The sequence below is a fragment of the Mesoplodon densirostris genome, chromosome 16 (genome assembly GCF_025265405.1).
Source record: "Mesoplodon densirostris isolate mMesDen1 chromosome 16, mMesDen1 primary haplotype, whole genome shotgun sequence".
Classification (NCBI taxonomy): Eukaryota; Metazoa; Chordata; class Mammalia; order Artiodactyla; family Ziphiidae; genus Mesoplodon; species Mesoplodon densirostris.
Window position 1 is genome coordinate 34,537,523 of NC_082676.1, and position 137,548 is coordinate 34,675,070.

Genomic DNA, 137,548 nt, shown 5'->3' on the forward strand with positions numbered 1-137,548 from the left:
TCCACATTCCAGATACTAAATCAAAGGTCTCCTGAACACAAGGAAATCCTTAGATGTTTGCAAACACATAACCTTTCCAACCTATGATTGGTTATGTTCCTGATGTGTCTATACAAACCCCCTTCCCATTCACAACTGGGGGTAACCAGTCGAAACCCCAGACTGTTTCATTAGTTATAGTTTCATTCAACAAACATTAACTAGGAACTTCCAGGTTCGAAGCACCATGCATTTCCTTGTATTTAAAATATGTGTGAACTGGTTTCATCCTAGTCTCTAAGTTCCTTGAGGAGAGTGGAATTTTACCCAAGTCTTCTGTACACTGCACAAAATGCTTGACACAATACTTGGCACTTGGTGAATACTCATTATTTGATGACTTGAAGCTTGATCAAAGCTTCAATTCAATTCTATTCCAATTCCAACTGACAGGGGCTGGCACAAGATGGCAGAGCAGAAGGACCTTGAGCTCACCTCCTCTCACGAGCTCACCAGAATCACAACTAACTGCTGAACAACCATCCATAATAAAGATCAGAACCTACCAAAAAAGATCTTCTACACCCAAAGACATAAACAAGAAACCACAACGAGATGGTAGGAGGGGCGCACTCACAATATCATTAATTCCAAGTGAATCTATTAAGCAAATAAAATCATCCCATGGCAGTGTCCAACCACTCTCTTCCTCCTGTTTCCCATTTCTAAGTACCACCTTCCCTGGAATTAATTTTTTAAAAGGCAGAGTCCTCATATTGGATACTAGATCAAGGTCATTACACTAGTCTAAACAACAAACAATAAAAATAACTTGCCCTCCTTGTAACTCAAACTGGCTCTTACACCAGAACATGGTGGGATTAGGGGCTATGTTCTGGACTAGGCATCAGGTCAGCCCTGCCACTGACTTACATCAAAATCTTCCTCAACTCTCAAAGTCCTCTGGTCCCGTTTCTTCAGTACAGAACAAGGTGGTTTCACTTACAGCCCCTGTGGAACTAACAGTCTATCATCTGGAATGGATCATAAAACATGAAAGGAAATGCATCAAACGGTAAGCTTTGCTTAGGCTGAAATGCAAAATATTAACTCAAACGATAGAACCAGTGACTACCATTAAATGTCTCACTGTTACTTTTCTGAGGCTAAATTATTTCTTACCTTGTCATTTATTATAAAGAGCCTGGTTTTACTGATTTGCATGTGTCACTCTCATCTGCCCGGATTATAAACTCCTTCAAAGAAGGAACTGTCCTTTGTAAAGAGGTGGGATCTGAATAAAACACGGTAGGTGTTTTGACTCTGGGTACCAACTCTACATACTTCTGGATTAGTTCACCTAACTTGCAGACACGCGAGGAATCCTTGCTTCCACACGTGCTGCCCTTCCTTTGCCAGGATGTTGTCTTCAGGAGGGAGTGATTAACTGAAAATGATCTTTCAGCTCTCAATCTGTCCTCGATCGCCCCTAAGACCAAAGGCTTTGTAGCCATGGGACCAAATACAACAATTACTTCCAGGGCGTTACTGCTCCATGAACAGCCCCCGAGAACACAGTGTGACTCTGAAGTCGGGAATTTGACAAGTTCACTTTGGTGAACATCACCTGACAGCCAAGCATTGGGGGTCAAACTTGTAAACCACCCCAGGGCCAGGAGAGCTGGTTCAGAATTTCTGTAGGTTCAAGGGCAACCAGTCTAGCGGGAAGAGGGGTTCAGGGCATTGTCTTCCTGTGTTTGGGGGGCAGTTGAACTTTCCCAACTCCCCGGTGCTGTGGCGCCATCTCGGGAACAGGGAACAAGTGATTCTGACCGAGGAAGGGTCGAGAAGGTTCCTTGGAGAGACTTTCACAGAGGGAGACGGGCTCTGATGGGGCCTCTATGAAGGGAGAAAAACGTAGGGATTTGTCGGTCCGTGTGGCTCAAAAGGCCCCAATTCTCAGTACCTCATTTCATGACCAAAGCACTTATGAAAGCGCCAAGCTCCACACACTTCGGTCCGTGAGTCTGAGGACATTTTTCGAGGGAAGCAGTAAGACGTCCACGCTGCCCCGCCACCACCTTCCAGCGGTTTTCTGACGCCGACTTTGCAGATGCAGCACCTTCCCTTCAGGCGCCCAACCCTCCCCCGCCGGCCGCGCTCTGGACCCCGGCCGCGCGCCCGGCTGTGCGCGTGCGCCGACCGCCCCAGCCGCGCTGCGCAGGCGCCCTGGCCACTTCCGGGATCTGTCAGCCGCTCCCTCAGGGCCTCGGTCCTCCGCCCGCGCCCGCCGGAGCCTGTTCGCGTCGACTGACCAGAGTCCGCGAATTCAACGCTCCGAGCCCGTTCGGACGGCCCCGACCCCCAGGTAAGGCGCAGCAGGGGCGAGTTTCTGGCCTTGCCGGCCTCCCCTGGGCCGGCCTCGTCCCGGATCTGAACCCGCGGGGGCGGCGAGGCGGGGGCTTAGGCCGTGGGGCCCTGAGGCTGAGGGGCTGGCCGGGGGAGGGGGCGGGGAAGCCGCGTTCTCAGAGGGGCCCGCCGAGCCCTGGGGTCCCCACACGTCCAGATCCCATTCTCACGATTTTCGAGCTCCAAGCCTCCTCCGATGCCAGAATTAAAGGCTGCTTCTCCTGCGCTTCCATTGTGGGCATTTATCCCAGTCTCTAATATTGTGGTGAATGGGATCATCTCCCCCGAGTCGAGCGTCACGAGGCACCGTTCATTCCTTTCTTCAGCGTCTAGAATAGGGTCCCTGCGCGCCGTAGGCGCCCCTGGAATGTTTGGCTCCTGTCTAGGGCCGCCTTCCATCCTTCAGCTGTTGGGGGACCTTCCCGAGCTCGAGAAGAACCTTCCCCCGAGTTCTTTAAGAATCCCCCCGCTTGGGTGCCGCCTTCTCCTAAGTCACAGTTGTACCTCTTCGCTCCTGGTCGCTCCGTGGAACCCTTTTGTAGCGCCTTTCCCACCACACCCCTCCGGTCGGGCTGCCCAGATTGCCATCCCGGCGCCACCATTGCTTGGATGACCCTGGGAAGATTGCTTCTCTGAGTCCCCGTTTTCTCATCTGTAGTAATAAGATCCTCAGGGGGTTTTTGAGGCTCCAGTGAGTTTATTTGCATAAATTGCTTAGGATAGTTCCTGGCCCAGAGTAGGTGCTCAATAAATGTTAGCAGTTATTCCTGCTTCTCGGCATTCTCTGTCTGTGTATCTAGCTCCCCTTCCTCTTCTACCCTTCTCCCCGCAGATTTGAGGACCAGGAAAGTGTCAGATTTATTTATGTTTTTGGCCCCAACCTGGTACTTACTACACTGCTGGGCACATGGCAGGCACTTAATAAATTGTAGTTTAGAATCTTTAATTATAAAGCCATCAGTTCTCATACTGGGGCTTTGGAACCGGAAGGAAATGCTGACCTACTTTTATCTATTTCAACTCATTGCTGAAATTACCTAAATTATCCTAGTTCTGCCCTCTTTTATCAGTTTTTAAATCTAACCTTTTGGTTTCCCGGAGGCCCTGGGTTTTTCAGGTATCTTAAAAAAAAAAAGAAAGAAAGAAAGAAAAGGAGAAGCTATCATTCAGGAGGCTATTTTTGCCCTGTGAGGGAGTAGGTGTAAGTGGCTGCTTCCTACACAACCTATTCGGAGGCCTTCCGAGGTTAATTCATCTACTTACCACAATTAAAGGAGGGGATCATTCTTGGAAAATTAAATCTCCTGCTGGGGGAGAGTATCAGATCTAGGTAACTAATCCTGTGCTGAAACAGGTTCTGCCTAAGGAAGTTTGGTCTGCTGGTGAGGCTGGTGCCTGGAGTTGGAACCTGTCTCTGAACGCTGGGGAGGGTGTGGTGACCTTGTCGGAGCACCTGCTATTGCTGGGTTGGGTATTGAGAGCAATTAGAAACTGGATGAATCACGTCTCGAAAACTGACCCCAAGCAGGGAACTGAAATCCCCACTGTACAAATACTTTAAAGCTCCAGGACTGAGAATTTAAAGCCTAGGTAGGTGTTTCCAAGTTCAGAGGGTACTTACTGGTGTGTATTTCTAGGGATGGTTCAAAAGCCTTGGGTTAGAGGAAGAAAGGGAACTAACTTAACTTACCGAGCATCTGTTTTAGGCTAGGCTTTGAACTACATGCTTTCACGTATTATTTAATCCTGCTACCACTGGCCTTGGGATGTCAGTTCTATGTCCATTTTACAGATGAAGAAAAATGAGTTGGAGATATTGAGTGACCTTCCCAGGGTTTCCTAGCTACTGTGTGTCAAAGCCAGGATTCAAACCCAGGTCCTCTTGGCTCCACAGCCCATGGCTAACCAAATACCAGGATGACTCAAGTGATAGGTAAAGAAAGGAGTTGGGGGGTGGAGGGGGTCCCTGGAATCATAATGTCCTATAAATTGTTCTTTCTCTGTGCTGGACATTAAAAGTTCATCAGTAGAAGTTTGTTAAATTTAATGCAGCACCTTTTTGTCTCTCCCTTTTTCTTCTCTCTACCCTCGTTAAGACAAAGTTTTTCAGATTTCACTTAAATATGAATCACAGTTTAGAAATTATAATTATCACCCTACGACAGAGGTTTCTTTTTCTTTGTACAAAATTCAAGTTGTCATCATTCTCCTTTCACTGAGTTTAATGAACACAGGCTGTGTTTACTGGTGTCTTATGAATCTGACAAACATGAGTGTTGTCTTGGCCTACAGACTTAAAATAGATTATAGAAGGAAGTACAGGTCTAAGTGTATGTCCAAATATGGAACTTGAATGCTATAACGAAATTAGAAATGCAATTTTAGAAATAATTATGCCGTTGAGTAAATGTTTACCTCTTTTGAAGGCTTTGATGCGTTGCTTATAACCGTGAGGTTTAGAATGAGAAAGCCTTTGTCTGCACCTTTTTTTTTTATATAAATTGAGGACATTTTTTAAAATTAATTAATTTATTTTTGGCTGCGTTGGGTCTTTGTTGCTGTGCGCGGGCTTTCTCTAGTTGCGGTGAGCGGGGGGCTACTCTTCGTTGCAGTGCACGGGGTTCTTCTCATTGCGGTGGCTTCTCTTTGTTGTGGAGCACAGGCTCTAGGCATACAGGCTTCAGTAGTTGTGGTGTGCGGGCTCAGTAGTTGTGGCTCACGGGCTCTAGAGCACAGGCTCAATAGTTGTGGCGCACGGGCTTAGTTGCTCCGAGGCATGTGGGATCTTCCCAGACCAGACCTGGAACCTGTGTCCCCTGCATTGGCAGGGGGATTCTTAACCACTGCGCCACCAGGGTAGTCCACCTTTTCTTTTTTTTTTCTTTGCGGTACGCGGGCCTCTCACCGTTGTGGCCTCTTCTGTTGCGGAGCACAGGCTCCGGACGCGCAGGCTCAGCGGCCATGGCTCACAGGCCCAGCCACTCCGCGGCATGTGGGATCTTCCCGGACCGGGGCACAAACCCGTGTCCCCTGCATCGGCAGGCGGACTCTCAACCACTGCGCCACCAGGGAAGCCCCCACCTTTTCTTTTTTAACTGTATATGAAATGTGTGCTTTTATTGCATGTAGATATTTACATTAAATTATTAATTTGCAGACCAATTTTGTTTCAGTTAACAAATAAGCCTTTAAAATGTGGCATATAAACTAAATTGCTTTTAATTAAGCAGATGTTTATGGCATAACATGTTATTTTGAGTAACCGAGTAAAACCTTTTGTAATGGGTAAGCGTATGATATCAGAGAAAAAGAATCATGCACTGAGCTTCTGGAGGTTTATTTTTTTTTAAAAATAGACAAATTAAGCAGTCTTATTTAAATTCATTTAAAAGGTTTTTTTATTTCGAGTTAGAGATTTTATTTGTGAGTTGTAATTTGCTTTCTAGAACATGTACCCGTAAAAAAAAAATTAATGACCTAAATATCCTCACTTTTAGAATAGAATGTGAAACACTGATATTTCTCTGCCAGTTCAAGATATCAGATATTTTATTTAAGGGCACACTTATCTCTTTTTGACCTTTAGGTTCCCTTACAACAATTAGCAGAGACATTTCCTTTGCTTTCCACTAAGACTGATTTCTGCTTTGTCTGAACTTTCATTGTTCACTTTACAACCTTCTGATGGCCTTTCCATTCATTTCCTTCTTGCATCAGAATTCCTATCTCACATTTCAGTCTCCACCCTAGGTTGACTTGTACTTAAGTATTGAGTGCTGTGAGAGTGCCTATTAGAAACGATAAAAAAGGGATGGGGGTGGGGCCGCTGACTGCTTTTTTGAAAAAATTTCTCCTATTTCAGGTAAAAGTTGCTTCATCAGTGTATCTAGATTTGGGTGCCTATAGAAGGGAGAGTGTGATTTGATATTTAATTTAATGATGTTTCACAGATTCCTGCTTTTCATTTAGTTACAATAAAAAGTTTAAAGAGTAACTAACATAACAAAACACCTGCCTACTCTTTGCCTTGATTTGCCAGTTGTTGACGTATTGCCACATTTGCTCTTTATACATCTACTTGTTGTCCTGAATGATTGGAAATAAGTTACAGAAGACATCATGACATTTCATCCCTAAATACTTCATCATCTTTATCTCCTAAGAGTTAGGACATTCTCCTACCTAACAGCCAACCATTATCATAGTTAAGAAGTTGAAAATAATTCCGTATTGTTGTGTGATAGGTAGTCCAAATACAAATTTTTCCTATTTTACAAAATACATCTTTTACAGCTGTTTAAAAAATGTAGATTTACAGTCAAGTTTCATTTATCAAACTTGGTTTTCATAGCTCTTTTCATCTAGAACCGCCACCCTCCCCCACCCCGACCTCTTTTGAATTGTCCAGGCCAATTGTTTTATAGGATGGCACACATTCTGGTTTTAACTGTTTGTTTCCCCTTGGTGTTACTTAACTAATTCCACTCCCCTTTATTTCCTGTAAACTGGAAATTAGGTCCAGATGTTGATTGGATTTAGCATAAATACAATATGTTTGGCATAAATACTTCATAGGTAGGTTGGCCATATTACCAGGTTTCTCCAGCATAGTCCTGTGGCCTGTTTTTGCAGCATAATTATTAATAGTGCCCCTTTATGCTCTCTTGAAAGTATTCCGGTCTGGATAATAAATAAGTGGTCACTATTTATAAGTGATGGTGTGCCCTTCAGTTTGTCTCCTGTCAGGAGGCCCATCAGATTATATTGTTCCACTACTTATGATACTAAGATTGATTGCTTGGTTAAGGTGGCGACTGCCAGATTTTTTTATTGTAAACGCATGTTTTTCTGTTTGTAATTAATAAATAATCTGTGGGATGATCATTTGAGACTGTGTGAATATCTTGTACCCCAGCAGTCCTTAACTCATGGTTTTAGAGTCCCTTGATGTGGTTACAGTGCTAATTGTATTTAAATGATTAAGTTTTGACATTGAGATTGGTCTTTTTCAAAGGCAGAATTGTTTTATTTATCCCCAAACATTTCAGGATCCCCAGACAACTTAAATATGGGTTGCCTGCCATTTTAAATGCTTTTTCTGTTGCTTGTTGCAGCTTTCTGTCCTTTGAACACACTAAGAATAATGTCCCTGCATCAGTTTTTACTAGAGCCAATCACCTGTCATGCCTGGAACAGGGATCGTACCCGTAAGTATGCTATTAACTTTGCTCCTTTATTTTGGTACCTTTGATTCTTTTAGATGTAGGTACTTTTAGGGATCACATATTTCAATATCATATGTGAACAGGACATAGATATAGCTTCAGAGAGAACTAGGTCAGTCCTTTGGTTTACAGGTAGAGAAATTGAGGCTGAGAGGGTTGGAAGGACTTTCCAGTGGTTACACCCAAGTTAATGTCAGAGCCGTAATTAGCACTCAGGCCTTCTGGCTCCTTGTCCACTTCTTTTTCTACAGTACCACCTGGAGGACAGTTTATATCAGAGACATCTTTCATTGCCCTAATAACCCAATGTCTGGGATAGTTGTACAGTAACACTCATCACCCAGCATTTAGTCAGAATACTAGGACCTAGAAATAAGACACATATGGTTTACAAAGTGGCATAATGAGAGCAGTATTATCTAGTGTTTACTATGTTATTTATAATAAGCTTGAGTTTCCAGTTTTATAGCTCTAGCAAACTAGAAAGGGATGGAGAAGACTTTTAGAAGTAGGTGTAGTACAGCAAGCAAAGTGCAGGTAATATGACAAGGAGAAGGCAAAAAAAAAAAAAACTGGGGACTTCCCTGGTGGCGCAGTGGTTGAGAGTCCGTCTGCCGATGCAGGGGACACGGGTTTGTGCCCCGGTCTGGGAAGATCCCACGTGCCGCGGAGCGGCTGGGCCCGTGAGCCATGGCCGCTGAGCCTGCGCGTCTGGAGCCTGTGCTCCACAACGGGAGAGGCCACAACAGTGAGAGGCCCGCGTATCGCAATAAAAAAAAAAAAAAAAAGTCTAAAAACAGAAGAAGTGTAGTATTATGTCCATGAGTTATTTTTAAAAGTTAGGTATTTATTCACTGTCTAAAATAATAGCTTTATTGAAATATAATTCACATGTCATAAAATTCACGCTTTTGAAGTATACAATTCAGTGGTGTTTAGTATATTAAACAGAATTATGCAACAATCACCACTGTCTAGTTTCAGAATATTTTCATCACTCCAAAAAGAAACTCTATGCCCATTAGCATTCACTTCCAATTTTCCTCAAAACTTCCAGCCCTAGGCAACTACTAATCTACTTTCTGTCTCCATGGATTTGCCTGTTCTGGATATTATGTATAAATGGGGGATATGATAGATGGGGGAACTATTAAATGATTGACCTAAAGTTTGGGTCATAGACTTTAATTTTAAGAAATCGATATTTATTTTTTAAAAATGGATGAACTAGAAAGGAAAAAATACCAGTATAAGTTCCCAAAAAATCCATCATATATGTATATTCCTAACATTTTAGATTGGTCTAAGAGAGTTCTCTTGAGAATTTTATTTTGTGATTTATATTGGCTTTATTGTAAAGAAAAACTTCAATATATTTTATCAGTAGTATCAAGGGTTGTTGGGGGGTTTTTTTGTTTGTTTGTTTTTATAAACTAGTGGTTCCATCCTGGGTCTATGACAGCAGTAATGAAAGCCTATGAGCTATTTTTAGTATTTCAGAAAGTCTAACAAATTAAACATTTGTCGTTAATAGTGTTGTACAGGCAAACTAAAATGTCAAATATATTTCCTGTGGACTAAAATTATGTCAGTTAAGGGAATTCCCTGGCAGTTCAGTGGTTAGGACTCAGCACTTTCACTGCCGGGGCTCTGGGTTCGATCCCTGGTCGGGGAACTAAAATCCCTCAAGCCTAGCGGCTGGGCCAAAACAAAATTAAAAAAATTTTATCAGTTAAGTATAATAATATTATTTATTTGTTACTGGTTAGAACTTTAATTGACAGTTGTATATGTTTCTAATAAAATGAATTTTTTAATTCAGTTTTTCTAGAAAACATTTTAAAATATGGGGTCCAAGTAGAGGTAAAAATAATAAAGGAATTCTTCAGGACGAATATTGGGAACCATTTTCTGAAACCGCTTTCCTGTTCCTTCCTTCAGTCTGTTTTTAAAATGCCAACTGTAACATCCCTTTTTTTATGACAGTTTCGAGTTCAGGTGTTAACTATTGACTTTTTTCTCCAGAGATTGCCCTTAGCCCCAATAACCACGAAGTCCACATCTACAAGAAGAACGGGAGCCAGTGGGTGAAAGCTCATGAACTCAAGGAGCACAACGGACACATCACAGGTAAAAAAGGGAGATCACATGAGCTTAGTACGGCATTTCCAAGTCTAGCACGCTTCTGTGTAAACAGATAGCCTAGTAAAGGAAGTCTGCCACGGTACTTAGTGCAGCATTTACTGATTTTTCTTGAGAAAATTTGAGAAAATATATAATAGTGACCTCAGTTTTTAAGTGCGTCTCTGAGCCCAGCTGGTATGCAGTACTCTGCTAGTGTTACAGAAAACACAACCTACTCTGGGGACTAGAGAGCTTAGATTAGATGAGACATGAAAGCAAAACCAGACAGCACGTCAGCTGTGTGCAACCGCAAGCCAAGCTGTGTTCCCAAGTCCTAAGGGAACGCTGTGTCTTCCAGAAATTTCCTGTATGTTGTTTTTAGGGCAAGGAAGACATTCCAAAATATCGAAAAGGACATAGAGTAATATAACAAACACCCATATTCCTGCCACCCAGAATTAGCAGCTATTTATCTTTTTTCCTGTGCCAGAAAACTTGGGAAACAAAGATTTGATTATAAGAAGTATATTATTATAAGAAGTATTATTCCAGATAATGGTAAAGTCTCCTCTCACCACCAGTCCTATTCCTCTCCCCCAGAAGACACTGTAATTGGTATGACATTGTCCCAGTCCGTTTTTTATACTTTCACATACGTGTGTGTGTGTCAGTGTGTGTAAGCAGTCTTTAGTACTATTGGCTAGAATCTTTAAATACTGCATAAATGGCATCATAGCATGCATCTCCTGTGGCTTACTTTTGCATTCCACATTGTTTCTGAGTTCTCTGTATGTAGGTGTATCTAGATCAAATTGATTCCTTTTACCCGCTGGGTAGCATTTCATACCTCATCTATTTACTCTTTCCTCCATTGAAGGATATTTAAGTTGCTTCCACTTTTTCCCTGTGACATTTAAGTGCTAAATTGAGTGTCCCCGGGCAGATCTCCATTCAGGTGTGAATGTCTCTGGGAGACTTGCTGTACCACAGGGGTGCAAACATCTTCAGCCTTGCCAGGCATTGTCAGATCGCCTGCATTCCAGCAGCCCTGATAGCAGTGCTTATCTTCCCACACCCCACACATGCTTGATAGAAGCAGACTGGCTGATAAGTGATCTTTGGTCACTCTATAAGCTTCATTTCCCTGATTAATAGAAAGGTTGAGCAGATGTTTATTAGCCACCTGAGTTTTCATTTTCATGACTTTACTGTTCATAACTCCTAACCATTTTTCCATTGAGTTTTTAACTTGTTCTTGTCAATTTGTAGAAGACTGGATCTTAAAGCATTAGCTCTGAGGCAGATTCCTAAGTGTACAGTAACTTTCAACTTTGACAAAAACTATCAATGAATAGTTGGGTAAAGGTAGCAAGCAGAGCAGTGTCGAGTTTTATTAAGCAAGTGTGAAATAAAGGAGAAGGAAGAAAAAATGGAGAATTTTTACAATGTTTTCAGAATTTAGTAAACCATATCTTGATACCAGATTTCAAGACAGTGTATTGCTTTGTTGTTAAATCATGTGTGGCTACTTTTTTTTTTTTTTTTTTTTTGGTACACGGGCCTCTCACTGTTGTGGCCTCTCCCGTTGCGGAGCACAGGCTCCGGACGCACAGGCTCAGAGGCCATGGCTCACGGGCCTAGCTGCTCCACGGCATGTGGGATCTTCCTGGACCGGGGCACGAACTCGTGTCCCCTGCATCGGCAGGCAGACTCTCAACCACTACGCCACCAGGGAAGCCCTGTCTGGCTACTTTTTAAAAAAACATACTAACTTACTGCTGCGTTCAGGGAGAACTCTTGGTCTTTGACCCTTACTACCATAGTTTCTTTTTTATCCTATTTTCTAAGTGATTCAACTGCTTTAAACAATTGCCAAGCACATCAAAACTTATTCTTCATAACTTTTCAATTATAAATTTCTCACCACAGTCTTGTGTTTCCCTCCTTACATGATTTTTTGCACTTAAGTGGGCAGCACAGGGACTGATGGTAATTTTCTTTTTTTTTTTTTAATTGGGACCCTTGAGTTTTGGCTCTCATCCCCTAATATACTGATTAGCTTAAATATATCCTTCCCCCCAATCAGAGAAAAACGTAGTATGTTTTGACCCTCTGCACCCCTTACATTGTATCCCCAGCAAAAACTTATGACCGTCCCTTCTTGCTTTTACCAGTGCTTTGTATGTGATGCCAGTCAGGAACCGACTAACTATATTACCAAACCAGCAAGAAAGACATAATTTCTATTTTTGTTGCTGTTGCTTTCCCATGACCTTATTTTTATGAGGTTTGGCCTATTTTCTTTAAGTCCCTTTGCCAGTGGCCTTACAGCCTAAAAATAAGAACACTCATATTTTGAATTGGAATTTTAACATTAGGAAATACTTATAAATGAGCAAGGGCCAAGATGAAAGACCAAAGAAATAGCCAAAAAAGTGAAATAGTTAGTTATGTCCTTTTTCTCCCCCTGCTTCTCTTCTGGAATCCTTTGAACTTGGGCCTGTTTTCTGTCCAAATGCTCAAATGACATTTTTTTTTTTAGATCTGAAAAAACTGTTGTTGGCAAAGTCTAAATATAACTCTGTGGCAGGAGACCAAGGATCAAACTTAATTTCTCAGAGAGATAGTAACTACGGAAAAGGAAAATTACCCTCTGAAGCTTTTTAGAAGAAAAGTCTGCTCAGTACTACAGAGAAAAAGAGTATGGCATGCATCAAAGGGATATCAGAGTTCTGGTGTTTTTCTCTGACTTTGTTGTTTTGTGTTAAATGCTTGATCACCATCTCCTTTAAAAAAAAAAACATTTTACTGTGGACACTTTTAAATAGACAGCATATAAAAGCAGAGTAATGTAACAAGACCCTATATACCCATGACTCAGATTCAGCAGTTATCAATTCACAGCTAATCTTGTTCTCAGCTCACTCTCAATTCTTCTTCCTGTACTATTTTCAAGTACATCCCAGACATTGCATCACTTCATATTTCAGTTTGCGTCTCTAAAAGGTAAGGACTCTTCAGCAATAACCAATACAATAGTCTGTTTTAATTGGCATCCTAATAAGGTACACACATGGTTGTGATCAGTTGATCTATCTATTAAGTTTATAGGTTCCCTTCTTTCTTTTCCTTCGCAATTTATTTGTTAAGAAAATTGAGAAATCGGGTTGTTTGTCCTGTAGTGTTTTCCAGAGCCTGGGTTTTACGCATTGCAAGCCCATGGTGTTTCACATATTTCTCCGTCCTCTGTGTTTCCTGTGAATTGCTAGTTGAAGTTAGGTGGTAGCAGGTTCTTTCATGAAGGAGGCACATAATGTCCGGTTGTCTTTCTTTCTGTGATGTTAGCAGTTGTTCATGATCAGTGCCCATAGCCATTAATTTAATAGTGGCTGCAATATGATAATATTCTAAATCTATCATTTCTTCTCTGTTAGCTGGAATACATTCATAAAAGAGATGCTTACCTTCATCTACTATTTGGTTATCCTGAAATATAGTTAGTATAGGAAAGACAGGATAGATGTTAGATTCGTTTTCTTTTCCTTCGAAGTCTTCTGATGGCAGGAAAACAAAAAAAGATGCAACGCTAAATTAGCAAGAGATGAGAACTTGCCTTTACTGAATATTTGCCCTTCCCATTCTGTTTTTAACAAGTGTGTGTTTTAAAAGAGTTAAAAGCTAATGTTATCTAAAAACAGGTTGAAGGGGGCTTCCCTGGTGGCGCAGTGGTTGAGAGTCCACCTGCCGATGCAGGGGACACAGGTTCGTGCCCCGGTCTGGGAAGATCCCACATGCCACAGAGTGGCTGGGCCCGTGAGCCATGGCTGCTGAGCCTGCGCATTCGGAGCCTGTGCTCTGCAATGGGAGAGGCCACAACAGTGAGAGGCCCATGTACTGCAAAAAAACCAAAAAAAATAAAAACAGATTGAGGCTAAGACTCTGGTTTTACAACTTCTATATTCAAATGAAAGATGTAGCCACAGAAGTAGACTTAGAACTATAAAACGAAGCAGAAGGCAGTTCCTTGTATTTTTCTTAGAGAATAAGGATCTATTGATTTTTTTTTAAGCACCTCAGGAATTCTTATAAAATACATATGTGTGTAATTAAAGTGGTGGTGATATTGGAATGGGGTGAAATTTGAGATTGTCAAAATCATTACAGAATCACTGAGTTTTCTCATTACAAGGCAATATTCTGTATATTAGAGGATGTATTAGTCTTCTATCGCCATGTCACAAATACTCCACACTTAGCAACGTAAACCAAAACACATTTATTATCTCACAGTTTTTTGTGCATCAAGAGTCTGGGCTTGGCTTCTCTGGGACCTCTGCTTAGGGTCTCATAAGCTGTAATCAAGGTGTCAGCCACGGAAGGGCTGTTCTCATCAGAGGCTCCACCAGGGAGGGATCTACTTCCAAGCGCCTTCAGGTTGATGGTGGTAGAATTCATTTCCGTGCAGCTGAGAGATTGATGGCAGCTTGCTTCTTCAACAGAGAGTAACAGAGAAAGACCTTGAGAGTCTCTAGCAAGAGGGGCGCCATGCTCTTAGGTAATCTTGTGCACTGGTCACATCCATCTCAACTTTCCAGCATTCCACTGGTTAGAAGTGAGTCAGGGGTCCTGCCCACACCCACAGGGAGGGGGGTCCCACAGAGTCGTGAACACCAGGAGGTGGAATCTCGGAGACCACTCCAGGGTCTGCCCACCACAGTAGTTTCAGAGACTCGCTTCGTATTGTCAGGAAGCTGGTAATCAAGTTAGGAAAACAAGACAGTCATAAAAATAACTATTTTGCATGACACTTCTGGGAATTTATCATAAGGAGATCATTTTAACCAGAGCAAGAAGGTTATGTGCCTGAATGTTTATTCCAGTTTTATCTATTCTAATAAGTGATTGGGAATAAAATGTACAACAATGGGATGTTTTGGGAAATTATTATGATAAGATCAGTGTTCTAAAATAATGTATAACCACTGCTGATTTATAAAAAACAGGAGAAAATGTTTGCCATGATATTAGTATCCTTTGCAGGAAGAATGTGTGTGAAGAATGGAAGCAGGGCTTTTTTGACTTTGCATATGTCCCATTGTGATGTTTGTCTCGTGATAATATATGCGTTTGCTTTTGTAGTTAAAAATAAAAGTTAGGGCTTCCCTGGTGGCGCAGTGGTTGAGAGTCCGCCTGCCGATGCAGGGGACACGGGTTCGTGCCCCGGTCTGGGAAGATCCCGCGTGCCGTGGAGCGGCTGAGCCCGTGAGCCATGGCCGCTGAGCCTGCGTGTCCGGAGCCTGTGCTCCGCAACGGGAGAGGCCACAACAGTGAGAGGCCCACGTACCGCAAAAAATAAATAAATAAATAATTAATTAATTAAATTTAAAATCTAATAAAGAGAGCTGCAAAGCTGTCCTGTAATGAATAGATTTAAAATAAAAGTACGTATCACTGAGAATACACTTCCCCATCTTTTTCCCTTCACTGGTATGAATAATTGAGCTGACTATTCCTGTAGGTGAATGAACATAAACTGTTCACACTACTAAAGTCACTGTGATTTATGGCTAATGGAGACTTTGATTCTTACTTTTTTCATGTAAATGTTAAGAATGTTAATTATTTTTAGAGAGATATCTATAATAAAAAATTATTAGTAGTATTTCTATACGTTCAGTGTTAAGTTATACTTATAGAAAATACCTCATCAGTAACTATAAAATGACTGAATCATAGCAGATTTTACTCTTGGTATATAACAAACTGACCTTGACTTTGGGATCCTTCATAGAGGCACCAAGTAAGTAAAAGTCTGATCAAATAAGAAAAATAAATCTTACATTCAGATACATATTTAGGTCTTTTCCTCATTTAGATGCAAAGATACTCAAAGACTCTTTCATAGAACCTGTATCATGTAAAAAAGGTATTTCGGTTAGTTTAAAAAACAGTGAGCTTCAGAAGAATCATAATTTATATTTTCCCCTCTCTATACTGATGATTGTTTACCCTATATGTTGTTTTATTTGTAGGCCATATAGCACACTTTCAGTTAATATCATGGACCAAGGTCTGTTACTGAATGAATAAAGGTACTTTCAGAGCAAAAAAAAATCCAATAAAGAAGGAAGAAAAGGGTCTTCAGATCAGATATTCTAAAGATATGTGGCTGGGTGTTAAGAATGCCCCTGCTTGGTTTGTCACCTCCGCAATTATAACAGCTCTGTTCTGCCTGGCCTCCAGAGGATCCTGAGTTACGGAACTTTGCAGAGAAACATCCTTGCCTTTGTGTGTGAGGTGGTGACCAGGACCACAGGTGGGGAAGGATGGGCTGGGGAGGAAGGTCCCAAGCCCACATCCAGCCCTGCCATGCTGGTGCCCTCCTGCTGGTGCCGTGTCAGTTGTCGATGGCCAGGCAGAGCAGATGCCACCACATCTCAACTTGCAGGTATCGACTGGGCTCCCAAGAGTGACCGCATCGTCACTTGTGGGGCTGACCGCAATGCCTACGTGTGGAGTCAGAAAGATGGTGTCTGGAAGCCGACCCTGGTGATCCTGAGAATTAACCGTGCAGCCACTTTTGTCAAGTGGTCCCCGCTAGAGAACAAATTTGCTGTGGGCAGCGGAGCACGACTCATTTCTGTTTGTTACTTCGAGTCCGAAAATGACTGGTGAGCAACATGAGTATTTTTATTTCTCTGTAGAATCATACATTTGGACTGCTGTGTCCTTGGTGACTTCTTGAGGCACTGGGTGGAGGCTTAACTGTAACTTCATCTTTTCCTCATCTGGAGATTTTTTTTTTCCTTTGAAATTCTCCATTCTCTCTGAGCATTTTTCCTTCTTCTGTGTGCAATGAGTCCAATCTCACATCTTTCTCATATTAATATCGAACTGTGGTTTCCATGTTCTGATGTCCTGACTTGTTTGTTCTTTAAGATGCTACAACTCTTCTCACTCTGTACTGTCTAAATTGCTGTTTTCTTACTCTGATATATAAATTATTATAAACTTGAAAGATGCTCAGTGCCCTAAGGAAGTTTTTTTCCCTGTCTCTATTGACTTAAAATATCTAGGAGTCTTACAGATAACAATATTCTCCTTTCTTTCAAGTTTTATACCAAATCTGTGTCCTGGTATAATATTTTACTTGTTTAAACTGTTAAACTTTAAAATTTGACCAGAATCTCAGAAATATAATCAGCCTGTTGTACTTACTTTATACTGTAAACCACTTGGAGCTGAGCCAGTCAAAATACAGGGATTTATTTAATGGCTAAGTAAGTTATTTTAACTACTCCTTCTTGCTTACTTTGATAAGGAAACCACTCTGCTCTACCTGGCACATGTTCAGAAAGGGTGGTAGATACGCTTCAACATGGAATTGTCATTTAGTGCGAAACTGGCAGTGTTTGTACTAAAAATAGACGGGTACACATTACTCTTCATGTGTCACTGTCTGAGACAAGGAAAGGAAGGGATTATCACATTACAGTTTGTAATTTAGTAAAACCTCAGGAATTTTGATTCTTTGAAACAAGTCTGTGAATTTGCAACAAGATTGAATTTTGAATTGAAGACCTGCGGTTTTTCTTGCTTGCAAGCATGTGTAAAAATAAGGCTAACAAAATGTTGCCTGCAAGAAATTGTTTAGAAGGCTCACTGTAACAAATAGATTAGAAACAGCTTTTTTCCTGGGTAGCTTTCAACCTCAGTGACTTTGCATTTTTATTCATTGAAAAATAGTCTCAGATTCAGGCAAATTGGGCTTTACTGTAGTACAAGGTATTGTCCCTTGAACAAGCCATAATGTTCAGGGGAATGTCTCAGCTATGGCACTGTAATTCATTTGTAGGATGCAAGTACTTTAAAACAACCTCTAAACGCCTTTAAGGTAGAATAACTGTTATAAAACAAGTCAGAATGTTGTCTGTTTTTCAGAAAAGCTGCTACGAAAAAGATTCTATAGAAAAGTGATTTAACATTCAAGGAAGGGCGCTCTGCTCGAGAGTAAGTCTCTCAGCTCCTAAGCAGCAGAACAGCATTGGTTTTTAAGCAGCAGTTTAGGGACAGAAATTGAATTAGGCCAGAATAATGACTGATCTTAGACATAAATAAACATTTTAGTGGAGCTAGAGAGTTAGTCAGAGGCCCATCACCAGCAAGAGGTTCTGCTAATTTCTTGATTTCTCTGTGAAAAAATAAAGAATTTGCAGCTTCACGGAGACTTAGAAAGGAAATTAAACTATTTTACAACCCAAACTTAACCCAAAACAAAGGAACAAATCACTGAATATTTGTAATAAAAATTCAGCAGACTTCCCTTGTGGCGCAGTGGTTAAGAATCCACCTGCCAGTGCAGGAGACACAGGTTGAAGCCCTGGTCTGGGAAGATCCCACATGCCGCAGAGCAGCTAAGCCTGTGCACCACAACTACTGAGCCCACACCCTGCAACTACTGAAGCCCGCGCACCTAGAGCCCGTGCTCCGCAACAAGAGAAGCCACCATAATGAGAAGCCTGCGCACTGCAACAAAGAGTAGCCCCCGCTCGCCAGAACTAGAGAAAGCCCACGTGCAGCAACGAAGACCCAACGCAGCCAAAAATAAATAAATAAATAAATTTATTTTAAAAAAAATTCAAGTGATTTCAAACCTCAATTTTTATTTCAAAGGTTAGAGTTACACATAATGTGAAAGTCCATGGGGGACGCTATGAGAGTTAATCCATAAATATACTTAATGATGAGGATCCTCTAGTAGCTGGGAAAGTTCCGAACTGGCTGCTCTGATCAAAACGTCAAAGCCTGAAAGACAGGAGAGCAAAGGGGCCACATATGGTTCCCCTTCCTCTCTTCCTCTAGAAACGCACCTTCTCTCTGGTAGAACACTCGGCGGCCATGTGAGAACCACGTGTAGGTGTTTTCGCCTGACACACATTTGTAGGTCATTTGGGGATGGTTGCTTGATGTGTGGATAAACTAAAATGGGTTTTCTCCTTTTGTAGGTGGGTAAGCAAGCACATTAAAAAACCCATTCGCTCCACGGTCCTCAGCTTGGATTGGCATCCCAACAACGTCTTGCTGGCAGCAGGATCCTGTGATTTCAAATGCAGGTGGGAACGAGTGAGGATTGATAGACGGCCTTGAGCTCTTCGTTTTTCATCTTTCAGCAAGTATTTTTGAGGTTCCTTTTCTTTGTAAGGTACTATGCTAGGCCCCATGAGGGTCCCAGAGATGAAAGGAGCTTGTGATCTAGAAAAGGAGCTACAACAAGTGTGGAAATCAGGAGGTATCAATAGAAAGCAGTGGACCAGGAGGGGCAGGCGGAGGGATGCAGGGGCGGAGCCAGGAAGTTTCCTCAGGCAGAACATCCAGGTACAGGGTCCCCCGCTCCCACGGTGTTATTTCTCATTTCATACCCAGGCAGCAGACTGGGCAAATTCCAGAGTGAAACCAAGATCAACAAAACAGCTGAACATGGCACTGCTGAGCTGTTATTGTGTGGTTCCTTTTCAGTTAAATCTCTTTATTTGTCATTAGCATGAGACTAGAAGAAACACAGCCACTTTGCTGAGAGCTTTAAGGGTCATACAGTGTAATTGCTTTTTAAAGCTGTTCTTTATCAAGAAGGCTCCCCCCTCCCCACCCCGGCCTTAGCCAGAAGAAAAGCAAATGTTGCTTCATGTTGACTCTATGGTGGGCTGGGAAGTGGGGTGCAGCATTCTTTGGTAAGCTATGTGGAGAAATTCCAGAAAACCTGGCCAGGGATTTATATCCAAGAATCCTCATGGGGTTTTTGGTTTGGGGTTTTTTTTTTAAAGGATATGTATGGGAATTTGGCTGTGGGATGGGAGTACAATAGTGTCAAGGTACTTTTTGGAAAAATATTGGCTCTTCTACTTGAGAACCAGTGTTAACAGTAAAGATTTTTTCATATTCAGGAGTTTTGTTGTTGTGATGTGTTACCCAGAGTCATTCCAGCTCCCTTAGAAGATGGAATTTAACCATACCACCTGGGTTGTCAGGCTGTGTCCAAAAATCTGCTTGTACAAATAGCTTACAATTCTTTTGTTAATATTACTTTCCAGAAATAAACTTGGCTTTGACCTGTGGTCCTGTGGGTAAGGGTCTTTTCTGTTCGAACTCTCAATTTGGCAGCACAGTTCTTTCCTGGCTTCTGATGACTAAAGCAGTAGCCATCGTGATGCAGATTTAAAGCACAGAGGTTCTGAGGTCACATCATCTAACTTACAGATAATTCGAGGCTTCCTTTGCCTCTCCACTGTCCTGCCTCTTCCAGAGCTGCTGCCGCCATTATTGTTTTAGGGGGAAAATATCCCAGATCGCTTCAGGGGTCTTTAAGTTTCAGAAGTTTTTGAAGAGAAGCTGTATAAAGAAATAGCATTGGAGGGCAGATCCCCAGCTGTTCTCTAGCCCTTCTGCTTCCCAGCTCTGGGTCAGAACATCCTTACACACAGCTTCATGGAATTAGAGAAAGAGACTGATGACCCTAGGCTGTAAAGGACCCGCCGTCATCCCAGACGAGACCTGCCACAAAGGCTGGACACTGGATCTGAGGGTGACACTAGGGAGAGCCTGCCCACTCTCACTGGCCTCCCTTGACTTTCTCTTTGGATGTCTCTTTCTTCCTTTCTTTCCTTCCTTTCCTTCCTCCCTTCCTTCTTTCCTATCTTTCTTTCCTTCTTTTCTTCCTTTCGTTTTACCAGGTCTTAGTTGCAGCAGGCGGGCTCCTTAGTTGCAGCATGTGGGATCTAATTCCCTGGCCAGGGATCAAACCTGGGCCCCCTGCATTGGGAGCATGGAGTCTTAACCACTAGACAGACCACCAGGGAAGTCCCTCCCTTTCTTTCTTTAAATGAGTTAATGCTAGTGGTTTATTGCAGAGTAGCAAATAGTTTCCTCTCTCCTACCATTTGACTGTGTGGGCTCTGGACTGCTGTGTTAAGAATGATGGTGAAGCAGACACGAAAGTATGCTGTGCTCATTTAGCAGAGTCTGCCATGGGCCAGGGAGCGGGGAGGGGCAGGACAGCGAGGTCCTCTGCTGGATACACTCCAGGAGGGAAGGGCTTTGTGTCCATCACTTCTAGAGCTGTGCCCTGAGAGTGGTGCCTGACACGACCTAGGCCAAACTTGAATCAACTGTAGGCAGCCCTTAGAACCCTTCTGTGTCTTAAGAGGTTTGTGTATCTGAACTTGTCTGTCATCAGGTTTTGCTTTTTTTGTGTGTGTGTGGTTCGCGGGCCTCTCACTGTTGTGGCCTCTCCCGTTGCGGAGCACAGGCTCCGGATGCGCAGGCTCAGCGGCCATGGCTCACGGGCCCAGCCGCTCCGCGGCATGTGGGATCTTCCCGGACCGGGGCACGAACCCGTGTCCCCTGCCTCGGCAGGTGGACTCTCAACCACTGCGCCACCAGGGAAGCCCATCAGGTTTTGCTTTTGATGAGTCAGTATCTTTTCATTTTGGGACACCTTACAGCAGCTGCCTGTGGCCTGTTTCTATATACGGATATTTTCATTTACTCCTTCCTTCTCCCTGCCCTTAAACCACAGAGTGTTTTCTGCCTACATTAAAGAAGTGGATGAGAAGCCAGCCAGTACACCCTGGGGCAGCAAGATGCCTTTTGGTCAGCTGATGTCAGAGTTTGGTGGCAGTGGCACTGGCGGCTGGGTGCACGGGGTCAGCTTCTCTGCCAGCGGGAGCCGCCTGGCCTGGGTCAGCCACGACAGCACCGTGTCCGTTGCCGACGCCTCAAAAAGTGTGCAGTGAGTGTCTGCCTTCATCTGGACTTAGAGAGGAGTGGGGTGGGATCTTAGCAGCCGGCCTGAGGCTGCCTTTCCCTGGGTATAAGTGCAGGGCACCAGCATAAAAATCCGAACCAGGTTGCAAGGCAGCCTTTAAAGTTACCTTCACACATTTAGATTGTCCATTTGGGGAAATTTTGAAGACTTAGGTCTCACTTCCAGAAACACTTCTTAATGGAAGTGCTGATTGTGATTCCTCCAAAGGAGTCTCCTGGTTTGCTTCTGTTAAGAGTTCCTTCAGACGGCAGTTTAGTCTGTTCCTGTGAATTCCTCACAACACGTAAATGGCATCAGGCAGCCTTAGATGAAGTGGGAGATGTGTTCTTACTCTGTAGTCAGTGGACAGTGCTCCATTCATGTGGGCCTTCATGCAGTGACACTTGACACCCTGGGAGCCAGTCCCCCTGGTGTGTGCGCTGGGGGAGCCCGAATCGCAGAGACTCGCTGTGAGGAGGTGCCTGCTCGGCCCTGAGGAGAGCAGGGTGTGTCTCATCAGACTTCAGTTTGTGTCTCTGCTTATCGTGTCTAGAGGGAGAGGGTGACCGCAGTCCTTTCCGCTTGTGAATTTTGGTTCTGTCCCGGTGAATCCTTTCCGTTGGCAGCTAAAGGTAACCCACCTGTAAGGGTTTCCTGACTTGTCCCCCGTGCAGGGAACCAGTCACATTTGACTCCCCCTGCCCCACACTGACAACAAAGTGACATTTCAGAAAGAATATATATATTTTACTGATTGGGGTGAATTTTTTTTTTTAATTTTTTAAACACCCCCCCAATCTAAATTATGAAGCCTTCCAGAAGATTTCTGTACATATGTAGATACATATATCTTTTCATTTTTAACTCCAGTGGGATTATGGTATACATTTTGTATAGTAATTTGCTCTTTGTCATTCAATAGTGTTTTGTCATGGCTATTTGATTTCTGTACAGTTTATTGTAATGCATAATAAGCTCTTAGCACATGCTTATATTATAAGCTCTTGTCCACCTTCAAATTGATTTATTATTTGGCTTCTCCGGTCCTGCAAGTCAGATTACATCCGCTACCCTTCTCCATATCAGAGTATTTCATGTAGTAAGAGCCAGGTATGCCACAGAAGAGCCTAAGATGAGGTGTTAGGACTTTAATCCAATACCATTTGTACTGAAGGGGATAGGGCAGGGGTGTCTCCTGAGACACAGTTTCAAAATGCATCATCTTTTACATGGAGCCATATGATCCTACTTCATCAACCAGCATGTTTGCTGCCGTATCTGTGTAATCTCTCTGCCAGATGACAATGAAGCATACGTGTGTACACACACACACACACACACACACACACACACACAGCCCATTCGCATGTGAGCTCCTGGCTGGCCAACACTGTGTCGTGTTCATCGGTGGCCATAGCTCCTGCCCCAGTGCCTGGCCGGGCACAGAATAGACTCCCATAAGTGTCTGTGGTCCCAGCCCTCTAGGAGCCCACGTGAGCACAGGCGAGGAGAGGGGAGCAGAGAAAGGAGCAGCCACTGCAGGCTGAAGTGGTCCAGGAAGGCTGTTCATAGGGGTGATGAAACTCAAGCCTCGTTTCAGAGACTGGGGTGGACTTTGGAAAAGCAGGAGGAGCAGAAAGGGTGTGTGGGTAACGGGGCAGGGGGAGCCAAGGCCGAGGCGGCAGAGAACCAGTGCTCCTGGGACCGCAGTGTAGGGCAGTTTGTGGTGAGCAGGGGTGTAGGAGGGGTGGGTGCAGGAGGGGTGGGCACAGCCAGAGGGGGCAGAGGCCTGCTCATCTGCGGGTCACCTCAGGGCTGGCTCATGCTGGAGATTCCTGGAGGCCTGGGTTATGGGGCTCCTCTTAATGTAAGTGTTCTTTCATCCTGCCAAGCCCCCATGAGAACGGGTCCTTTGTCGTCTGTGTCTGAAGAGGCTGCGTGGTCTGCTCCATCTCGGGTTAACACTGTTCTTGTGTTCAGGGTCTCAACTCTGAAGACAGAGTTCCTGCCCCTCCTGAGTGTGCGCTTCGTCTCGGAGAACAGCGTCGTGGCCGCTGTAAGCATCTCTCTTGCACCGGGGCCTGTGCTTACTCTGCAGAACGGGAGCAGGGCATGCCCTGTGGCTGTGCGCACGAGCATGGAGCAGCAGCCTTGTAGGGGAAGCCGCTCGAGAGGCTCCCATGATGGGGCCGCTCTGCTGGGGCGCTCGCTGGGCGCACACCCTGCAGGGCCTGACCGATCCCTCGTTTCAGGGCCATGACTGCTGCCCCATGCTCTTTAGCTGCGACGACCGCGGCTGCTTGACCTTCGTCTCCAAACTAGACATCCCAAAACAGAGCATCCAGCGAAACATGTCGGCCATGGAGCGCTTCCGCAACATGGACAAGCGGGCCACGACCGAGGACCGCAACACGGCCCTGGAGACGCTGCACCAGAACAGCATCACGTAGGTGCCGCCCAGCCCCCGGCCCGACGGCTGTGCAGAAGTGTTAGGTGACCGGGCTGCCCTTCTCCCCTCTTTGTTTCCTGACGGGTCCCTGTGATGTTCTGTGTCCTGCAGGCCCAGACATCCGTTCAGGAACGGGGGCGGCGAGGGGTCTGTATCTTCCCGGCTGCAGGCTCTTACTTCCAACTCGTCACAGAGAGCGAGCCGCCCCCACGTAGTCATTATGTCCTTCAGGGCATAGATGGTCTGGGCGTCCCGCGTGCGGAACGCAGGCCCTGCTGCGGGCCTGTAAGCTGGCGCGGCCTGTCAGGCAGCCTCTTCTGGGTCTTGCTTTCTCAGAAACTTGACTGAGGACAAAAGGAGACCTTCCTGAATGTCGTGTTCCTCTAATAGTGAGCACCTGACAGTCTTATCCTGTTTGAAAGGTAGCTGTCACTTCAGCCATGGATTTCAAGTAAGGTGTACAAGTAAGAAGATCGTTTAACTAGAGAGACAGATTTTTCAGCATCATTATGACAAAACAAAAAACTCCTTTACTTATTTTTCATCAGGCATCTGTGATTAAATAAGACAGTAGAATTGTGTCGTGTCCAGAAAGCTTGGTGGGTTGTTTTTTTTTTTAATCTAGAGGAGAAATGCACTGTGTTCTTTTTTTTAATTTTTATTTTTGGCTGTGTTGGGTCTTCTTTGCTGTGTGCAGGTGCTCTCTAGATGTGGTGAGCAGGGGCTACTCTTCATTGGGGTGTGCTGGCTTCTCATTGCGGTGGCTTCTCTTGTGGAGCATGGGCTCTAGGCGCACAGGCTCAGTAGTTGTGGCTCACGGGCTCTAGAGTGCAGGCTCGTAGTTGTGGCACACAGGCTTAGTTGCTCCGCGACATGTGGGATCTTCCCGGACCAGGGCTCGAACCCGTGCCCCCTGCATTGGCAGGCAGATTCTTAACCACTGTACCACCAGGGAAGCCCTGCACGGTATTCTTTGACTAGACATTTTGTGTTGAGAGACTTTAATGTGGGTGATTATCATGGGAAGAATAATGGAAACCTCTAGACTTTCTCTTTGAGAGAATTTCTTCTTTTTTTATAAGATTTGTATTACTTTCTTTTTTTAATTATTTACTTGGCTGCGCTGGGTCTTAGTTGTAGCATGCGAACTCTTAGTTGCAGTATGTGGGATCTAGTTCCCTGACTAGGGGTCAAACCTGGGCCCCCTGCATTGGGAGCTCAGAGTCTTAGCCACTGGACCACCAGGGAAGTCCCTCTTCAAGAGAATTTCTAACTGCAGGTTGTTATGTTCAGCAGAAAGGGCCACTGGACTTAAAATAGGCTGGAAATAATCTGTGCTCTAGTGAAAAGTAGTCATTTGAAGGCATAGCAGAACTTTTCTCCACACTTTTCAAGTTTCTCTGTCTTGAATGATTTTCAAAATTATTTTCTGTGAGGTTCTCTTAAGCTTCTCTGCAGACTGTGTATCTGTAAAGAGACAGCTCTCATTGCCGTTTTGAGACTTTGAGGTTAGGAATAAAAAGACCCTTGCAGATTGGCGTGACTGCTTTTATTTGCAGATATTAGGGTAAAGTCCTCTTTACCCTAGAGCAGGGTCAGCACACTTTTTGTATAAGGAACCAGAGAGTAAATTTTAGGCTCTGAGGACTACACGGTCTCCATGACAATTACTACAGCCCTGCCATGTGGCCTGCAGGCTGGCATGGACAGTACAGAGATAAATATGCATGGATGTATTTCAGTAAAACTTTATAGGGACTTCCTTGATAGCACAGTGGTTAAGAATCCACCTGCCAATCAATGCAAGGGACACATGGGTTCAAGCCCTGATCCAGGAAGATCCCACATACTGCAGTGCAGTTAAGCCTGTGCGCCACAACTACTGAGCCTGCGCTCTAGAGCTCGCCAGCCACAACTACTGAAGCCTGCGTGCCTAGAGCCCGTGCTCCACAACAAGAGAAGCCACCGCAGTGAGAAACCCACGCACTGCAACGCAGAGTAGCCCCCACTCACCGCAACTAGAGAAAGACCACGCAAGCAGCAACAAAGAACCAACGCAGCCAAAAGTAAATTAATTAATTTAAAATTTTATTTAAAAATAACAAAACTTTATAGACACTGAAATGTGAATTTCACATAATTTTCATGCCCGGAAATAATAGCCTTTTAATTTTTTTCTAAGTACTTAAAATTGTAAAGGCTATTCTCTAGCCCATAGGCTGTGCAGAAACAGGTGGTGTGTGCCATCCCCTTCCCCACAGGGAATGTTCTAGGCATTTCGGGGAGAAAGACAAATATTGTCTGAGCTGTGGAATTGGTTTTCTTGAAAGTTTTTCAGATAATCAGGCTAAGCCAAGTTGTTTCATCAGTCTCCTCTGCTGAGCTTGGTTGGAATTTTGTGGTGTGTCTGAATGTTGCTAATATTAATAATGATTAATTTCAAATGTAAGGAGAGCTTTTGACTCATATGCCCTCATTGTCCTAGAGGGTAATTTGGGAGTTTTGGCTTGGAGCCAGTTGGATTTCAGTCATGCTTCATGATGCCTCTAGTATTTTATTTTATTTTATTTTTTTGCGGTACGCGGGCCTCTCACCGCTGTGGCCTCTCCCGTTGCGGAGCACAGGCTCCGGATGCGCAGACTCAGCGGCCATGGCTCACGGGCCCAGCCACTCCGCGGCATGTGGGATCTTCCCAGACCGGGGCACGAACCCATGTCCCCTGCATCGGCAGGTGGACTCTCAACCACTGCGCCACCAGGGAAGCCCTCTAGTATTTTTTTTTTAAGCAGTGTGTCCATTTCAGTCACAGCTGTGGTTGTGGCCTCTCCTGGCTCCGCAGGGTGCACGCTGTGTGGCCTGAATTGTCCTGCTTCTCCACGTCCCTCTAATTAATGCACATTCTTAACTTTTCTCTCTTTCCAGTCTTTTTCTTTTCTGGAATCTGGTAATAAAATACATTTTAATATTTTCTGAGTCAGATCGCTACAGACTAATATCTATGGACACTTTAAAGGAATTGATAGAAAATTCGTTTCCTGAAAATGCTGTTACCCTTCTAGGAGGGTTGGAGCTCACTTCCACCATGTGCCTTACAGTCTCTCTCCTGTCTTTGCCTTTTTTCAGTCAAGTGTCTATTTATGAGGCAGACAAGCAAGATTGTCGCAAATTTTGCACTACTGGCATCGATGGAGCCATGACCATTTGGGATTTCAAGGTATCGTCTGTCTTTCAGAACAGATCTCGTTTGTGTTAGAAGTCTTCCCATGAGAAGACTGGTCCTCATTTCTTGGACCCAGCCGTCAGCTGCAGTGCACGTCAGGAGCGTGGTGCACGTCAGGAGCGCGGTGCACTGGCTGTGGTTCTCTTGAAACCCTGGGAGAGAGCCGCACTTTCTCACCGAGGTGGAGTCCACACTTCTGGAGGTCCTCGGAGTAACTGAGGGGGGCTGGGGGCTGCTCTTGTGGCGGGCCCCAGGTTGGGCCCGGACTAGCTGAACTCTGTAGACGTGTTTTTATGGTTGACACCAACTAGTCGGGTCAGCACTCACTGCCTGCCTGCCGGGTGCCGGGCCAGGTGCTGGCACTGAGGACGTGGACGTGAAGGAGCCCTCGGGGAGCTCGTCGTGGGAGAGAGGGGAGGGTGGGGGTCGGGTGGGGCTCCGGGAGAGGAGCCAGTGCCTGTTTTCACCTTGAGGAATTGGGGGGCCGCACGGACTGCCTGAGCTGCCTCTCCGGGCGAGCGGTCTGAGCTGCAGGGGCAGCACGTGCAGAGCAGCCAAGCAGCTCAGGGGGCGTGTGCTGCACTCAGGCCCCGCTGTGGGGCCTGCGGAAGCAGAGCAGAGCGGGCCCTGCCTGCGGGCAGCTGGGGGCTGCTCCGGAACCGACGTGGAAAGGCACCTGCTGTGACATGCAGGTGGCCTGGACCCTGGACAGTGGCTGCCGGAGTGAACGGGTGGCGGGGATGTGCCTCCAGCCGTGCTGGGGGGCGGGGGGTGGCCAGGAGGTTCTGGACTAGAGGGATTTAGGAGGCCGCATGGAGGGGTGTTGTGACCACGAGGGACAAACGCCGGAGGCCTCTGCACCCTTCAGCTTCGGGGTTGGGATGAGGAGGCGGGGAGGAGGGGCAGGGCTAAGAGCAGCTCCGGTGTGCAGCTCTGCGGACTTAACCCCCAGAAGTTAAACGTTTACAGAATTCTGCCACTGCCTGTGCGGTTTCATGATTGATGTTGCTGCCTCTACAAGTCTTGCCCTTGTTACCTTCACCAGCTTTGGGGCATCGCGCACCTGTGCAATTAGCTCCACCTGGGCGGTTAGCTCCGCCCTTCATCCTTTGATCCCTGCGGCCAAGTCCTTTCTCCTGTGCAAGTTCCAGCGCATTTTCCTCTCTGGTCCGTCCGCCTTTGAGCACCGCTAGGCGTTGTGCACCAGTCTGGCTGCGTGGGGGCCACAGAAACATGGGAGTGCTTGCCATCAGGGCATCTGGAGTGAGCGCCAGTGACACAGATGATAAGCACATACGTGCCCTGGGAGCAGGCGTGTGCCCGGGGCCTGTGGGCTGGGGCCGTGGGGACAAGGCGGCGCAGGGCCTGGAAGGGCCAGCAGGGGGAGCCCTGTCTGGGAGAGTGTCTGCAGGCCATAGTCCCGGAGCCCATCTCAGAGGGAGCGGGTCTCAGCCAGGAAGGAGGGGGTGTGGGGTAGTGCCTTGGGGAAAACGCCAGGATGGCCAGTCCCCACTGACCATCGGTGTTCTTTCTGCCGCTCTCCAGACCTTAGAGTCTTCTATCCAGGGCCTTCGGATAATGTGAAGCTGAGTGAGCCGCCCAGATCCAGCATGAGGACGGACAGGCTGCGCCGGGCAGCTCCGCCATTTGCATGATGGGCAGGAGAGCCGGCCGCCAGGAAACACTGAAGACACATATGGCGCAAACCTTGTTGTGTGTTTTGTTTGAGGATAATTGGTGAAAGTGTTGGTTTTTTAAAAGCAGCAGTGATTTGGGTTTTGTTTTTTGGTTTTTTGTTTTGCTATTTCATTCCATTCTTGACCAAAGCTTCTCTTTAAGTAGTTTATTATGGACAATTGTCACACTAACTTAAAGGAAGGGGTGGGGGAGGTATGTAAATTGTCCGCTACAAAATTAAATAAAAATACTGAATGTGTTTTTGGTTTTGTCTCCTTATACTGTTTGCATTTTTAGTAGGAGAAGATGGGTAAATTCTTTGTTTTACTAGTTAGTTTTTAGGGTAGAGCCTTAGATTCTTAGTTTCTTATATTGAGCCATCTTGTACAACCTTTACCCAAAAAAAACGGTTCTCGAATGCTATGTTTTAGCCATGCAGGACTTCGGCAGAGGAGGCCTGCTTGCATACAGGCAGCAGAGAAACCCGCCTCCAATGAGCAGCCAGGGAGCCCCTGGCTGGTGCCCGTGGCAGGCGTGTGCAGGGGAGTGTGCAGTGGGAGAGAAAAAGCACAAGTTGTCATTTTGGTTTAGAGATTATTGTACCCAAACTAAGTCATCTTCATCATAATTAGACACAAAGTTTGACATTTCAAGGCTGAGACTCTTGAGAGGCGCAAACAAATGAATACAGCGTAGCCTAGAGCATGGCTGTGTGCCCAGAAGCAGAGCAGTGATTCCAACACAACTCTAGTAGTTAGGACAACGCTGGTAACAGCGCTTCTCAAAGGACATCGTGGTATTCTTAAAAGAATAAATTTGCCCTTTTGCTAACCCATGGGAAGCACTACTTCCCTCCAGGAGAGAATCCCAGCACCTGGGCACCTGCCTCTTCCCGTTTGCTGTGGCATCCTCCCTGCCCACCCCCAATAGCAGGAGCTCCTGTGTGTACACGTGTTCGTACCAGTACATCAGCAAGGCTGTCGTGACAGAACAAGGATAGACAAAAGCAGGCCAAGAAACAGGAATTAGCTACCAGTTTCTTTTTAGTTTCATTAAATCACATGGTTTGGGAGCAATTCGAGAGGTTTTTAGAGGAACAATGTACTCTGTGAAAGAAACAATAAATTTACTAACTTGGCCTCCAAGAACTTAAGCCTAGAGTCATCTTTTTTCTTTTTTTAACTTGGGCCATCTCATGTCCATGGAAGAAGGCCCATCCCTGTCGTGGCAGCCAGAAACCCGCAGTGCTGGGGTCTGAGATGGTGGAAGGTCCCTTCTCATCTCGCCCTGCTTGTGAGACTCTGACCAGTCCTCGGTCCACAATCGCTACCGATTTGGAGGGACAGTGGCCAGAGCCCTTTGATTGGAGGCTTTGGTGTCAGGTCATAGTTCTGCCAAGCTGTGTAGCCTTGAGCGACATAGTTAACATCTCTGAGTATCACTGTCTTCACCTGTAAAATGGGAGTAGTAAAGGGTTAGCAGTTCCTGTTATTCAGTAAAGCCGAGGTTTGCCTTCAGGCTTGGCATTGGCCCCATACTAGGCCCCGGAGACCCTTAATAGCAGAGTGGGGTAGGGTGGGAAGTGTTGTATGAAGGATTCTGCTAACCAAAAAAAAAAGTTTTTTCTAGAATATGCTGAGAAAACGGGTTGGCCTCAGAACCCAGATTAATTGCGTAGGCGTGGCCCCTTGAGTTTGACCCAACAATCAGGCGAGTGGTTTAGTTCTCATGTGTGCCCAGTGATGCAAAGGCCTCAGGTGCCTGTGATGTCGGTGAGGCCATTAAGCTACCCCACGTGGAATAGTACATTATAAAGTTATGTGAGTTATGTGTGTCTCTAATTCAAATATTAGGTGTGGGAGGTAGACTACTGGCCCCCCAAAGATGTCCCTGTCCTAATCCCCAGAAACTGTGAGCTTTGCAGATGGGATTAAGTTAAAGATCTTGAGCTGGGGAAGCTGAGCCTAGATTATCAGGTGAGCCCAGTGTAATCACAAGAATCCTTATAGGAGGGAGGCAGGCTGGGGAGAGTCTGAGCAAATGAGGGGGTAGAATCACAGGTTGGGGTGGGAGAAGGCCAAGGCCTCTAAAAGCTGCAAGAAGGAACCTGGTTCTCCCCTGGAGCCTCCAGAAGAAACAGCACCCCGCCAGCACCCTCCAGCCACTGATGTAGGCTGTGAAGCTCTGACCTCCAGTGGCTGCAAGAGAAGACACTTGTGTTGTCTCAAGCCACCCGCTCTGCGGTGAGTTGCTCCAGCAGTACAGGAAATGAATCCACTAGGTCCATTCAGAAAAGGGGAGGAGGGGCTTCCCTGGCAGTTCAGTTGTTAGGACTCTGTGCTTCCATTGCAGGGGGCACCGGTTCGATCCCTGATCAGGGAACTAGGCTCCCACAAGCCACTCGGCACGGCAGGAAAAAAAAAAAAGAGGAAATATGGTCTGGAGCTGAGTTCAAACTGAGGGTCAGAGCCCATTTGTAGGTTGTAAAATCATGGCTGGTACTTAGAGGAGAAAACAACATTCTGCATTGCGTGCAGTAAGTTCTGCTTCATGGTACTTCTGCTTCAGATACACAAGGGGCTGTGGACTAGGCCGCAACATATGTCCCTGGGGGTCATGGTCAAAGTTTGAAAGCTACTAAGGTAGAGGAGCCAGTCACCTGAGTGGGGTTGATGAGGAAGGATGCACGGATCCAACACAGCAAGATTGTGTGCCACGCACACAAGGTCACTGTGCCAGGCACCAAGGGAAGCAGCTGATAGGCAGGAACTCCTCACAGCAACCCTGCAGGGTTAGAACTGTGACTGCCACATCTTAGAGATGACAAAACTCAAGTTCAGAGAGGGAGGGCAGCCTATATCAAGGCAGCCTCTCCAGAGCCCCAGGGGTAACCGCCAAGCACGCTCCCTGCTGGGTGGTGACAGGCAGGGGAGGCGCCTAGCAACCCAGCCCAGTTCTGTCACCGCACTCAGAAGCAGGGTGATGTCATTGGAAGCAGGAGGGGACCCCCCCTGGCGATACCTGTGGGGTCTCCTGGTAGACCTTGGTTTCTCAGTTGAGCCATGTGGCTTGGGAGGGGTGTGAGCAGGCCCTGGCTGAGGAGTGCTGTGTGTGTTCCAGACCTCCATGTGGGCGTGGCCTTGGAAAGAGGCCCGGGGTCTCCCCTCTTCCCTCCTGGTACCCGGTGTCAATTCTTCCAGCTCAGGGGGAGACCTACGTTCCCCATTTGGGGGTGGGCAGGGGCTGAGACAGAAGGAGATCGTGCTGCGCGCTTCTGGAAGGTTTCCCTCCCTGGTCTCCCGCTGCCTTGGCCAGCCCACCAGCTCCTAAGTCCAGAAGCCTGAAGCTAGGCTGCCATCTTGTGACCAGGAGGCAGTAAGGCCAGTGCAGCAAGGAGGAAGGAGCAGAGAGCCAGGGAGGACCTGGATGGCCCTGAAACGCTGCACCAGACCCCAACTGACGGCCCTCCTCAAGTCAGCCAGCCCTGAGGAGTCAGCCTGGGTGTGTGGCTGCCTTCCTGGGAATCCTGGGAAGGCGGGGAAGAAGGTAGAGTGTAGGACCTTCATCCCAGAGCACCAGGGGAGGCAGATTCCGGGCAGAAACAGAAAGCTCTCTGAGCTGTTCTTTGAGCTCCAGATGAAATTCTTCCACCACCAGTTTCTCCTCACCCAAGGACTTGCTCCACTTAAGACTTAGAAGACTGTTCCCCCAAGGGATCCATTTCAAATAACACCCCTGTCGCTTCCCAGCTTGAGGTGTGTTTCCAATCTACTGGGTCTTCCCACAGTGACTGCAGGCCTGTGAGGTGGCCGGGCAGTGCTTGTTAGGAATTAGCCTCACTTTACAGATGCGGAAACCCAGGCACTGCAAGAAGACTGAAGTTACACTACAGGTTAAGTGGCAGAGCCAGAAGTGGGTTCAAGTTTCCAACCCCACTGGTTTGTTCATTCATTGATTCATTCAGCAGATACATACTGAGTGCTCCTGGCTGCCAGGCACCAATCTCGGCCCTGGGAAGAGCAGAGTGAATAATACAAGTATGGTTTCCGCTCTCACTAAGCTTGAGACTTATCAAATTAGCTCAGTTTTGTGAGGAAGAGGGAGTCCTCAGGTGTGCATATTTGTTAGGATGCTTTTAGGGATGAGTAACAGAAAAGCGACTAAAACCGGCTTAAAAAGTAGATGCCTTGGCTCACGTACCTGAAGGAACCCCCAGAGGCAGGTTGGGCTCAGGCTGCCAGTCAGAAGTTGACCAGGGCTCTGGTCATTTCCTGGGATTCTCTCCATCACGCCCCCCCACCCCCACCCCCACCCCCTGGGTTGTCGGGCTTCCCTGAGGCTCTTCCAGTTTTGTGTTCAAATTCCAGAAGGCGCTGCTTTCCCCTCTATCTTCATCCGAAATCCTGGGCTTTGCTTTGACCCACCGTCTCAGGTCACAAGTCCAGGAGGTGGGGCGGGGAGACCACACGCTGATTGGGTGAGAGCACTCAGGGGCCACCATCAGAGATGGGGCTCAGTCCCACCTGGGATGGTTCCCTGGGCATCTGCAAAGCTGCGGAGGGGTAAATGGAAGGCAGGGACACAAGTGTCACCTCAGCATTAAACTGCACTTGTCCTCACGGGATGGGGGTGGCCAGTACAGACCATGTGAAACTTTTTTCTGACTAAAGCCATCACTTGGATTTGCCAAGGCTGGATGGGGGGCCCTGCTGACAGCCCCTCAGTGTCTCCTCAGAGCCAGGAAGGCCAGGGTCCTACTAATCGAAGCTGAAGTTTCCCAAGCACCCTGCGTGCTCACCTCAAAGTGCTCGTCACCTTTGGACCCCTTTCATTCTCCCGGCTGCCCGCAGGTGTGGAATTGTGTAATGGGAGCCAGGACTGGTGAGCACAGGATCCTGTTGAGGAGGGGGTCAGGGACAGAGTGACCTAAGAGACACTCTCTCATGTCCTGCAGGATGAAGGGAAGGGGGCCAGGTGGGGACAGGGTGGGACAAGTGTTCCAGACAGAAAGAACAGCATGGGTCAAAGCGGGGAGACCTGAAAGGGTGGGTGCCTCGCCCCGGACCTCCTGAGACCCACGAAGACCCCACGCCCATCCGTGATGCTGCTTAGTGCCTGGCTGACCAGCTGAGCTGAATCCTAGCGGGAGGGACCACCTGGCCACATCTCCACTGATGAGGCAGAGGGCAGGGATGGAGAGACCGCCGGACCTACCTGGCCCAAGACCCACATACAGGCGGCTGCCAGGCTGCTGGGTAACTTAAGGGTCGGAAGCGGTCTGCGGTGGAAAGAGGGGCAGGAAGTCGGCATTGAGAAGGAACTGGACCAGCCGGGGGTTGGCGGCCTCGTTTTGAAGCGAGGACCCCGGCAGCGGGCGAGCTGCCTCGGCTCCCCTGACTGCCCACACCCCGCACATTCGGCGCCCAGCGGGCATCCGCTCGCGAATGGAGGGCTGGTCCCCGTGCGGCCGGGGCCCGAGGCCGAGACAGGCAGCTAAGCTGCTGGGTCACCGGAGCTCCCCACGGCCGCTCGCGGGGGTGGGGGCCGTGCGCGCTGCAGGGCTCGGGTTCCCGCCCGGGCGATGTCCCCCTCGCCGAGCTTCAGTCTCCCCGCCCGCCAAGGGACGAGGGGCGCACGCCTTCAGGGCGCCCCGGGTCAGCTCGGCCCCAGCCCCGGGGGGTGGGCGGGACCAGGGCTCTTCAACCGCTAGCCGCCCGCCCGGGTCCCGCCCGGTCCCCGCGGGGCTGAGCCGGGAGGCCCCGCCCCCCGCCCACGAGGAAGTGGCAGAGCTGCGCGGGGCCCAGAGCCGGTTCGGCGCGTCGACTGCCCAGAGTCCGCGGCCGCGGCGCCCCGAGGTGAGGGGGCGTGGGAGCGGCCCGGAGGGAGGGTGGGCGTGGGGAGCGCGGGGAGGGACCTCATGCAGGTGGGGAGGACGCAACGAGGGGCCGCCGGAAGATCGGGGATGAGAGGGGCCACGGGGGGCCTGCCTGGAGGTGAGGGGACACGCGGAGCACGGGCTGCGGGCGGGCGGCCTCCCCCGGGCGAGGGAACCGCAGCGCTCCCCAACCCCCCCACCCCACCCCCGCAGTCTGCGCCCTCGGGGCGCCCCGGCCCGCGCGTCCGCCTCCCCGCCCCGCCCCGCCTCCCCCTCCCCCCCCGACTCTGCCCCGCCGTCGGTGTGCCCCGTTATTTCGGGCCGGAGGGCCCCACGCCCAGTCACTTCCCCTCCGTCCTCCAGCCTTCCGGGTTGCTCCAGCCGGGAAATGAGCTGGCGCCCCCGCCCGCCTCGCCTCGCCCCTCCCCTCCCTCCCTCCCTCCCTCCCTGCCGGCCACCGCCCCCTCCCTCAGCCCGCCTCCCGCCAGCTGGGCCAGGTCCTAGGGGTCCGGTCCAGGGAGGGGCGGGCCGGGTCCGGAACGCTCCCTCCTGAGCTCCCGGGCGCTAGACCGGAGCGTTCCGAGCGGCGCCCCCCGTCGCCGGCGGCTTGGGGACGGCGGCCAGGGCCGGGACCTTGGGCGGTGACAGTGACACAGTAGTGACTGGCGTGAAGCCGCAGGAGCTAGCCTGGTGCGGACGCCGAGGCTCTCAGGTTATTCCGGGCTGTCCCCCGGCTCCTCCCGCCTGGCGGGCAGTGTTGCCCAGTGGTTAAAGAGCACCCCCGCCGGCGAGGTCTCCGGGACCAGAAACTGGTAAGAGCGCCAGCTTCTTCCATCACTGGCCACCGACCTTGCAAGCCACCTAACCTCTCTGGGCCTCAACTTTGCTTATCTGGAAAATGGGGAACTTTCAAGTTGTGAGGCTTAAATATGATCATGAGTGTAAGGCACACACAGGGGCAAAATGTGCACTGTTATTGTCCTTGCTGTTATTTATAAGGCCTGCCTACATTTATCAAAGTGTCCAGGTGAACCTAAACTCTGAGATTGGGGTCAGAATCCCAAACTGTGCCATTTAGGAGTGGGGTGACTTTGAGCAAAGTTTGGCTTTTGTCTGAGTCTGTTTCCTCCTGTACAAGATGAAGGTTAAAACAAACACTAGAAAACTTCTTGGGCTTGTTTTAGGGTGTAAAAGAGAGAATGTATGTCAAAGTCCTGGGTAAATTGTGGGCATTTAAAGATGCCAAGTCGGTCCAGTGGTTAGGACTCCGTGCTTCCACTGCAGGGGGCAAGGGTTGCATCCCCTGTGGGGGAACTAAGATCCCCCAAGCCAAGTGGCAAAAAAAAAAAAAAAAAGCCAAGTAAGTTAATTAATTACATAGTTAATTACATAAGTGTTTGTATATTATCCACATAGGTCTTATAACAACATGTTCATATCGCTATTTCTCTTTCCATATTTGTAGTCATCTGGATTTTTCTATCCTGTCAGCATTATAAAGAGGGTTATTATGAACATGTTTGCTTTAAAAAAAAAAAGTCGGCTATTTTTTTTAGCACCAAAATGAATTTATGCCACCAAAAATGTTAACAATTTTTAAGTTCCTGTTTGTGTTCTTCTCTTCTGTTTGTTCCCACCCAGTTGGTTGGATTGAGTGTTATCACATTGCCCTTCAGGAAGGCTGAACAAATTAGCAACAAATGAGAATTTCTCCACAGTCTTGCCAGCATTGAGTTTTATGTGTTTTGGGGTTTTGTTTGGTTTGGATTATTTTAGCTGATGCTTTATGGTGCCTTATGATTATTTTCATTTGTGTTTCTTGACTTGATTTTGCCTGGTTTGTAAGACCTCAAGAGCGGAGCTGGGGAGGAGGGACTGGCTGGTCTTTTGGGGTGAGGAGGGCTGTTCCACATTCAACAGGAAGTTGAGTAACAGCTCAGCACATGTGCAAAATGGCTTGCTGGAAGCTTCCTGGAGTGGCTGAGCTGGGTGGGGACTTCCCTGAGTGCCTGAAGAGCAGAGATCCTTGCTCCAGGCAGCTCCTGCCTGGTTTAGCCTCCAATGCAGTCAAACCTCTGGATTCAGAGAAGGTTGGGCTGGCGAAGCTTCTCTGAAAGCAAGAAAGAACCTACAGCTGGTGCCTTGTCCAACCCCAGACTTTCCTGGATAGAGATGTGGGGGAAACATTGGCGGAGGGCACCCAGTCAGTATGGAGAGAGTCAGAATTTGCACCCAGCATGTAAGAAAGAGATGGGAGGCCTGAGATCCTTGGCTGGGCAGCTGGGGGCTTCGCTTGGCTTGCCTTGCTTTGGAAGGGAGCTGTTTTCTCCCCGAATCCTCAGAGAGGACCCTTTAGATTGACGATTTCCAAGCTTTTTGGATCACTGATGCTATCAGGAAAAAATCTTGAGCACATACTCCCCAGTGAATATTTACAGATTGCATACATGTACCAGTGAAATAATAGGGCTGGTCTATAAGGAGTATACCATAAGACGGATGTGATTCATTCATGCAACCACATTCAAGAAATATTTATTGAGCACCTACTATGTGCCAGGCACTCTAATTGGTACTGGGAATTCATCTGTGAACAAAACAAATATACCTGTCCCTGTGCAGCTTAGATCCACACCCCGGTACATGGTCCTTGGCACCCCCTGCCTGGAGAACCACGCCCCACCCTGGAGACCCAAAGCTCCTCCCAGCCATTGTGCTGCTCTCCCAGCCCTGCGTGATCCTCCGTCCATTCATCCTGAGCACCTACTGTGTGCCAGACATGGGGGAAGAGCTACCTGGAGCACAGAGAGATCCCGGCTCCAGGCTGGTGGGGGGCAGTTAGAGCCAGCTGGGGGAGTCTGTCGGGGTTTGGCCCGTGCTCCCCCAGCCTCACTCTCTTTCCAGGGTGATGGGGGCACAGAGCACTAGACGTGGACTCCCAGTCCCAACGCCATCCTCAGGGCCCCCTCCTCTCTCTTTGTCCTTGACAATCAAATGGGTCCACAGTGCTGGCTCACAGGGTCACAGCGATGAGTGGGTGGGTTTCCCGGGGCCATGGCCTCAGCCTGCCTTTGTCTCCACCAGGAGACACCACTGAGCTGTTGCGTTGTCCACACTCGGGCAGTGCCCGCCCCTTGGTAGGGTAGAGGTTTCCCTGGGAATGATTAAGTCATAGTTCCTGTGGTGGGGTGGCCTGGTGTGAAGGCTGTTTTCCTGGATCTGACCACACGGAATGATCCCATGATCCCCAAGCCTGCAGTGGCTGGAGAAGCCACGCCCCTCCCTGGGCTGCCACTTCCGCATGTGTAACCTGTGGGGGTAGGGAGTCCTCGGGAGGCCCTGCTGCTTTCAACCGCTTCGCAGAAGTTATGAAAAAGTTATGAAAAGGGGAAAACACATCTTCCTCTCTCCCACCCCTTCCACCCGTACCCCCTCCCCGCTTTACAGTATGGGTCAGTAGACTAGGGAGTATTTCTGTCTGAATTTATGCTAAAGTGTGATCGGCTGATAGGTGTGCTCACTGTGCTGTGGCCGTCTTTATCAGCCCCTCCCTCTCCCCCTTGAGAACCTTTGGGTCCCAGGAAACAATGGGCAGGGTCCCCAAGCCCTCTCAGCTGCGATATTGGCAAGTGTGGGGGCCGCGGTCCTCTGTAGAGCCAGTGTCTCCATCTTCACAGCCTGGAACTCTGAAAAGTCCCTAGACAGGCTGTTAGAGCCCGGCCCACACGTCTGGACACTCTCCCCAGGAGCCTACAAGGGGCAGAGATGCCCGGCCAGACAGTGAGCCTGGGACAGTTGGAGCTGGGAAGTTGGGTTCTGCTCTGGATGAGTCTAGGGTCCAGGGACCCCCTGGGCTTCTGCTAGGCTGCCTGGGGTGAAGGGGAGGGGGTGGTTGGCCTCCTGTGGAGTCAGGGGCCAAGAAGAACCTAGCTGGCATTTGGAAGTGGGTTTCTGACTTTAACCACCACAACCCCTGCCCCGCCCCCTGCCCCATTTGTGACCTTGGGGAATGGGGGCAGGCAGATCACAGCTTAGTGGACAGGCCTAGGTGCTCCCTCCCACCCTGAGTCTTGGCATCTGCGGTGGAGACATGGATGACCCCTGCCCACCCAGCCTGGATGCAGGGGAAGTGCCTGGGGAAACTCTGTCAGGCCTGCTGACCTGGGCTCTGAGGCCACTTCCGGGGCCTTTGCTTTACACAAAGAGGCCTTATAAGGAGACAGAGGCTGGGGAGGCGGCCGCTGTGGGAGTGGTGTGCTCGTGTGTGCATGCAAGGCTGACATGCGTGTGTGTATGGGAGCAGTGTGTGTGTGCGTGCGCGCGCGTGCAAGGCTGACCGCGCGTGTGTGTGGCCTTAGCCTGGCTGTGTGTGTCCACCTTCTTTCTCAGCAAATGTTGCCCAGGGACCCACTCGGGGCCCTGCTCTAGGCCTGCGGGAACAGGCGTGGTGGTCCCTGCCCTCTCCATGCACGTGTGCACGGTGGTCTGTGCCGCTTTAGGAACTTTCCAGGACTTCCTGCTATAAATTAAAGCGGGATTTGTGGTCGCTGAGCCCCGGAGTCCCCAGCAGTATGATGGACGGCACTGCAGCCTGACCCTCGTGCCTGGGCCCCAACTCAGTGCTGTTCCTCCCAGAGGGGTCTTGGTCGAGACCCCCCTGGGGGCAGAGAGAGACCCCAGGGTTCCGGGGAGGTCAGGGCTCAGATCCAGGCTGAGGAGCAGCCTTCCTGGGGCCCAGCCTCGGGCCACAAACCTGCCAGTCAGGTGGGGGAGGCAACCGAGGGCCTGGGAACACCCACGTCAGGGCCACGTGACTCCGGCAGGTGGCTTCCCCTCCAACCACAGCCCTCACATCCGTCATCTGGGGCTCAAGTCGAGAATATAGGAGGGCTTAGAGCTGGTGAGTGCACCGTTCAGGGAATGTGGTGTGGCTTTTTTTTTTTTTTTTTACATTTAAAAAATAACTTACTCTGCTGGACAGTAATGGCAGTAAACAATTGTGTTCGTCAAGTATTTATCGAGTGCTCACTATGCGCCACGCATTTAGGCGCCGGGGATAGAAATGTAAACAAGATGGTCAGAAATGTGTGTGGGCATCAAGCTCGTTACTTTCCAGCAGGGGGAGAAAGACAAACGGGCAGGATGAATGAGCACAAGGTAACAAGGGTCCAGTAAGATTATCCCCTGGAGAAAACTAGGGACTAGGGAGTGTGGAGGTGGGGTGGATGGCAGCCTTGCTCAGAAGATGGCCTTGGACACAGACTTGAATGGCAGCAGCGAGGGTGGGAGCTGTGCAGGCATCTGGGGGAAGAGCTTCGAAGGCCGAGGGAACAGCCAGTGAGAAGACTTGAGGCTCGTGTGCCCCTGGATTTGCTCCTGGTCTGGCCGGGAGGCCCACCCCTAAACAGGTGAAGCACGCCGGGTGCTGGCACATCCATTCTAGACAAAGCGCTGCCATTTCATGATCACCTACTATGTGCCAGGCGTGGTGTATCGTCTTATTTCACCCTCTTAACACCTCGGCGGGCGGGGGACAGGATTCCTGTTCCCATTTGGCAGATGTGGAAATTGAGGTTCAGAGAGGGCGAGTGATATGCTGGGGTCACACAGCTGGTAGGCAGTGCTGCTGGGCTCTACCCATGACTGGGAAGCTGAGGTGGGGAGAGAATGGGTTTGAGGAAGTGATGCTCTCTTTGGGTCTCTCCAGTTGAGCAGGACTTTGCCGCATAGAACAGGGGTGGACATTTGGTGGTGTAGAGACTAGCACACTGGTGTGAAACGTGGACAGAACTGGCCTCCAAGGCACATCAGGCTTGGCCTTCCCTGCAGAGGGAAGGAACAGCATGTGCAAAGGCCAGGAGGCCTGGCTCACTCCTTCTGGGGAGCAAGAGTTTCCACCTATGGGGAAACTGAGGCACAGATGATGAGTGATGGCTTGTCTGGGGCAGGGTTCCAGCACACCCCACTCATGGTAGTGGCTTCACCCACACCCCCATTCGCCGCCTCCACTCCCCACTCCATCCTTTGTCTTTGTCCCCTGGAGCCTCGGACACATCCCACGAGAGCTGCTGTTTCATGAGGGAAACTGAGGCCCCAGGAGGGAAGCAAAGCACTAGGCCAGAGTCGGGAGGCCAGGGTGGCCCCTGCTGCCCTCCCGCGAGGCTGGCTGGGGCAGGGCTGGGCTGACCTGGCTTCCCTCTCTGTCTTGGGCACAGGAGCCGAGCAGCCATGGCCTACCACAGCTTCCTGGTGGAGCCCATCAGCTGCCATGCCTGGAATAAGGACCGCACCCGTGAGTGCCGCCCCCCCATCGGATGACGTGGGAAGCTGTCCCCCTGCTTCACCCCCGATCCTGAGATCCTGAGTGTCAGGAGGGAAGGGACCCAAGCAGGGCAGCCAGGCGAGCGGGCATTGAGGGTTGGAGGCAAGAGCACGGCCCTGCCTGCACCAGGCACTGCTCTGGATGCCAGGACTGGGTGGGCACGACAGCGGGTCTGCCCTCTGCTCACGGCTACGGGAGGGTTTGAGGATGGGAAATGTAACCTGCAGTGAAATGAGCTCTGAGGAAACATGAAGGGTGAGGGGAAAGCGATGGAGCCAAGGCACTAGTTTAGAAAAGGGGACCAGGGAAGGGCTTTCAGGGGAGGTGACGTTTGCATGGAGACCCAAAGGAGCTGACAGAGCCAGCATGCAAAGGCCAGGGTGGGTGTAAGGGCCCCGAGGTGGCAGAGCCTGGTGTCATCAGGAGCAGCAAGGAGACTGTGGCTCGAGCGGGGGCAGAGCAGGGGGCAGGGAGAGCTCCCGGAGGTTTGCAAGACTGCCTTGGGGACACTGGGGCTGGGGGGTGCAGATGAGGGGTGGCTAGCCCCTGGGGAGGAGTCCCAAGGGGGACCCAGCAGGACCTGAGGCAGAGGAGGAGAGTGCATTAGCAGAGGACAAAGTGTTGCTCAGGTGGCCTGAGAAGGTGGGGAGTCATGGGGGAATGCGGGAGCCTGGGCATGCATGCCTCCTCCCCACGCCCACCCGTCTCTCCTGCAGAGATCGCCATCTGCCCCAACAACCACGAGGTGCACATCTATGAGAAGAGCGGGAACAAGTGGGTCCAGGTGCACGAGCTCAAGGAGCACAACGGGCAGGTGACAGGTGGGTTGGGCTTGCTGGGGTGATCTTCCTGAAAGAAGGCGGGGGCAGGGCAGGGCCGGGCCATCCACCTACTCACCATGTTAGGTAGGATAGTTTGGGTTGCAAGTAACAGAACCTGATTCAAACTGGCTTAAGTTATAAAGGGATTACATTGATTGTTTTCTGTTACTGAAAAACTCAGAAGTTTAAGGGCTTCAGGAAAGGTGTGATCCAGCAGCTCAGCATTACCAAAGACCTATTTCTTTTCTGTCTCTTGGCTTGGCCTTCCAGCATGTTTGCTGATAGCTGGGGGAGCTGTAACACCCCCAGTGAACTCTAGTAGCACCCCCAGAGCAGCTTTCATCCGACTGTGGCCTCTAAGCCCCTCCTCTACGTACACTGTAGAGCCACCTCTGCTTGGATGGCTTCAGCCTAGTGCCTCCTCCCACCCCACAGGCATCGACTGGGCCCCCGAGAGTAACCGCATTGTGACCTGCGGCACAGACCGCAATGCCTACGTGTGGACGCTGAAAGGCCGCACGTGGAAGCCCACGCTCGTCATCCTGCGCATCAACCGCGCCGCTCGCTGTGTGCGCTGGGCTCCCCAGGAGAACAAGTTTGCTGTGGGCAGTGGCTCCCGTGTCATCTCCATCTGCTATTTTGAGCAGGAAAATGACTGGTGGGTGTCTGGGCGGGGCCTGAGTGGGCTGGGAGGGACCTGGGGCTGCAGACCAACAGGTGGTGGGACAAGAGGGTCCCAGAAAGCACGGGATGGGGAGTCAGGACCCCTGTTCACATGACCCTGGGGAAGTGTGTCCTCTCTGGCCCTTGGAGGTGAGGCGAAGGGCTCTCTGCACAGCCCCCCGCCCTCCCACAGCCCCATCTCAGTAATAAGGGCCCAGGCGGCATCCGGGCCGCCTCTGCAGGCATCACACTAAGCCCTGCACACGTATTGACACTGACCCACCCCCTCCCATCAGCCCCCTGGACTGGGTGTCTGCTGCAGTCCCCACGTTACAGATGAGCAAAGGCCCTGAGGCAGATCACTCGCCCAAGGCTCCCGGCCCATCACACTCCAGGGCCCACTCACAAGCTCCCAGGCACATCATGATCTTCTCCCCTGGGTCCCTGAGGGCAGAGGCCAGGCGGGAGGTCAGGCTGGAGTCCGAGAGAGTCGAGTTCAAATCCCACCCTGACCAGATAGCGGCCTTGTGACTTCTCCTCACTGAGCTGCCCCAGGGTTGTCGCAAGACCAGGGGTGGAGTCCCCACCCTGCGTGGGACCTGGCGCGTTGCTGGCCTGGGCCCAGGCCCCTTCCTCCTGGGACCTCTGTGGTCTGCAGGGCCCAATGGGAGCCTGGAGTCTCTGGGTTGGTGGGTGCCCACCTGTGTGTCCCTGTCTCCTCCCTACCTGTCTGCCTTCCCTGTCCAGGTGGGTTTGCAAGCACATCAAGAAGCCCATTCGCTCCACCATCCTCAGCCTGGACTGGCACCCCAACAATGTGCTCCTGGCTGCCGGCTCCTGCGACTTCAAGTGCCGGTGAGGGGGGGCCCTGCCATCAACACAGGGATAGGGATTGGAGGGTGGAGGGGAGCCCTGTGCTGGGAGCCCCACGACCCACCTTCCAGACCAGCTCTGATGCCAGCAGGTGACCTGGGGGCCTCAGTCGAGCTTCTGTGAGGTTTTGCTCTTTGAAGGGTCATCCCTGGGTCCTCTCTCCAGCCTCTGGAGAGTCTTAGAAGGATGTGCCCCTTGCCACCGCTTAATGTCAGCAAGATTTCTTTTCTAGGCCCTCCTGTACTCATTAGAACCTCCCACTCCTTCAGCTTCTTGGCTTCTATCTGAGGGAAAATGAGTGGGTGTACTTTTTCACAATAAGGTATAATGACTGATAGGCTGGGACAAACCCTGCCTTGTTATCTTAAGGCCTGGAACAAAGAGTCTCCACCTGCCGTTGGCTGGCTGTCACTTCTGAGCCCATTACTCCCCCCCCCCCACCCCCGAGTCTCCCAAGGCCTCCGGCTCCCAGCTCCAGGCAGATGGCCTGGGTTTCTGCATCTGCCCTGGGAAATGAGGCTACAGCAGGCACCAGAGGCCCCAGGCACAGAGAGGATGAGGTCCTGATGAGGCTCTTGTCGGCACCCTGACCTGTCAGATGACTCCGGGCTGGCCCTGGGATGGCGAGTGGAGCTGGTGGAGCTGGCAGAAAGGGGGACAGGATTGGTTCACGGTGCAGAGTGGGGGGGGGCACATCCTAGGGGCTAGCCCTGGAGTGTAGTGGTCAGCGTGAGGGGGACAGGAGATGCCCTGGGGGCCACGTCAGCCGTGGATGGTCAGTCCTCAGGTGAGGGCCCCGAGGGCCCTGGGAGTTCCCGGGACCCTGAGCTGGGAGACCTCCTGACCCCACACCATTGCCCAAAGTGGGCACCAAGGCCCAGACTTGTCTGAGCGTGAAGATGCAGGTCACGAAAAGCCAGCTCTGGTACCCTTGAACTCAGCCAGGTGCTCTGGCCTCAGCAGGCCAGTTTGGGAGAGGGAGTCCCTTGTCAGGCCCCTCCCAGACCCCCGGTCACTCCCCCTTTTGCCTCTCCCGGCAGGATCTTCTCAGCCTACATCAAGGAGGTGGAGGAGCGGCCAGCACCCACCCCGTGGGGCTCCAAGATGCCCTTCGGGGAGCTGATGTTTGAATCCAGCAGTAGCTGTGGCTGGGTGCACGGTGTCTGCTTTTCAGCCAGCGGCAGCCGTGTGGCCTGGGTCAGCCATGACAGCACCGTGTGCCTGGCTGATGCCGACAAGAAGATGGCGTGAGTACAGGTCACCCAAATGGGGGGGCAACCCAGGCACCGAGCACGAGGGGCCGGTGTGGCTGACGTCTCTCTCTCACTCAGCGTCGCGACTCTGGCCTCTGAAACGCTGCCGTTGCTGGCCCTGACCTTCATCACAGAAAACAGTCTGGTGGCAGCGGTAAGGGGGTGGGGGGGGATGGGGAGCAGGGGCCGGTGACAGCAGGTCTCCCAGCGAGCCCCGAGATGCCCAGGCAGCCCTCTACTTGTCCCCCCTCCCTCCTTTCCTTCCTCCCATCCACCCACCCACCCATCCATATCTCTATTGGTCAGAATAAGTTGGGTTATGCTGTGGTAACAACAACAACAAAATCCCCAACTGCAGTGGCCTAACACAGTAAAGGTTTGTTTCTTGATCACTTTGACTGTCCAGCGTGGGCACTGTGAGGGGGGCTCTGCTCAGTGCAGATGGGAGCTTTGTCTCCCGTGGAGGGATGAGGGGAAGTGGAGAACTGGGCCCTGGATCCTAACCTTTCTGCTTACATTTTATTGGCCAATGAAAATGACAGGACCACACCTCCTCACTCAGAGAATGCTTGTGGGGAGCACAGTCCTGTGTGTGTCCAGAAGAACACTACTCTCCCTCCCTCCTCCTGCCCACCTATCTGTCAAGGCTCTTTTCAGGCCTCAGGAAGCCTAATGGGGTCCCAGAGGGGGATCAGGCCTGCTTTACCTAGACAAACGTCCAGCTGTGAGGTCTCTCCCAGAGCAGGTGTAACCGTCTAGGCAGGACAAGGCCCCCTGAGCTCCCAGGGAAGTCCCAGACAGTTCAGTTTCTCAACTGAACGCTGGCCCTGCTGGCTGAGGGGGCTGCTCCTAGGTGCTCAGCCCCAACATCCAGTCCCTGTTACTACACCTGGGGTCGCCGGCTGTGTGCCCGAGCTGGCATCAGCTTCCCTGTGCTACACCCAAGCCCTGCATCCAGCCTCTAGGACCCCCCGATTCGCGGCTGGGCGCCCCTCGGCATTGCACCTCCCGTTCGGCCCGGGTTTCCCCGGGAGGAAAATGGGGGCGCTCCAATGGCACCCCGCCCCTCCCCGCTGCAGGGCCACGACTGCTTCCCGGTGCTGTTCACTTACGACGGCGCCGCGGGGATGCTGAGCTTCGGTGGGCGGCTGGACGTGCCCAAGCAAAGCTCGCAGCGCGGCTTGACGGCCCGTGAGCGCTTCCAGAACCTCGACAAGAAGGCGAGCTCGGAGGGCAGCGCTGCGGCGAGCGGGGGCCTGGACTCGCTGCACAAGAACAGCGTCAGGTGAGGGCGGGGCCGAAGGGCGAGCTCCACGCCCACCCAGGCAGCATCGAGGTGCGGGCCCACTTAGGAAGCTGGTCAGTCTCTTGAGGTTTTGCATCAGGTGGGGGCAGAGCAGTCAGCCTCGCTCTGCGTTTTCAGTTTTCAGGACACGCTGTGGGACCGTTCTGGGGGGTGGCCAGGCAGTGACTGGAGGGGGGAGGGGCAGAACAAAGGGTCTCGCAGCAGCCTCCCTGAGGGACTAGAGTGGAACCAGAGCCAGAGACTCCCGGATCCTGCCAGACACAGGCATCCACCCCAGGACAAATCAGAGAAAGTGTGGCGAGACTTTGACCTTGCCCCTTGGCTAGTTAAACCCTCCTGTGGCTGCCTGGCCCAATGTCTTCAGACTAAACTCCTCTGCCTGGCCTTCAGGGCTCTTCAGAACTAGCCCTGCGTCCACTCAGTGCCATCTTTTGCTTCTTCTCCCCACCCTGCCATGCTCCCTCACTCTGATTCCCCCAGCACGTGTGCCTTCACCCCCTGCCCAGGCCTTTGTGCGTCCTGTTCCACCTGCCCGGCTGCCCTGTGCTCCTTGCACAGGGACTACTACTCGTCCCTAAAGCAGACTCAGGAGCCCCGTCCTGTCGTCCTCTGATCCTTCACAGCCCGGCCTCTTGGGCTGTCCCTGCTGGGCACACAAACTCACACTCACTGGAGTGGGCTCCCCCAGAAGTTGGGGAGCTCCTGGAGGGCAGGGTGAACCGGAGCCCAGCACAGGCACAGGCTGGGATCTGTAAAGCCCTCATCCTCTTTGCAGCCAGATCTCGGTGCTCAGCGGGGGAAAGGCCAAGTGCTCGCAGTTCTGCACTACAGGCATGGACGGAGGCATGAGCATCTGGGACGTGAAGGTGAGGCCTGCCCTCCCCCCCACCACCTCGCTCCCCCCAGGCCGCCCAATTCTCCCTGGCAGCCACCTGGATGGCTGTCCTTCTTCTTCTTTCCTGCAGGAGAAGGGCACTTCAGTGGGGTGAGGGCTCCTTGGCATCTGGGCCTTGGTACCCTCTGCAGCACCTTCCTTTAGGGCTGGGATTCAAACCCAGGTCTGCCTGACCCCAAAGACCTGGTTCTCTGTCCCAGGCCAGATCCCTGTGGGTGGGGTGTCTGCAGGACAGCTGAGAACCAGCCTGTCTTTTACTTGTCTCCTTCCAGAGCTTGGAGTCAGCCTTGAAGGATCTCAAGATCAAATGACCTGTGAGGAGTCTGTTGCCCTCATCCCAGCTGCTGAGGGAAGGGGGTCGGGGAGGCAAAGGATCGCTTTGCTGATTGCTTCTAGGGTACCAGTCCGGGTCCCCACGGGCTGCTCCCTCAGGTGGGGAGGGGAGGGGAGGGGTGGGAGGCTTACCTACTGAAGGAACAATTGCCTTTTTCTTAAAGAAATGCTTCCATTTATTGTAAAAAATGTCCCCAAAGCACTCTGCTGGTCATGAACTGCTTCAAAATGTGGAGGTAATAAAAATGCAACTGCAGACACACCGGCCGCCTGTGTGTCTGGAAGGAGAGGTTGGTTTGGGCAGAGCACTGGTAGCTTATTTTGTCTGCCAGCACAGCCGATCCTTAAACCCAAGAGGCTGCCCCCAAATGGTTCCTTCCCTGCTGCAGTCCAGCCTGGGAGCTGCCAGGACCAGGTGTCTTTTCTGTCATTCATTCAGCAGTCAGATTCCTAGACAAGTGGTTGCACATTGTGGGCTGGTTCTGGGCTTTAGTGGCAACTTATTATTTCTCTATTTGATGTTTGCGGTTGGTTTCTAACTGCTCATCATTTTTTAGGACGGTTTTTTTCCCATTCCTATTTTACTCGGGTGTTTTTGTTTAATCACATGCTTTTTAGTTACCTGTTTACATAATCATGGTTTTTCTTTTAGTCTAACTAGGTAATGAATTACATCAGTAGCTCTAATTGTGAACTGTCCTCACATCTGCAGGACAAACGATCCTTAAGGAAGCCTCCTCCCCCACGGTTCTAGGGCCTGTCCCTCAGGATAGTCTCCTCTGTGAGAGGAGACCCACTGATTCTTTTTTAAATCAGGAGATAAAAATTCTCAGTCCCCAGAGACAGCTCAGGCTACACAGCTCCCCTTAGTCTTCACCGAGTCCCTCCCTGCCTGGCGCCCATTCGCCTCTCAGGACCGCGCGGAGGGCACTGCTGTTTAGGAGGCGGCGCCCCTCCTGGAGGGGTGCATAAGCAGAACAGGCGCCCACGTGACTGTGCTAAACCTCGGCTTCCCCACTGCCATCCCACCACGAACGAGGTAATGCCTAGCAGTCATGCTGGGTGTTGGGACGCTTGCTCCCAGCCCTGAAATCCTGAGGCTGTCACCACCAGGGGGCACCAGGAGGACAGGATGCTATGTGCTGTGCACAGGTCCCTGGCCCCTCTGGCCTGAGGTCCCTCCTTGGTTAAAGGAGTCGGGAGGGGGCTGGCTCCTGTATCCTTTAGTCTCTCCCAGCTCGGATGCCCGGGGTCCAGTCCCTGTACCCGGATTGGTGCCACCCGAACCCTGGGGTGGGCCTGCCTGAGAGTGACACCTTTTCCTGCTGGGTGAAAACAGCCCAGGCATGGGGGCCCAGAGACAGATCACAGAACCAGAATTACGATAACGTCAAGTTTAATTTGCCAAATATACAAGTTGGACTTCTGGAGCATGTTCTGCCTGGGTGCTACACAGTAAACAGGTTTCTTGAAATGATCCATGGGCAGGGTTAAGAATGGGCCCAGGGCCTGGCCAGAGTCGGGGGTAGGGAGTAGGGTGGGAAGGTCGGGGGCGAAGCCTCAGTCAGAGGGGACTGGTGGGGGATGAGCCATGACCCTCAGAGACCCAGGGCCCGGGCTCCCAGGCGACAGCCCCCCAGTCGGGCGCCCGGGCAACACAGGGGGCCGTCCATCACAAACTTGTCAGCAGCTACTGTGGCTCAACTGCCCCCTGCCCCGCAATCGACCAGACAAACGGAAGCTCTTCTTACCCCACCTCCCAGGCACCCCCCAACAAGGGTTCTGAATTCTAAAAACAGCCAAACATTCAAATGGTTACATATGAAATGCTGTCCTGCATCTTTCTGTCTCAAAGATAGCAGCTGCCCCCTCCCCCCACCCACCATCCCCCCAAACGATTTCTGTGCCAAGATGAAGAGGAGCCATGGGGGGCTCCTCGCCGCGAGGGGCTGCTGCAGTGGTGCCGGCGCACAGGGTGGGCGAGACACGGCAGAGGTCCTGGCAGCACGGCCCAGTTCCCTGCTATCTCCTTCCCACAGGCCGTGCTACTTATTCAGGGAGAGCGACTGCATTCGTTTTCCTGACAAAGCTGCATCATCTTTTGCTGAGGAGCAGGAAGGGAAGGAATTACAAGACAAAACCACCCCTCCATATACACAGCCCCACACACCCCCGAACCATAATACAACTGTAGGTCTGAAAGGCCTCAGACAACATTTTGTGCAACTGGTTCAGCTGGCAGATGAGGAAGAGACCCAAGGAGAAGGGCCCGGCCTGACGCCCTCCCCTGGAAACCACCAGACATTCTCGTGGAGTCTGGGTGGCTGCCCCCTCCACAAAAGCCCACCAACACACAATCTACTGAGCAAATGGAAACTCTTCTTAGCCCACCCCCCAGGCAGAGCCCTGTAATTCCAACCTCTCCCCGTGGATTCTGAACGTTCAAATAATAGTTACACATGAGGTCCTTTCCTGCTTGAGGTTTGTGAAAAGAGCTACTAGTGGGAAGTTGAGATTACTGGGTATCTCCAATGTGGTGACAATGCCCTGGGGCAACTGATTTCCCATCTCTAGGCCTAGAAGGCAGGACAGCAAGATCCCAACATACTCATGGCCCCCCACATACGGAGAGAGGAGTGCATGAGGCCAGAAGGTCGAGTCAAATGCTCCTTTAAAGCAGACCGGTTCCCCACAGCCAACCTGGCCTGGAAGAATTCCTACCACCTTTGGCCCCAGTGGAAGGAAGGAAGGGGGTAAGAGGGACACCTGGGCCAGATTTCATCTGTGACATCCAGCTGAAATATGAAGAGCTACCCAAAGCAGCTCTCCAGGCTACACAAGACACCAGAGACCTTAGGGGAACCTTCTAGCCTCTAAGGTAGGTGCATCCTGAGGCCTCCCTCAGACGCTGTGGACAGTGCTCTGCTGAGATTCAAACTCACATCTGACTCCGCTGCTGCTGGACCTTCCTAGCATCCTGGGAGGTGGCGGGCAGGAACACCCACCTCCATCTGACAGTGAGAAAGGCAGGCAGACAGGCACGCACGTGCACACACCCCCATACCGCCCTCCCCACACACACGGTAGGCCTCTACCGAACAGTCTGACCCCATACCACTTCACGACAAGGACACTGAAGTGCAGGGCTTGGTGGCCTGTCCAGAACCAGTCAGGCTGCCACACCAGTGGCTCAAGACTTACCTTTCCTCTCTTCTTCTTTCTTCCTGGCAGCCTCCTCCCGCTGTTTCCGGATGATCGCCAGCCGGGCAAGGTCGGCCTTGGCTTGCTCCGTCTTCCCCGCTAAATGCATTTTCATGTAACGCTCTTTTGCTTTCTGCTTCTCGATTTCTTCTCTGTTTGGGTAAAATGGTGTCACAGGGGCCATCTTCCCCACCATTATCAGCTGAGCTGGATGTGGGAGCCAGAATAAAGCCCAAGCACTCAGGCCTGGGCCCTAGCTCCGTGTGCCTCCTCCTTGATGGACACTCAGCCAACAAGCCAGCAGTGGCTGTCACTCTGCAACCTCAGAGGGGGTTTCACTGATGAGAAAGAAGCTGCTGGAGGGGGAGACTCTTCAGCAGCCTCCAATCACACCCCAAGCTTGTCGGCCTTCCCCACGGGGTTTTCAGAGATCCCCCTCAGCTGTCACGGAGTCAGCACAGCAAGGTGGATTTAAATCGAGCAACCCAGTCAGGAGAGAAATCAGGGTGGCTTTTCCTAGTAGCTTTCAACCTCCTATAAGGCCCTTGATGTCACCTGGTGGCCATGAAAAATCAGGGAACAACTTGTTAAAGACCAGCTGTGTGCAGGGCACTGTAGCACTCGGTGTGATCCTTGCACAGCCTGTCAGGGAGCTCTCTGCAGCTCCATTTTCACCTGGGACTCAGAGAGGACTGGGGCAACTGGTGGACCTCCCTGCACAGTGCTGGACGGCACAGGCCCCCAATTCCCTCCCAATCCCTATGGCCACAACATCAGGATGGATGCAGGCCAAGAAGGGTCAGATCAGGCTGGATAAGGGAGGTATCCCTGGAGTGGGGTGCCCTGGAGGAAGGGGCTATAGCATAATTTCTGTTTTTCCTGCTATGCTTCCACTGGGGGAAAAAATTCTGTTTTTTTTGCTTTGTTTTTTGGGGGAGAAGCTTCTATAGGGCCTTTGGGAGAATGAGATGACAGAGAAATAAATACCGGAGCCGGAGCGCCCACCCAGCCACTGGGGACCTCAAGAGCCCAGGAAGCAAGGGCAGAGGAGCTGGGGGCCTCAGCCCCTGGCCCAAGTCACAAGGCTCAGAAGCAGAGGTTACCTTTCTCTCCTTGAAAGTTCCTTGGGCCCGTCCAGGTCCAGCTGTGTGACCTTTTTGGTTGTCTGTGCCACCCGGTTGGGGTTCTCAATGTCAATGAGCCCTTCTACACCTTTGCGCTTTTGCTAAGATAGGACAAGAAGCCAGCTGTCGGAGAAGTTTGGCCTGCAGAGCCCCTGAAGGCCACTCCCCATCTCCACACCCTCCTGGACTAGGACAAGCTCCTGCTCCACCCCCAGGCCACATGACTACTGGCCCAGCCTCATGGTGGGAACAGTGCTCAGGGGTGTCTTCACCAGCTGGGGAGGTGCTGGGGAAGTGAGTGCGGGTGACCAGAGCCCATCCTGTGCCCAGTCCCGGCCACCAGGGATCCTTATCCTAGTTTCACAGGTGGCAGAGGCCAACTCACAAGCTCTCAGCACAGAGAGTTACTCCCTCACTTCGAGCTCAGCCTCGGAAAGCAGTTTTCCATGGAACGCCCCGCCTGACTGCAACAAGCCATGCTGGGTCCCCACAGCAGGGCGGGCCAATCCCTAGCCATCCGGGTGACGGAGGGGAAATGGGACTTGGGAACGAGTCACACAGTCTACAGGTTTGGGGAGGCGGCACAAGAACCTGGAGCTCGCGCCTCCCACCTGCCCTGGGGAAGTTCAGAAAGGAGTGAGAGCACAGGTGCTAGACATAACAGGTTCGATCAAAGTTTCAGGCCCTGTCAACCCAGCTTTTCTCTTTAAGAGACCAGGGAGACAGCTTCCAAACGCCAGTTAATCTGAGCACTGCACAGAGCTCCAGGCACCTCTACCCAATCAGCTACACGTATACACCTCCACCCGGATACCTGACATCACAAATTTAACTTGTCTGAAACAGAACTGGAGACTCAGCCCTCACCCACCCCGTTCCTCCCAATCCTAAGGACAACCTTGTTTTTCTTTCCCTCAGCAAACCCCAATGAGTCTACCTCTAAGACATGGCTTGAATCTGCCCACTCCTCTCCACTGCCATTGCCACCAGCCTAACGCAGCCACAATTTCTCATCTGGATACCTGCTGCCGTCTCCCGGCTTCCACCCTCAACACCCTACAACTCACTCTCGGCAGAGGAGCCAAAACAATCTTTTAAAAGCAAATCTGGGTGCTTCCCTGGTGGCGCAGTGGCTAAGCAACCACCTGCCAATGCAGGGGACAGGGGTTCGAGCACTGGTCCGGGAAGATCCCACATGCCGCGGAGCCACTAAGCTCGTGCGCCACAACTACTGAGCCTGTGCTCTAGAGCCTGCGAGCCACAACTACTGAGCCTGCGTGCTGCAACTACTGGAGCCCGTGCACCTAGAGCCTGTGTTCCGCAACAAGAGAAGCCACCACAATGAAAAGCCCGCGCACCACAACGAAGAGTAGCCCCCGCTCGCTGCAACTAGAGAAGCCCACATGTAGCAACAAAGACCCAACACGGCCAAAAATAAATAAATAAATAAAATCTATTAAAAAAAGAAAAAAGCAAATCTGGTCATCTCTGTCTCCTACTTCAAGGCCTCTGCCAGCTGCCCACTACCTACCACAATGAAACCAAAACCCTTCAACAGCCGCACAGGAGCTGCCCTTGCCAACCTTTCCTCCTTCATTTCTCACCACTCCACTTTGTACCCACCAAGTCACAGCCCCACTAGCCTCTCTGTCCCTTAAACTTGCCCAGGTTGTTCCCACCCCAGGGCCTTTGCCCTTGCTAACCCGGCTGCCCCGACTACTCTGAACAACAGTTTTCACACAGCTGGCTCCACCTTGTTTTTCAGGTCTCAGTTTAAGTCACCTCCTCAGCACACACTACTCCAAGTACCCTCGATCATGGTCTGTCTTATTCATAATACTTCTGGCTGCTTGAAATCATACTGTTCATTCATTCCTTATCATCTGTACCTCCCTATTATAATGTAAACCCTTAAGAGCAAGGACTCTGCATGTACTACTGGGACGGGTAATGTTTGCTGAACGGATGAGTCTAGGTCCCAGGCCCCCCTCAGACTCAGTACCTGGTAATCATCTTCTTCATCCTCGCTCTCATCTGAGTCTAGGGATTTTTTCTCCTTTTTGGGGTCACCTGCAGCCCCATCTCCACCTTCTTCTCCTTGTTCCTCTTCTTCCTGTTTCAGAAATGGACAACGTGAGGTATCAAAAATGCAAAACAAACCCCCAAGACTGTGATCCAGCCGCCACCACCCCCAGACTGTGGACCTTGAGAAATTAGGCCCCCAGAAGGCTGGGACCAAGTATGATTAGAGTCCTACTCTGCCATGCTAGCCCCCAGTGGGGGACCTGCGTCAGAGGCAGCCTCTCCACTAGGCTCCACAGCCTGGAAGCCAATTCCAGTCCAACCACCACCTCGTACAGCCGTAAAAGGCCCTGCTCCTCTTCTCAGCCCAGGTACCTCAGACAACCAGGGTGAGCAGCTCGTCTCCTAGGGTCCAAAGGATGTGGCTGTGGGGCTGGAAAGCACAGGCCTGCTCAGCTTCCCTCCCGCTCTCCCTGCTGCCACGTGGAGCTGCCAAACTGTCCTCGGCAAGCCCCCCTGCTTTCCACTCTCAGTCAGTGGCAGGCCAGCCACTCCAACCTGCCCACACAGAGGCCCGGCTGTGCCAGCTTCCCATGACAACACCCCGGCAGGCCGCTTCCCTCTACCTTTCTTGCCTCCCAGCCAAAAACATCCCTTACAAAAACCATATGACCTTTGCCCCTTAGCACCTGCCCGCACACTCTCCAAGGTCCTGGTCAGCCTCCGGTTCCTCCACCAGGCCCTCCCCACCACCCCACGCCACCCCATGACCCTCTGATGGGCATGAAGTGTCAGTCTCCCTGACACTTCACAGCCGTGCCCCTCATCCAGCCTGACTGTGCTCTCTTTGGCCCTTAGCCAGGTGAGGATCCAATGGTGTGGTAGGGACATGGACACCAACGATGGAAACACATTCTGTTTCCTGACAGTGGGCTGGAAAAAGGACTGGGGGAACAGAATAGAGGGACCGCCTAAGCTTAGACCGGAGGGGGAAGGGTGGGGAGCATCAGTGAGAGTCACGGAGGAGGGGATGCTGAGCAAGGTCTGAAGGAACGAATGGCACTCTGCCTGCTGGGGGGTGTGGGAAGGCAGGGCATCATGTCACAGCAGGGCTGGCAGCAGTCCTGCATGGCTGGAGCACACAAGTAGGGGTGCTGAGAGCCCGAGCTGCAGACAGGCAGAGCTGGGCAAGGGAGAGAGGAACAGGAGCAGGAACACAGGACCACGAACAGAGACCCACCAAGGCACCTGCTACTGAGTGGACAAAGTTCTAACTGATCCAATCAGAGGATGGCTCTCCTCTTGACTCTCCAAGGCTGCTCTGGGACTCCCATCTCCTACCTGCTGCCTGTCCCCTCCAATCGAACCTCAGGTGCTAGCTTCTTCTTGAGAATGGGTGGTCCTTGCCTCGCCTCTCCAGGTGCCAAAAGCGCAGGGTGCCACCCTGGGCTACTGGAGTGGCCCGGACAGGCACGTACTCACCCTGGCCTTCTGCTTTTCAGCCTGGAGCTGTGCGTCGATCTCCTCGGGGCTCGTGTACTGCCTTGCCCGGCCTTTGTGGCCTCCCTTTCTCCCTGCACAAGGATTGGCAGTTTAGGAAGGCGGGAGGGAAGCAGCTTCCTTGATTGCCCTGGGCCCCAGGCTGTGTCCTGCTTGAGGTGCTCTCAGCAGAGGCTGCAGACCTCAGGTACCCCTCACCAAGCACCACCCAAACCCATACCCTCATGTGTTCAAAGGGACAAAAAAGGAAACACACAATCACCTGATGCAGTACCAAACCATGTACTGGATGCAGAATCCCACCACTAAGACCTGAGGGGAGGATCTGGGGGAGGGTGCACCACATGGAGTGACTGGCTAAATCCCCTGGTCCCTTTATCCAAACACAGCGGACTCAGATGCAGTCATGAAGAACATGTTAACACTCGCCCCTGCTGTTACAACAGTGCTCTTTACTTGCAATGTTCTGTCATAGCTATGGGCTCATTTCATCCCCAGATTAAACCTATGGCACACGATCACGGCTGGTCCCACTTTATAGACAAAGGAGACTTGAGACTAAAGCAGAGTGGGGAAGAGCACAAATGTTGGGGTCCAATCCTTGAGTTCAAATCTCAGCTCTACCACTTAATAGCTCTGTGACTTTGGGCAGGTACTTAACCTCTCAGAGTCTCAGCTTCTTCGTCTGTGCCCCTACCACCTAGAGTTGTTGTGAAGATGGATTTGTTAACATATGTAAAGATGTTGGCACAGTGCCCAGCACTGGACAAGCACTACAAAAATGGTTGCTATGACTGGTACTCTTCTAATATAGTACCTGGTGCGGAAAAAAACACAAAGCCACTGGTCACATCGGCGATTTACTACAGGTGTCAGGGAATATAATAAGACACTTCACGTTCACCTAAGTGGTATGTATGGTAGAAAGAGAAAACTTAAAACCTAGAAGGGAAAACTTTCTTGTGCTTGGACTAAGAAACACAACTAGCAAACAAAGTTATTTAAAGTTGAAAATAAAACTGACTACCTTCTAAGAGCAAAAAATGTGACTAGCAATTAAAGTTCATCACAGAGAATCAGCTTTACAGTCTGACCCTCTTGAGCCAAGACACTAGACTGACCCCTGCTAAAGCCATCAGCCAGTTTTACAGAAGGGCAGCACCCCCTCCGCTGGTCCTGGAGAACGCTGGGGTGGCTGTGGTCTGGATCCATTTCCACCTCTCCTGGAAGCTGCAGCCCACCAGGTTTCTCGTGACTCTCTCACTGAGAGCAGAGAATCTGTAATTAGGCAGCCAGAGCTGCTCTGGACTCCAGAGACAGTAGCAGAGACACTGGCCTCCCCTGATTTCCTGAACAGAAGCTGCAGAGCCATAACGGGCTGCTGCAGACCACACCACCCATTTTTAATGACTACCCAGGGTTCCCAGGGGTGTCTCAGTCTATGTTCATCAAAGTTCTACTGTGAGAGATCAAGTTTGCCATCCAAAAAGCCAACATCTTTTCTTGCCCTCTTAATACTCTAAGTAACAGAAACAACTCAAAATTGACTACTATCGGTTCTCATCCCCCACGCTTGGCTATGCGATAATGATCTCAGCTTGGTGTACAGTAACTCTTATCAGAAGCTTTCCATGCCTTTAAAAATACTTCACAGGGGGCTTCCCTGGTGGCGCAGTGGTTAAGAATCCACCTGCCAATGCAGGGCACACGGGTTCGAGCCCTGGTCCGGGAAGATCCCACATTCTGCAGAGCAACTAAGCCCGTGCACCACAACTACTGGGCCTGCGCGCTACAACTACTGAAGCCCACGTGCCTAGAGCCCGTGCTCCGCAACGAAGAGAAGCCGCTGCAATGAGAAGCCCGCGCACCGCAACGAAGAGTAGCCCCCGCTCGCTGCGACTAGAGAAAGCCCGCGCGCAGCAACGAAGACCCAACAGAGCCAAAAAAAAAAAAAAAAAAAAAGCTTCACAGGTTTCATAACAGAAACAAGAGTTGGTCCTTGGCTCTTGGAGAATTTTATACTATTACTTACATCTTCATGTTCTCTCTCTCTCTCTCTCTCTCTCTCTCTCTCTCTCTCTCCCTCTCTCCCTCTTTTTAAAATATTTATTTATTTATTTGACCGCGCCGGGTCTTTAGTTTCGGCATGTGGGATCTAGTTCCCTGACCAGGGATCGAACCGACCCCCTACACTGGGAGCGCAGAGTCTCAGCCACTGGACCACCAGGGAAGTCCCTTCATGTTCTCTTTTACTTTTCAAGCAAATTAACACAAGCAAGAAATGTAAACCTTATCTGCCCATAAAGCTTTCACAAGCCAAAAAGCCAAGTCGTTTAAACAAGAATCCATATTTAGGATTTTCTAATTGTAAACTCCAACCTTGGCTCAAAGCAACTATTAAGTAGGACTCTTAGAACCAGAATTCTGGAGCCAGGAAGTACCCTTAGCACCCCTTCTTTTGCAGAACAGGAGACTGGGGAACACAGAAAAGACAAGGCTTTTCCTACCACAGAATAAACCAGTAGAGAGCTAAGTTTAAAGAGATTCAGCTCTGTAAACTCCAATATCTCTGATAGTAGAGAGTCAGGAAATCATTTAGGTTTGTAAAAGCTCCAAGCAGATCTTCCTGTGGGCTGACGCATCTTAACCAACATAACACACGAGCAACCAATATCAACTGAACATCTGTTCTGCGCCAGGAGCCAGCCAGGCACGGCGAGTGTTCTAGTTTTACGACCCCGACCCAACTCTCCAAGCTAAGGGTTATTTCCAGATGGGGAAAACAGGCTGGAAGAAGTTAAAGAACTTGTTCAAGGCCATAAGGTTAGACAGTGACACAGCTGGGCTTCGGGTCGAGCACTATTGACCTTAAGGGGGAAGCGGATGGAAGATGGTCTACAACGTACTGGGAAGCCATGGATCCTTTACGCTCCTGGCCAAGGAACTGGCAAAGTCTAACGACTAACAGTAGTTAATTATTACGGGGCACTTAGCGACTATCCAGCACCGCGATGCGCTCTCCACGTGGGTTACCTAGTTAAAACCTCGCGTCAGTATTGTGAGGCAGGTACAATCACAACCCCACCTGCAAGTGAGAAAACTAAGACTCGGGGAGGTTAAGCGACTGGCTCAAAGGCACACATCGAGCCGCTCGAATAGGGCAGTCAAAGCTAGGCCGGCCAGGCTTAAGAGCATCAAGTTAGGTCGCAAGAGGCAGGCCTGGCTCGCCCAGAACCCAGGAAGACCCACGTTTTACGCGCGAGGCAGGCGGGTCCGGCACCGGCGCGCGATGCGGTCGGTGACTCAGTCCCCGGCGAGCCTGAAACTGTGAGGAAACTTCAGACCCCCCAGGCCGGGAGAAGGGCGCCCTAGATCGGCCTTCCGGGTCGCCGAGGACCCAGAGCCTCCGAGTCTCCTCAGACCCCCGAGGGAGTGGCTCGAGGCCACTACGCTCTTCAGTTTCCCCAGCGGGACAATTGGGCTTCGAGGCCCAGGCCTGGCCCTCAGCCCGAGCGGACGTCCTCCCTCTGTGCCGCTCTCCGAAGCGCTCGCGGGCTGAGTGGACAACGGGAGCCGGACTCGGGCTGCTCCTCGAGGCCCGCGTGCCACGCGTGCCACGCGCGCCCGCCCCTCACCTCCTTTAGGCATCGCGGCTCCGGCGGCTCCGGCGGCTGCGGCGGCGGCGCCTCGAGCTGACACCGGAACCGGAAATACCTCGGGCTCGACTTCTTCCGCCCGGCCAGTTCCCCCCCGGCCCCGGCCCCACTCAGCCCGCCGCCGCCGCCGCCGCCGCCGCCGCCGCTAGGACCGGGAACCTCAGGGAGGCCGGACTGTCCCACGCACCGCCTGAGCCCAGGCTCGCACGCGCGCTGCTGGGCAACAGAGCCCCCAGCCCCCGCTCCGGGGGAAGCGCGTAAGCCTGCCAGTCACCCCCAGGGACGTGAGGACAAAAGACGACAGCGGCTCTGGAATTCTGTACAGGCAGAGCTGCGGACACCTAAGATAAAGCAATTTCCGCGCTAGGTGGGGCGGGGCTCCGCGAGGACCTCATCCTGAAGGGATAACTTGGGAAGCGGAGGCAGGCAATAGAGAAGGGGCGTCCGACGGCGACGGAGGACGTGGTGAGTGTTTCTCCTGTTTTCGAGTACCTTGGTGACTGCTGGGGCCAGGGATCGGAGGTCTGCATTGGCCCAGAAGGGCGATCTGAACAGCTGAACTGGGACGAGTTCGGGCCTCTGGACCGGGAGGTCGAAGTGAGTTCCACAGAGGAGGCGGCGTTTTGCTCGTTCGGCCGAAGGGATGAGAGATTTGGGGGGTTCCCTTGCTTCTAGGCTTTTCCCCCCTTTACTTTCCATGCTTTTTTTCTCCGCCTGGAACTTTTTTTGTCTAAATATTGCTTGTTCTCGTAAGCCCCGTTCAGATGCAGTCGTCTCTCTGAGCCTTTCCTACAACCCAGGCTGTAACGTCTTCCCTCCCTCCCTCCCTCCGAACGCCTTTCCGCTCGCCGCCTCTTCCGAGCGCTACCACCTCTCTTATACGGCCCCGCACCTCTTTCTCCTTGATCTGGTTACTTCTTAGCTGTTACCTCTCCTGGGAGGCCTCCTGTGACTCCCCGGCTGGGCCAGGCCCTCGAATCTCCCTGGGTCTTAGTAGAGTGGTCATTCCCGTGTCTTTGTCCTCCCAGCCCTTGCGCGTTGGGACAGGGACCAGATTCCATCCGTCTCTAGCTTCATAGCAGGGTAGACAAGTGCAAAGACCACTGATTTGGGAGTCAGGAGCCCCCGATTAGAGTCGGACTCTTCCAGTTCCCAGCTGTGTGCGACCCTGAGTTTACCTCTTGTAGTTTGATCTTCATCTGTAAGGTTGTTACGGAGAATTCATGAAAGGGAGGGGCGGGGCTTCATGAACTTGTCAGGCCCGCTACAGGGGGGAGGAACTCAATGAACTTGGAAGAGAGGACTCTGCTATACTTAAAGATGAGATCATTAACCTGAGTTCTCTTTGCCACCTAGGAAATGCTATGCGGTTTGAAAAATGACTTGCTATGTAGATTTGCACTGGTCTGTGGTTGGGCTTTACATGACTTTCCTTTATGTAGTATGTTTGTTGGGTTTAAGAGACTTTGGCCATCCGGCTAATACGCTGTCCTCGTCTTATAGACAAGATTGAGGACCAGAGAGGGAAGGTGACCTCTCCAAAGTCACAGCTGGCCAAGAACCTAAGCCTGTAACTGAAGAGACCAGAGATCTTTCTTTCTGCTACACACACTCTTGGGAAACAGACCCTAAGGTACTTTGGTTTCACACTGTCTTTATCCTTTTTAAACACTCATCTTCTTCGCTTTCCCAACCATAGTCTTCCTCACACTGTGTTGTAATTCCCTTTTCACTTTGTATTTCCTTGCTAGAATATCGCCTTCTCAGGAACAGTGTGTGTCTTATTCTTTGTTCTATGTTCTCAGTACAGGGACAGGCTCATAGTTGATGTCAGTTAATGATAACAGCAAAAATCTAGTAAGCACACATTAAATGCCAGGCATGTTACATATAATTATAATTAATCTTCATAATGGCCCCATAAGTAGATTCTCTTATCCCCCCTTTACAGATGAGGAAACAGACTTAGGGACATGAGTGTGCACCAGAGTTGTGGCTTGTGAAGTCTTTTGGGGATCTGAGGCTCAGAAACCAATTCGTTTAATTTTTTTCCCCACAGATCTTTGCAGATTATCTTCTGGGGAAAAAATGCCTAAAGTCAAAAGAAGCCGGAAAGCTCCCCCAGATGGCTGGGAGTTGATCGAGCCAACATTGGATGAATTAGATCAAAAGATGAGAGAAGGTGAGTCGGAGAGTTCCTATCTGAGTGGACCGTGTCCAAGGGTCACAGGCTTACATGCTTCAAGGGGCCAGGCATAAATGCAAGCATAAATGGGAAGAGACAGGCTGTACCACTGTGGCCTCCTGACACTGACATGTTTTGCTTATTAACTGATAGGAATACTATAAATGCCAGAAAGTAAGATAATACAAATGAAAAGGTCCTCAAAAATGTTTTTGAATATAAGAGCTTTAGGGAGTATAGATCAAGTAGTCTACCTATAATTATTTGCTGTGTTGGTTAGAGGTATATTTAAAATCATACAAAATATATTTACTTGGGAAATCCTGTTCTTTTTCACTTCCAAATTTTCTGAAACATTTTTATTCGGATTTTTCTTGTGAGTCTCTGTTTTCATCATCACTTTGTTTTCGCATCATCTACCAGTTTTCCAGAATGCACCATCTTCACTTCCCTCTAAATGTTGTGTGATCCTGCACTTTGTGAGTCAGTGTAGTGTGCAGTTTTGGGAAATTTTATCACAGTATAACCACTTACTGAATTGCTTTTTAAAGTGATCTTTTTTTTTTTTTTAAGGTTTTTGGTAATTAATCTAACCTTTGTTATTATGAAGTCATACCTCTAGCAATAAGTAGTAAGTGGGTGTTAAGTTACTTTGCTTCCTTTGAAGCTGACTGTATCAGGTAACTTATATTAAATACCCAGAACTTGCAGTAATCAGGTCATTTTGGGCTGAGAGATTTCTTCCCCAAACAGATCTTTATTCAACATAAAGGAACTTAGAGATTGCTGTAATAGAAGACATTTTTGTGAGTCCTTGCAAATAAACCTACTTCCTCTTTTTAAGGGGTGACTTTTTGGAGGGAGAGCATTTAGATGTATGTGATATTCTTTACCATCAAAAGAAGTATTCTTTCTCTTGTTTTTATTTAAACATATAGTTCTTCTCTGCTTTCCCCCCCCTTTTTTTTTTTTTTTTTTTGCGGTATGCAGGCCTCTCACTGTTGTGGCCTCTCCCGTTGCAGAGCACAGGCTCCGGACGCGCAGGCTCAGTGGCTATGGCTCATGGGCCCAGCCGCTCCGCGGCACGTGGGATCTTCCCAGACCGGGGCACGAACCCGTGTCCCCTGCTTTGGCAGGCGGACTCTCAACCACTGCGCCACCAGGGAAGCCCTGCTTTCCCATTTTTGATACACAGGTTTTAAGACCTAGTTTCATGTTGCTCTCGCTTCCACTATAAAGAAAACAGAGTGGATGGCAGGTGGCACCAGAGCTGGCTTTAGTGCTGGGAACAATAGGGGGCGCTGGGATGGGGAGAAGCTGCTACTCACCCAGGGCCACTTACCATGTGGGATGCAGCCTCAGCTTTGCCAGATCTGCTGAGTGTTTTTCTTTTTCCAAGATAAGCAGAAATTCAGCTTTTCTGTGTGAACTCTTCTAATTTAAAATTCAAACTTAAAAAAAAAGTGTCTGTGGGAGGAGGCAAACAAAGCCAGCCTTCAGGCTGATAAAGGCTGCCAGCCTCCAGTTTGTAGCCTTCCGCACAAGTTTTGCCTGTGGGATCTGCGGCCGCACTCCTAGGCCATGGAGGAGCCTTGGGCCCACAAAGGCCCAAAGCGAGTGGCATTGCCAGGCCTGTCCTTCTGATCTGAGGGCCATTTACAGGACAACTCACACTTATTGAAGCAGTTGGTCCTCTTATCTTAGGAAGGAAAATTCCTGTTTTCTCCTAGTTTGTCCCTGTTATTTCCTAGCTCAGCACAACTGCCCAGCTCTTTGTATGTTTCTTAGCTTTTGCTACTCAAGTTTTTGTATAGCCACTGGTGCCCTATAAGTCCCCAAACAAAAAGAGCCTGATTATAGGGACTACGGGGCAGAGATGGGGGAAGTTATGTGTGGCAGGGGTTCTTATGGGTGACTGAGAAATAAAGGCACTATCTCCGTGGACTGTAACCAGGACTTGTAAATAACTTTGCTTTCACAAGTACTTTAAACTAATTGAAATTTGAAGTTAATAGGCGGTTTGGGGCATTAGCAAAGAGGCAGAAACCTAAGTCTCGTCTGTGCCACAGTGTCCCCTACCTCTGGCCTCTTTTCATACCCTCCTAGTGGCAGGACTCCACATCGCCCACTGAAAGCTGCCTTCTACTGTGTGTGCGAACCTGTACAAAATGATATCCAAGAATGTTCACGTGACCTTGTGGAAATGGGTCCAAAAAGAAATTTTTTAAATGTGGGTGATGCTACCATTAAAATGTTGAGAGATGACTCAAAAGCACAGGAAGGTTCCACGTCCAGGATGGCAGCCTGAGGAGCTCCATGGCCCCCACCCCCCTTCCCTCAGTCATCCCATCTAGTCACGTGGCTTTCCGAAACACTCTCGACTCCGGTGAACAAATGTCTTCTCCAGCCTTGACTCAACACTAGAAGTTTCATTTTAAAATACTCCAGTTCCCCCAAATCCTAAAAGTAGGGAGAACCAGATAAAATACAAATAGCTGAATGTTAATTGTTGAAGCTAGGTGGAAGGTACTTGGGAGTTCAATATACTGTTTTCTTTTGTGTATGTTTGAAGTTATCCTTATTGAAACCTTAGAGAATTCACGAATCTAAAATCCGACTCCTTTTAGCCCCTCCACCCCACCACCTGGTCCAGGCTACCCTCACCTGTCACCTGGGTGCCTGCAGCAGCCTCCTGCTTCTGCTCGCCCTGCAGTCTTCTCCACGGGGCCGCCAGGGTGAGGGCTTTAGGTTGTACGTCAGATCACATCACCATCTGCTCAGGACCCTGCAGTGGTTCGTCCCCCCATCAGAGCAAAACCAAGTCCTTCTGTGGCCTTCCAGGTCAAGCACACTCTCCCCACACCCCTTGAACTCCGTCCCCTACCCCCCACCTCCCCCAACCCACCAAGCCCCCAGCCACACTGCTGTCCCTTGACCCCCAGTTACAGTCCCACCTCAGGGCCTTTACATTGCTGTTGGCTCTGCCTTGTACACGTTTGCCCCTCTTCTCTTTTCTTCTTTTTAAATTGAGATATAATTGACATACAATGTATTGTTTTAGGTGTACAACGTGATTTTATATATGACTATGTTGTGAAATTATTACCACAAGTTTCGTGAACACCCATCACCTCACATAGTTGTTTTCTTATAAGAACTTTTAAGCAACTTTCAAATATACAATACAGTATCATTAACGTTATAGTCACCATGCTATAGATTCCCCAGGACTTATTTATAACTGGAAGTTTGTACCCTTTGACCACCTTCACCCATTTTGCCCACCCCGCCCCAGCCCACCTTGCACGTCTTGTTTCTTAAGGTCTCTGAGCGGATGTCTCCTTTGATGACTAGTATGAAGTGGCAGTCCCCCTCTTTCCCTGCTCGCCATCCCCTTCCTTGTTTCCTTCTTTTCTGTGGCCGTTACCACTTAACCACCAGGGGCTGATCTGCTTCCCTCTCAGATCATGCCTCTGTGTCTTGCCCACTGCCATATCTTGGGCACCTGGAGCATGGCCTCGCCCATAGCACACGCAGTGTTGCTGAGTCCTCAACACCTGCCTTTGACTTGGATCACAGAATCCTGTTTATTGAGCTGAATTACAAATTCTAGGTAATAGAACAGCCTCGGTGTTGGAGAAATGGAGGTATAGGTTTCTTAACCCTTCTCACCTTTCTCCTCTGCCCTAAAAACCGAGAAGAGGTGACAAAGACCAGCTTATAATGCTAAGAGAAAGACTTGCCTTTTGGCAGGTGCAAGGTGCTACCTGATCCTACATGTCTTGATGGAGCCATTATTTCCTGCAGGCTCGCCATGCTAAGAACTTTCAGACTTGTCTTTTTTTTTCTTCTCTTTTTTCCCTAAACGATTTTGATTGGGAAATGAAATTAGAGGTGCCTTAAAAGATTATTAGAATGCCCATCTGTAGGTCCAGAATTATCTTGAGAAATTATTATGCTGGAGAAATAGGTCTGGAAGGATAGAGACCCGGGTATTAACAGAGGTTGTCTTTGATTTTTTAAAACCTTTGCTTTCTAATTTATCTAATTTAAAAGGCATTTTTAATTTAAAGCAATTAATGTTTAAGTCATGTGGCTTACCTTTTGCTTCATCTTTTAAAAAACAAACAGCCCTAATGAGCCATAAATCATATGCTGTAAAATTCAGCCTTTTAAAGTATTCAGTTAAGCGGCGTTTAGTGTGTTCACAGAGTTAGGCAACCATCACCACAGTCAGTTTTACAGTATTTATCACCCCGCAGAGAAACCCCATCCCCTTTAGCAGGGGTCTCCCTGATCTAGGCAACCACTAATCTACTTTCTATCTGTATAGACAAAGTCATACAATAGGTCTGTGAGGACTGGTTTCTTTCACTGAGCATAACGTGTTCAAGAGTCATCCATGTTGTGGCATGTGTACTTCATTACTTTTTATAACTGAAAAATATTCCATCATGTGGATAGATTACATTTTAACCATTCATCAGTTGATGGACCCTGGGGTGATACCTACTTTTTGGCTACCACGAACATTCATGTACAGGTTTTTGTGTGCAAGCGCATTTTCAGTTCTCTTGGGTATATACCTAGGAGTGGAATTGCTGGGTCATATGGTTACTCTGTTTAACTTCCTGAGGAATTGCCAGACTGTTTTCCATAGCAGCTGCATCATGTTACATTCCCACCAGCAGTGTATGAGGATTCTGATTTCTCCACATCCTCGCCAACATTTATTACTGTCTTGTCATTTTGATTATAGCCATCCTAGTGGGTACAAAGGATTTATTCTTTATCCCTACTTATTAAAAAAATAATACTATATCCTATGCAGACTACCCTATCCCCCAAAAAACAAACACATGTGTTTTCTCTCCAGCTGAAACAGAACCTCACGAGGGAAAGAGGAAAGTGGAATCTCTGTGGCCCATCTTTAGGATCCATCACCAGAAGACCCGCTATATTTTTGACCTCTTCTACAAGCGGAAAGCCATAAGCAGAGGTAATTGGCCAAATTCTCTCTTGACCTTCCCAACTTGAGTAGCTTTCAGATTTATTTAATTCTTGAAACCTCAGCAAGTGTCATGATGTTTCTTACCACCAAAAAAAGAGGGGCCAGGCCAATATTAGCTAAATACTTTTAATTTTTGGCTGCGTTGGGTGTTTGTTGCTGTGCGCAGGCTTTCTCTAGTGGTGGCGAGCGGGGGCTACTCTTTGTTGCTGTGCGCAGGCTTCTCATTGCGGTGGCTTCTCGTTACGGAGAATGGGCTCTAGGTGCGCGGGCTTCAGCAGTTGTGGCCTGCGGGCTCTAGAGCGCAGGCTCAGTAGTTGTGGCGCATGGGCTTAGTTGCTCCACGGCATGTGGGATCTTCCCGGACCAGGGCTCGAACCCGTGTCCCACGCATTGGCAGGCGGATTCTTAACTACTGCGCCACCAGGAAAGCCCCTGGCTAAATACCCTTTTTAAGGGTGGGTAGTGATGGGCCAGGGGTGGGGGGAGCTTTGTTTTTTTTAAAAGCTGAGGCGGCTTTTTTTTTTTTTTTTTAAAGATGATGTTGGGGTAGGAGTTTATTAACTATTTATTTTTGCTGTGTTGGGTCTTCGTTTCTGTGCGAGGGCTTTCCCTAGTTGTGGCAAGCCGGGACCACTCTTCATCGCGGTGCGTGGGCCTCTCACTATCGCGGCCTCCCTTGTTGCGGAGCACAGGCTCCAGACGCGCAGGCTCAGTAGCTATGGCTCACGGGCTCTAGAGCGCAGGCTCAGTAGTTGTGGCTCACAGGCCTAGTTGCTCCGCAGCATGTGGGATCCTTCCAGACCAGGGCTCAAACCCGTGTCCCCTGCATTAGCAGGCAGATTCTCAACCACTGCGCCACCAGGGAAGCCTGGGAGCTTTGTTATACTATGTTCTGATGCCCTTTCCCCATCTTTTTGACAGAACTGTATGAATACTGTATTAAAGAAGGCTATGCAGATAAAAACCTGATCGCAAAATGGAAAAAGCAGGGATATGAGAACCTATGCTGCCTGCGGTGCATTCAGACACGGGACACCAATTTTGGGACGAACTGCATTTGCCGGGTCCCCAAAAGCAAGCTGGAAGTGGTAATGTCTCCACCCCTGTCATGTCTGACGACTGGGTGGGATGTTACTGATTCTGCCCTAGTTGACCACAAGGGGTTTTATGTTGTTCTGTTTTGTGGTTGGCCATCCCCCCAGCAGTGAGACCCTCTGGTCAGGAATCCATGCCAGGGAGTTCGGCAGTAATTATCTTACATCTGGGGGCCAGTCTCACCTCCTGCTTTGGGCAAGTTATTGGGTTCCTTTCCTCACTTAACCAAATGGGGGTGATGATATCCACCCCCAGGGTGGCCGGAGGGGTGGGCCAGTCGGCAGGAGCTTGTCCCTTTCCCTCCAGTGCTTGCCCTTCAGCCGCCCTTTTTTCCAAGCCTCCTTTTCCTCCCAGGGACACTTCAATGTTAGCATCACCGCGTCTCCTGCCAGAACTTCCTGGGCGGCTGGGGAACACGGCTGGGTGTGCAGTAGCTCGGCTCCACGCACATACGCCTCTGAAGTGGAGCCGCAGGAGGCAGAGAAGGGTTGCTGGGCTGTTGGCCGATAGCGGCCTTTGAGCGCGGCCCCTCGGCTGACTGCCGTGGGCCCCGCTGGGAGGTCAGGCCAGATGTCTTATTTCACACGGTCCCTCGTCACATGGTCCTTTCACGCTGCAGCACTAGTTACAGCTTGTAGGGCTTCGGCTCTGGGCCAAGGGCTTTAGCTCAGCAGGCAGCTCTGTCCCCTGAACCATCTGGAAGCTCAAGGACGGGCATGTGGAGCAGTGGAGAGCAAGCACGGGCTGCCTCCTGAGGGGCGGCTCTGGTGCTGGTCTCTGGCGGGGGCAGGAGGGGTGGCGGAGCAGCAGAAGCCCTGGTCCTCCGAGGGCCCCGGGGTTCCACGTTGATGTCTAGCTGGGGCTCCTGCCCCAGACCTGTGGCTGCAACAGAGCCTGCTTCAGATTTAGTTGGGTTTCACCATCAGATTTTGTTTCCTTAGACCAGAGTCTTGCTCCTCCAAAAAAGAAGAAAAAGGAAAATAAACACCATTGCCCTGGGGCCTTTTGTCTGCTGGGTGGGCTCCCCCGCCCCGGCCAGACACTAGGCCACACCTGGCCTGGGGTACAAGACTGTTCCGCTGCCACACAGATTCAAGTACACACTGTTCTTCTTCCCGAGCCCACAGTGGAAAGTTCCCAGCCCAGAGGAGGCACTGAGGCCTCTGGCGCTGAGCCCCCTGAGCGGTAGCAGACCCACCCCCAGCTCACTATAGGGTGTGTCCTGCGGCTTTGCAGAATAACAAGAATCATTTACACAGATTTTTTTTTTTCCTTTTTTGGGAGCAAGTGTGTACACTGAATTTGCATAAATTAAATCCACATAGAGAAGTAACTGCAGTGTCAACAGCAGCTGTTTCCATCTTCATGAGGGAACCGAATTTTCCCCATCCAGCACTGTCACGGAGGGTTTCTGAGGAGTGTCCTACGGGGAGTGGATGTCCCGTGGCCACCCTTCCTGCAGGAGGATTCCTGCGTGTGGGCATATGGCCTGTGGCAGGGGCACGGGGTCTCAGCTGTCCTCTGTTTGCAGGGCCGGATCATCGAGTGCACGCACTGCGGCTGCCGGGGCTGCTCTGGCTGAGGCCGTCGGGGCCCCAACCCCTCTCCGCCCTGGACTCTGGACTGCGCAGGTTTCTGCCTGTCACGCCACCCTTTCCTGGGAGCAGCTCTTCCTCAGAGCAGTTCCCCAGGCCCGAGTAGGAGCATGGTCTCTACGTGTGAAGGCTTTGGTGTTCATCAGCTGTGATTTGTAGAAATAAAACTCTTAAACCTTTTGGGTGCTGCCTGCCTTCTTTCAGAGCCAGCAGTCTGTGGAACCCAGTGGGACAGCGCCAAGCCCTGGAGACCAGTTGCCCTTAAGGCGTGATCCTAACTCCACCTCACAGGTGCTGTGTGACCTTGAGCACTTACTTTCCTCATCAGTGATGGGGGTGGCAACCTCTCAGGCGAGGAGGGCCTAAGGTGACATACCAAGGTGGCCCAAGCTGCTCTTGGACTTGCCATGAACTTCCTGGGCACCTCAGACCAATGCCTGCAAAAAGCTGCAGCTCTTACTGTGTGGCCCAGGCCTTTCCCTCAAGCTTGCAGCTACACCGTTCACGTGTCTTGAATATGAAAGGGACTCTTGGGGCTCCCGCAGAGCCATGTGAAGGCCATTCACTTTGTTCCAGCTCTGCTGGAAGTCCCCCAGGGTCTCCCCATCACCTGCCCCCAGGGCCTCTGTCCACATCGGCCACAGTGACGGTGTCCTGGTCTCCCTTTGGTTTGGTCCGGAACTTCTGCCACGGGTGGGGGGTTTCCTCTGCTGGCATCACTTTCAGCCACTGCTTATAATAAGCTCGGAAGCCATCAATCTTCTCCAAGTAGGTGTTTCTCCCTTTGTACTGTAATTGGAAAAGCGTGGGGTTCCAAGGCTCAGAGGGGCCACGATTAGACTCACTGCATGCTACCTACCGCTGACCCCAAACCATGGCAGCTGGCTCAGGGCTCAGGGAAGCTGTTCTTGCTTCCAGTTGGTCAAAGGGAGAGGGCAGAAAAGCTGCTCAACACTGAGTGGTGTACAGTAGAGAAACTAAGTTGTACCATGGGTCAGACCCAGATTCTCTCTCATCTGCTAACAATCCTTCCCGAGTCTGTGCTGCTGTGTTCCTATATACCCAGGCGTGGCACCCCAGCCCCGCACAGCTAGAATCGCTGGGCGCCACCAGCTGTGCCTCCACAGCCTGCTGAGCGCCTCCCGCTCGGCACAGGCATCGCCTCCCTCTGACTGTCACCTCAGCACTGCTGCAGAGGTCTCAGGACAGGAGGGAAGAAGGAAAGGAGACAAGACGTGCCAGGCAGACACCAAGAGAAAGCTGGTAGAGGAACACAGAGAAGACCAGAGGAAAAACAGACAAAACGTATGAGATAAAGACCGTTAACACATGATGATAAAAGGGTTGATTCAAAAGGTTTAACAATTCTAAACTTGTACCTAATAGAGCCTGAAAGTACGTGAAGCAAAAACCTGATGATCACAAACAGAAGTAAGTCGACAAATAAGGAAGTATGAATGTATGACTGAATACAATAAGCTTTAGGCTTCTGGTAGTTTGGTGACTGTTGATTGAACCTGAGAAGACCCCTAGTGGGCCCTACATAGTGAAGAGACAACCCCCCAACCGGAAGATGCTTACAACATGAAACCAACAAAAGACTAGTGTCCAGAATATTTAAAGAACTCCAAGGCATCAGTAAGGTAAGACTAACAATCAGCTGTTCAAAGATGCCCAGCTATGCCCTCCGGCATACTCTCCACCGCTGTCTCACTGGCTCTTACTAAGCCTTCAAGCATCCCCCATGCACAGCCGTCCCTGACCCCACGTCCCCTGGCTTGGTGTGTCCTGGCCGACTTGTCTCCCTCCCAGTCAGGCCACAGCTGCTCTGGAGGTGCTCAGCACAGGGTCTGACTCAGCGGACCTAAAAACCAAAGCCCTGGAGCCTGATATCCTCAGAACAGCAAGGAGAGAAGTGGCAGTTACAAATCAGATTCTATCGCTGCCCTCCTGCCGTCCCCATTCACCCGACAAACAACAATCTATGCTGGGCGCTGGACGACAGGCAGGCACCAGGGACCCAGGTGAGCAAGGCAGACAGTCTCCACCTCTAGGAGCTTTTACAATCTCTTCAAGGGAAGAGTCACACACGTGTGTGTGTAATTACCGACTGTGAAACATGGTGAAAAGGAATAGTGCTCGTATGGGGGCCGCCAGCAGGGCACCTCTGAGAAAGAGCCATCTGAGCCGACACCTACCAGATGAGAAGGAACCACAGCCATGTGAAAAGCAGGGCAGCCTACTCAAGGTAGAGGGAATACAAAAACCCCGAGGCAGGGAAGACGCCGTGGGACTGACAGTGAATCAAGGGAGGAGTGGCCTAAGATGAAATGAGCCATGTGAACAGGCCGCAGTCTGAGTGAGGAGTTTGGGGTTTTCCCCAAGGGAAGCCACCGACAGTTTAAAGCAAAAGGATGCCAATCCCAGCAGGTCAGAAGCGGGCGGGGTGGGGGATGGCGCTGGTTAGGGAGATGACGGGCACGTTAGAGCTTGGCGCACTTACCCGGTCGAAGGTGGGTGGGTAATGGGCTGCGAACTCCAGCTGGCGGATGACCACTCCATTCACCGGAACCCTGTTCCGCCTCATGTCCTTCAGGACGTCGATGAGATAGGCGTAGTCCAGCTTCTTGACGGCCGCGTTGATGAGGGTGCTGTAGATGTGGGCGTTGGGGGTCACCTGGGATTTCTGGAACATCACAGAAATGCCATCAGCGAGATGATGGTGGTGGCTGGGACAGAGCGGCCACCGGTGACACGTCGGGCTTGGGGAGTTACCCTGCCAGTCAGGCCTGCTCTGCAGACCAGCCCCCAGGGACAAGAAGGGCAGGACCTTGTAGCAACAACAGGCTGTACGCCCCGCTCCATGTCCCCCGCTCTGTGGGTCCATCCCAGGTGGCTGAGGACCCCGCCCTCTCAGCCCCGAAGAACCTGGACAGCAAGTAGAGGGTTGTTCTCAGAGATAAACAGACTCAGGCAGTAAACCACATCAGGGCAGGAGACTGCCTCCTGTGGTTCACTGCACCCCCGTCCCCTGAGAATTCTGGTACCCTCCCTGCTCCCATCATGGCCTCCATCCCTCTAGAGGGTTGGGGCCAAGACCTGCCCCCACCCCTCAATCTCACCCCGCGGCCACCACCTTGGCGATCGTAACACCCCTGGCCCTCAACGCCCATTCCTGCAGCGCCTCACCAGGGTTTCCTTTCTCCCAAATTGGGCCACTGACCATTCCACACTCGCAGCTAGAGCGACCCCACTCTCCCTGCCCCGCCCCCAACAGCTTACCCTGAGGGCAGAGGCCTGGGCGGTTCAGGAGGGCCCCCTCGCACCACCCCCGCCCCAGCTTTCTTCTTCAGTGCCACGGGGCCTGCCTGGGCCCAGGCCTGCTCACCCTCATGTCTGCAAGCAGCTGCAGGCCATCCCCTGGCCTGCGGCACCCGATGGCCAGGCTGCAGAATGTCTGCAGGTTGGGGACGATTCCCCTCTTTGCCAGGACTGGCAGCAGTGCCTGTGGGGACAGACGTGGCATCACCGTAAGCTGTAGCCCAGCAGCCCTGGCAAGAGCCTTCTCCGCTGGAGGCGCCAGGGCATTGCTCTGCTCCGAGGCCTCGTGGCTCCCTCTGCTGACCACACTGGGCACTGGCCTTGGCCCAGCTCCCCAGGATTCAGCTGCTCTGCGAGTCCTCCCTGCCTTCCAGCCCGCCTGTCTGTAGCAGGTCATCCCTTCTTCGAATGCCCTTCATGTTCCTGCCCCCTCTGCTCCTCTCCCGACCACCACCCACCCCTGCGCTCGGGCCGTCCATGTCCACTGAGCACCAGGGCCTCAGGGGATGGCGGTCCTGTGGTCCAGGGCAGGAGACAAAGCTGACAACAGCATGGGAAGTGCTGGCCGAGGGAGCCCCCGGGCAGGAGCTGAGGAAGAGGATGCCTGCTCAACCTGGCTGGGTCAGGGAGGGGCCCAGGGTGGGGCTCTAGAGAAAGCTGTGCTCTGCTCTGAGGGCCTGAAGGCAGAGGCTGCCTCTGTCAGCTCTCAGGAGAGCCCAGGTCAAAGCTTCTGGCAAAACAGGCATCACACAGAAATACATTGTACGAATGCACAAAAGTCCTGTGAGGGCCCCAACGTCGCCATCTGTGAGACGAGGAAAGCCACAGGCCAGCGGAGCTTCCTGCTATGGTCAGTAAAGAAACGAGTGGATGTGAAGCTCTCAGAACAGAATCAAGCACAGTGAGTGCGAGGAAGTCCATAAGGCGGGGGCGGGGCTGAAGGGTGGCCCCTCTGGGAGGGCGGGGAGTATGGCTGGTTCACCACCTGATTCCCAGGTTTTCACCAGGGGCTCCAGACAGTCTGCGCCCCTCTCACAGGAACGGCTGACACACCTGCCAGGGGAGGGTCTGAGGGGGAAGGAGAGGAAGGGCCCAGCCGGGAGCCCTGTGCCTCCCCCCGCGCCCCTCACCTTCGCCCCCTCCAGGTCGCCCAGCTTGCTCTTCCTCCTCATCAGCGTGTTGAAGAAGGTCAGGTCGGCCTCCACTTGGTGCACGTCCAAGACAGTCAGCAGCGAGGACTCTGCGGAAGTGCCGGGCTCCACCACCTCCGCCAGCAGCGTGAGGGTTTTGATGTCCGGCCGAAGCCCATGCTCCGCCATCTTTCCCAGGAAGCCCTCCAGGCCCCCCATCAAGGCCAGCCTGTCGGCTGGAGTCGTCACGGTCCCAAAGGAGACTACAGCCGAGGGGACCGCCCCCGGGGTCAGGAGGTTGGCCTCCAGCCCCCAGGGAGGCGCTGGGGCTACAGAGGGGAGGGCCACGGCGAGGTCAGGCTCCGCCTTGGTTTCCACCCCAGGCTGGGCCTTGCCGCGGGCTCCGGCCTCCTGAGGATCCAGAGGCCCCTCAAGTGCCTGAGAAGGTTCTAGAAACAGCTGCCTCTCCAGGGCCTCCACGTGCAGCCTGGCAGACAGGCTATTGTCTGCCCCGACCCAGTCTCTCCTCCTTGCCTGCCGCCCACCTGCCGGGGGCTGGAGCAGGACCATCTCCTCCCTGGGCCTCAGGAGCACCGCCGAGGCCACCTCCGGGTCCCCCAGGCCGCAGTCCCGAGCTGCCCCCAACAGCAGGTTGTAGCCGTGCCGGCTCGGCCGGAGCCCCAGGCTCAGCATCTGCCTCCACACCTGCCGAGGAGAGACAGGCCTCACCCCCAGCTCCCGCTCCGAAGAGCCCTCAGCAGAGCAGGCAGCACGAGGCAGCAACCAGTCAGCAAACATGGGGGCGGGGGGGACACGGGAAAGACGCCAGGCTCTGGGCCACTAAGAAACCCAGAACCTGGGAGCCTCCACAGAGCGCCGCTCCTCCCCTCCTCTGGCTCACCCCAAAACCGTGTCGCTCTTGCATCTCTCTGGCTCTCCCAGGCCCTTCTCCCTACTCCCCTGGGGAGGGACAGCCAGAGAGGCTAGGTGCTGGAGGAGTCCAGCTGACTTAAGGATTGGACTCAGCTGCCCTTCCTGAGCGCCTGCTGTGTGCCCTGCCCCACTCAGCTTCCTCGAGAGCACGGAGTGGGCGCGGGCAGAGGGGGGCCTCAGCCAGGAAGAGCGCCTCACAAGCTGTGGGCCCGAGCAGGCCTGTCTCCCCTCAAGCTGAGGTCGTTTTCACCCCTCAGCGAGGAGTCTAGCACACTTGTGTGTTCTCAAGGGGGCAGTCTGACCACGTGCAGTCACTCTGACACCAACCAAGATGCCACGAGATGCCCCACGAGGCTCACTGGTCTCACTGGCTCCTGTCCGCGGGCTCACTGGGAGGCCACGTGCAGCGGCCAGGAGCTCACGTCAAGTGTGCCTACGAGTCAGGGCCAGCCAGGCCCAGGTGGGTGCCACATGCAAGAGGGCCGCTGCCCACCAGACAGGGTCCTGAGGATGGCAAGGGTCTGGGAAGCCACCTCCATGGGGAATACTGACAGAACTGAGGTTTATCAGGGACACAGACGCTATCCCGTGGCAGGAGGGATTCTTGGTTCAAATCCCAGCTCTGCTTCTTAGTGGCTGTGAGACCTTGGGCAAGTTACTCAACCTCCGGGAGCCTCAGCCTCCTCGTCTCTAAAACGGGGCTATGGTGCCCAGCTTGAGCAGTTTAACAAGTGCATGACACAAACTGGCTGCTAGCGTGATAGACTACTTCTCACTAGAACACATCGAGGCCAAAGAGAGGGAGGAACCAGATCCTGTCTATAAAGCAGCCAGGGGATGGCCGGCAGCCACTGTTTCCAGGGGGTCTGCAGAGGAGAGGCACGTGGTCCAGGGCTGTCCCAGATCACTGGGCTCAAACTCTGTGCAGACCAACCCTCTGGGGATCTTGCTGAAATGCCGATCTGGCTGCACGAGGCCTGTGTGGGGCTGAGACCCTGCATTTCTGAGAAGCCCCAGGCGAGCCTGAGGCTGCTGATCTGTGGGCCGCACCTGAAGTTAGAGCTTTTGGTGAGCTCCAGGTCCTTCCCACCCGAGGCGCTGGGGAGGCAGCTGTGGTACCAGTGCTATTCCCGCCTCCGCACTTGATAAGGGGGGAGCTGAGGTGGGGTTAGAGCAGCGCGTCTCAACTTTAATGTCCGTGAGGCTCTCTCAGGACTGAACGCTGACCCCTGGGTCCCACACGCAGAGACGCTGAGTGGGGGATGGGTCGGACATCCTTCAGGGACCGTAAGCTCAGCGGGTCTGGGCCGGCTGCACAGAGAGCCACGGAGCGGAGTGGGAGAGTGTGGGCTGGCTGTGCCCCGACTGGAGCAGCAGCCACGCCTCCTCCGTGTGCCCTCCCTCCCTGCCATCTGTACAACGCAGGGAGCAGCGTGCTCTGGGAAGGCCAAAAGATCACAAATATAAAAACACCCAGCACAGGGCAGGAGCAAGTGCTCAAGTAACGCACACAGGATCATCACTTGCACCCAACACAGGCACACGGAGGGGGAGCAAGCAGGGCAACAGGAGAGACAGGACGCAGGGCCAGGCGGGACAGACCTGCAGGGCGTATCGGAAACCCGTCTTCTTGTCCTGGATGCAGCCCATGAGCAGGTAACTGAAGGTCTCCTCTGTGACCGCATGTCCTTTCTGGATGATTTCCTGGGGGAGGGAACAAAGAGGGCCGGATAAGAATCTGCAGAAGAGCCCAGGACCAGGCCCAGGCCCGATGGGGCTGGCTAAGGGCAGACACCCCCGGTCAGGCTCAGGGCTGTGCCTCTGGAAGAGGTGGGGCTTGACTCCGGCTCCGGGCCAGCTCAGTACCAGCTGCTGAGCAGAGCTAACTGCTGCCTGCACCCCCTCCTCCTCTCCTTCCCAGGCCTCTCTTCCTGGCTCTGCTCTGGTCACTTCTCTGCAGCCTCTCCGCAAAGGCCACCCCAGCAGCCACTTTTAACCCCTGTACATGAGGCTTTGGAATTGCACAGAGCTGGCTTCAAGTCCCAGCTTCACCACTGGCTCGCTGTGGGAGTGTGGGCAAGGCATTATGCTCCCTGGTCTCAGTTTCCTCATCTATGAAATGGGGGCACAGGACTTGCCTTATAGGACCTTTGGAACGACCCCTCAGTGAGCAATGGCTCATCTTCAGCGCCATGAAGCCCACCCTCTGGTACGGCACCACGGAGTCCCATCCAGCGGGACTGCACACAACAGAGCACACGACCCACCGCCTTCACAGGGCTGGGGGCCTCTCTGCCTGCCAGACCCAGGCCTCTGACAACAGGGTCTCATGGGATTCACCTGTGAACCCCAGAGCCCAGTACGGGGCTTGTCTCATCGGCCCCTGAACCTTCCTGCATGAGGAACACAGACAACACAGCCTCACACCCTGCCACGTGGGACTGGCCCTGAATGGGGAGCAGGAAGGAAGCGATGTCCCACCTTAAACACATCCAGGCACATCCTGAGGTCTGCGCACATGGCGGCCATCTTCAGCAGGGAGTGGTACGTTTTCAAGTTGAGCTGGAAGTTTCTGGCCTGAAGCTGCTGCCGTAACTTCAGGGCACTCTGCAGAGCAGAGTCCTTCCAGGGGGACTCAGCACAGACGTTGAACAAGGCTGTGTAGGTGGCATCTGAGGGCTCCAGGTCTCGCTTCTTCATCTGTGGAGATGGGGAGAAACTTGGAGGTGGCTCTGGGATCAGCCCAATGCACAGACGATGGCCACCCTGAGAGGAAGCTAGAGAAGACTGTGCTACCACACTGAACAGGCCTGGGAGCCGGGCCTGTGACAACACAGAGCCGAGTGACACGCAGAGCTGGGCTCTCTGAACCCCTGACTCAGCCCGAGGGGCTCTGGGAACTGACCCTGCACTGCAGATGCTCCAAACAAGAAACCGTCCTCCCCATCGTGCTCAGCAGTCCACCCTGGGACTGGGGTGCTTTTGCAGCAGGGTCTCCCCAAAGCTCCCGCTCTGTGGCCGACCAGGCCACCCTGACTGTTAAGATCCATGGGGTGGATCTGGTCTGGGAAAGGGTGGAGGGGGGTGGTAATCAAACCCCAGCTCCAATGTTTACTACCTGAGGGGTCGTAAGTTAGCTTGTCATTGGAAAAATGGGGGTGATACGGTCACCTCGAAAGGCTGTTACAAGGGAGAGCATCATGGGAGAGAGGCCCCGGGAGCAGCAGCAGCAGCAGCCAGGAGCTCGTCCCTGCAGCACATCTCAGTAGTCCCCCACCCCAGCCCCGCTGAGTCACAAACCCTGGGCTCACACTGGGCTTATTAAGCCCTCCAGGTGACGGAGTTTGAGAAACTCCTGGTAAAGCCAAGCACTCGCTATTTCCCAGAGGAGAGCAACCTGACCGAGGGTAGGTGACCAGCTTTTGCAGAGTGTACAGAACCCTGTTCTCAGGCCATTTTGGGCTCAACTCCCAAGTCCAGCACTCTCGAGAGAGGTAACCTTAGACATGGCACTTCATCCCTCCAGGCCTCAGTTTCCTCATCTGAAAAAGGAAGACGGTGATCCCAACTTCAAGGATGGGCAGATGCTCTGTATGTGTTCACATATTCCACAGAGTGTACTAAGGACTTACTATAGGCCAGGCCCAAATGACGAGACTAGGGCTCCCAAGAATTCTTGCTGGAATAAAGGATGTTCCCAGCTCCTGGCTACAGGAGAAGATGGGAATACTTCTGCTAGAGTCTATGGTCCTCTCAGGCACAGCTCTTTCCTGACTCATGAAGGAAGCAGCTTCCTGGCTCTGAGAATGACAAATACAACACACCCCAGAGGTGGGCGAATGTAAAGTAAAACCACCTTCCAAGAGAAATAAAAGCCCTTTTTCAAAGGATCAGCTTTGGAAGAAAGGTGCACGTGTGCACCCATGTGTAGCGTGAGGATGGGAGCGAGACAAAAGGAACACAAAGTAAATTAACTGGGAGTTAGCAGTGGAAAAGGCAGGGGACCGGTGGGCCCTGCCGTGGCCCGGACAGGCACTGGAGGACGTCCCATGTCATCACGTAGTTATCTGAGATCACCTCCATTTTACGAACGATGAAACTGAGGCTGGAGGGGGTAATGCACTAGCAGGTGACTCATCCAGGATCTGCACCCAGCTCTTTTAGGGCCCCTGGCCCCTGCTGCCCCCAGGCCCATGCTCACGTCATTGTAGAGCTGGAAGGCCTTCCTCAGGTAGCCGGCCCGCCCGCAGCCCCCGATCAGCACGGTGTAGTTGCACTCAAGGGGCTGGAGTCGCTCCTCCTTCAGCATCTGTCTCTCAAACAGGTCCAGGGCCTCTGCCAGCTGGGGAAGAGGGGTGGGGGGAGGGCACAACGGGTGGGACTCAGGGTGGCCTCAGAGACCCTCAGCAGAGGGAGGGAGACTGAGGCTGGGGGACCCTAGCTGAGCCCAAGCTCAGGCCTGCCCAGGAGACAAACACCCACCCTGGGCCTCTGCCACCAGCCTCTTGGTGCCCGTGGTCTGCAGCCATGGGCCTTCGCAGTGGCCAGGAAGGAAGCCCACCAGTCTCCCACCACCTGTGAGAGCTCCTGGCCCCACTGCCATGGGGGAACTCCCTGAGAGGCAGGGGCGATGCCCAGGTGAAAAAAGATCTGAGGGAGGTGAGGGAAGGAGCCACATGGCTCTCTGAGGGAACAGCCAGTGCAAAGGCCCTGAGGCTGGAGTGTGCTTGGGCGCAGAGAGGAGGCTGCAGCAGAGTAAGTGAAGGAGGGGAGATGCGGGCGGAGAGGTAAGGGGAGTGGAGGGCAGGTGGCAGTTCTTGCAGGCTTCATAAGCTATTGTGAGGACTCCGACTTCTCTTTATTTCTCCACTTTTCATTATGGGAAATCTCAAATATACACAAAAGTGAAGAGAATAGTGTAACTACAATGCTTATTAACGTCTGGCCAATCTTGTTTCATCTATACCCTGCACTCCTCCTGCAAACTGAATTTTTGAAAGCAAATTTCAGACATCCTGTCACTTCATTCACCAAAGCTTCAACATATACCTCCAAGAGATTTTTAAATATAAATGGAATGTCGTTATCAATTCCTAAGGAAATGAACATCCCCAGTGTCACTGAATACACTGGGAGAGCTGGAGAGAGAAGTCAGGCCATCTGCTCTCTGCTTTAACGGGATGGCTCCATGCTGCGAGCCCACATCCTGGAAAGAGGTGGAGAGAGCCTCGGGGAGCCCAGAGACAAGTGTCATAATAGCTGAGGGGGGCGAGGAGAAGGCTTGGGCTGGGCATTCAGGGGTTGGCTTGTGAGACGTTAGGACGGGAGAAATTTTGAAGCTAGAGCTGGTGAGAGAAAGAGAAGACTCAGAGATGATGTGAAGGCATGTGGCCTGGGTGGATGGAATAATGGGGTTACCACTGAGTGAGATGAAGAAAGCATAGGGAAATCAAAGTTGGGAACAAAAATTGCAGGCCACCGAGGGTAAGTATAAGGGAGATGGTGAGGAGGCAGCTGAATACACAGATGGGGAGTCCATGGGATGGCCGAGCTGGTAACAGGAAGATGGGACCAGCATGAAGGAGGGGGCACTGAAAGCCAGGAGGCTGGCGGGTCTCCTGGTGCAGCACCGAGGGGGGAGTGAAGACAAAGAGGAGGGAGGAGCCCTCAGCATCCCACCCTTTAGAGATGACCGGAAGGTTGGGCGGCCCATCACAAAATACCACCACGGCATGGTGGAAGCAGGAGCCAGGAGCAACAGAATCCAAAGGTTCCCTACCTTTCCTTCCTTGATCAGGCGTTTGCACTGAAAGAAGTACCAGTAAGGGGTGTTTCTCGGGCCCTGCCATGATTTTGGCTGCAGCTCCCCTTCCTCATCTTCTTCAACACTCTGTTCCTTGAGCCGCAGGTTATACAACTGGGCCGTCGATTTGTGGAACATTCTCCGGGAGGAGTATTTGTCGGAAAGAGTCCCAAAGCTCTCCTCCTCCCCTTCCTCCTGGGTGGCCGTGGGGCTGGGCGGGCCTGGGTCAGAGCTCAGGCTGCCTGTGTTCTTCTGGCTCCGCGGGCCGAGGGGCAGCCGAGAGAGGGAGCTGTTGAAGGATGCTGGCACTAGCTGAATCAGCCCTGCGGCCCTTGGCCACATGGGCCCCTCCCTGCCTCCGGCCCACCTGGCTCTGAGGGGGTCAAGGTGGTGCAGGATGGCCAATCCCATGGGGCGGGGGCCGGAGAAGAGCCGCGAGAGTCTCACGAGGTCCATCTCTGGCGTTCCCCTCCAGGGCCTGGCATAGGTCAGCAAAACAGTGAAAGTCAAAGTGAGTTCACAGTCACAAAAGGCAGAAAGAAGACCGAGAAGGTGGGTACAAGCACGAGCCCTGAGGTTAGAAAGTAGGCCTAGGGTTAGGGTTAGGTTCACATTTCAGCTCCACCAAACAACTATCCTTGAGTCCCTGGGCACTCACTGCTCTGGCCTCAGTCTCCTCGGCTATAAACTGGGGTTAACTATAACATCACCCACACAGCACCGTAGCAATGATTCAATCTCAGATATCAGCGTTCAGGTGCAGCATGGTGAGCACTCGATAGACCTAAACTATTTTTTTTTTTTTTTGCGGTATGCGGGCCTCTCACTGTTGTGGCCTCTCCTGTTGTGGAGCACAGGCTCCGGACGCACAGGCTCAGTGGCCATGGCTCACGGGCCCAGCCGCTCCGCGGCATGTGGGATATTCCCGGACCAGGGCATGAACCCGTGTCCCCTGCATCGGCAGGCGGACTCTCAACCACTGCGTCACCAGGGAAGCCCAGACCTAAACTATTGATCTGTATCACTGAGCCACGACCTAAGTGACTGAGCACTCAAGTCAGAGCTGACTTTGAGCCCTGGCCAGAGCTGAGTGACTGGCCCCATTACTTGACCTTCTTGGACCTCAATTCCTTCAGCTGCAAGACCCACTCACCTTACCACAAGGCCATAAGGATTAAATGAGATGTTTTTAGCATAATGCCTGGGGTTTAATAAGTGTTCAAAAAATTATAGCATTATCATTTATTAGGAAAAAAACACTGGCATTCTGGGCCTCTGCACAGGGAAGTTAACTTAAACATTTCTCTTCTGCAAAATTCATGGACAAATGGGCTTCAGCTGTGCTGTCCAATGTGACTATTGACACTTGAAATGTGGCTAGACTAAATGCAGATGTGCTTTAAAGGTAAATTATACACCAGATTTCAAAGACTTTGTACAAAAAAAAGGTAAACTACACATTTTTTTACATGTTGAAGTGATAATATTTTCGATATACTGGGCTAAAGAAAATTTGAGACTGATTTCACAATCTTTAAACTTTAATGCGGCTACTTAAAAATTTTAAATTACATACGTGCTCACATTATACTTCTATTGCACAGTTAGGCTAGAGAACCTGGTCTACATATTTGAAACACTTTAATAAAAAAATACCAGAATACCCCCTATGAACAGAGCCATGCACTTATTTTGATGGGAGGATATGAATAGTTTTAGTTACTTAAGAAACAATTTGGGGAAGTTTTTATCTACTCTGAGAGCTTTTGGCCCAATTTAAGGACTCTGTCAGTTGACAAAAAGTTTTCCCCCCAAACAGATGAATACTTAAACTCATTCAAAGAAGAGAGAAGAAAGCTCCCTGAATTAAAAAAAAAAAAAATCAGAATAACGAGCATGAACACATTTTAAGATCCGGTTATATTGGAAGGTGGAAAGACCTCAGAGGGGACAGCAGGTTGGACAAATTAATATCTGTGGCCCAGGGAGGGGACTGACTTGCTGGGGGCCCTGCAGCAGTGTGGTGGGCGAGATCCACTAGCTCTGGAACTGGCTGGCTTTGAACCCAAGTCCATGAATAGTATCAAACTTCTCTTGACGAGCACCCTAGTGACACCAGTGCAGAGGGCCTTTACCATTCTGCACCTGGTGAAGCTCCAAGAGAAACGTAATGTGAGCCCGTATGTAATTTTAAATGTTCAAGTGACCACATTAAATAAAGGGTTTACACACGTTAATCAAAATACAGAGAATTTTAATTACTGATATTGATATAGGTACCAAAATGTCTTTAAAACAAACTTATGCTCTATTAGTACAGATGCTTCTTTTTCCAGCGTTAAATAACAAGTCCTATCGTCATGTCCAAGCAGCGACAACTGGAGAAGAGTTTGTCGGAGTTGCAGATACTCTGTCTCCAACCATCATTTACACTCATCCCCATTGGCAATCGCGACTTCGTTTTGGGCAGAGCGAACGCCACTCGGTCAGTCACCGAAAGACTTGCTAAGTTTTACACTGTCAATAAAGGTGTAATTCCTTCCTCCCCAAGTTCTTCAACCCGTCTGGGTTACTAACCCCTGAATTAGAGACACGGGGCCGCCGTCCTCCCTTGGGGGACCAGCCCCTCCCCGGACGCTCCCCGGGACCCTCAGGCCGACCCGCCCCCTCTCCACACCGGCCTTTAGAGCCTCGGTCTCCTCAGCGGACGCCCCCGGCTTCGACTCTGGCTGCGACCCTCGCTGCCCCTCTGGCCAGTCTTCGTCCGGAGCCCGGGCTCCTGTGAGGGTCAAACAGGAACTCACTCCAAGGGTCCGACCCAGTGAACGCGGCCCCACCTCGGCCGCCGAGCCCACGGCACCCCCGCCCCGCCTCGCGTCACCCCCAGTCCTGACCCCGCGTCACCCTCAGTCTCGTAGCCGGCGTACCGCACACCCGGCTGCCCACTCCGGACGACCTCTCCCAGGTGTGCTTTGGCCGACCTTGCGCAGGCGCAGTCCGCGTCGCCAACTCCCGGCGCGCATGCTTTCAGGTGGGCGTTCGGCGAGCTGCTAGCCGGGCCTAGCGGAGCGGCCCGTACTCTGCGCTTGATTGCCGAGTCTGGGCAGGCGAAAGGGCCGGCGCGGGCTCCGGGAGCTCCCAGCATCCCTCGGGCGGCGGCGGCGGCGGCTGCGAGGCGGGGTGGTGGAGGACCGTGTGCTGCGGGGCCGACAGCGGGTAGAGGTGTGAGGGCGGCAGGGGATCTGAGCGGGAGCCGGGCCGGTGTGGCCGCCGCCGCCACCGCCACCATGCAGGAAATCATCGCCAGCGTGGACCACATCAAGTTCGACTTGGAGATCGCGGTGGAGCAGCAGCTTGGGGCGCAGCCGCTGCCCTTCCCCGGCATGGACAGTGAGCGCGGGGTCGGGGCAGGCGGGCTAGCGGCGCGACCGACTCGACCCCGGGACCCCCATTCTCTGGTTCCGGGACGCCCTCCCCCTCAGTTCGGGAGCTCCTCCCCCTCGGTCCCGGGACTCCTTTCCCCCATCCTGGGAACCCACCTTTTCCCCTCATTTGGTCTAGGAGCGCCTCCCTGCCCCGGGGGCTATTTTAAGGCAGTCTTCAGAAGGGCAGGACCACGTCCGGCAGTTGAAATAACTCTTGAATGAAGGCAGGTGTCCTGGTTTGGAAATCCTGCCCTCACTCGCACACACTCCCCAACTACAGGAAAGTACTAAGATATCCCCTTTCCCTACCTCCAGGCCCTCCCACTTTGAGCGCCCTCTTCCTGCTTTCATCAAAACTGGGCCGTTGGAGGAGTCTTGCTGAGGGAAGGACCCACCTACCCCTCTCTGTAGGAGACCCCAGTGAGACTCTCAAGCTCCATTGTTTTCCTAGGACTCGCACTCCTAGGAGCCCCTCCCTCACTGTTTCTCTGGACCCCACCTCTGGGTCATTCATCACACCCAGGCAGCTGCCTGAGTTCCCTTCACTGTCCCGCTTCGCGTGGTGGCTCCTGGCTTCCCCCCCCCCCAAATCAGGTGGGACGGGTGACACTTATTTTTATTTCTTTTGACCGCGACCAGGGATTGAGCCCGGGGTACGGCAGTGAAAGCGCCCGAGTCCTAATCACTGGACCGCCAGGGAATTACCTGGAACGTCTAGCACTTTAAAAGAAACCAAGTTTCATTAATTTCTCTCTTTTCCAGACATACTTGAAATCTAACGCTATAACATTAAACCTCAGAGGGCTCTTAGAGGTCATTGGGTTCAAGCCACAGGTGGGGCAGCTCAGGCCTGGATGGGGGAGGGGACTTGCTAAAGATGGCTCAGCTCCTGGTGGAGCCAGATGAGCTCGCCAGGGTTCTTGACCCTTCCATCTGCAGTTCCTCATGCCATCTTCTGTAACTGCCAGAGGACATGGGCCACAGCCCCACGTTCTCCCCCGTGTCCCAGGGCTGGTCAAGTCTCCCTGCAGCCTCATTCCCCTCAAGTGGCCACACTTCTGATGCACACGTGACCTCTGAGGTGTCCCTCTCACGCTGACACTTCTGTGTGAGACAATGCTTACGCCCAAGAGACATAATTCAAACAGCCTTACCTTATACACACTCAGCACTGTCTCCACTGTACACGGCTCATAAGCCGCTGCTTACGTTCAGATACGCACTCTTAAACCTACTCGTTGATCACTTTGTGCTTTTACGTGTATGTCCACTCACGCATGGGCTTTTCCTGTGTTGATGGCACCAGCCTGATGGCATGGAACCCTCCGCACAGGGCGGCTCTTTCTCTGCCTCCCCGCTCCAGCCTGGAAGCACAGATACTTGAGCCTGTGAGGGCAGGCATAGAGGTGGGGAGCCCACAAACCTGTTCTTAGGGAGGGTCCAGGACATACCTGGCCACAGGTACTGCCTCAGACTTGGTAAGCGTCGTCAACATTCACTGCCTGCCTGAGATCATGGTCAGTGTGTTAGAGGCCAGGGAGGCCACAGCTCTTCTTCCCCCTTCCCTGCACTTCAGTCCCATCTTAATATGGGGAAGTATCAGTTCTAACTGATACTTAGTTATGCCCTGAAGGCATACTCCTTTATCCTGTCTGCCTAAAACCAGATCCCCAGGACTCTGGACTTCTTTTGGCTTTAGGGAATGAAACGACCTTAACCTCTGAAAAGAATGAAGGCCCAGAAATACTCTTAAATGATACGTTTTTTTTAATGTAAGACTTCTCAGACTTTTTGAAATGCAAATGAGTGACACCCCTGTGACTCCCACCACTGGAACCTTAAATCTGTCCTAGCAAAAGCTGCCTGCTTCCAAGAAGCCAACGAATCTCTTGCAAGTTAGCAAGGAGAGGCACGTAAGTGGGCTTCAGAGATGGTGTCGGTGGGTTTCCCATGATGCTAAAATGCCTGTTGATAGAGAAAACTGTGTGGGAAGGCACGGGCTGTTTATTCTGGTGGCCATGGCAGGTGAGTCCCTGGGCTCCTTGGGACAGCCGTGGACCCCACTGACTTCCACTGCGCTCAGCTTTTATTCTCCTGCTCCCCTCACCAGGACCAGCTCCATCTGTGGAAGCAGAAGATTGTGCTCCTTTAAATACTGTGTGTTGGTATTGCATGTTAAGAGCAGTCCTGCTCCTGTGTCTTCAGTTTATGCTCTTCCCTCCGGAATAGCTTCTCCGAGGCACCTGCCTCTTCTCTGGAGCCGGTTCCTCCTCAGAGCCCCCATCCGCTTGTTTGTGCTTCCTGTGAGATCATTCCCTCCCTCTGCCTCAGGCTAAAGTGCCCCTGAAGTAGCCCTCTGGGACGTCTGAGCGGGGAGTAATGAATTTCTGTGATTTTGCATTCCATCCTTCCTTCCCCCATCCACTCCGAACTCCTTGAAAGCATCTTGCTTATAGGAGATTCTCAGAAAGCCCTGAATAATGACTGGTCTCAGCGTGGATATCTCATTTTGTAGGGAATAACTGAAGTAAGGAGCTTTTTCCTTGCTAGATCAGGCTTAGCATTTTTTTGCCACTGTTTCCTGTGCCTTGACCCCTCCGTGGGTTAAAGGCCAGAAGGGTTCCCTCCCCATCTTCAGATGTCACCAATAGCAGTTACACATCGCTTTGTTTGACACCTCTTCTTCTCTCTGCAGAGTCAGGGGCTGCTGTCTGCGAATTCTTTTTGAAAGCTGCCTGTGGCAAAGGTAAGAGACCCCTGGCTCCCGACATTCCCCCTGAGGCGCCTTCCACCGCCCTGTCCCCGGCAGACTCGCAGGCTCTCAGGTCCCTGGCTCACCCTGCTTTCTGCACACTCACGGTGTCCCTAGATGAAACTGTGGTCCAGATAAGCTAGGAACGTGGTGGGGTGTTCTGTCTGAGACCTGGAACACAGGCCTGAATCTGGCTCTGAGTCTGCCTTCTCACCTCACTTTCTCTGTAGCCACGAGCTGACCTGTGACATGGACAGAGGCCCCTAGCCCTGAGGTGTTCAGGAACTTCCTCAAGGTCGTAGAGTCAGTGAGTGGCTGAGCCCAGGCCTTTTCTGATTCTACGGTGTACACAAGCTCATGTCCTCTGTGTACTGTCATCAAAAAACTCCGTGATAGTGTGTCTCGTGGGGTTCTTGTTCATACTAACTAGGTCCCAACACAGGCAGCATGAGCCAGACTCTCTGTTGATTCATAAGACGTACCGCTGGGTGGGACCCTACGTGCCATGTATAGGTCTGGGCATTTTTCTTCCTGTAGCCAAATTTATTTGGAAACTAAATTTTAATTAGAAGCTTGAATAGGGCACACAGAATTACAGCAAGGGGATGGTTTTAATGGATCATTTGGGCAAGTTGTGGTTCTATAACTCAAGTCATTTACCCTGCCAGGTAGATCAGCCAAGTTGACCTCATGCTCTCTGGTCGGAACATCATTCCTCTGCTGGGCTCCTGGTCTCATTCCCTTGTCTTCTGCCTTTCTGACCCACCACCTTCTGTTAGCACAGCCATCCTTAACACAGGGCACTACGACTGTTTCTGTGTTAACTAATACAGTAGCCACTAGCTCCGTGTGGCTGTTCAAATTTAATTAAATAAAAAATGCAGTTCCTCAATCACACTAGTTGTATTTTAGTTACTTAGTAGCCACGTATGGCTGGTGGCCGCCATGTTGGACAGCATAGATAGAGAACATTCCTATCATTGCAGAAAGTTCTGTTCAGTGGGGCTGGTCTGGATCTTTCCCAGACACAACCTCATTCTGGTCAGGCCTTCCCAGTAGTCCCTCCAGGTCACCAGTGAGAAATGTGACTTTCCCAGGGTATGGCTCTGTCCTATTTGGGTGATTGATTGCTCAGGTTCTACAGAAGGCAGACCTCCCCCAGTTTGTATACGATGCATTTCTTCAGTTCTGAAGTTGATTTCTTTCTTACTTGTTGGAGGCTGAGTGGGCACTTCTTGGGGTTTGGGGGTTTTTTGGGGGTATAGTTGCTCTACAATGCTGTGTTAGTTTCTGCTGTATGGCAAAGGGAATCAGCTATACGTATACATATATCTCCTCTTTTTTGGATTTCCTTCCCACTTAGGTCACCACAGAGCACCGAGTAGGGTTCCCTGTGCTATACAGTAGGTTCTCATTAGTTATCTGTCTGATACATAGTAGTATATATATATCAATCCCAATCTCCCAATTCATCCCACATCCCCTTTTCCCCCCTTGGTGACTGTACATTTATTCTCTACATCTGTGTCTCTATTTCTGCCTTGCAAACAGGTTCATCTGTACCATTTTTCTAAATTCCACATATATGCGTTAATATATGGTATTTGTTTTTCTCTTTCTAACTTGCTTCACTCTGTATGACAGTCTCTAGGTCCATCCATGTCTCTACAAGTGACCCAATTTCGGTCCTTTTTAGGGCTGAGTAAGTGGGCACTTTTGACTAGAGATAGAGCCCACCCGGAGTCCAGGCTTCTGCTGGTGGTCCTCTTTGCCTTCTATCTTCTTTTTTTCCCCCGGTACGCGGCCTCTCACTGCTGTGGCCTCTCCCGTTGCGGAGCACAGGCTCCGGACATGCAGGCTCGGCGGCCATGGCTCACGGGCCCAGCCGCTCCGCGGCATGTGGGATCTTCCCGGACCGGGGCACAAACCCGTGTCTCCTGCACTGGCAGGCGGACTCTCAACCACTGTGCCACCAGGGAAGCCCTGCCTTCTATCTTTTAGGGCTGTGTTTCTCAAACCCCAGTCTTTTACGACCCTACAAATTTTGCCACATCTGTGTATCACCGGGAACTCTAACTAAATTAAGAAAAACACTCCCCCCTTCCTCCCCACCTCCCTTAGGCTTCTTAAGTTTCCATCTTATGGAATATCTGTGGGATCATGATTTGATGTTTTATATTTTCCCAAGACACATTAAAATAAATCCATAACTACTGAAACTTAAAACGTGTGCTCACATGCTGCCGAAAACACACTGCCTTCTGCCAGGGCAGTGGCCACCTTCCAGGACACGCTGCTTTCAGGGGCCGCCTGGGTCCTCACACCACACCCACCCACCCCCGACCCATCTTCCTCGGCAGGGGGCATGTGCCCGTTCCGCCACATCAGCGGCGAGAAGACGGTTGTGTGCAAACACTGGCTGCGGGGGCTGTGCAAGAAGGGGGACCAGTGCGAGTTCCTGCACGAGTACGACATGACCAAGATGCCCGAGTGCTACTTCTACTCGAAGTTCGGTGAGGCGTGTGGCAGGCTCCCGGCACCCAGACCCCCTGGGTAGGGAGCCCCGGGAGGCTCCACCGAGCACCAAGACCTGGGGGTTAAGCAGCTACTCAGGCGCCTGTGATGCCTGCCGACCTCAGCTGGCCCTTCAGTTATGGGCAGTTGGGGTTATTCCCTCGTAACCCCTGTGTCTTCCTAGTGCTTCTGTGTTTTGAGCGCTGGCAGGTACTTTGGGAAGTCAAGGCTAACCCCGGTCTCACAGTGGGCGCAGGAACAGGGCAGCTGGCTGGAGGCCTTGTTTCTGCTCCAGTGGACCTTCTCTCTGAAATCAGCTGCTTCCGGAGTGGCAGCTGGTTGCCCACCAGGCTTGAGTCGGTTCCTTCTCTCTGGAAGTGTGATCCTGGGTAGTAGCTTGTCTGCCCTAAATACCCTCTTAAGAATAGCTGCCCCAGGGCTGTCTTCTGGTGGCAAAGAACCGCCCTCTTAACCTTGAAAGTGAGATTGCCTTTGTTTCTGCTTAGAGGACGCGTGGCCTTAGCTGAGCTGAGTGAACTGTGTGGAGAAGCCAGGGCGGTGGGGCTGGCACAGGGCCCGGTGGAGCTGATATGCTCCGTGATGGAACTAGACTCCCCTGCCTCTGCCCTGGGTGAGGCTGCCCAGGAAGAAGCCCTGTTGGTCAGGATGAGGGTGGGCGCTGGCCCCAGGACTGCCGGCCTCAGGGCCCGGGCAGGAGCCGGCAGGAGGCTGGAAGTCTGCTGCACTCTTTGTGATGGGCCGAGGAACGCTGGGCGTGTGGCACGTTTTCAGAGCACTGTTGTCAGAGGAGATGTTAATTATTTCAGCAGCCCAACAGGCTTGGCCTGCTGGCTTTTTTTTTTTTTTTTTTTTTTCCTTTTTGCGGTATGCGGGCCTCTCACTGTTGTGGCCCCTCCCGTTGCGGAGCACAGGCTCCGGACGCGCAGACCCAGCGGCCACGGCTCACGGGCCCAGCCGCTCCGCGGCATATGGGATCCTCCCAGATCGGGGCACGAACCCGTATCCCCTGCATCGGCAGGCGGACTCCCAACCACTGCGCCACCAGGGAGGCCCTGCTGGCTTATTAATGATAGTTGTGGCTTTTTTTGTAGAGGCAACATAAGCTGAGAAGTCACAGCACAGACAGATAGGAAACAGGACTCAGCTTCCCAGCTCCCCACCCTCTCCGTCCTACCCATAGCAGCATGGGAACCAGTAGCGGAAGGGGCAACAGCTTCTCCATGGGAGCCGTCTCCCATCTGGCCCCAAAGGCAGGAGCCAGCCCTCCTGGGTGGACTCCCGCGGGCGCCTCTGCAAGTTGGCTTGGGTTCCCACCTTCCCTGCTGATGGCCCTGGGCCCCACTGCCCTCCAGGCCTCTGTGACGATCGGCTGCCTGCACTTCCCCTGCAGAGCCTGTCCTGGTGCAGACGCACTGTCTGCAGCTCCTGACACTATTCCACTGGTGAGGGTCCCCCTTCTAGGCACTGGAGGGACAGTGGTAAAGAGGACAGACGCCATCCTTGCCCCGTGGTGCTTTTACTCCAGTGGCCCAGGGGAAGAAGCAGCTGATTCACCAGTAAGACAAAGAAGAGAATTCACCATAAGTGCTCTGAAAGAGACAAACAGCAATGGGGTCACCTGAAGAGATCTTGAGGCAGTGTGGTCAGGGACAGCCTCTCTGAGCAGGGGAGACCTGGGCTGGGGGCCAGAGGCTAAGAAGAACCCCTGGGAGGCCAGTGTGGCTGGTAAAGGACTGGTCTAGACCCCATAGGGACTCGTGGGTCTGGGAAGGAGTGTGCTCTGAACAGCAGTGATCAGACTGGCCTTTTGTGTATAAATGGACTGAAGGTAGTGCAGCCGCCCAGGTCGGCAGTACCTGTACTTGGCTGAAAGATGCTGGTGGCCAGCTGGGCCCGTTGCTCCTGAGAGGAGCTGTCATAAAGGCTTTATCACATTCTACTGTAGGGACCCAGCTGTGAGTTCCCAAATCTTCCCCACTTTTGTTGTAAAAGGTAGAGTCCTCAGGCCTTTCCCCTGTCCCATCAGAGCTCATCAGAGTGGAACGGTAATTTGCTACTGGTCTCAGCTGATGCATTTGCACATCTGGGCCCCCCACATTGCCAACACCTCCTTTGGGTGAGGGGTGGAGCCGTGAGTTGTTTGATGAGTGTGTACCCTATGCCCGCCTCTGTCAGTGTCATTGACCCTCAAGGCAGCACGGACATCTCTGAGGGAAGGACTGTCACAGCCCACGTACGAGTCAGGTTACTGAGGCTCTGAGACACCCTGCCCTGGGTCTCAGGGCTCGCCAGGCCGGGACTGGACAGCAGGCCCACCTGGCCCTCTTTGCTGTACCGTGGCCCGGCCACAGGTGAAGCACGGGTGGGTCTGGGTCCAGCTCTCCCAGGTGGACGCATGTCTGGGCTTCCCTGCAGGGGAGTGCAGCAACAAGGAGTGCCCCTTCCTGCACATCGACCCCGAGTCCAAGATCAAGGACTGTCCTTGGTACGACCGTGGCTTCTGCAAGCATGGTAGGTGTCCGGGTGGCTGGGCTGCCTGGCCAGAAGCCAGTCCTCCCTCCCTCTGCCCACATGACCCTCTGCTTGTCCTGCCTTTTCCTGCAAAACGTGGCGTTAGGCATTGGGGGGCTAGTGAGTCTTTTTCACACCAAGTCCCTTGAGCCTCCCCAGGTTCCCTCTGGACCGCATTCTCACCCATATTTCTGATGAGGAGACTAGTGTTTGAGAGGGTGTGTACCCTGCCCGCTGGCCTGCTGAATAAGAGGCAGAGCCAGCACTTGAAGCCCTGTTTTTGCTTTCTGCCCCCAGGCAGCAGTGTGGGCAGGGCTCTGACTGGCAGAAGGGCATGAGGGCATCCCCTGAAGAGGGGACAATCTGAGTGACCCTGGTGCTTGGCTCCACAGGCCCCCTGTGCAGGCACCGGCATACGCGGAGAGTCATCTGTGTGAATTACCTCGTGGGATTCTGCCCGGAGGGGCCCTCGTGTAAATTCATGCAGTGAGTAGCCAGCCCCTGCCCAGGCCCTGCTGCCCCCTGTATCTCCCCATCAGGGCTTTGATCACTGGGTAGTGTCAGCACAGGGTCTGGGACAGGGGTGGGAGTTGGGGAGGGACCACCACTGCTTCCTGAGCGGAGGTGGCTCTGCCTAAAGCAGGGTAACCTTTACTGTGTCCCAGACCATCTAGGACTCAGATGAAAGCTATGGGCCCTGTGCTCCAGAAAAACTCAACGTACATGTGACCTCAGATTAAGAACCTGTGCCCTGAAGGAAGGGAGCTTCAGTTTCGGGGCCTCCTATATGGAGGTTCATAGAACCCTCACATGTGAAAGGATGTCCCCATTTCACACATGGGGACACGGGCTCGGAGCTCAGCCGCTGGTTGGGGGCAGGTGGTAGCTCCTGGTCAAAGGCAGATCTGTGACCTCTGGAGCCCAGTCCTTGCGCGGGAGGGCTCGGCACTCCTCTCCTGGGTCTCGGTGCACCTCTGTCACTTTAGGTGGTTGTGGGGTGGCACTGGGACCGTAGAGTAGTGTCCCCCCTGATCCCCTGTGCTGTCTCCATCCATGCTGCTGACACCTGCATGGAAGCAGAGTGTCCTGGTCACTGCCACGTGGTGGGCAGGTGGCTTGTGCTCCTGACTTGGTCCCACTCCCTAGATGAGAGCCTAGGAGCCTACAGGTGGCCCAGGATTCCTCCGTGTGGGGTGGTGGTGGAGGGCAAGTCCCCCAGACCTCTGCCGTCAGAGGTCTTAACACTTGAGGTGCCCCTGCAGGGAAGGGTGTTTGTTGGGAAGGCCTTCTGTGTACAAAGCGCCTCTGGAGAGGCTCTGCCAGTACCAGCTGTGTTTCCCTCCTTTCTCTGAGCAGCACTTGCCCAGGCTCACAGCTAGGTGTAGACAAAGCTGGGTCTGAGTCCAGGCACATTAGATCTGTCTTCGCACCACCCTGAGCACCAGCACCCGCCCTACGTCCAGGTGGCTCGTGTGGCTCTGTGCTTGGCTAGAGGCTGCTTGTGATTTTCCTGGGGCCAGAACTCGAGAACCCCGCCAGCCTAGCTCCTCTCTCACCTCCTCTTCTCCTCTTTTTCCTGTCCCCTTCTGCCGCTGGGTGACCAGCCCTAGGTTTGAACTGCCGATGGGAACCACCGAGCAGCCCCCACTGCCGCAGCAGACGCAGCCTCCCGCAAAGGTACCGTGCCCCGGGCCCGTGGTGCTGCCGGGCCTGGCCGCACCCTGGCCGCAGAACGCTCAGTGCCCCCGCCTCAGTGCGGGGCCTGCCAGAGACCTGGCTGGAGATCATGGGAGGAGGCGGGAGAGGAGGGGAGTCACCCTGGTTCCTGCTGAAACTCCAGGGAGTGGAGCAGTCTGCACCTTCTCTGGGCTGGAGGGCTGTCTGCTGGAGCCAGACGCCCACTGGGCTTCTCTTCCCTTCTTGCCTGGCGAGTGCAGGGCGGCGTGGGCGCCACACGTCTGCCGTTCTTGCTTGAGGTTCAGACCCTTCCCTCTATAAACGGGACTCCCAGCGGGGTGGGAGCGGAAGTGTGGCTGACTGGTTCTGTGGCCGGTGCCCGACTGCAGGGGGGATGCTGGGAACAGAGGGTCGAGGCATCAGCTGGCTCCAGTCTCCTAAGCGAGGGGATCCCACACCCCAGCAGTGGGCTGCTCCCCTCCAGCATGAGGAGAAGGAAATGCCATAACGAATGGGAATCTGCAGCAGTGACTCCCAACCAAAGGTGCCTTGGGTTTGGTTACAAGATGCGGGCAGGGGCCCAGAGGGAGGCTGGCCAGGTGTCCTAGGCAGGGTCTCAGCAGGCTGAGCAAACTGCCCACCAATCATGAAGCCTCACCTCTTACCCGGTTGGACTCTGAGCCCTTTGCCGGAGCCTGCCTGGTCCTCCATGCCAGAGGCCGAGCTGCCAGGAGGGGATGTGGCCACCCTCGCAGCATTGCCTGCCACCTTGAGGAGGATGTGGGATGAACCAAAGAGAACTCCTGTCAGAGCCGGGCATTCCCGCGTATGGGCGCGGCCGTGACAACCTGGAGTTTCCAGCTTAGGGCTCCTGCAATGACGGGGCCACAGCCAGGGACCCACTCAGTCAGTCGGCGGTGGCCTTGCTGTCCAGGCCCAAGGCGCCCCCGTCCGCCTTGCTCACGCGGCTCCCTAGCAGAGGGCCCTCTCAGCCCCTAGACCGCAGGTCAGCGTGTCAGCCTCCGACTGTTTTCTGTGACTGTTGCCCGCCGTGTAGGCTCTAAACACCTGGCTGAACCAAGCGTTCATCCTGACCTGAAGCTAGAACCTCACAAACAAACGTAAGGCCTGCTCATGCCCTTGCCCTGCCGCCCCAGAGACCGCCTCGTCTCTTTGGTGTTTTGTTTTCTTTTCTTTTTCGTTTTTGTGTGTCTGCATGGTGTTTTTCGGGCAGCGGCTCCTGCCACCGTCACCAGACGTTTCTTTTCCACCTACTCTCCTGAGCCGGGCCACCGTGGAAGCCCTTCCTGCCGGTCACGGTCATGCGGGAGAAGTCCCGCCCTCTTTTCTCCTGTCCCCATTGGTAGTCTGCGTGCACGTGTTTTCCGCAGTAAAACCGTGTTGTATAACTCTTTCCAGCAAAGTAACAATCCGCCATTACAAAGGTCGTCCTCCTTGATCCAGTTAACGAGTCAGAACTCTTCTCCCAACCAGCAGAGAGCCCCGCAGGTCATCGGGGTCATGCAGAGTCAAAACAGCAGCGCAGGCAACCGGGGACCCCGGCCGCTGGAGCAGGTCACCTGTTACAAGGTGAGTCCCGGGGCTGGGGGTGTGGCAGGGGGTCTTCACAGTCAGTGGCCATTCCCTCATTCCCCAGAGAGTTAGCTGATTTTGAAGGATGAAGACATCTTTGTTTTTGCTTATTGGAAGAGTAAAACTGGGCCACTCCGGTGAGCTAGAGACCATGCTACTTCCGTCCACAACACACTAAGGCCAGGTGAACAATAAAACACACACTGTTGAATGAAAGGATTTTGCTTGCAAGAAAGGGATGGGAACCTTCCAGAGGCCGGGAACGAAGTGGGAGCACGAATCAAAGGAACAGAGTGAGCCCTGAAGCCTCTGGGTGTCCTCATATCCCAGGTGGGCACACCCAAAGGAAAGGGACAGAAGCTTTAGGCCCTCATGGGGAGGAAATGGAGTAGAACCTCCACCCCCACCCACTCGCAAAACGGGACGTTCAGGGAAAGGGTAAACTTTTTAAAAACTTACTGGAAAACTTGTCCATCTCACTCTCGGCTCAGGATGGAAAGTGCGGGGAGAAGAGCCCTTCTGAGTTTGTCGTCACTGGCAGGCCCTTCCTTGAGTCTGGGCCTGTGTTCACAGCCTTGGTGAGGGCCAAAAAGCCACAGACTTGAGTTTTCTAATCTAAAACAGCCCCGGATGGGTGAGCCCCTGGCACCCGACTTTGAGAAATATATTCTCAACCCAGGCCACACAGAATTCCCACAACTAAGGTTCCCCAGAATGAGCTCATAATAAAAATCGTAGAAGGAAATAAGCACCACCATCAGCAGAAACCAACAGAACTAGACTCACAAAGATTTCAGATATGGAGATTATTAGATGAAATACAGAATTAGTACATGCTTTCTGTGAAAACTTTTATGATACAGAAGTGTTTAGCATACAGAGTGTTGCCCTTTATTCCCACCATTTTCCTAAAAGAGCCACTTTACTCAGCTGATCTGTTCTCATGTTTTGTTTTCAATACCCCTTTGCACTCCACAACTCCTACAGGGGACTCCACTCAGAGAAGTGCTCTTCTAAACTTTTATTCACATAAGCACAAGGACAATATATATTTTAATATAAATAGGGCCCTGGTATGTACAGTGTTCTGTAATCTCTTTTTCCTTATAACATTCTGGATCTGTGTTGGCATAAGTAACTCTAATGTATTTCATAATTTTACCAGTTCTCTGTTGGTAAACAGTTCTCCGTCGGTAAACTATTAAGTTATAGTTTTTGCTGCTAAAAATAGTGCTGAATCTGACAAACATTTGTGAGCTCTTGTCTGGTGTCTGGAGCATCCATGCCTACAAGTAGAAGGGCCAAGTCAAAAAGCATATGCCTATATTGTTCCTAGAACTTGCCTTTGGGGAGGGCTGAGCCACTGGTCACTTCCCACAGCCATCAGACACTCACTGAGCACCTGCTCTGTCGGCTCTGCGGAGAAACCCACTGCTGTCGCTCCTTCCCGGAGGGGTCTGGGTTCTGAGGGAGGGGAAGGCAGGTGCCCAGACACCAAAGTTAAAAGTGCCCACGCATGTAGGGAAGGCCTCCCAGAGATTGCTGAGCCTGAGTGCTAACAGGTGAGGAGAGTATGGAAGGGGGCTGTGGAAGAAGGTGAGGGGAAACCAGGCAGTTCTCGGGTACAGTGGGGAGACTCGGGTGTCCTGAGTCACCTGAGCTGTCCTGCCTCCTCCAGGACTTGTCGGCAGGGCCTCTGAAGCAAGCTCTCCTGAGTCCTGGAACCTTAGAAAGATGGAGCTGGGGGTAGGGGACGAACCTAACAACCTCTTCCTACCACGGGCACAGTTGACATTAAAGCCATCTCGGGGGAATCCTGATTCCCCAGGACCAGCTGCAGAGGCCAGTGGACAGGCCAAGGGCAGCAAGCGGGGCCACGGAGTCCCTCCCTCTGGTTGTCACATCTGCCAAAGGTCCAGCTGGCAGCTACACAGGCCACTCGTCCACACGAGTTACACCTACAGATCAGAAAGACTTGAAAACATGGGGACTGTGCAGTCAGGGGAATAGAACAGGCCAAAGCCCCAAGTTCCAGAGCAAGGAAGCAAGGACTGGGAGGGCTCTGGGTGGGTTAGTGCGGGGTGGGTGCCCCGACCTGTCTCCTGACCCCTTGTTCAGTGCTCGAGGCTGCCATTTCCTTCCTTATAATTCCCTTCTGCTTTCTGAGGAGTAACAAGAACTAATGAGGAGAAGCTAAGGAAGAGTGGATAATCAGCCGGGACAAGTCAGGGTCCTGCTAGGTTTTTTGAAGTGATTCTACCGGGTCTCTTCCCCAAGTCTAATCATTGTCCTGTCTCTGATCCTGTGACCCAAACCTGGCCCAGGGGTAGCTTAGGCAAGTATGCACGAGCCAGGAGGGGAAGATCTTTGGGTGCAGCCCACCCTCTGTCCACGCAGTGAATCCCTGAGTTGGGGGAGGAGCCTGGTGGCTTCTGTTTCGTTGCCGCCTCCCGTCTCAGGGGAGTCCCAGAACTGTGCCTTAGAGGTAAGTGACTGGCCAGCCGTGCAGAGGGGCTTGGTCCCTGGAGAGGCGGGAGAGCTGTGGTGCCACGGGCTTCTCTTCACCCCGCCCCCCACCACAAGAGTCTGCCGTGGCCTGTGTGCTCCCTTCCACCTGCCGAGGTGCTGGCCGCGGTTTCTGTGCCACTCTACCTTCTGGAGCTCCCTTTCCCTCGTGTTTGAATGAAAATCTGTGCCGCTGAGAATTTCAGAGTCCCTGCTCCCAACCTGGAATTTAGCGGGTGCTGCCTTAGTTGAAAATTGCATTTGAAACAATGTGGTTTTTTTTGTTTCCTCCTTCCCTTCCTGCTGTTCCCAGTGTGGTGAAAAAGGACACTACGCCAACAGATGCACCAAAGGGCACTTGGCCTTTCTCAGTGGACAGTGACAGCAGCTGGAGCCAGCTCAGAGCAGCCCGAGGGGCCCCGTTATCGGGGACCACTCTGGGCCATCCTTGGGAGTGTGCATTTAACTGTTTGATGCTGGTACAACTCTGGCTGGAGCTGGCAGGCAGGCATACTGGGTTTTATTCGGAGGGGCTACGTCTGTCAGTTTCCCTATCGTTTTGCTGTAATCTTTTTTTTCTAAGGGGGACATGTGCTCCAGTTCGGTCCCTCAAGTTGGGATCATGTTTGTCTAGGCATCAAGGCCTCCCATCTGGGACTCTGCACACCACCCTCTGGGGAGGGAGGATGTTGTGGGGAAGGGCTTGTGCGCAGCAGTTCTATGAGGAAGGTGGCCCTTCCCCTCAGGGCCTCCTTAAACACCAGGAGCTGCTGGATCATTTAAAGCTGTGGCCAAGTCACGCCTGCTTCTGCCCTGTCCTGCTGAACCAGGCTGTGCCTATCCATGTGATTTGAACGAGACAGCCCTTCAGAGCAAACTCAAGCGTGGACTCGCCTCTGCCGGTCCTGTTCCAGGGTGGCAGCAGTTGAGAGGACCGTGTAGGGCTCTTGAGTGGGATGGCCTTTTTCCTCTGGGTTTATTTTCTTGGGGCATCTGCTCAACAGTGTTTAAGGTATACCTTAAGCTGGGGCTGCAGACACCTTTGAAATGGACGATGCAGTCCATCTGTGCACCTACCTCCTGCCCCATCAAGCATCTGTACCGTCAGACACCTTTGGCCTAGAGGAGAGGACCCTGCCTCTGAGCCTGGAAATATGAAACTGGCACCTACAACCTGCTGGACAAGTGGGCCTATTCAAGTTCAATTACAAGAACAATTTTTATGAAGTTTATTAAACCTTGTTTTTTAAGCTCCGTCTCATTACTTCGGGGACTCCATGCCGAGAGGATTCTTGCTACTGGCTGCATTAGCTGCCTGGCACGAAGCTTTGACATTGGTGCTCGCTTTTCCTCTTTTGGTGAATGTGAGCCTCACGACCGGAAGTGATGCTGCCAGAGGAAGAAAGGGCCTTTGTACTGGCAGCCGGTACAGTCTGGAAGCCTGGACTTTGGGCCAGCCACCTGGCAGGTGTCCTTTATTTCTGATGTTGAATACTTGTTCCTTCAAATTCAGATCTTGCAGGAGATAATTAGCCACGGCATCTCACCCTATACTCCATGAAGTATATATGCTTATCACACCCCCCCAAATAAGAAACTGATTCTGACCTTAATTATCACGTTACTGAAGGCCTTGGTGAAGGATAAAGAGGGTGCTGGGGGCTTCCCTGGTGGCGCAGTGGTTGAGAGTCCGCCTGCTGATGCAGGGGACATGGGTTTGTGCCCCGGTCCGGGAAGATCCCACATGCTGCAGAGTGGCTGGACCCGTGAGCCATGGCCACTGAGCCTACGTGTCCGGAGCCTGTGCTCCACAACGGGAGAGGCCACAACAGTGAGAAGCCCGTGTACCGCAAAAAAAAGAGAGGGTGCTGGATACAGAGCAGTTGAGAGCTCCTATCAGGGCCTGTGGTTTCCCTTCCCACCTCCATCATCCCATTGAGCTTCCTGCAAGTGAAGCTTACTTACCAGGACCAGGGGGTCCCACATGTCCCAATTCCCTGATACCCCAATACCCCAGGATGGTGCAGAAAGATGGGGAAGGGGAGGGCATTCTTAGGAACGAGGATTTCTGCTTTATATTGTGAAAGTGTCAGCTGACAAAAGGCCAAAAATGAGGCACAGAGCAGGAAAACACCTCGGCACTGTTGGCGGAGGCTCTAGGTGACCCCCCAGTGCCCTGGGACGAGATCTTGAAGCTCCACGGTTCAAAGCCCTGGGCTGTCTAGGAGCTGCAGAATGACCCCACCCCACCTTGTGCAACAGGAGCTCCTATAGGGCAGGGAAATGGCTGAACCAGTGAGGCAGTCGTGTGTACCAGTCATCTTTTATTGGGTGTTAATTCTCCACTAGGATATAAAAGGATTCAGGGGTGCCAGGCAAAGGTCATGGTCAGGAATGCAGAGTGCGCCCTCTTCAGTGGTACTTGCGTAGCCGCTCGTGTTCTGAAGTTAGAAAGGCAAAATGGTAAGTTTCTTCACAGGTGGGGGTGAAGCCATCCCGAGAATTCCTTTCAGGAGATGACCCAGAACCTACTTGTGGAATTCAGAGCTAATCTGCCACCTGGCCAGCCTCCTCCTTCCCTGAGGGAACACCCACTCAGAAAAACAGCACCCAAGCGCCCACCCTTCAGGGCCAGCACTGCTCTGGATGCCACAGACTGGCAGGTGGCTCGACATTGGCAGAAACAGCCCATGAAGCCCACTCAGCAGCCACCAGACATCTCCCACCAGACCAACTCCTCTCATGTCTCAGCACCAGGAACAGCCACGCTTTTCCAGAGCACCACACAGACACTGGACTGTAGCACTCAACCTATTTCCCTCTTCACACTGGCTGCTAGGAAGATAAAGCCAAGTTTTCCACCAAGCTTTGGCAGAGCCTGCAGTGGCTGATAGAATGCTAAGTATTACCTTTACCCCAGCTTCATCTTATTTTTCCTGTCTTTCTCTTTGCCACAATTTTTGCACTTAAAATACGCTATATTCTGATAAGTCCCTCCAAGTCTTCAGCTTGTCTGCAGGGTGATGGACTTCTAAGGTTGAAAGTGAACCAATACCACCCTGTCATGGGAAACCCCATTGAAGGCAAACCAAGCCAGAAGAGACTCACTGAGTTCCTTGTAAGAACGGCAGTAGTTGAAAAGCACGTAAGCTGCAAGCACCATAGAAAGCCCAGCGATGCTCCCTTTCTTCACGTTGACGTACTTGTTGTAATACCTGTAGTAACCTGCAAAGCGGAGAGGAGGCCACTCCTCTGAGGGCACATTCTACACGTTCTAATAGGAGAGGGCAAAGCTGAGGAAAGGCCTGGGGGCAGGAAGAAACAGTACACAAAAGACAGCCACAGGGTAGCCAGAATTATACAGAGAAAACAGAAAGACGGGGGCCCCTGAGGAGGCTGGCAACCACGCAGGCTCCCAAAGGATGATGACACGATGACACAGGACTGCTCTGCACTTTAAAATGCACAGCCCTGAAGGACAGACCATTTCAAATACTCATCTTGAAAGTTCTGCCTGGCAGGGAGATGAGCATTATAGACTCATGTCCCCTGTGCTTCCAACTCATTTTCCTCTTAAGTCTTATGACATTTCTTTATGACAGAGGTACTGGTACCGATTCCAAGCAATAGAAAACATTTCGTTGTCTGAAATATCTCAGAGCCAGCCTTTGATAGGACCGATCAAACATGGACATTCGAGGGCTAACAATCTCGCTCTGTCCTCTACGTAAGTTACTGGTCTGAGACAAGGCTTGTACTGGCCAAATTAATTCAGGGCAAAGAAAGACCTGTTTGCCCTGAAGACCCAGAGATGTGCTTTTATTTACACATGCCCATAAGGCTCTGACCTCTTTGAAACGCTCCAGCAATGCCTTTAGGGGTGAAATCCCGCATCAGTATCCAGCTTGGCAGCTCCCCTAGTTTGACTTCCAGGAGCTTCTTCTCCTTCAGTGGTACTGAAAAGGAAGTGCAAAAAAACACACACTGGAAGGTCTCCCAATAACACAAACAGCAACCTTCTGTGTCACTTATTTCAACCATTCAATAAAGGTGCATTCAGTAACATTACTAAATAGAGGCTGCATATAAGTAATATTATAAACAAACATGTCACACCAGATATACTATTTTAAGCCAGAGTCTATATAATGACAGAACAGGATTTTGAATAAAAGCTTGCTGGGAATAACTATGTAAAAAGAGAACTAAGGGCCATGAGGAAGAGGTAAAGCGGAGGACAGATGCCTTTTTAAGTAGGAGTGGGGGAGACAGAGAAGTTGGGTACATCTTGGCCAAAGGCACACAGCATGCAGGCCATGGAGGCAGGGTTCCACCTCAGGCCTGGCTCTCATGCTCCTGAAGCCAATCTGATTTCTACCTCAAGCATCCTACCTCAGACCACAGATGCCAAATGACTTAGTAAAAACCACTCTAGGGCTTCCCCGGTGGCACAGTGGTTGAGGGTCCGCCTGCCGATGCAGGGGACGCGGGTTCGTGCCACAGTCCGGGAAGATCCCACATGCTGCGGAGCGTCTGGGCCCGTGGGCCATGGCCGCTGGGCCTGCGCATCCAGAGCGTGTGCTCCGCAGCAGGAGAGGCCACAGCAGTGAGAGGCCCGTGTACCGCAAAAAAAAAAAAAAAAAAAAAAAAACACAACAACACTCTAAAGACCCAACAGGCCACAGATCATTTTCCAATGAGAATCTGGGGACAGGAACGGCTCCTGGTTGAGTCATCTCTGGGCTTAAGAGTAACATAGGAAGGGGGCCAGGGAGGGGTTGGCCCTGTGAATATCCAGATGCTCTTAAGGAGGGAATCTCTCTTCCCCTGTCCTCTTCCAAAAGATCAACTTTAAAAAGCTGTTTGGGGACTTCCCTGGTGGTCCAGTGGCTAAGACTCTGTGCTCCAAATGCAGGGGGCCCAGGTTCAATCCCTGGTCAGGCAACTAGATCCCGTATGCTGCAACTAAAATCCCACATGCCGCAACTAAAGACCCCACGTGCTGCAACTAAAGAACCCACGTGCCGCAACTAAGACCCGGTGCAGCCAAATAAATAAACAAATATTAAAAAAAAAAAAAGCTGGGGACTTCCCTGGTGGCGCAGTGGTTAAGAATCTGCCTGCCAATGCAGGAGACACGGGTTCGAGCCCTGGTCCGGGAAGATCTCACATGCCGCGGAGCAACAAAGCCCGTGTGCCACAACTACTGTGGCCTGTGCTCTAGAGCCCGCAAGCCACAACTACTGAGCCCGTGAGCCACCACTACTGAAGCCCATGCACCTAGAGCCCATGCTCCACAACAAAAAGCCACTGCAATGAGAAGCCTGTGCACTGCAATGAAGAGTAGCCCCCACTTGCTGCAACTAGAGAAGGCCCGCGTGCAGCAATGAAGACCTAACACAGCCAAAAATTAATTAATTAAAAAAAAAAAAAGCTGTTTGGCAGGTGTCCTCTTCAGAGCAAGGAGTCAAGGGCTATTACCTCTTCTTAAAGATGACCAACCACAGGAGGAGCCACACTAAATCACTCCAAGGTTTCTTCTCCATTTTTGGGACCTAAGGAAGGACTCAGGCTCCTTAAGGACCAGCCTCAAGAGTCCACTGAGGGGAATCCCACAGGTCTCTTGACGTCTCCCAACCCTTATCAAGGACAAGGGCCTTCAGGCTTAATGGCAGCTTCTACTCTGCTACAGGCTGTCTGGAAAATGAGACATTTGGCCTTGATGAACCAGAATGACTGCTTGTCAAGAGGTCACAAGTAACAGGTGGAGGCACACATGGTTTTAGGGTCATGGTTGAGGTAGTCTGTCCCCAACAAACTGGCCCCAACCTTCCATCTAGACTTATCCAAACACATGGAGCACCTACTGTGTGCTAGGCAGCCTGCTAAGCACTGTGGGTACAGCACTGACTGCAGATGACAGCCTTGTGCTCAGAAGCCAGCATTCCATCAAGAAAGACAGCCATCTCAAACCCACTCATCCTCCTGGGCTCACCACACTTCAGCCAAACCCTTTTCTGTTTCCCAGATGCAACAGGATTATTTTCACCTGAGGGCCTTCGTATCTGCAGTGCCCCTGGATCACCACAGGGCTATCTCAACTTAACGGTCATCTCCTAGAAGACCTCCTGCCCTGCCCGCCTTATCTCAAGCACAAGCACTTCCTTCCTATGTAACCTCTGAGCTCCAGTTTCCTCCTCTGTGAAATGGCTTGTTCCAAGGATTGAAGGAGAATCTACGTAAAAGCATTTGGAACATGCTCAGAACTATAAACTGTTATTATTACTGTTGAAATCTCTTTAAGGTCCATGTGAAATATCCAAGAAAAAAAAAGGGAGGTGGCAGAGAAAGAAATGGCATATAACCGAACTTTAGGACATTTATAGGGCTTCAGGGATTAACTGCACCCTTTAGTTCTTTTATGAACAGAAACTGTGATTAGTTTGGTAATACTTTTGAAATGTGAGATAGAATGAATGAATTTCAGGAATGTTCCAAATCAGGAATATTAAGTGTCAATGATACTGAGGTCAACACCAGACAGTAATGTCATCTGGGAATGACCTATACCCTACTCTGTCACCTTGCCTGTGGTATTTCAAGAAAAGTTTAACAAGTACACATCTTACATCCCAGTTTTGTCGTCACTTGAACTAGTAGGCTTTTAGTCCAAGAATTACTATACCACGTCTCTTCTTGAGTAAGAACATGGTGGCTACCTTTGCTACACTCTCAAAGTCTTCTTGAATGCAGGGAGGAGTACAAACATGTCATTCTAATACCAAGTGGCTTTAAATATGGCAATGTGGTAGGGAGGGGACGATGAAGGGACAGATGGAACTAGAATGGCAGAATGCTGCTAACTGTTGATGCTCTATAACGAATACAAAGCATTCATTACATTATTCTTTGTAATTTCTTTGTATTTGAAGTCTTCCATAATAAAAAGGTTGAAAATGCTTTTAAAAATAGAACTATGTTGGGACTTCCCTGGTGGCCCAGTGGTTGAGAATCCGCCTGCCAATGCAGGGGACACGGGTTCAAGCCCTGGTCAGGGAAGATCCCACATGCCGTGGAGCAACAAAGCCCGTGTGCCACAACTACTGAGCCTGCGTGCTGCAACTGCTGGAGCCCGCGAGCCACAACTGCTAAAGCGCACACACCACAACCGCTGAAGCCCGCGTGCCTAGAGCCCGTGCTCCACAATGGGAGAGGCCACCGTAATGAGAAGCCCGCGCACCACAGGGAAGAGTAGCCCCAGCTCGCCACAACTAGAGAAAGCCCGCACGCAGCAACGAAGACCCAATGCAGCCATAATTAATAAAGAAAGAAAGAAAGAAAGAAAGAAAGAAAGGTTTTACAAAATAGAACTATGTTGGGGAAATGTGCAAGAGAAACACAGAATTTTAAAAATATTTTCAACTGGTATAAGGCTGGTGACTCAAAAAAAAAAAGTATTTAGGTCACTGCTAGGCCCAGTGAAGCTATTTTTTCACATCCACACAAACTATGAAAACATATTCTCATTCTCACATTCAGGGACTGACACAGTGCCTTGGCACATCACAGGAGAAAAAAGCCAACAATTTATTTTTCTTCATATTTATACCTCTGTACTATGAAGAAAACAGCATTTCCATAACCAAAACTAAGAAATTTATAAGCACAGAAAAAAAATCACATTAGCCTTAAGGAGAGCCAAGTAGAGCACCATCACAAAATTCCAAGAGACCATCAGACTCATCAGAGATGCATCTAACACTTATTCCGAAGTTTCTCTTTTAGTGGAAGGCAAAGGCCTTAGTCCTTGGCAGCCATACTGAAACCCCTCCCCCAACACTCCTCTGCAGCGGCTGGTTCACACTAGTAGAGTGTGCTGATGAACAGAGCAGACTCTACCATCGAGTATTCTGGATTTACTGCCACTTTGAAGCTGTGTGCCCTTGGGCAAGATACTGCTGTCTCTGTTTCCTCCTTTGTAAAATAAGAGTAAGAATAGTACCCGCCTTGGTACTTAGCTCTAGGTACTATGTAAATAGGAATTATTATTATCTTTCTGCCTATGAGCTATCTAAAGGTGGGAGGGAGTTCCCCACACACAGTTCCTGTTTATGACAGATTTTCAGTGAAGGTTGAGAAAGGACCACAGGTTCTTGGGAAGGCAGGTGACTACTTGGCTTGATTTTATGACTTCAAGAAGCATGCTGTTGGGCTTCCCTGGTGGTGCAGTGGTTGGGAGTCCGCCTGCCGATGCAGGGGACATGGTTTCGTGCCCCGGTCCGGGAAGATCCCACATGCCACGGAGCGGCTGGGCCCGTGAGTCATGGCCGCTGAGCCTGCGGGTCTGGAGCCTGTGCTCCGCAACGGGAGAGGCCACAGCAGTGAGAGGCCCGCATAAAGCGAAAAAAAAAAAAGAAGAAGAAGCATACTGTCCACCTATATGGAGAGACATGGAAATGCCAAGTGTCTTCTGGGTGCTAAATCCAACTCTGGGGTTGGCCAGAGCGAAGAGTTTTAGGTTTTGCAGGCCACACAAGGTCTCTGTAACATAGTCTTTTTTTCTTTTTTTAACAAATTTTTATTTATTTATTTTTAATTTTTATGTTTTTGGGCTGCGCCGTGCAGCATACGGGATCTTAGTTCCCCGACCAGGGATCAAACCCGTGCCCCCTGCGGTGGAGTCTTAACCACTGGACCGCCAAGGAAGTCCCTTAACAAATTTTTTAAAAAACAAAAACTATTCTTAGCTCACAGCATACAAAAACAGGCCACATGAAATCCAGCCCATTGGTCATACTTTGTCAACCCTGATCTCATCTATCACTGTTAATTGGTATTTCCATCACTTTATTTGCTAATGGACTAGTGGCGTTATGCTCTGGCAACAGACACCATCTAAAAGATCATCAGTACTTGGACTCCAGTTCCTTCACCTGGGTGATGCTGAATGGGCCAGGTGTGACATGACTTTACCCAAAGGTCACGCAGGGAAAGCTGGATGACTAGCATTCAGCTGTGGGTCAGGCAGTGTTACAAGCACCTTACATATACTAAGTTGTTTAACCCTTAGTTCATAGCACTCTCCACTACAACCCTCTGTTTAAATAAGATACCAAGTCTCAATGCTTCCTTTTCACATGTTGTCTGTTTAAACAACATAACCACCCTGGATAAATATTCTCATGCCTGTTTTTACAAATGGGAAAAAAGCATCACTCTCATATTTTTTGATCCCCTTTTCATTTCTCCGGGCTGAAAATAAGAATATAGAAACTGGGGTAAGACACACATAGATTAGTCAAAATTCTGCCACTATCATGCTGTGTGACAGCAGGCAAGCCACACCACATCTCTGACCGTTATTTTCCTCATCTTTAAAATGGGATCAACGTTCCCGGCACTGATCCTGACAAGGCTACGGTGAGGATGCAGGGCTAAAACATGGTGGCTTCCGTATTTAAAAAAAAAAAAAAATCAGTGTGGACGGTCCAACTTATACATGCATGTCATCGTAAAGCCTGCTGGTCATAAGGTCACTCTTGTGATTAAAGCTCAGTTTACCACGAGGCCCCAGAAACCTAGGTTTGAATCCCAGCTCAGCCCACTCACTAGTAGTGACCTTGAATAGGTCACTTCACCTCTCTAACGCTATTCAACATATATATACATGCGTCAAACCCGACGTGGTGTCAGGCACTGTCCTAGGCATTAGCTCCTCTTAGAACTTAATTTGAGCTTCGAATTTGCGCGGAGGGCTCAGGTGCAAAACAAGTGCCTGGGTTGCGGCAGGGCTGAGCAGCTATTCCTCAGCGGGGAGAGGAGGGGTGGCCCGAGACAGCGCATTCTCAAGACCGGAGGCGCCTCGCCGAGCTGCCGTCGCCCTCCCCGCCACAGCCGAGTGGCGCGAACCCGGGCAAGCGGGAGGCGCGACGGGGCGAGCTAAGAAGGGTTGGACGGCGTGGGACCCTGGGCAAAGGGCCCGGCGCGGCGAAGGTCCTGAGAGAAGGGCAGGCGGCTCCGGCACTCGATCCCTCCCCTCCAAGTGAGGCTCTGAGCACTGGACCCCGAACACCGACTCCTGTCTTTAACCTGGTAGCCCTAAACCGGTCCGGAAACTCACCGATTGACGCCATCTTGAAGTCCTGGCTGTCCGCTCCTCCGGGCCGCACGAGGACTGCTGGGTAGGGAGCATGCGCCCTGGGTGCCGGGAGCAGAGGCTCACGGGAAGCAGGTCGCGACTGGTACGAGGCTGGGGCTTCAGATGCGCCGTGGGGTGAAGGGCTAAGAAACTGGAGGGCAAAGCACCGCGACCCCGCAGCTGGGAACCCGGGGGGTGGTGAAGCGGTGGGAGTGGGAGTGGTAGGGCTCAACTTGGGCTCCCAGTTCTGGGAGGAAAGAGACTGGAAGGGACACCCCCCAAAAAAATAAAAAATAAAAGGGAGGTGAGGAAAGAGCATCCTAGCTTTCTTATTCTGTCGTGTTAAATTTGTTGTGAAAGATGACAGGAGCATCTTAAGACCCTTCCTCCCAACTGTTCCTGATGGGAGATTCAAGGAATCCCCAATCACCAGGAAAAGCCGGTGTCCAGGCTTAGGCTCCAAATAGGTTTGATTCGGGAGTATCTAATGTGTCCAGGCTCTGGCGCTACGCTCTAAGGACAGAAATAAGCAAGACCCTAGGGTGCACAGCTCCAGCTCTTCTTTCTGCCACTTCTTTCCCGGGCACAATGATGCCTCACCACCATTTTGCGTTTTTTCTGGAAAGGCCACAATAAACATTCTTGGTTTAGCAATTCTGAGTTGGGCAAGATGCTTTGATACCCTGAATCTCAGTTTTCTCCTCTGTAAAATAGGGATGTAATGCTTACCTTGTTGTAGGAGTTAAATGAAACAATGTATGTCAAAATAAAGGAATAACTGAGTGGAGGGACTTCCCTGGTGGCACAGTAGTTAGAATCCACCTGCCCATGCAGGGGACACGGGTTAAATCCCTGGGAAGATCCCACATGGGAAGCCCACAGGTTATTTTTTATGAACTGACCCTAACTGCCCATCACAAGTAGTCAAGGGACTCTACTCGTTGTACTCACTCAGGAATTCAGTCTGGCAAGCAGCCCCCATCTCAATCACCTGGCTCAGGGTAGAAACTCAGCCGACCGGTCAACACCCAGGCCTGGGGGCTCACCGGTACTTCCGCGCACACTCATAGGCCGGAATTGTCACGTGGCTTCACCCGCCCAAGGAGCCCGGAAGTAAAAATCTACCCAAGGGGCTTCCCTGGTGGCGCAGTGGTTGAGAGTCCGCCTGCCGATGCAGGGGATGCGGGTTCGTGCCCCGGTCCGGGAAGATCCCACATGCCGTGGAGCGGCTGGGCCCGTGAGCCATGGCCACTGAGCCTGCGCGTCCAGAGCCTGTGCTCCGCAACGGGAGAGGCCACAACAGTGAGAGGCCCAAGTACCTCAAAAAAAAAAAAAAAAAAAAAATCCACCTAGGGCTCCAAAGAAGAGAAAGTGAGAGCTATTTGGGAAATGGCCGTGACCTCTCCGTTAGGTCTGATGGTGATGAATGGAGAAAAAGAAAGCTGGGAAGGATAGTGAGAGCCAACGGAAGAAAGGCAGTGGTTGTAAATAGGGTGGCAAAGGCTGGTGGGGGTGTGGAGTGAGCCCCGTGGGTGTGGGTGAGGTGGCAGGCAGAGGGAGCAGGTAGGCTTGTTTACAGAAGGGAAGTGGTGGAGAGCAGTGGACAGACGCATTCAGGAGGCGGATCCTTGGGGCTTGGGCACGGACTGGTTTTGATAGGTGGTCGTGGGAAGGGGTCAAGGACACTCAGTTTTGTGGCCTGGGAGAAGATGGGTGGGTAGGGTAGGACCATCTCTGAGATGGGAGCAACTAGACCAGCGTTGTCCATACAGCGTTCTGTGGTGGTGGAAATGGTCTCTGTGTGCACTGTACAATTGAATAGCCACCAGCAACATCTGGCTTTTGAGTCCAAGTTATTTAATTTCAATTATTAATGTGGCCAGTGACTACCTATTAAGCTAGACCATGTTTTTAAATGTAGGTTTTATTATTATTCAGGTATGATCAGGAGATGATTGCCATTGAAAAGACAGCTCATGGAAAAGATACATGCAGGGACTTCCCTGGTGGTTCAGTGGTTGAGAATCTGCCTTCCAGTGCGGGGGACACAGGTTCCATCCCTGGTTGGAGAGCTAAGATCCCACATGCAACGGGGCAACTAAGCCTGCATGCCGCAATGGAGGATCCCGCATGCCGCAAGGAGGATCCCATGTGCCGCAGCTAAGACCCGACGAAGCCAAATAAATAAATATTTTTTAAAAAAGAAAAAGATACATACACCCCAATGTTCACTGCAACACAGTTTACAATATCCAAGACATGGAAGCAATGTAAATGTCCACTGACAAGTGAATGGATAAAGAAGATGTGGTATACGTATACACAATGCAATACTACTCAAGCATAAAAAAGAATGAAATGCCTTTTGCAGCAACATGGATGGACCTAGAGATTATCATACTAAGTGAAGTAAGTCAGAAAGAGAAAGACAAATACCATATGATATCACTTATATGTGGAATCTAAAATATGACACAAATGAACTTTTTTGGGGGGGCCATGCCAAGGGGCTTCTGGAATCTTGGTTCCCTGACCAAGGATGGAACACAGGCCCTCAGCAGTGAAAGCGCAGAGTCCTAACCACTGGACCACGATGGAATTCCCATAAACGAACTTATTTACAAAGCAGAAACAGACACACAGACATAGAAAATAAACTTATGGTTACCAAAGGGCAAAAGGGGTAGGGGAGGGATAAATTAGGAGTTTGGGATTAGTAGATACAAACGACTATATATAAAATAGATAAACAACAAGGTCCTACTGTATAGCACAGGGAACTATATTCAATATCCTGTAATTAACCATAATGGAAAAGAATGTGAAAAAGAATATGTGTATATATGTATAACTGCATCATTTTGCTGTATACCAGAAACTAACACAACATTGTAAATCAACTATACTTCAACTTTTAAAAAAGAAGAAATGACCTATCAAACTATGAAGAGACATGGAGGACTTATACTCTAATAAAGATGTTAAAAAATTTTTAAAAAAGAGACATGGAGGAAAGTTAAATGCATATTAAATGTATATGACTTATGAGAAGACATGGCAGACACTTAAATGCGTGGCTGAAACTTAAATGCATATTTTGAAGACTGGAAAGAAGCCAATCTGAAAAGGCTACATACTGTGACTCCAACCCTATGGCATTCTGGAAAAGGCAAAACTATGGAGACAAAAAGATCAGTGGTTGCCATGGGTGGGAGAGGGGAGAGATGAATAGGCAGAACACAGATGATTTTAAGGGCAGTGAGAGTACTCTGTATAATATTATAATGATGGATATATGTCATTATACATTTGTCCCAACCCATAGAATATACACCGAGTGAACTCAAAGATAAACTATGTACTTTAGGTGCTTATGATGTGTCAGTGTAGGTTCATTCTTTGTAAAAACTGTACCATTCTGGTGAGTGATGTTGATAACGGGGGAGGCTATGAGTGTGAGGGGAGGAGGTATACTGCAAATCTCTGTACTTCCCTCTCAATTTTGTTGTAAACCTAAAACTGCTCTAAAAATGGCTTTAAAAAGATGCATCAAGTACCAGCCACAGGCTGTAGCCGGTATCATCTCTCTAGAAGTTGAGCTGCAACATAGAAGCCATGGTTTTCTTACTGAGTTACCTGCCTGGGTTTTGTAGGAAGGCTCTGTTCTCTGTATTTTTTTTCCTGGTTCTTGAATTATTTCTTTATATAACTTCACCTCCTTGTCTTTACTCATTTTTGTCCCATTCTTCATTATATGGAATGACTTCTTTTGGAGAGCCTTTTGCGTGTTTTTTTTCCCCAAAAGATTTTTTCTTCTTTGACTTCCATTAATATTCTGACAACGTTGTAAAAACTTCTTGCCTTTATGGAGGTATTTTGAAAAAACTGTGGTTCCAACGTTCAGCCAGTTGATATCTTCTTTTTAAGGAGAGGAAAGTCCCTAAGAATAAAATAGACTCCTGGAAAACTTGAAGAAATTCTGGCACAGGATAGAGTCATCCCTCACCCTAGCATAGCCATTAGCTTGAGTCCATCTTACCAGGTTTCCTTAACAGAAAAATTTGCACTTTCCACACCTCTGATGCCTGGGACTCTCTTCTAAGCCATGCCCTGACGTTCTGATGATTCTTAGCCAACACTGGATCCAAGAGGCTTCCTCTCCGCACCTGTCAAAACTATTCTAAGACCTAGTTTCTCATTCTCTATTCTACTCTCTCTCTGTGACCCTCATTTCCTTCACTCACAATTATCTACAATCCTGGATTTTTTTTAACGTGGCACAATATCACTTAATATAAAATGATTGCATGAAACAGTACACATTTGCAAAGTCTATAAAAGCAAAGAGAATGACTGTCACAGACTGGATGACTTTTGAGCTGGTTTTTGTTCATTTAATCTCAAACATTAAGTATTCTCCAGCGGCTCAGAAGTCACCATTGGTACACCTTCCTCTCCTGAAAAGGGGATTGTCCCTTACTTGCGGGGCTTCACATCAAGGGACCGACACACCTAGTGTCTCAACCCTACAATGGATCATCTCCCTGAACGCCCCATTCCCAGCCTGGTTTCCAGGACGCAGCAGCTCCCCCTGATGGCCCCAGACGGATATGCACAGGAGGCCGGGAGCTGCAGGTGTTACCCCGACAGAAAGCCTGTTGTTACTGAGTCAGGCTGGACCCCGGAGATGCGAGTGCGGGATGCAGCAGCCCCAGCCCTGGACAGAGATGGGGCACAGGCGAAGGAGGGGACAGTGGGCGCAGGAAAGGCAAGACCTGAGTCTGGGCCTGTAAAACGGGATACGGGATTGAGGTAAGAACAGATTCCTTAGCAGCGTCAGCTTTACAGAGCTTCTGGAAGGAAGGGATCAGCAGAAGGCCCAGAGCCAGAGGCCAGTCTCTCTGCGCCCAGACCCTCTCTGTCCAGTATCTGGCCTGCACCTGTGCTTTTATCGTTGCCCTCCCCAAACCTGACCAATTGGAGGTCAAGCCTTCCACCATATCACCATGGGACCCTCTGTTCCCCGTCTCCCATCTTGACTCCATCAGTTGAAAGCCCTCTAGAACTGCCCCGTACTTGTCCCTGCCCCTGCCCCTCAGCGCCCTATCCCACCACATCCTGCCCCTTGCAGCTTCTGCCTCAGTCTCCTGGTCCTGCCTGCTCTCTCCCCTGTGCAGAACTGAGAGATGTCCCACATTTCCCAGAGAAATTGCAGCAGCTCAGTGACAGCAACTAGCAGTGATCACGATGTCCAGAGGAAGAGAGAAGATCCGGTGTTCCCCAGAGCCACGCTTCCTCCTGGGGCTGGAAGATTTCCAGAGAGACCAGGGCACATGGTAGAGCCTGAGTAGGGAAGCCAGCAGAAGCACTACCTGGCATTACCCTTCGAGTCTGGGAGACCTGGTCTTCCTAGGACCCTGACCCCACCCCTTCCCAACTCCACAGGCAGTTTCCATGGTGACAGTAAACAAGCCTCAGCGCAGCCCTGACCTCCTACCTTCACCTGCGCAAATGAGCTGACCCAGAATGACAACGTAGATGCTCAAATGGACAGAGAAACTGGAGCCTCGAGAAAGGAAGCCCACGTGGGGGCGAGGCCCTTGGATGGGTGGCCTGGGGTTGTGGGCACAGAGACCTGAGGCTCTGCTGGGAGGGACTGCAGACACCAGGAATGGGCAGCAGCTCCTGGGAGAAGCAGGAATCAGTGACCAGGGAGAAGTGCAGACGGAGCCTAGACGTACCTGTGGCCCCATACGGCAGAGCTGAGGAAGGTGCCAGGGGCATCATTCACAGCCATAGCATCTCAGCCTTAGAGGAGCAGTTCAGAGACTAATCCACTCAGGAGGGCAGCTTTTGTTTTTAAGGACTGAGAGGCTGAGAAATGGCTCTGGGCAGAAACATGTCATCATCAATTCGTTAACAAAAATGTTTACCTTTTTATTTCTGCAAGCCCCTCCTCAAAACCAATCCATCTAAGACACACCCAGCTTCTTCCCCTCCCAGATGTAAAGGCAGTGCCACATTTCTTAATTCAGAGGTGCCACTTGCAGTGTTCCTTCATGTTTGTTCCCTTCTTAGTGGTGATGAGGCAAATGAAATCATTTGATCATAAGATGTCATAAGGTGTGTGATATTATGTTGAGCATCCCAATGGGAAACAGCTGGGAGAGTGAGTGCCTCATTTAACATGAAGACTTATAAAAATCTGCATGTATGGTAGAGCAGTGTACTAGTGGTCTTCAGGGCCCTTAATTCAGAATCTGATGGGGTCAAAACCATTCCCTACTAGGTCTTGGTCCTTACCTTTCTACCCCAGTGTTTGAACTATGAACTCTAAGATACCAGAATAATCTGTTTAGCACACCCCGCCCCCCCAAGTAAAATGCCTGCCTCCATATCAATGATTCCCAAATTGTTTCCACTTAGAAATGTTTTCTGTGCTAGGAAAAGTCAGGGACTGGATTGGCCCCAGACTGGCAGACTTTTCTCAGAAACTCTGCAGTGTTAAACCTACAGCTGAGGGATGGGGTAGTTGAAGAAAGTCCTTGATGGAGAGAAGACTGAGGTTATATCAGAGCTTACAGCTTTCAGAATTTCTGCATTTGAATTAAGTGATTAAAGTCAACTAGTGGATTTGGGAACACATGCTAAATGAGGTCAAGGGACACTAAGCCAGAGACAGCCCCTAGGCCACGGTAAAACATCCACAGGAAAAAAATATCCACAGAAAACTATCAGAACAGGGATATTCTAGGAACCCACACTAAACTGCCTTGACAACCTTCCATCCTGGCTCAAAGCTTCCTACAGAATATCACATACAACTTGATAATCTCGTGACATCCATTGAATGGCTACAGCTGCACCTACCTCCACATGTGGGTTCCTTTTACTGGGTGGGCGTGGGTAGATGTGGACACCAGCCTCCAGCTACATCTCATCGCTGGGAGGGGGATGAGAGGGGCTCATTCACTCCTACCAAGTGGTAAAGCACAGGGGCCTCCACCCTGAATGTGCTTATAAAGACCCATTAAAAATCATTTTTTAAAAAGACCTGTCAAAAGCTGAAAACTTTTCTGGACTGAAACTCAGTTGGCACTTCAGGCACATTGGTCATAGTTGTTATTGGGGAATGAGATTTATGCCTTCCCATCCACCGCTACTAGTAGGTCTTTGCACTTGAGCTGATTGTCTCTGAGGAAAGTTCAAGGATTCACTGGAAGCTGATCACCACAGTCCTAAATTTTCCAAGTTGCTAACACCAGGCGGAGCCTTTGATTCCACAGTTGTTTGCTGACTGCGAAGTTCACTTCATTTTGAAAAACTGGGAATGCTGTCCTGGGATTATTATTATTTTTTTTTTTTTTTGCGGTACACGGGCCTCTCACTGTTGTGGCCTCTCCCGTTGCGGAGCACAGGCTCCGGACGCGCAGGCTCAGCGGCCATGGCTCACGGGCCCGGCTGCTCCGCGGCATGTGGGATCTTCCCGGACCGGGGCACGAACCTGTGTCCCCTGCATTGGCAGGCAGACTCCCAACCACTGCGCCACCAGGGAAGCCCCTGTCCTGGGATTATTGATAGATGGGGTTGTACTGTGGGCCAGGAGAGCTGGACTCCAGTTGTCCATTCTGCCATCACCCATGAACTTGGACTTTACGTCTCTGGATTGAAGTTTTCTATTCCTACTGGGTGAATGATGCAAGGGTTGGTGAATTGTGCCTCATGATGACAGGGGGAGTTATGGTCCAGGATCACAAAAGTGGTGACCAGCCGGTCATCCGCCTGGTAACTTTTCCAAGCCCTGCTTAAAACCCTAAAGTCAGAAGGATCATGAGGCTGGGAGTTCACCGTCGTTATTCAGGCTGAAAATCAAGGTCAAGCAAACTGATCCCTTTCTGCTTCAGGGGAAGTTTCCATCCTCCCTGAGAGGTCTTGGGAACCTGCAGTGCCCCTTGACAGGTGTCTCTCTACATCCGAACTCCGCACCTGGCACTCTGTCCCCAGCGGATAGAGCCGGACCACCGCAGCCAGGATGATGGGCAAGAAGGGAAAGTCCCCGGGCCTCCCTGGTGGCGCAAGTGGTTGAGAGTCCGCCTGCCGATGCGGGGGATGCGGGTTCGTGCCCCGGTCTGGGAGGATCCCATGTGCCGCGGAGCGGCTGGGCCCGTGAGCCATGGCCGCTGAGCCTGCGCGTCCGGAGCCTGCGCGTCCGGAGCCTGTGCTCCGCAACGGGGGAGGCCACAACAGTGAGAGGCCCGCATACCGCAAAAAAAAAAAAAAAAAAAAAAAAAAAGAAGGGAAAGTCCCTCCAGCCTCGCCTGCTCTTAAATGAGTCAGTAAACAAAGGACAGCCATAGGGGACACCTCACGTCTCTTCACCTGGCCAGACCAGAGTCAAGCTCAATTCAGTCATCCTTCTCGCTGATTCTGCCCTATGCGTTGGCTGTGGTTTGGCCGCACACCGTGGTTTCCCTGGCGCTGCAGCTGGGCAACCACCTGGGCGGCGCTGGTGTCTAGATGCCCCGCCTGGTGACTCCTCCCCTGCCCACTCCGGTCCCTCTCTGGCAACCACGGGCAGCATATTAGACCGAGGGTCTCGCACCATCCATTTGCAGAACTCCTTACTCACCCACCCCCTTGGCGATTTGACTTCTAGGGTCACTGTGATGGGTGTAAACAAACACGGTTTCTGGAGACTGAAGTCGTCGACATCTCGCGCCTTCACCCTGCCTGGAGTTCACTCACCAGCACAGTCTGGCTTGGTCAAAGTGGCCCCCTCCTCACTCGCATCCTCCGGGCTTTTTACCCATTTGAAGTTTGAGACTTAGTTGAGATCCTTTGGGCCCCGAGACCTCTAATCATTTGCTTTATCGGAGTCACCCGCGTATTTCCTGCTAGAGAGACAGCTGCTAGACTGTTCTATCACTCCCTAGGCCCTGCATCAAGGCATGATCGCCGATTTGCACTTCAGGGGCGCTCGTGACCTCCACGGAGTTGATTGATCACCTTTCTGGTCCTAACATCCGGCGCTTCTCCACCTCCCGGGCGTGGTGAGCGATGCTGCAGCGTCGTGCCCTGGACCTCCTGGATTGGGGCGGGGAGGCCGGGATCCCACCTCCGCCCGCCAGCGCGCTGCCCTTCACCCTGGCGGCCCCTCCGCGGCTTTTGTGCACCTGTCAACGTTTCAAGACCAGCCAGGTGCGGAGGACACATCGCCACCAAACCTACTCTCTACTCTCAACACCGGCCACTCGGGCCCACAGGTGACAGTCTCCTCGCCGCCCTGCCAGGTGCCACGGGATGGGGGTAGGAAAGAGGGCAGCGGGAGGGACAACCCCCCCAGACTTCCGGCGCCGGTGGCTGGGATGAGAGCCGGAGTGGATATGTGGGTACTGAAAATCAATAAATGAATGTTTCTCTAATAAAATTATTTTCCCTAAAAGCCCGACATCTATAACCAACCTCCTCTATGTTCTTCTAGCTTCTATTCCTACTTTCACCTGATACTCTTACCTAATAATTCATTGAGAAATAGATCTCATTAGGCGAGAGAGGAATCGTCCTCCCGTCACCCGATAAAATAATACGCATAGGTTTCCTTCTTTGCTGCATTATAGGAGGACATCTGTCCCCCTCTGTCACTAGAAAAACCAAAACCAAAATAAGAGATTTAGATTGCATCCAGTCTCACTGTGAAAGGGATTTGCTCTGTTAGTTACATCTTTCTTTCCGGCCTCTTCAAATTCTACCTTTTCAATTAAGCCTCTCTTCAGCATGCTAACATAGGCTTTTCTTTCATCTTAAACATTCTATTTTGCCAGATTGCCCTCTTCAAGACTCCTATTTCTCTGGGTTACTTTGGAGTTAAACTTCTAAGTTTTTAAATCGAAGTATAGTTGATTTACAATGTTTCAGGTGTGCAGCAAGTGATTCAGTTATACAAACATACATCTATTCTTTTTCAGATTCTTTTCTGTTATAGGGTATTACAAGGTATTGAATATGGTTCCCTGTGTTATACAGTTCCTTGTTGTTTATCTGTTTTATGTATAGTAGTCTGTATCTGTTAACCCCAAACTCCAAATGGAGCTAAATTTCAAAAAGTGCTAGTCAACACACACTCAGAATTCTCACCTAACAGTCACTTTTTATTCCACTACACTTTTACTTCTCCCACGAAATCACTCCAAAACATTGGTCTTGCCATGGTCACCATTGATGTCCAGAGTGAAAATCCACTGGACAGCCTAGTTACCATCTTACTGGACGTTCTAGCAGCTGTCCAAGTAAATGCTCCTCTTGGCTCCTTAGAATATGCCTGGCTGAGCTCCTTTTATTCCTACTTCTCTCTCTTTTTTTTAAAGTAATTTTATTTTAAAAATATATTTATTTATTTATTTATTTTGGCTGCCTCGGGTCTGTTGCTGTGCACAGGCTTTCTCTAGTTGCGGCAAGTGGGGGCTACTCATTGTTGTGGTGCACGGTCTTCTCATTGTGGTGGCTTCTCGTTGCGGAGCACGGGCTGTAGGCGCGCTGGCTTCAGTAGTTGTGGCACACGGGCTCTAGAGAGCAGGCTCAGTAGTTGTGGCTCGCGGGCTCTAGAGCACAGGCTCAGTAGTTGTGGCACACGAGCTTAGTTGCTCCACAGCATATGGGATCTTCGTGGACCAGGGCTTGAGCCCGTGTCCCCTGCATTGGCAGGCGGATTCTTAACCACTGCACCACAGGGGAAGTCCCTCCTCTTTCTCTCTTAATGTTCCTTCGCAGAAATTTTCACCAGCAAATACTCCCCTACCTGAATTTTAAAGTTTGAAGTGTGTCATAGTTCAATCCTGGGTCCTTTCTTTTCTTCTCTACACATTTCATTTCATTTCTTTTCTTTTCTTCTTTTTTTTTTTTTACATTGAGTCACCTCATCTTTTTCTAAGGCTTTACATATCAACTCTGGTAATAAGCCTCAAATTTCTACCTCCTGCCAGAATTAGGTATACAACTGCCTAGTCGATTTTCTGACTTGGATGCCTCCTAGACATTGCATATTAAAAAATAATCCAACATTAAAATCTTGTTCTTTCCCCTCATTCTATCTTTATTCTAAGATTTCCCATCATTTTAAATAAATTGTACCACTGTTCACCTAGTTACTCTATTCCAAACTCCAGAGGCATTTCCTCACCATTTATCTCGTTGCATCATGAACAATCCAATATAAGTCTTGTGCATTGTTCCTCCAAAATAAAACTCCAAACAGTGCATTTCTTTAAGCTTTACTACTACCCTAGTAGTGTTAACCTTCTTTCTCCCCTGGACTATCCCAATAACCAATTGGGGTGGGCAAGGATTAGGCTATGTATCTGGAGGTTTCGGCTTCAGCGAAATTTGGGGGCAGGGTGAACGTTTTATTTTATTTTTATTTCTGGCTGCGCTGAGAGGATTTACGGGATCTTAGTTCCCCCACCAGGGATCGAACCCAGGCCCCCTGCAGTAGAAGCGCAGAGTCTCAACCACTGAACCACCAGGGCATTCCCTGTTCTGTTATCTTTAAATCAATCCTCATTAAAAAGAAAAAAATATGTATATGTATAATATACATTATCTCTCTATATATCTTAGTAGGAGATATATCTAGAGATCCTTTACAACCAGTAACTCTATATCTTTAATATAAAGGGACACTAGTACCACTTGCTATAATTTGAAAATAAAATACATTCTTGAAACAACAAGTATTTTTCTTCGTGTTGCAACTTTAACTGGGTCCGTCCAACCTCTGAGAAATGCCAAGGAGTCTGAAGGCCTGTTCTTCAGCCGCTGCAGCAAATTCACTGCAGGACGTACAGTGGAAGCTTTGCCGTGGGTGTTCTTTTATAAATGACATGGGCCTTCTAAACGTCTTCCAGGAGGCCTAGATATAGGGGGTGGGGGTGGAGAGGGAGGAGTGATGCCCTTCTGGAACCCAGTATAGAACCAGAGGGCCTTGAGTCTTCAGTGTAAAGCATCCTCAACCAGGCTAGTCTGACTGCCTAAGGATGTGACACACAAATGAGGGAATATCTAAACTATTCTTTGTTCCCAACTCAAAGTCATCATTCTGTTCTGAAAACTCAGAAATGGAAGCTTCCGGGTTACGCCAGCAAGGAAATGGAGAGATCAGCCTTCTACTTCACCCAGGAGGCCTTTGTGATGCCCAAGTCGGGGACTCTGGCTGTCACACGACTCCTTCTGTCCAGAACCTCCCGGATACCGGCTCCTCCCCCACTCTACTCTGCCCAGCGGACAAAGAGCGAAATCTGTTATCCCTGGGCACCTCAACAGCCCCACCACAAAGCATTGATCTCCCCTCCCCCACCCCTCTGTTCTTTAACCTGAAAGTTAAACGTGGGGCGGCAAGATGTACAGAGCCGGTGCCTGCAGGCGCTCAGCACTCCTTTTTGTAGTGGTTTTTGTTTTGTTTTGTGTCTGATGAGATTTCTACAATGAATATGTTACTTTAAAATTTTTTTGTTTTTTAAAAATTTTTATGGAAATACAGTTGTTTTACAATGTGTTGGTTTCAGATGTACAGCAAAGTGATTTAGTTATATACTATATATATCTACACACAAATATATAAATACATATATTCTTTTTTTTTTTTTTTTTTTGCGATACGCGGGCCTCTCACCGTTGTGGCCTCTCTCGCCGCGGAGCACAGGCTCCGGACGCGCAGGCTCAGCGGCCATGGCTCACGGGACCAACCGCTCCGCGGCATGTGGGATCTTCCCGGACCGGGGCACGAACCCGTGTCCCCTGCATCGGCAGGCGGACTCCCAACCACTGCGCCACCAGGGAAGCCCCCATATATTCTTTTTTAGATTCTTTTCCATTATAGGTTATGATAAGATATTGAGTATAGCTTCCTGTGCTATACAGTAGGTGCTTGTTTATTTTATGTATAGTAGTGTGGATATGTTAATCCCAAACTCCTAATTTATCCCTCTCCCCTGAATACGTTATTTTTTAAAGAAAAAAGAAAAAAAAAACCCTTCTAAGCGCCCTTTTGGTAAAGGGAAATAGTGTTCCTCCGTAGGTGTGACCCACGTGCAAATCCTCCCCGCGCTCCACATGCAAAAGCACTGGGACAAGAGAACCCGGGGAGTTGATCACCCCACCCTGCCTCCCCTGTGAGCTGAGCTTCATATTTTCCAGTCTCTTCCCAAACATCGTTCCTTTAAACCTCCGTAGGGGAAGTGGGGTTCCCGAGTTACCAGGGCGAGTATTCCCTGAGCCCTCAGCTTCCCACCTGCTTCATTTACATTTACATCTCGCTTTGAATAGCCTCGTTATAAAAGGGACAAAGAACTCACAGCCAATCCCAAGCCGTAGTGAGGGCAGTAAAAGAAAAAAATACTGGACGCTGCACCTGACAACCACTGAAATTGTCCCTCTAAGGCATAAAAAATAGGGCCATTCCCAAGACCTCGTGGCGCAACGGTAGCGCGTCTGACTCCAGATCAGAAGGTTGCGTGTTCAAATCACGTCGGGGTCAAGGTTGTGTCTTTTTCTCTTGCCCCAAGGGATAAATTCAGTAGTGAACAAAAGTAAACAAGCATCTGTCTGCGGGCTCCCAGCCGTGGATTTTCTCTTACCTTTTCTTTAGTCCAGAGAAACTTCTTGTGAACAACTCAGCAATGGACAGGCACTTAACAGAAAGATAAGGATGATCTGAAAGGGAAGAAAAACCCAGGTGAGCCAAAATTTAGGTCGTTCCACCCTTTTCCTTATCAGGACTAAGCTTCAGGTAGGACATCAGACGACTTCAGACAGGACATTAAAATGGCATGAGGAGACTTTGTTAACGAATTCACTCTGATGTGGACGTAGTTTTATTGGGTCCCCAGACAGGTATGGCACAGTCTCTCTGGGTTGATATTTGAGTCATCTTGATGAAGTCAGTTTCCCTGTCCCCCCTCCCCAACCTCAACTGCCACCAACAAACAGACTTCATGATTTGAGCTTCCTCTGTTAAAAGCCCCTGAGCTTTGTGGTTAAAGAGAAAATACTGTGAAGTTGATTCAAAGTTTATTACGTTGATGATCGAATTCCTGAATTCTAAGGGAGTGGAAAGCTACACTGGCATTTACCACTTTGTCACTTAGGATTCATTTAAATGCATCTCTCTTAGAGGGATATGAAACAATCAAGTTCCAGATACAAACCAGTGGCCACGACCTCAAAAAGGAAAAACCCAGGCTGGCAGAAATGGGGACGGTTGCAGACTTATCAGGATTAAGCTTTCACTTAATTAATTAAGCCAACCTCAACCCCCTTCCATTTAAAAGTCTGTCCTTTGCTGTGTTTAATAAATAAATAGATAGGTAAATACTTCTCTTTTAGGGAGTTCCCTGGCTGTCCAGTGGTGAGGACTCTGCACTCTCACTGCGGAGGGCCCAGGTTCAATCCCTGGTCGGGGAACTAAAATCCCACAAGCTGCGAGGCAAAAAAAAAAGCCTCCTTTTTAAAAGGTCGAGGATTGGTGAAATCTCAGAATTGAGGGGTAATATCTGCTTGGATACCAAAGTGATTTGAACCTTCAACCTTCTGATCTAGAGACACATGCACTACCTTTGTGCCACAAAGCCACGAATGCTGGTCTGTCTTGGATATTTATCACATGCTAACTTCCTCACTTCTCCATTGCAGAATTCAGTGTTTGCTCTCCATGCATCCAGAGGGTTTGGGGTTCTCTCTGCACTTCTTGTCTTTACATCATGGGCATGTAGAAAGCAAGGTGGAAAGGTGGAAAAAGTAAAGGTAGTCAGGGTTAGGGGAAGGGGCTTGGAGAACACTTGCCTTCGCCTCCGGAAGCAGCTCGCGGTCCCTGGCGCTTTTAAGGCTCTGGCCATCCTCCAAACCGCGCTGTTGGTCCAGCCCCTTCTCCAAGACCGAGGTTCCTGCAGCCACTAAGCCAGAGGAATGTGAGGTGGGACGGCGAGAGTTCCCTTTGTCACAGGAGCTCCCTAAGGATCAGTAGGCGCCAGGGGGAAGTTCTACCTACCCAGGGAAAGCAGGAGGGCAGCGCTTGGAAGGCAACTCTGAGGTCAATCATCTTCACTTGGGATGAGCGCGCTTTTAGGAACGTCCTGGATCCATAGCTGGAGCCGGTCCTACTGCGAGGACACAAAAGTGGCCTGGGGACCAGAGCTGTGCTCTCTCCTCCTTCACATTCCTGGATGTGACCTGCAGGACTGACTCTCCCCATGTCACCTGCCTGGGGACGGTCGTGCTTGACCCCCCCCCCCTTCCGTACGTCCAAATGTCTGAAACTTACTGACCTGCAGCAATGGCCGTGAGGGTCTTCTGTAAACAGAAACAGGGGCGCTGCTTGGGGAATCCGCTGTCTGTGCGGTTTGCTTCGCCTCTGAAGGTTTTCTCCTCTTTAGAGTGACTCTAAGAGCGGTCATAATAATTTATTGCCCAAACATTTGCATAATCATGACAGGATAACACACACATGATGTTCTAGGATGTCCAAGCACCCTTCTAGGAGCTGGGGATGGGTCAGAGGATAAAATAGATCAGGCTCTCAGGGAGGTCCCAGTCTCATAATTTATCTGAAGAGATTCTGACACGTGACCAGCAAAACACAAAGCACAGACTGAAGAGACGATGTGGGGACCCTCTTCCTCCAGCCCTTCACACAAGAATGTACTTGAGTCAGGACTCAAGGAAGAGTGTTTTATTTTGCCCTATTTTGAAAAGAAGGCAATTACTATTTTTTTCTTTTAAACAGTAAAATATGCTCTTTAATAGAAAATTTGTCGATACAGGACATGGTGATGAGAAACCTTAAAATGACCCAAATTCAAACATCTCAGAGAAAACCAAGACTCTTGCCATGATGTGTAACTTCACTGGGGTTTTTCTGTCTATATGTCTTTTTTTTTTTTTTTTTTTTTTTGCGGTATGCGGGCCTCTCACTGTTGTGGCCTCCCCCGTTGCGGAGCACAGGCTCCGGACGCGCAGGCTCAGCGGCCATGGCTCACGGGCCCAGCCGCTCCGCGGCATATGGGATCCTCCCAGACCGGGGCACGAACCCGTATCCCCTGCATCGGCAGGCGGACTCTCAACCACTTGCGCCACCAGGGAGGCCCTGTCTATATGTCTTAACACATCATTCTCTTGTAAAAATCTTCATGTAAAACAATTTCCCCCATAATACTACACTAACAGATATTACCTATAAATTTAATGTGTCTTTTAAAACATCTCTATTGAGATATAATTCACATACAATATAATTCACCTTTTTAAAGTGTACAATTAACAGCTTTGGGTATATTCACCGACTTGTACGGTCATCACCACCATCGATTTTAGAACATTTTTATAACCATCAAGAACAGCCCTTTACCCATTAGCAGTCACTACCCATTTCCTCACACCCACTGTCCTGTCCAGCCCTATGCAATCATTCATCTATCTACTTTCTGTCTCCATAGATACGCCTATTCTGGATGTTTCCTACGCGGACCAGCCGGAGAAAGAGGATTTCACCGCCCAGGGTCAGAAGGGAAGGGGTAAGGAACTCAAGTAGCACCGATGAATGGGGTCAGAAGGACAAAGACAACTGATGGTTGCAAGGCAAATTTTATTATGCTACAGTTGCAGATTATATAGACTAGAAAAAGGAAGGTTGCCAGATGGTGGTTTACGTTATCTACAGACTGTCTCGGCTCAAGGTTAATTTCCCAGGGAGAAAACCCATAAACCCAGAATCATCAAATATAACCTGCATGTGCAGGGGGGAGACAGCTTTGCTTGTCTCATTTTACATTCTTTCTGATTTCTGGGCCCTGGTGATTTATCTCCCATGGAATGGAACAAGGAGGGGAACAAGTAAGCACAGTCCCTTCGAGCAGCGGCGGCATGCCTGGCATGTCCGCAGCTTGCTCTCAAGGCTGACCGTTTCCCACAGTTTCCTATAAATGAAGTTACACAATATGTGACCTTCTGGGTCTGGTTTCTCTTACTCAGATGTTTTCACTTAATGTTTTCAAGGTTCACCCATGTTGTAGCCTGTGTCACTACTTCATTTCTTCTCATTGCTTAATAATATTACATTGTATGGATGGACCTCATTTTATATATATATTCATCAGTTGATGGACATTTGGGTTGTTTCCAGTTTTTGGCTACTGTGAATAATGCTGCTATGGACATTCACATACTATAAGATGTTATGTGGGTATATTTTTTATTTCTCTGGGATATATACCTAGGAGTGGATACTGCATATTATTCATGGTTACACTGTATTTCATCCAACTGGTATAAAAATTTTCTTTGCCAATTTACCATGCCATTAAAATTTACTTAAGTGTTAAAGATATATATATATATATATATATATATATATATATATATAACTGAATCACTTTGCTATACACCTGAAACTAACACAACATTGTAAATTAACTATACTTCAATTTTAAAAAGATCACAATTTAAAAAAAAAAAGGAATAATGGCATTTAACAAGCAGAGCCAAGTCCCCTGAGTCTGCCCACCAACAGCATTGAGATCCAGGCCTTAACACAGAGAAGCACCATACAACAGAACAAGAAGAGGTCCTAGAGATGATTTATTTCAGAATTTTTCATTTTACAGTTCACAAAGTCAGTAGTAAACAACCTGGAGTATTCCATGGATTCTAAAACACCATGGAATTATAAGACGCACCATTATTTTTTGTGCCACCAATAAAGAAAAAACACTGCCAACTAAATTATGACATAATATTTTATTATCACTTTGACCTTTTATTTCATGTTATTAATAGATCCCTTTTAGACTTACTTAGACATAATTTTAATCAAACATTTAAAATATGACGCTTGTACTCACATAAAGAGGAAAATAAAATGGTTAAGGCATTGCCAAACTCTTCACACTCTGAATCCTATTCTGAATCATTTTTCCACTCAGTGTTGTCTGTGCCCATGTTTTCTTCACCCAGTATCATTTTCCTTGTCACCAAGAATATTGTAATAAAGCAATTCTTAAGTATGTTCCACTATTGTCTCTGGGATTTTCTTCCAAGCTGTTGACACCCATTCTGGTGTGTCTGTGTACATTAAATAATAGAAAAAAATGTATGATCATAAATTGTGTCAATTCTATGCAGAGAAAGAACAGGGTTCTGCAAGAGAATTAATTTGAATTAAAGGGAAGGAAGGGGAAGGGAAGGCTTCTCTGAAGAAGTGACATTTGAACTGAAATCTGAAAGGTAACTAGAGGGAGATATTCTAAACAGAATGTGCAGACTAAGGGAAAGCAAAAGTTTGGGACGTGAGATACTAAAAAGCCCATGTGATCTGAGTATAGAGAAAGGTAGGAAGGTAGCCACAGATACTTCAGGATTGGCAGAGCCAGATTATGCAGGGTTTTATAAACTGTGTTAAGGAGTTTACACCTTACTCCAGGGCAGAGGGAGCCACTGAAGCGTTCTGGGAAGAGTGACATAAACAGATTTAATTTTTAAATCTTCATCTAGGCTGCTTTGAATAGCACAGATTGAAGAAAGGCAAGATTAGATGTGGAGACTGTTCAGGTGACTATGGTAATTTGGACTAGAACGGCAATTGAAAAACAATGGGTTTAGGCTTCCCTGGTGGTGCAGTGGTTAAGGATCCGCCTGCCAATGCAGGGGACACAGGTTCCAGCCCTGGTCCGGGAAGATCCCACATGCCACAGAGCAACTAAGCCTGTGCGCCACAATTACTGAGCCTGAGTGCCACAACTACTGAAGCCCGCACCTAGAGCCCGTGCTCTGCAACAGGAGAAGCCACCCAATGAGAAGCCCGGGCACCGCATCGAAGAGTAGCCCCCGCTTGCTGCTTAGCCCGCACGCAGCAACAAAGACCCAACGCAGCCAAAAATTAAAATAAATAAATTTATTTTTTTTTAAAGTGAAGAAATGAGACGGGTTTCCCCGGATTTCTTTGAAGAACTAGAAGCTAAAGCCCCGAGTGTTTCTGACACTGTGGGAAGAAGTATCTTTTTTTTTTTTTTTTTTTCTTTTTGCGGTATGCGGGCCTCTCACTGTTGTGGCCTCTCCCGTTGCGGAGCACAGGCTCCGGATGCGCAGGCCCAGCGGCCATGGCTCACGGGCCCAGCCGCTCCGCGGCATATGGGATCCTCCCAGACCGGGGCACGAACTCGTATCCCCTGCATCGGCAGGCGGACTCTTAACCACTGCGCCACCAGGGAGGCCCAAGAAGTATCTTTTATCTTGGTTGATCTTTGGCTCCAGGAAGTGGCCCTCCCGGTATAGTACTAACGTTCCTAGGTCCGCACAATCCTCCACTTCAGAGCCAACCTCCCTACTTGCTTCTTTCTCACATCTAACTTTCCTTGTGAACTCATTCCTAACCATGCTTCTTCTTTTATATCGCTCCTATCAGGACAACGGCTGCTCACCCGTGACGATGCTTTTTAAATCAGCCAAAATGCTTTCAACAAAATCAGCACTAGCGCTCGGTGTCCAGATTTGAGGCTTTATTATAAGAAAGAATGAGAAATACTAGGAAAAAGACTATGTGTCACAGGTCCCCATCGCCCACTCCCAAAGAATAATCAGACACTCAAATCACTCTGAGCTTTTAAACAACAGCTTCTCAGTTTATTCAGAAAAGAGACCTATCAGGTGGGGAATGATCTCCATTTCGAGGCCGACAGGAAAGGCCCGCAGTTCTCTCCCCTCGCTCTGCAGGCGCTCCCAGGACAGGCACCGGTGTTCCCGAGGCCTCTGGGAAGTGGAGTCCTTCCGCCGGGACCCCCGACCCGGCGCGGTCGCCTCCAAGTGCGCAGATGCGACTCCAGACGGAGCCTCGGGCTCGAGCCTTTTGTCTCCCCGCAGCTCCGTGGGTCCGGAAGGCGACTGTGTCCGCCCCTCCCGTCCCTCCCAGAGCGCAGCCCGGCGGGAGTCTAGCCCTGGGGCGGGAGCCGGGTCCACAGCGCGTCCGGGGGTAAGAGAAAACCGGGTTAGAGGCGCGGATCTCCGCGACCCGCCCGTCGGGCGTGCGAATCTAATGCCTCCCGCCGCAGCGCGGGCCGGGCTCTCAGGTCCCGGCCTCGGCAGGGTCAGGGCTGGGCCCTGCCGGCGTCCCGGTCCCAACCCCGGGAGCTCCGCGCGCTCCTTTCGGGTATTTCCGGCTGGGTAGCTAGCCGGCTTCGGGAGCCTTGTTCTGAGCAAAGGGGAGTCCCGGAAGCGAGGTTGCCGCTAAGCGCTCTGGGAAATAGAGTCCGGGAGCCTGTAGGGGGCGTGGCAACCAAGGGATTCTGGGAAGGGGAGTGCGGAGGCCTGAGTGCTCGGCTTCCGAGGTGTGGAGGGAGGGCTTGAGTGCCTCTCGTTCGTGTTAGCTTTAGGTTTTGTCACTCCACCTAGGTTCTTAAGGTTCTGAACTTTGGGGACGGAAAGTAAAGAATGGGGTCCATGTCTTACTCATTCCCCTTCTGTGCTTTGCTCTATCAGAGTTTTGGGGCCTGCCTGTATTTGGGGTTTGACTCAACGTGGAAAGGAATCCCGGCCTGTATGTTTTCAGGGTCTTAATGCGTAAGCAAGGGCCCCATCTATCAATTGCCTGGTGTTTATGAATAGGAAAAGATAAGGCAACTGTGGGAGCCCAGTTACTGTTATATTATTCACAGGCCAGCTAATGGCCACTTCTGTGCTTGAGGGTCTCATGAGAGTTTGTGCACCGTCTGGAACCAGGTGTGTGACTGAAGCTCACAGTTCACTGCCCCGGTGCTCTCCTTTTTTTGCCTTGGTGTGGAATCCAGTGACTGACCTTAGGACTCCAGAGGAGGGTCTTCCAGCTGTGAAGGTTGATTTACGCTAAATTATAAGGGTTCTAAGCAAAATAATAAGCCTCCTAGTAGTAGAGGTAGAGGGAGATGCCCCAGGGAGTAGGAATCAATTCCAGAGGGGGGCAGGCCTACCCCAAAATCTGTCTCCAGAGCTTTCGGGTAGAGCTGAATGATATACAAAGAAGTAGACTATGTATTGCTGAAAAGTCCATGTTTATCTCATCTAAAACAGTGAATAAGGAGGAAGTCATAGCAATAACAGGACAACAAAGAGAAGCTGATCATGGATTATATGACCATTGAAGTTGAAGAAAAAGGTAAGAATTACAGAAATAAACATGGAGTTGAAGGTGGGGACAAGTGGAGGAAATACCCTTGATGAGAATGAAAAGGTTAGTTGCCTCTGCATGAAAGAAAAGGGAAGCAGACACATGTCAGGAGAAGGCCCCAAAGTAGAGAAACTCAGTAAGGTACCATGTTTGGAAATCCATAAGTAGGCTCCTTGTATAGCATCCCCCTGTCTCATCTTCCTCTTTCCACATTTCTGTTCTCATCCACATTCCCTTCCCTCTGAATCCATGGAAGGGAGAATATTCCATAGTGCTTGCTTTTGTGATAAAGAACAGGTCATACTCTTCCACCCCCATTAGATTGTTCCAAAAGGTTGAGATATTATGGGTCCATGAGTTTAACTTTTTGGTCAAAGCACTTTCATGTTATTGTCTTACTCTATCTGAGCTTTTTGAGTTAAGTGGAGTAGGCCTTATGTATATAATTCATCTGTCTTGTGATAGCTTTTGTCCTAGTGAATTTGGAAGTGGGAAGCTATAGTTTATCTCCTTCATGGCTTTTTTCCTACTCCTTCCAGCTATGACCACTGAGGATGCCTCTCTTCCCCAAAAACAGAGCACAGAAGAAGTGGAGCCTACTGTAGAGCCCCTTCCTGTTGAGTTCCAGGCAAGTTTGAGTTTAATCTCCCTCCCATGAAATCTCAGCTTGGTGTTCATAGTGTGTCCTCATTTCTTTCTTTTATCTTGCTGCAGAGGTTCATGGAAATCCCATCTGGAGGACTGAATGAAAGTGAATTTTCCTTGGAAACTCAAAGCTCTGGGAAGAACTCCAGTTGGAACTTTAAATTTGGGAGTAATCTGTGTGAATGGTATTTTAAACTATGAAACTGTGATCACTAAGGGAATAAGTATAGATGGAGAAAAGGTGAGATCTTATTACTGAGGCCTGTAGCTTCCAACACTTCCAGGTCAGGGGTAGTGGAGCCAGCAAAGGAGACTGAGATGATGTGGCCAGTGAGGCAAGGGGAAGCCAAAAGTCTGGCATCCTGGTAACGAGTTGAAGAAAGGGTTTCAAGGAGCAGGGGGTAATCAGCTGTGTTAAATGCTGCTGCTAAGTCAAGTAAGATGAAGCCTGAGGATTGACAATTGGATTTTAAAATAGGAAGTTCATTGGTGACTGCCAAGGACAATTTCAGGGATCGGTAGGAGAGAAAGCCTGATTGGAATGGTTTCAGAAGAAAATAGGAGGAGAAAAATTGGAGCCAGGGACTACAGACAGCTATTTTGGAGAGTTTTACTCTAAAGGAGAGAAGTACGGTGATAGCTGGAGGGAATAGTAAGACCAGTAGGTTGGTTTTTTTTTTTTTAAAGATGGGAGAATCAGCAGATTGTTTATAGGAATGTAAGAGCAGATGAAAGAGTAGATGCCTAAGGGCTGGCTCTGGGGAACTCCAATATTTAGAGACACTTTTCAAACATTACTTCATTGATTTTAAATTAATAATCCTGTGAGTTACAGGTGATAATCTATTCTATTGACTGACTTTCCCAGAAAGCATTCTCCAATTAATTTTGGTCAACAAAGTACAGTCGCGTGACTGTCAATATAACATAAGTGTTTGAATCTTAGAACAGTTGATCATTTTCAATTTCAAGTCAATAAATCCACTCGTTCAGAGCAACTTTAATTACTAAAGGAGAACTAGAAGTCATGACCCTAAGTACAGAGAAAGAAGAAGCGTCTATTAGAGTAGCATGACTATCTATTCAGTATATCAAGCTGAATTTCTATTAAATCTCAGAACATTCCAGGAATCAGTATAATTACATTTCTGAGACTTATCCCATCTATGACATTGTTAGTAACTAACATTTGTTTGTCATTCAATGGTTACTTTATATTCAATTTATTTAGTAATATATGTAAGAGACAGAAGAGCATAATTAAGAGTACAGCTTTGGGCTTCCCTGGTGGCGCAGTGGTTGAGAGTCCGCCTGCCGATGCAGGGGACACGGGTTCGTGCCCCGGTCCGGGAAGATCCCACATGCTGCAGAGCGGCTAGGCCCGTGAGCCATGGCCGCCAAGCCTGCGCGTCCGGAGCCTGTGCTCCGCAACGGGAGAGGCCACAACAGTGAGAGGCCTGCGTACCGCCAAAAAAAAAAAGAGTATAGCTTTGCAGGGGAATTCCCTGGAGGTCCAGTGGTTAGGACTCGGTGCTTTCACTGCTAGGGCCTGGGTTCAATCCCTGGTCAGGGAACTAAGATCCCACAAACCGTGCGTCTAGGCCAAAAAGAAAAAAAAGGGGTATAGCTTTGCAGACACACAGATGTAGAGAATAAACTAGTGGTTACCAGTGGCAGGGGAGGGGCAATATACCCGTGGGGGAGTGGTAGGTACAAACTATTGGGTGTAAAATAGGCTCAAGAATGTGTTGTATAGCATAGGGAATATAGCCAATATTTTGTAGTAACTGTAAATGGAAAGTAACCTCTAAAAATGGTTTAAAAAATAAGTTAAAAAAAGAGTATAGCTTTGGAGTCAGGATGCCTGGGTCCAAATCTCAGATCTGATCCTTACATCTGTAAATAATGTTAACAATAGTGCTTACCTAATATAGTTATTACAAGAGGTAGTTCAAAGGACTTAGTACGTGGAAAATAAATTATAGATGTTAGCTATTATTATTTTCCCTATCACAGACTAATACTTAAAAAATTTAGAATATTCCATTAAAATGGTTAAAATAAGCTTTAACCTTCAGATTAAAATACACTTCCTGTTCTAGATTGTTCTCTTCCCTCAAGGATTACCAAGTCCTACAAGAATGTGCTTATTCTTCCAGGAATTGACAACAGTCAAGGATGAGGAAATGAACTTCACCCATGTGGAGGAGGAACAGCTGAATTCTGCCCAAAGGTACATGGGCATGGATATGAAAGTGGAGAATTGTGGGAGCCTAGTATTTTGGGCTAAAAAAGTTATTTCATGCATACTGCTTACTGGGACATAAGCTTCTTCTATAACTAATGACATCTAAATGCCATAGTTTTGCTTAAGATCCAGAGAGCCCTGAGCCCCTAGGGGATGCCTGGTCACTTTGAGCTCATAATTGGGTTTGTTTTCTCTTTTGGCAAGTAAAAGTCCACCATATGTGGAACTAAAAAAGGACAGCTTCGTTATATATTGATTTTAAGACTTATAAAGCGGTAGTAATTAAAACGATGTGGTATTGGTGAAAGGATAGAGGTAAATCATTGGAACAGAACAGATAGTCCAGAAATAGACCCACGTATATATGTTCAGTTAATTTCTGACAAAGATGCAAAAGCAATTCAATGTTAAAATCTTTTCAATAAATGGTGAAAAGAATCTTTTCAATAAATGGTGCTGGAACAATTGTACATCCACATGCAAAAAAAAAAAAAAGAATTTCAATCCATATCTCCCACCGTATATAGTAAGTAATCAAATGTATCACAGACCTAAGTATAAAACCTAAAGCTATAAAACTTCTAGAAGAAACATTAGTGACAGTCTTTATGACCTTTTTTTCAAATAAATTTATTTATTTTATTTATTTATTTTTGGCTGCATTGGGTCTTCGTTGCTGTGCGCAGGCTTTCTCTAGTTGCAGTGAGCAGGGGCTACTCTTCATTGCAGTATGTGGGCATCTCATTGCGGTGGCTTCTCTTGTTGTGGAGCTCAGGCTCTAGGCACGTGGACTTTCAGTAGTTGTGTCACATGGGCTCAGTAGTTGTGGCTCACAGGCTCTAGAGCGCAGGCTCTGTAGCTGTGGTGCATAGGCTTAGTTGCTCTGCAGCATGTGGGATCTTCTTGGACCAGGGCTCGAACCCTTGTCCCTTGCCTTGGTAGGTGGATTCTTAACCACTGCGCCACCAGGGAAGTCCCCTTTATGACTTTTTATAAGGCAAAATTTTATTAGATATGACACTGAAAGCTCAATCAAGTAAAGCCATCTGGGTCTTGAATTTGCTTTATTGGAAAGGTTTTAACCTTGAATCCAGGTCCCTTGCTAGTTATAGGATCATTCAAATTATCTATTCTTTTTTTTTTTTTTTTTTTGCGGTACGCGGGCCTCTCACTGTTGTAGCCTCTCACGTTGCAGAGCACAGGCTCCGGACGCGCAGGCTCAGCGGCCATGGCTCACAGGCCCAGCCGCTCCGTGGCATGTGGGATCTTCCCGGATCGGGACACGAACCCGTGTCCCCTGCATCGGCAGGCAGACTCCCAACCACTGCGCCACCAGGGAAGCCCCAAATTATCTATTCTTGAACTAACTCTGGTAATGATTTCCCATCTTTCATTCCTGATATTGATAATCTCTGTCTTCTCTGTTTTAATTTTGTTGGTCTTCCTAGGAGTTTAACAATTTTGTTGTTCTTTTCCAAGAAACAGATTTTGACTTCACTGATTCTATTGTTTTCTGTTTTCAATTTTATTCACTAAGCACTTATCTTTATTATTTTTCTCCTCTAACTTGCTCTCCTTTTTTAGTTTCTCAAAGTGATCATTTGTATAAGATCTTTCATCTCTTCTAATATGAACACGTAATGCTATAAATTTCCTTTGAGTTTAGCTGCGTTCCACAATTTTGATATGCGGTGTTTTCAGTTCCATTCAATTCAAAATAATTTCTGTTTCCACTTGCGATTTCCTCTTTGACTCATGGATCGTTTATAAATTTCCCAAATTCTAGGTAATTTTCAATAAATTTCTGTTTTCAATTTTGTGATTCTGTTGTGGTCAGAGATGCTATGTATGATTTCAATTCTGTTAAATTTTTGAGTTTTGTGGTATTATCCATAATGTAGTCTTGATGAATGTTCCATATGCACTTGAAAATAAATATTAATTAAGTCAGGTTGGTTGACAGTATTATTCAGGTCTTCTGTATATTGATTTCCTGTCTATTGGCTTCTATTGATTACTGACAGGAGTGTGCATTTTCTAACTATAGTTGTGGGTTATCTATTTATCCTTTTAGTTCTATCAGTTTTTCTTGATGTATTCTGAAACTCTTGTAAGGTACATACTCATTAAGAATTAAGTCCTTGTACACACTGCTACTTTTAAAATGGATAACCAACAATGACCTACTACTGTATAGCACAGGGAACTCTGCTCAATATTATGTTAACAACCTAAATGGGAAAAGAATTTGAAAAAGAATATACACATGTATATGTTAAAAAAAAAGAATTGTTATGTCTTCTTGGTGAATTGACCCCTTTATCATTATACAATGTCCCTTTTTGACCTTGATTATACTCCTTGTTTTGGAAGTTTACTTTGTCCTATATGAATATGGCCACTCTAGTTTCCTTTCAATTAGTGTTCACATACTATATTTTCCTGTTCTTTTTGTTTAACTATTTAGAGTGAGTTTCTTTTGGGCAGCGTATAATTGGGTCTGGTTTTTAAATCCATTCTGACAGTCTCTGTGATTTTCAATTGGTATGTATAGACCATTTACATTTAAAGTAATTACTGTTATGGTCGTATTTAAATTCCCCATACAGCTAGCTGTTTTGTTTTTGCTCCATCTTTTTTTTTTTTTTTTTTTTTGGTGTGTTGGGTGTTCATTGCTGCACGCAGGCTTTCTCTAGTTGAGGCGAGCAGGGGCTGCTCTTGCTTGCGGTGCGTGGGCTTCTCATTGCAGTGGCTTCTCTTGTTGTGGAGCATGGGCTCTAGGCACGTGGGCTTCAGTAGTTGCAGCACACAGGCTCAGTAGTTGCGGCATGCGTGTCCTAGAGTGCGCAGGCTTCAGTACTAGTGGCACGTGGGCTCAGTAGTTGTGGCTCGCAGGCTCTAGAGTGCAGACTCGGTAGCTGCGGCACATGGGCTTAGTTGCTCCAAGGCATGTGGGATCTTCCTGCTCCAGAGATCTAACCTGTGTCCCCTGCATTGGCAGGCAGATTCCTTTTTTTTTTTATAAATAGCATATAATATTTATTAGTTTCAGATGTACAACGTAATGATTCGGTATTTGTTTATATTGCAAAATGATCACCACAATAGGTCTACTTCACATTGTCCTCATAGTTACAAAAGTTTCTGTGTTGAGAACTTTTATGATTTACTCTCTTAGCAAGTTTCAAACATGCAATACAGTATTATTAACTATAGTGACCATACTCCCTGCCAGCTAATAGCAGGAGGGTGGCTACTGTAATACACACGGTCAGTGACAGAACTCCAGTCACAGACCGAGGCAGGTGTGAAAGTGCAACTGAGTTCACCAAAGTTTCCCACGAACCTGGCCCTTACTGCGAATCTCCCTGGTGAGCATTTCTGGATGTACGAGATGCAGTTTCTGGGGGGTATCTCCCTCACAGGGGCTAATCTCCAGAGCTTTCATAGGTTATTATGTTAAAAAGCCAAGAGCACAGTGGCTGCACATGTAATGTCTTTCTCCAGTGTGAGCTTCCTGGTGCTGAATGGAGACAGACTAGTGGCTGAAGACTGTCCAACATCTGGCAGGTGGATTCTTAATCACTGCACCACCAGGGAAGTCCCTCCATCTTTTCCTTCTTCATTTTTATCTGTTTCTGCCTGTTTTTTTTATTATTTTTTATTATTCCATTTTATCTCCACTATTAACTTACCATTAAATATTTTTTAAAAATTTAAACAGTTATACAACAGTTGCCAATATCATTCTTTATTTAATAACAGTATACCTTTAAAGAATATTATACCACTTCATGTATAGTATGAGGAACCTTACTCTGGTAAACTTCTAATTCCTCCCTCCCATCTTTTGTGTTGTTGTCATGCATTTTACCTTTGCAGATGCTGTAAAACCACAATACATTTCTACTATTTTTGTTTAAGACAGTCAATTGTCTCTTACAGCAATTAAAAATAAGAAAAAATGTATAACTCATTCACTTTGCTATACAGCAGAAACTAACACAGCATTATAAATCAACTATATTCCAATAAAATTTTTAAAAAACACAGCTGTCAACAAAAAAAAGAAAAAATGACTTTTATATTTATTTTCATTTATACCATTCCCAACACCCCTCTTTTTTTTTTTTTTTTTGAGGTACGCGGGCCTCTCACTGTTGTGGCCTCTCTCGTTGCGGAGCACAGGCTCAGCGGCCATGGCTCACAGGCCTAGCTGCTCCTCGGCATGTGGGATCTTCCCGGACCGGGGCACGAACCCGTGTCCCCTGCATTGGCAGGCGGACTCTCAACCACTGCGCCACCAGGGAAGCCCCACCCCTCATTTTTTAAAATATAGATCAAGAGTTGGCAGACTTTTTCTGTGAAGGACCAGATAGTAAATGTTTTCTGCTTTGTGGGCCATATAGTCTCTGTTACAACTACTTAACTCCACCATTGTAGCATGAAGGCAGCCATAAACAACATGTAAATAAATGGGAGTAGCCAGATTTGGCCTGTGGGCCATAATTTACTGACCCCTAGTTTAGGTCCAGGTTTTTGACTGGTATCAGATCTTTTCTGTTTGAAGAACTCTCTTTAACACAAAAAAGAAATAATTGTACGACAATGATAGAAGTGCTAACTATTGCTACAATGGCAATCACATTACAATAAATACATGTGTCAAATCACCATGTTGTATACTTTAAATTTATAAAATGTTGGGGCTTCCCTGGTGGTCCAGTGGTCGAGACTTCGCCTTCCAATTCAGGGGGTACAGGTTTGATCCCTGATCGGGGAGCTAAGATCCCACATGCCTCACGGCCAGAAAACCAAAACATAAAACAGAAGCAATATTGTAACAAGTTCAATAAAGACTTTTTAAAAAAATGGTCTACATCAAAAAAATCTTTTAAAAAATAAAATAAATTTACAAAATGTTATATGTCAAATATATTTCAATAAAAAAGGCAGTTAATGCCATGGAATGGATGATGTCTTCAAAGAAGACAATGGGAGGGAGCAGGGGCCAAAGAGGGGGGCCTAAGACAGAACACTAAGAAGCATTAACATTTCAGAAGAAGAAACAGCAGGAAAAGTTCTAAATAAATAAGGATCAGGAGAAAAAGCTGGAGAGGTTAGAATCACAGAAGTCAAGAGAGAATATATGTTAATTATATCTGAATAAAGATAGGGAAAAACAGCAGCAGGAGAATGTTGTTAGGAGGAAGGCATGGTCAACACTGTCAAGTGCTATTGAGAGGCCCAGGTAAACTACGAATGAAAAAGATCTTCTGGATTTAGGTGACATATAGTGACTTCAATGAGAGCAGTTTCAACTGAGTGGTGGGGAGAGAAGCCAGACTGCGGTGAGTCAGGAGCAAGTGCATAATGAGACAATGTCCAAAATCTGTTTGAGAAATTTGGCTCTGACAAAAAAAGGAGGAAAAAAGGAGAGAGAGGGAGAGGAAAGAAGGAAGGGAGGAAGAAAGGAAAAAGGAAGGAAGGGAAGGAAAGGAGGGAGGGAGGGGGCAGTGGTTAGTGGAGACACAAAATCATATGTAAAGCACACACTAAACAAACAAAAATCTGTCTTTAAAAAAAGACGAGGGACTTCCCAGGTGGTCTAGTGGTTAAGACTTCGCCTTCCAATGCAGGGAGTGTGGGTTCGATCCCTGGTCGGGGAGCTAAGATCCCACATGCCTTGTGGCCAAAATACCAAAATGTAAAACAGAAGCAATATTGTTACAAATTCAATAAAGACTTTAAAAATGGTCCACATCAATGCAGTGGTTAAGAATCTGCCTGCCAATGCAGAACATGGGTTTGATCGCTGGTCTGGGAAGATCCCACATACCTTGGAGCAACTAAGCCCGTGCGCCACAGCTACTGAGCCTGCCTGCCACAACTACTGAAGCCCATGCACATAGAGCAGAGCCCATGCTCTGCAACAAGAGAAGCCACCACAATGAGAAGCCTGTGCACCACAACGAAGAGTAGCCCCTGCTCGCTGCAACTAGAGAAAGCCCGTGCACAACAATGAAGACCCAATGCAGCCAAAAATAAATAAATAAAATAAAATTATATAAATAAATAAATAAATAAAAATGGTCCATGTCAAAAAAATCTTAAAAAAAAGGACTAGAGATGATGATTTAAAAACTCAAAAGTAGTTGTCTCCATGTGATATTATTATAAATGATTTTTCTGTCCAATACTTTTTCAAAGCTGCCCAATTTCCACCTGTGTTTTCATCCCTCCCTCCACTTCCTCAGTTATTTTAATATTAACATTTATTCTCATCCTGTCTGCTTATCCTCTTCCCTGGTTAGTCTGTTCAGTTGTCCATTTTCTCAGGTGGAGCATCCTCATGTCTGACCTTTTATTGTGCCTCATATTCATCATTCTCCCATCTCTATTATTCACTGAAACTTTGTCATCTGCCATTGCCATGAGGCTTTTTCTGAGAACATTCAAATAAACATTTTTAATAGGCATCATTTTAATTTTCTTTAACTTCTTGCCACCTCAACAGTTTTCTTTCTCTCAGCATGGAGAA

The 137,548-nt window shown here is 50.2% G+C and overlaps 7 protein-coding genes, 2 long non-coding RNA genes and 1 other non-coding gene across 26 annotated transcripts; 6 read left to right on the forward strand and 4 right to left on the reverse strand.

The window, feature by feature from the left end:
- The first annotated feature begins 2,233 nt into the window (after nucleotides 1–2,233).
- ARPC1A (actin related protein 2/3 complex subunit 1A) lies at nucleotides 2,234–29,142 on the forward strand. The gene is made up of 10 exons (XM_060079070.1): nucleotides 2,234–2,347; nucleotides 7,503–7,595; nucleotides 9,639–9,743; nucleotides 16,186–16,408; nucleotides 18,743–18,850; nucleotides 21,310–21,522; nucleotides 23,518–23,593; nucleotides 23,790–23,983; nucleotides 27,110–27,200; nucleotides 28,752–29,142. The coding sequence occupies exons 2-10, from the start codon at nucleotides 7,532–7,534 to the stop codon at nucleotides 28,788–28,790; spliced, it is 1,113 nt and encodes a 370-aa protein (XP_059935053.1). The 5' UTR covers nucleotides 2,234–2,347; nucleotides 7,503–7,531; the 3' UTR covers nucleotides 28,791–29,142.
- Nucleotides 29,143–33,267: 4,125 nt separating this feature from the next.
- Nucleotides 33,268–34,508, reverse strand: LOC132476855 (uncharacterized). The gene is made up of 3 exons (XR_009530173.1): nucleotides 34,098–34,508; nucleotides 33,682–33,778; nucleotides 33,268–33,435 (listed from the first exon to the last, which is right to left on the reverse strand). It is a non-coding gene; the product is annotated as an uncharacterized LOC132476855 (long non-coding RNA).
- Nucleotides 34,509–34,628: 120 nt separating this feature from the next.
- Nucleotides 34,629–47,486, forward strand: ARPC1B (actin related protein 2/3 complex subunit 1B). Of its 2 annotated transcripts, none has more exons than XM_060079068.1 (10): nucleotides 34,629–34,738; nucleotides 40,974–41,050; nucleotides 41,797–41,901; nucleotides 42,337–42,559; nucleotides 43,312–43,419; nucleotides 44,478–44,684; nucleotides 44,769–44,844; nucleotides 45,770–45,975; nucleotides 46,772–46,862; nucleotides 47,164–47,486. In XM_060079068.1, exons 2-10 carry the CDS (start codon nucleotides 40,987–40,989, stop codon nucleotides 47,200–47,202), a joined length of 1,119 nt encoding a protein of 372 aa, XP_059935051.1. In that variant the 5' UTR covers nucleotides 34,629–34,738; nucleotides 40,974–40,986; the 3' UTR covers nucleotides 47,203–47,486. The 2 variants fall into 2 exon arrangements, with proteins under 2 accessions (XP_059935051.1, XP_059935052.1); XM_060079069.1 differs by lacking the exon at nucleotides 34,629–34,738 and adding an exon at nucleotides 35,252–35,570.
- Nucleotides 47,487–48,603: 1,117 nt separating this feature from the next.
- On the reverse strand, nucleotides 48,604–58,835 carry PDAP1 (PDGFA associated protein 1). Of its 2 annotated transcripts, XM_060079076.1 has the most exons (7): nucleotides 58,707–58,835; nucleotides 55,054–55,145; nucleotides 53,552–53,662; nucleotides 51,529–51,650; nucleotides 50,426–50,577; nucleotides 50,167–50,235; nucleotides 48,604–49,328 (listed from the first exon to the last, which is right to left on the reverse strand). In XM_060079076.1, the coding sequence occupies exons 1-7, from the start codon at nucleotides 58,717–58,719 to the stop codon at nucleotides 49,270–49,272; spliced, it is 618 nt and encodes a 205-aa protein (XP_059935059.1). In that variant the 5' UTR covers nucleotides 58,720–58,835; the 3' UTR covers nucleotides 48,604–49,269. The 2 variants fall into 2 exon arrangements, with proteins under 2 accessions (XP_059935059.1, XP_059935060.1); XM_060079077.1 differs by lacking the exon at nucleotides 50,167–50,235 and having other exon boundaries at nucleotides 58,707–58,823.
- On the forward strand, nucleotides 58,829–68,793 carry BUD31 (BUD31 homolog). 4 transcript variants are annotated; one of them, XM_060079078.1, is made up of 6 exons: nucleotides 58,830–59,192; nucleotides 60,231–60,360; nucleotides 60,787–60,909; nucleotides 65,789–65,911; nucleotides 66,845–67,011; nucleotides 68,550–68,793. In XM_060079078.1, the coding sequence occupies exons 3-6, from the start codon at nucleotides 60,816–60,818 to the stop codon at nucleotides 68,598–68,600; spliced, it is 435 nt and encodes a 144-aa protein (XP_059935061.1). In that variant the 5' UTR covers nucleotides 58,830–59,192; nucleotides 60,231–60,360; nucleotides 60,787–60,815; the 3' UTR covers nucleotides 68,601–68,793. The 4 variants fall into 4 exon arrangements, with proteins under 4 accessions (XP_059935063.1, XP_059935061.1, XP_059935062.1 ...); XM_060079079.1 differs by lacking the exon at nucleotides 58,830–59,192 and adding an exon at nucleotides 59,199–59,324; XM_060079080.1 differs by lacking the exon at nucleotides 60,231–60,360 and having other exon boundaries at nucleotides 58,829–59,192.
- Nucleotides 66,392–82,900, reverse strand: PTCD1 (pentatricopeptide repeat domain 1). 6 transcript variants are annotated; one of them, XM_060079063.1, is made up of 11 exons: nucleotides 82,705–82,900; nucleotides 82,478–82,579; nucleotides 79,777–80,278; nucleotides 78,199–78,339; nucleotides 76,479–76,697; nucleotides 75,600–75,701; nucleotides 73,065–73,769; nucleotides 72,002–72,118; nucleotides 71,117–71,299; nucleotides 69,228–69,402; nucleotides 66,392–67,974 (listed from the first exon to the last, which is right to left on the reverse strand). In XM_060079063.1, the coding sequence occupies exons 3-11, from the start codon at nucleotides 80,254–80,256 to the stop codon at nucleotides 67,871–67,873; spliced, it is 2,226 nt and encodes a 741-aa protein (XP_059935046.1). In that variant the 5' UTR covers nucleotides 80,257–80,278; nucleotides 82,478–82,579; nucleotides 82,705–82,900; the 3' UTR covers nucleotides 66,392–67,870. The 6 variants fall into 6 exon arrangements, with proteins under 6 accessions (XP_059935046.1, XP_059935047.1, XP_059935044.1 ...); XM_060079064.1 differs by having other exon boundaries at nucleotides 82,482–82,579; nucleotides 82,728–82,899; XM_060079061.1 differs by having other exon boundaries at nucleotides 82,482–82,579; nucleotides 82,705–82,899.
- On the forward strand, nucleotides 82,844–98,048 carry CPSF4 (cleavage and polyadenylation specific factor 4). Of its 5 annotated transcripts, none has more exons than XM_060079072.1 (8): nucleotides 82,876–83,190; nucleotides 85,921–85,971; nucleotides 88,338–88,490; nucleotides 90,928–91,023; nucleotides 91,416–91,509; nucleotides 92,628–92,700; nucleotides 94,120–94,290; nucleotides 97,112–97,272. In XM_060079072.1, exons 1-8 carry the CDS (start codon nucleotides 83,088–83,090, stop codon nucleotides 97,178–97,180), a joined length of 810 nt encoding a protein of 269 aa, XP_059935055.1. In that variant the 5' UTR covers nucleotides 82,876–83,087; the 3' UTR covers nucleotides 97,181–97,272. The 5 variants fall into 5 exon arrangements, with proteins under 5 accessions (XP_059935054.1, XP_059935058.1, XP_059935055.1 ...); XM_060079073.1 differs by having other exon boundaries at nucleotides 82,886–83,190; nucleotides 94,195–94,290; XM_060079074.1 differs by having other exon boundaries at nucleotides 82,887–83,190; nucleotides 94,198–94,290.
- Nucleotides 98,049–99,105: 1,057 nt separating this feature from the next.
- ATP5MF (ATP synthase membrane subunit f) lies at nucleotides 99,106–106,994 on the reverse strand. Of its 2 annotated transcripts, XM_060079082.1 has the most exons (4): nucleotides 106,919–106,994; nucleotides 100,647–100,754; nucleotides 99,907–100,023; nucleotides 99,106–99,239 (listed from the first exon to the last, which is right to left on the reverse strand). In XM_060079082.1, the coding sequence occupies exons 1-4, from the start codon at nucleotides 106,929–106,931 to the stop codon at nucleotides 99,211–99,213; spliced, it is 267 nt and encodes an 88-aa protein (XP_059935065.1). In that variant the 5' UTR covers nucleotides 106,932–106,994; the 3' UTR covers nucleotides 99,106–99,210. The 2 variants fall into 2 exon arrangements, with proteins under 2 accessions (XP_059935065.1, XP_059935066.1); XM_060079083.1 differs by lacking the exon at nucleotides 99,907–100,023.
- A 13,398-nt stretch (nucleotides 106,995–120,392) lies between these two features.
- Nucleotides 120,393–120,464, forward strand: TRNAW-CCA (transfer RNA tryptophan (anticodon CCA)). The gene has a single exon. It is a non-coding gene; the product is annotated as a tRNA-Trp (tRNA).
- Nucleotides 120,465–128,841: 8,377 nt separating this feature from the next.
- Nucleotides 128,842–132,446, forward strand: LOC132476651 (uncharacterized). 2 transcript variants are annotated; one of them, XR_009530159.1, is made up of 3 exons: nucleotides 128,842–128,944; nucleotides 130,919–130,992; nucleotides 132,188–132,446. It is a non-coding gene; the product is annotated as an uncharacterized LOC132476651 (long non-coding RNA). The 2 variants fall into 2 exon arrangements; XR_009530160.1 differs by having other exon boundaries at nucleotides 132,203–132,446.
- Nucleotides 132,447–137,548: the final 5,102 nt, after the last annotated feature.

Coding starts and splice junctions, on each gene's coding strand:
- ARPC1A (XM_060079070.1), top strand. CDS start 7,532: ATGTCCCTGCATCAGTTTTTACTAGAGCCAATCACCTGTCATGCCTGG. Junction 18,851..21,309: donor TCCTGTGATTTCAAATGCAG/GTGGGAACGAGT, acceptor CTTAAACCACAG/AGTGTTTTCTGCCTACATTA. Junction 23,984..27,109: donor CTGCACCAGAACAGCATCAC/GTAGGTGCCGCC, acceptor GCCTTTTTTCAG/TCAAGTGTCTATTTATGAGG.
- ARPC1B (XM_060079068.1), top strand. CDS start 40,987: ATGGCCTACCACAGCTTCCTGGTGGAGCCCATCAGCTGCCATGCCTGG. Junction 41,902..42,336: donor GCACAACGGGCAGGTGACAG/GTGGGTTGGGCT, acceptor CCCACCCCACAG/GCATCGACTGGGCCCCCGAG. Junction 44,845..45,769: donor AAAACAGTCTGGTGGCAGCG/GTAAGGGGGTGG, acceptor TCCCCGCTGCAG/GGCCACGACTGCTTCCCGGT.
- PDAP1 (XM_060079076.1), bottom strand. Junction 51,651..53,551: donor ATGAAGAAGATGATTACCAG/GTACTGAGTCTG, acceptor GTCCTATCTTAG/CAAAAGCGCAAAGGTGTAGA. Junction 50,236..50,425: donor GAAAGAAGAAGAGAGGAAAG/GTAAGTCTTGAG, acceptor TCTCACTGTCAG/ATGGAGGTGGGTGTTCCTGC.
- BUD31 (XM_060079080.1), top strand. CDS start 60,816: ATGCCTAAAGTCAAAAGAAGCCGGAAAGCTCCCCCAGATGGCTGGGAG. Junction 65,912..66,844: donor GCGGAAAGCCATAAGCAGAG/GTAATTGGCCAA, acceptor TCTTTTTGACAG/AACTGTATGAATACTGTATT. Junction 67,012..68,549: donor CCAAAAGCAAGCTGGAAGTG/GTAATGTCTCCA, acceptor CTCTGTTTGCAG/GGCCGGATCATCGAGTGCAC.
- PTCD1 (XM_060079063.1), bottom strand. CDS start 80,256: ATGGACCTCGTGAGACTCTCGCGGCTCTTCTCCGGCCCCCGCCCCATG. Junction 75,702..76,478: donor TGTGCCTGGATGTGTTTAAG/GTGGGACATCGC, acceptor TCCCTCCCCCAG/GAAATCATCCAGAAAGGACA. Junction 72,119..73,064: donor GCGACCTGGAGGGGGCGAAG/GTGAGGGGCGCG, acceptor CTGTCCCCACAG/GCACTGCTGCCAGTCCTGGC.
- CPSF4 (XM_060079075.1), top strand. CDS start 83,088: ATGCAGGAAATCATCGCCAGCGTGGACCACATCAAGTTCGACTTGGAG. Junction 83,191..85,920: donor GCCCTTCCCCGGCATGGACA/GTGAGCGCGGGG, acceptor TTCTCTCTGCAG/AGTCAGGGGCTGCTGTCTGC. Junction 94,291..97,111: donor AGCAGGTCACCTGTTACAAG/GTGAGTCCCGGG, acceptor TGCTGTTCCCAG/TGTGGTGAAAAAGGACACTA.
- ATP5MF (XM_060079082.1), bottom strand. Junction 100,024..100,646: donor TGCTGGAGCGTTTCAAAGAG/GTCAGAGCCTTA, acceptor TCCGCTTTGCAG/GTTACTACAGGTATTACAAC. Junction 99,240..99,906: donor CCGTTCTTACAAGGAACTCA/GTGAGTCTCTTC, acceptor TTCTAACTTCAG/AACACGAGCGGCTACGCAAG.